General features: G+C 32.3%; 3 protein-coding genes and 1 long non-coding RNA gene across 6 annotated transcripts in view; 3 read left to right on the top strand and 1 right to left on the bottom strand.

Annotated features, from left to right (window-relative positions):
- The first annotated feature begins 27,387 nt into the window (after positions 1–27,387).
- On the top strand, positions 27,388–28,953 carry LOC132737013 (uncharacterized). The gene is made up of 2 exons (XM_060724241.1): positions 27,388–27,499; positions 28,602–28,953. Exons 1-2 carry the CDS (start codon positions 27,415–27,417, stop codon positions 28,928–28,930), a joined length of 414 nt encoding a protein of 137 aa, XP_060580224.1. The 5' UTR covers positions 27,388–27,414; the 3' UTR covers positions 28,931–28,953.
- Positions 28,954–31,637: 2,684 nt separating this feature from the next.
- Positions 31,638–47,320, bottom strand: LOC132737012 (low-density lipoprotein receptor-related protein 12-like). Its single transcript, XM_060724240.1, has 6 exons — positions 47,072–47,320; positions 44,571–44,728; positions 37,976–38,063; positions 33,391–33,531; positions 32,651–32,868; positions 31,638–31,971 (listed from the first exon to the last, which is right to left on the bottom strand). The coding sequence occupies exons 1-6, from the start codon at positions 47,139–47,141 to the stop codon at positions 31,900–31,902; spliced, it is 747 nt and encodes a 248-aa protein (XP_060580223.1). The 5' UTR covers positions 47,142–47,320; the 3' UTR covers positions 31,638–31,899.
- Positions 47,321–110,447: 63,127 nt separating this feature from the next.
- LOC132737009 (uncharacterized) lies at positions 110,448–113,661 on the top strand. Its single transcript, XR_009626663.1, has 3 exons — positions 110,448–110,562; positions 112,062–112,201; positions 113,620–113,661. It is a non-coding gene; the product is annotated as an uncharacterized LOC132737009 (long non-coding RNA).
- A 15,256-nt stretch (positions 113,662–128,917) lies between these two features.
- Positions 128,918–130,964, top strand: part of LOC132737008 (uncharacterized) — a 3,997-nt gene continuing 1,950 nt past the window's right edge. Inside the window, exons 1-3 of one of the 3 annotated variants that reach the window (XM_060724236.1) lie at positions 128,918–129,127; positions 129,652–129,758; positions 130,465–130,548. In XM_060724236.1, coding sequence (XP_060580219.1) covers positions 129,707–129,758; positions 130,465–130,548 — 136 coding nt within the window. In that variant the 5' untranslated portion in view covers positions 128,918–129,127; positions 129,652–129,706. Of the gene's footprint in view, positions 129,128–129,457; positions 129,759–130,464; positions 130,549–130,964 lie in introns of those variants that run through there. The other 2 variants (XM_060724237.1, XM_060724235.1) reach the window with 2 other exon arrangements.

The following is a 130,964-nucleotide window of genomic DNA, read 5'->3' as shown; positions in this document are numbered from 1 at the left end:
CGATAATTTACATGTATATGTGCGTATTAATACTAATTTTGTAGTTATTTATCAACATATTTCTACTGTGTAGCATAACCGCAGTAAATGACTTATTTTCTTAATATCTCTTTTTGTAATTTACTGTGTTGATAGATAAGATGGCCGAGTACAATGGAAATTCCTTTTTTTCTGTTCCAACTTCCTTAAAATTTTACGTTTAATAACATTTCGAAGATTTCATAAAATGTTAGAAGATGAATTTGAAAGCTCTGCTGCTGCATGCCGTTTAAACTGAGATGGATATTATTCTTATAGCATTAACATGAAGTGTTGGACAACGACAAAAAAGCTTGGATACACATTCTGATACATTTTTTTATACAAATATGGAACCAAAAAATAACGAACAGCACCGGGAAATCCATCAATAAATCATTACAAGTATAGAGCTCAGTCATATATTTGTAAGTAAATATTTTGAATTTAAACAAAACTCACTGCGGCAGTCACATTGACTTTAAAGACAATACTGCTGTAGCATTCCAATGGATACACAGATACGAGACAAAGTATATCTTATTCAGTTCTTGATTAGTCATTCCGTATGTAAAATTTAAAGGGTTTTCCAAAATATAAAAGACTACGCTACATACTGCATGCAAAATCTTATCTATATCAGCCATAAAAAGTTAAAAAGAAAGATGCCACCAACTTCGCAAAACATTATTTCATTGACTACACCGAATGATCGAACGATTAGTTTTCTGTCTCACAATGCAACGTTGCTGAATCCACGGCAATCTTCAATGATATTTATAAACATATGAACCTAAATCTCTAACTAGTCTTTAGTGTCAAAGTTATTCTTTCAATGGTCCTTCAGGTTACTATAAATCATATTATATAGAAATTTGAAAAATTTTGCCAGGTAAATACTTTTAAACAGATTCATCTAACTATATCTTAATACTTTTATTTTCTACAACTGGTCATTGACCTGGGACAGCAAAAATAAAACTCCGTATGCTTCGTCCGTGTCCCTGGAAAATGTACTTCACTGAAACGAACATCGATTTCCGCAAACCTGTTTACAAACAAAAAAGATTACAAAATATTAAAACTTGAAGACTAATCTCTTCAGCTCTATTTTTTCAATTTTAGTTTAAGATTAAAGTTTTAATCTTTACCTACTTAATCAAACATTAAGTCAAACGAAACATAGTGAACAATATTGACTATAGTGCCAAATTTTTTACTCACATTTTGAAAATCACAGTATATTGAATTTTATTACAATGCTTATACTCATAAACAAACGATCTGCCCCTCGGTACTGGTTCACGTTCAACTTCAAGTTCCCGCCTTTACATACCATCATTAAAAATATGTAAAACTAACGATAACATACACAGCCCCCTTACCCAAGTTATAGAAAACTTTTGATTTGATCACAAGTTATATACATCGACCAATCAACATTTTTCATTCTTATAACAAGAGGGCTGAACACTTACAACACTTTTTTCGATTGACGCTCCCATGTCTTAATGTAAAGGAAGGAGCTTTAGTGACAAATTACTTTTTCTAATTAAAGACAAGAAAGAAGAAAAAATGACAATAACCTAACCTCCATCCCTACTCAAAATTAATGAAATATAAAAAGCAAACTCAAAAATATCCTTGTCGTGGCATATTACTATTCCTATTTCTGATGTGTTAACTCTTTCAGTTTAAATTAAAAGGTGTTTAAAGCTACACATCGGAACTGATGAAAAAGTACGTGTGCACACTATTCAGGTGTACTGGTTAATTTACTGTCCGCTATTTTCAGCTTTTGTCAATTGGTTACAATCGAGCAACAGTAATAGTAAGTAGATATAAATTTTAAATCGATTCTAGAATTTTTTTTTAGTTTCTACTCATCTAGTATGTAGGGATCATACTTAGTTTTTTCGAGGCCTACGGAGCTCTGATTATATCATTTCTTAGATTTAAAATCCTTAAATATAACAGAAAAAACAGTATTTACAAAAAATCTATACATGTATTAATTTCTTACACATAAGGTGTTCAAAACAAGTTCTGATATGTTTGAAATACACAACATTAATGTATATTTTCATTTATTGTAAATGACACGAGAATTTTTCGAAATTCTATGTCCATTTTATTGACAATGTATACGACTTGGAATAGACACTACTATTAAGAAAAATTAGTTCTAGTTCTTAAGAGCCAGTGATCAAATCTGTATACTTCTATAAATTGTTATGATTTCAGGTCTTGGAATTTTTCTCAATTTAGCGTTCATCACGCCTTCTGTCAGAGGCAACACATCAATCTAGACCCGCATCAATGTTTATATCCGAACCACTTCCCAGTCTTCCAGCATACATTAACCCCGGGTCAGCCTCATAGCAGTAGCCTGCTATTCAAACATCGGCTCCTGGCCTTACAATAGCAAATGTGATATCCAGCGCTCTATGCCACACATGGGAATATCTTTATTTGGAAAACACCTTCACATACCCATACTGGGCAATTCTATTCACAGAAAAAAATGTCTATCATCACAAAAGACGTCTACATCCAGCTGACAAAGTCGAGTTTCCCTTTTATTAATACCTCCGTTTTTATTCGTCACAAATTCCTTAAGAAAGAATATGATCAGCTAAAAAAAGAATTCTGCCCATGAGCCTCGGTCATTATCTATTCTTCATTTTTAACTTATTCCAATTTGTTATTCTTAAGTCATTTTTGTGATCAAAGATTATCATATAAACAAACTATTATTAAATATGCTATGGAATATGCTTTAAGAATAAAGGATAAATTATTATTTGGGCTTCTTTTGGCTTTGTGTTTTGACCTCTTAGACCCTAGGAATAGAAAGACCACTACATATTGTACAAACTGAAAAACCATGTTAGCGCAAGACACATCCCGCGTGATAGACAGACCCCAAAGCCACTCCCACCCCTAACATGGTATGAACTTTTCTTTTATCTCCATCTTACTTAACCAATCTATTTACTTCACATGAGCATTCTTAACAAAACTTGTTATGAATATATAACAGTGCAGTTTTTTTCATTTGATTCACATCCAAGGAAAAAAAAACTCAAATGCCCTACATATACAGTTGAGATTTGTTCTTTGCACCTATGTATATGATTCAGCGTAGTTTGCACAGGGCCTCTAATGGGGAAATCGGGTTCGCATGTGCGATCGTCAACGAAACAAATTACCCAAGTTATAGCACAAAACATTAGTTAATAAATGAAAACTAAAAAAGATAAATAAATGAGCAGAAAAATAAATAAATAAACTACTACAAGAATATAAACACCACGATAATTAAATGAAAACTGAAATTTATCACTCAGTATACTGCAAGCTGCTAACAATCAATAAATTGAAACACACCTCCGTCTAAATGAATGATTAATCTCCACGAAAAAACACCCTTTAAATTCCTTCAATCAACATTACACATTCCTCAACCAAACGCGTAAAGTACAACTACTTAAACCAGGTTTGTATGTCTTGCTTTATTCTTTTTTCTTGTACAACCAAAGTTATGACCAGTGGGCGACCTCAAAAAACAGTCATACCTATATTAACTCGTTAGTATACCGGGGATATAACAAAACACATGACTGGGACAAGATCTCGGAGATGTGTCTCTGCCATAAAACACATCGATCACTCGGTGCGTTACAGTATCGACATTTTTTAGCAGAAAACATACCTTCCGATGGTCCGCCCCACCAGTGTTATATCCACGGTAACAAACCTTGTGTTATTGTCGCTATCCTATTGTTATCGACTTATAGCTAAGACCCGGCCTCTTAAGGATAACTGTTTCACACTACGTAAAATATAACCCACTGGTTATTACATGTTGAGCATATTTTTTTCATCAGTATTCACCAATAATTTCAAGCATCTATTTTAATATTTTAATAATCCATTTTAATGAATTTTTGTTTTTTCTTTTTCTTTTTTTCTTTTCTTATTTTTACAACCACTGCTGTACTATTACTTCTTTAATACATGAAGATATTTCTACCGTATAATCTTCTTACTTCTAATTAATGAATCATTAAAAATTGCAATAAATATACTAAATACGTTTCAAGAATTCAATGTCACATTGACCAACGATATATAAGCAAAAACCAACACTTATACGAAAAAGTCCAGTAAATTTTAAGGTTGAATCTAATTCAAATAACTTATTATATCTGTAGATTACTAGCTACAGAACCATTACACGTTAATTGTATACATATCACATTTGTAATTTTTTTTTCCTTTACAAGTTTTTAACTAATCAATCAATTTAGAATAATTCACCAAAATCTAATTTGTAACTTAGAATAATTCCTAAGCATCTTTACAAACAAGGACATAACCAGCCAATATATAAATAAAATCGTTTTCAAAGTATGACACTAATCTCGGATCTTAGGTGTCCAATTAAATAAATCAATTTACAAAAATGATCACCACCACTACTCTCTTACTCCACCAATATTCGATCAACGGATAAATGTTACACATTTATCTTAAGATTGTTTTTATTCTCATATAAATTAAAGAATAGAATTGCTCATGTGTTGGGGTTTTTTTTTTCAATTGTAAATCTTCATGTAAAGACTAATAAACAATAAATTTGAGAGCCTGATCCTGCACAAAACACTCAATCCCTGCACGAATCAACCTCACAGTACGGTTGTTTATTAATTATTGTAACCAAAATAACGTGAACACACACCACTTCAATGTTCTGGAAAAAAAAAAAAAAAAACACAACAAGAAAACTTATTATATCTCTAACGATCGTCAAATCTAACACCTAACTACCAAACCGGGCAGAGACCGCGGACAAAAAACGTGTGATGCTATTCGCCCAGTCTTTAGAATGCCGGTCAATTTATAGACCGTATGAGACCCGGCACATTACCACCGATACAGACCGACGAATCAACGTTCCAACATCCCTCTATAAATAGACTCATTTGCGCGGTAACCCTTCGGTCATCACCTCTTATTTACAGCTTTCGGATACATGTACAACAATAACATACCATGCTACCTACAAAACGATTAAATCAAAATAAAACCATACGAGCGCCGAATAGATTAATAAATTATTTCATTTCAAATGTTTGCATTGCAGAAATTCTCCACGGTTCCGCCGGATCTATTCATTCCACAACACGATACATTACTATCGTTGGGGATATTTCACTTTAATTAATACAGCACCCTCAATCGGAATGTATCGGCGCTATTGGACGATGACGACACTAAAAGCCCGCAGTACTACAGAAGTCCTGCGCAATGTTGCCCCAACTCCCTCCTTTCCACTAAAATCTGACCATTTTACATTTCCATAAGAGGCCCCGCGCGCTTTATTCGGCACCACTGGACCATCAGCAGAATAAGCTCTATTAAATTTACATACATAAGTTCACTAGCGGGCATCTCCAGAATGATTAAAAAGCAACTTGCGCCATCACATTATACACTACCACAAACTGCCTCCATGTCTCTAATGTTAAATTCTACTCAATAATTTGATTAAACGGTTTACCAATAGACTTAAATGAGGTTTTTCTTAAAAACAAACTTCTATAAAATTAAATTATATTATACATTGGCAAAAGGACGTGGGAGCATCGCATAATGATACTATACTTAAACCATTCAATCGAAATTTTCTCGGCTAGTTTAATATGTTATAATATTTCGAATAAAATTCCCATTGCAGCTCTACAAGGGAATAAACAGTGTATTTTAACGCACACCGGATTTAATTAAACCAATGACTCTCTATAGAAAAAAATACTAATCAACGATCATATTATCAATGTTTTTTATGTCTTTCTCTTCACCACACTGGTAACTTATACCATTGTCATTGACATTTATCTACCAGCAAAAAGAACAAAGTCCTTATCTGATTAGTTAGTAATTCTTAGCATACCTTTTTGAGGCACTCCAAATTAGCGTGAAAACAAAATGCCCTATTCTTTACCGACCCCAGACACCATTTTCGTTAAGGGAAATAGGCGTTGTAAACAAAGGTGAACAACTTTTTTTTTTTCAGGCGCTCAATTTTCCCTACAATCAGAATAGATACTATCAAGGACAGACAGGTACCAGAGAGGGGATAGTGCCCACCTACCCCCTTCTCATTTGGAGAGCGCGGTTTGAATGGAAAGTTCGTGCACTCTCAATCTTCAAGAAAACACTCATTCAGAGCACCTCTGGTGCAGACTAAGGCAAGCGTTTAAAACAGAGGCTCTCCAGCGCGTCTCTGAACATCCACTAAATAACGATAACTAACAGTAACGTGTAAAACCAACCGCTGAATAAGACTCTTTTGGGACTCCTCATACGACGACACCGTCTCAAGTCCTCCATATTGAGAAAGTTGCAGCACTTTGAACAACAGGTGCTGATGGAAACATTGACACACAACAAATATGATTTTGAAGGGCAATTTTGAGGACTGTCCCCCTCCTTTGCCTATCGCCTCCACACGAAAAGAAATCGTCTAAAGCAGACCATTGAGCCACAGAACGACTCCACGCCGTATGCCAGTCTTACAAAGGTCTAAAGGACCATTCCCAAGGATCACATAAATTGCTAAGTATTTGAACAGTATGAAGCATTTCTTCTTTATCTAGTTTCCATAGCAAACTACAACCATGTAACAGGAGCTTATTTTCTAACGGTCATAATATGCCTTCAGAAGAAAATTAATGATATTTTAAGTACATACTTAAAGATGAGTAAAACATTATGTTCTTTAATACATGACTGTAATAATGAGCCTATCTAAAGATCATCATTTTTATCATGACAGAACAGCAAGAAAGTCCGAGTAGAAGCTCCCTTGTTCAGGAATGTTGTCCGTAAAGCCGGTAGCAAAATGTAAACAAATTATGATATCCATGCATACTCCCTACATAAATACCAATCTCACATATAATCTTATGACTAAAATTGCCAACGAAGACAAAAGAATAGCAAAAGATATTTGCTCTTCATGTGACGAACCTACATCATAGTGTGTGCGAAATGAGATGTAGTATTTTTTCGAGAAACTGTAACAAAATACCTAAAATTAAACGTTTTTTTAAAAACAAAAAATGATATTCATTAATAAGACATAACTAACACCTTTAAACTTTTGACACTTGGACACAAATAATGTAAGTGTTACGTAGTATTGCTATCCTGCAAACATATCACTAAGACGCTCGAAACAAAGCTTCAGTCACTACGAAAAAAATGAATCCCTGCCACTTCCCGCCTAATCTGCACTATTAATAATCACGCATTCTCAGTCGTTAACCTCTCTTTTTACACCAACTGGGTAAATCCAGGCTTAGTTAAACTTATTTGGGTTATAAACTTATATTGGTGTCAACCGATTGTATAAAATTTGCCTCGTTAAAAATTAACCAAGTCACCAGCATGTCAGAAAGCTTTCTGGTTTAAATAACAACTGTAACCCACGCTATAGGAGGAGAGCCGTTAAATCTCATAACCAAACTAAATCATTAACCCAGAAATAAAATGGCTGCCGTTAGTACGCTTCGTGGGACATCTCAACTTTTTATGTCGCGTCACTTTTGCCCTTCGAGACTGATAATGATCGACACTTATTTAATCGAGAATACATTGACACAACATCTCACCACCATATCTGTGACAGCCTCCACCAGCAAACGAAAACATTCTTTAATAAAAAGCACTACCTTGACCACGATCACACGTAGACGGTGGAAACATGAGATGACAAACCAACAACCACTTTTTTCTATCCAGAGCATCAGAGCAAATAACAACAGCCAGTTCTAACGCGTCAGCCGGCTACTTCGTATGTAACACCGCCAGCCGATCATTGAGATGAAAAAAAAATATGCAGGTCGAAAACCTTGTAGCCCATGATTCAGTCTATACATGAGAAAGTGGCGCAACATTTGTAATGCGAACGCATGAGTACGATGTTGCGTATACACTAATTACTATCTAAGTAATTGAAAACACGTCAATATTTAGAACAAACAAGTGCCTAACACTCAACCACTTAGTATTCCATCGACCCCAATACTTTTACTTGAAAGAATATGAAATATCTTATCAGTCTCACTGCTATAATTTTGGACTTGTGATATTTCGCATTAATAACAAAATGCGCGCTGTATGTCAGTCTCTCCACGACCTTTAGATCAGCAGGAAAAATTTCAACTGTTGAATATGGGCCACGTCTATCGACTCTCAGCACCTATCACCACCAGAGACGAAAACAAGGTAAATTCCCTTTTGAAGATGTACAATACTTTTGCAATACCAAACTCACTAGTTGGTCTTCCGGCCCAACCCCACTAATATAAACAGAACAGATTCTATGTCAATAACCCAAACAGTAACAAACCTGCTGTCCAGGCATCTCATGTACTGCCGTATAGAAATCAATACTAACCATATCTCACTCATAAAGTCCTTCCCGTTCTAGCACCGCCTCATGCGTATGCGGCACACCAACTACCGTTACAGACAAATCTCATCTCAACTCGATCGTAGCATAGAACGTAATATGAAGGGACCATATAGTTCTCAAGCTCAACGACGCATCCGCTACGTCACCCATCATTGTAACAGGTACATAGAGAGACAAATAATTCAAATCGACACAGATGAGTGACTCTGAACTCTATAATCAACATCACCGTGTCCCGATTGCTCGGATTACCATTCAGATAAATCATTGACTAACAAACATATCTCAATTTTTAAAACCCCCGACATAACACACCAATTGAAGATCGCATACTAAGGATTAGACAGCACTTGCCGAAAGAGACAATTTAATGAGATATTCCCTTCGCATTAATCACAAAATTACTCACAGTCGTCCTATTGCACATGTATCGTACAAACAGACCACAGTACTCCGCAGCCCGGCCGACGCATCCCCACTACGCGCCAAAGACTACAACAACTACGGCATCAGCCAAAAACACCTAGATGAGCCGTGCAATTTACACGATCACGCCAGCATACTTATACTTGTGATTTGTATCAGTATTAAATTTTGTTTCTCCGAATCAAACACAATGGAAAACATATAGTCCTGCAGACATGCGTGCTCGCGTTTTCGGCCACTGTACATTGACGTCCAACCATCACACATAACTACACATGTAACAACGTCATCACACCATACATGCACCAACAGGCCTTTACAGGTCCACACTGAACACTAGTGAGGACAGACCTAATATTATCACCTTTAGAGACACCGAAATCCTCTAGCTGGAACTATCCATCCATATCATGTATTATGACATGCTCATCAAGGCTTACACCCTGAGTCATACAATGCATCATATTATAACCCTCCTTCCATACAAGCACGTGGACACAACCTATTCAGTTGCAACAACACAACTAGAAACTTATTTGCTAGTTTTCGTTTGCATTTCTGTGATTGAGAAAGTTGGCCTAAAATCAAACACAGAGCAAGCTCCATCATCACTACTAAGAGTACTATTATTGTTCATTACTCCATATTCCTTGGCATTGCCTATACCCGCTTATCTACTGTACTAAAAGACATTAGTACGATTCCTAAAGCCAAAACAATCGCCGACAGAGTTGCTCTCCATTCGTCAGTTAATTTAAATGATCTAGCTTTCAACCAAAAACAAGCAAATATATTGATTGATACAACTTTTGATTACATCTATCTCACTCAGCGTCTATTCAACAACCTAAAATACATGTAATTATCATATCTTAATCAATGCATTATTTTTTCCGAACCTCTACAAAAAAATTCCTAATCAAACTGAAATTGGGAATGACTCGCCTACATGCAATTAAGTTAGTTATTAATTAAGGTTCATCCTCAGTTACTTACAGACATTATATGCGACTTGTTATGTGTCGTGCGTATGTGTGCTGGCTTTGTTTTTCATCACTGTGTGTTCTTTATGCTAACAACAGACCATCCATCAGCCTGCTCTTCGCTCTCCACACTCTTCGCCCAATACCACAACTCTACTAATACTGACATCAACGCTCCCTCTAAGCTATCTCACGCAAACTCCAGAAACTCAAGAGAAGATTCCCGCTGTCTCTCTCTTGACCAAACCGCCGCATCATCAATACACGCAGCAACGCCTCCCACTATAACAACGATCCATCGACACCAACTCACTGTCACGTAACACACAGCTAAAATGAACGCTTCATTCAATATTACCGACACTCACCCACCATACTCTACCGAACCTAACATTTCTAGCGCGTCTAGAGAATCACTGTGCCAGAACCTCACCACGCACGCCTGCACAAGCTCCACCGACTACACCACGCACCCCTGATACTACCATAGCAATGCTGACCAACATGGCAGCAACCTACTATCGATATATACTCCTCTTCCTCTCCGCTCCCACACCATCACACGACCTATCCATGTTGCGATACAAGCCCTGAATACACAGCTAGCCACATCGACCGATGAACTACGTGACAGCAGCGAAATCACGCGAGACCAGAACGCGAAAGAACACGAGATCCAACCGCACGCAACATAGTCCACTGACCACACAACCCATATGTGCCACATCCAAATACTACTCTACCACGAACCTCACTAATCAGCAGCAGTAGTAATACTACATCAAAGAATAAAACTGCAATAAATCGTCAAGCCTCTATCTTCTCACTTCCTAACAGCTCACACAGTGGATCTACATCAAGAGATGATCGCTACATTACTGCAAGCTACGATAAACTGAACACAGCGACCTCTGTCCTCATGCGCCATTCTCTATCATACAGACAATTATCCTAGATTCTAACCTCCGCCTACCCATCGACTGTCACTAATCAGTCCACATATCGACCACAACCTCTGACTGACCACCGAACATACTCACGTCACACTATTCTCCCCACTGATGCTACAAGCACGGAAATATATCACATCTCGCACCACTCATCATATCGCTAAAACATCTTCACTATCACAATCACCACCTCGAGAACACAAGATGTCAAGCTAGCAGCTGACTCACCCATACAGTACTATCGAACATCTACGTACGCAAACTCCGAAAATATACCTTAACACGTAAACAGTCTATATTTTCATACAAACAGCACTTGCTAACAACAAATCAACCTCACGCCAGTCAAAATCTAACATATCCATACCCATAAGTCCGACACAGCATAGAACGATAATATCAACGACCACAGCTACAGCCTAAGTCCCAAAACCAACATAACATAGCGACAAGCACATCATGGTAGTGAATCCTCCGAAACCATGGCACATCATACTATACCATACACCATTCTATTCGATATCACACGACCACAGATCAACCACATACGCAAGATATACTTCTTCTTCTGAACAGTCAAGACCGCTCGTATATGCATATATCTACCACACAACAGACAAATTCAGCACCTGATGCAATCCAACTACATCCCGCATAAAAACGTTCTATAAACCTAATCAATGTCCTCATGCCGTAGACGCTCATACATGACAGATCCCTATACCAAAACCCGCCACACTCAATGCACTGAACAACCACGACACTAACACTGTCACTCTACATACACTTACGGACAACATCACTCATACTCAGAATCTTTAACTGGACAACCATACACAGACTACACTCGTGTTCTCACTATGACTGACACATTAAATAGATCTATCCGAAAAGCATATGTTGTTTTACCTTTTCTGCAAGGATAGGAAACGAGACACTGCCTCTCACAAACCAACAGCCACTAAAGCGGGATCTCTCACTGACTACACTACTATTAAATCATCCTGAATCGTCGCACAAAGCCCAAAATCTCACTGTAATTTCGGACCATAACTCAAGACCACGCTACCGACACATGGAAAAATCAGGCCAATTTCCTCATAACTACTACCACACACCATCTAGTTCAATATCTTTCACTATTCTTATGTACCACACCCCGCGGTATATCTCATAACAGCAAATATCACACGTCAATATTCATTCTATGCTTCTCAGACCAAAACTATTACTCATCCACGCAATTAAGCCCGCTTGAGCCGAATAAACAACCCTACATCTATATACAGTACCTATCGATACGTTTCCTCCAGTCAGCATATTCAACACACAATCTCATATCGACGTATGAAACCATCTGTACCTCACGAATCTGTGGATACACACTCGCTATAAAGAATACTCTGCTTCTTTATTATAATGTAAACAATTGAAAAGTAAATATTTATGATTGGACACTCAAGAATGATATTGAAAGCATATATTGAGGATATCATTGGAGGCATGATATACCTTGTAACATTGGCATGTGGATGAGATATATTCCAAACTATATCTATCCCCATTGCCTACTCTTGATAATTTCTTATGAAGGGACGAGAGGGGTTAATAAATACAGCCAATAAATAGAGGGAGGGAGAAGAGAAATTTAGAAATGCCAAATATGTTACCAATTGTTAATATGAGGGATGTATTTATTTATTAAATAATTTATTGTTTTCAGACTTTAAAATTGTAGATTGAAAATAGAATTATTTTAACAAAATAATAATAACTTTCTATACACGCAATATATAGAAATTTCTAGAAAACAATTTTGCAGAACACCCTTTAATTTTCCAACCAGATATAGACTTTTACATGTATGCACTTACTTTAAAGTATATATAGGCTAACTTATTGTTTATTGCGTCAGATGGTAACCCAGTCAGTCTATAACTTCTTACATTATGACATATATTGAAACCCTGGATTTTAACCTACTTCAATGAGCATATCAATAAAAGCTAACAAATAACCATCGTAGTATATAAGCTTTTGAGTTACGCTAACCTTGACCACACGCTTGTCTCTTACTTTACCTTTATTAGGAAAAAAAAAATGAGGAATAAAGAGGGTCAAAAGGTGTCTTCACCTGGATTTTGCTGGGGGCCTGAACAGCTGTCTTATAGGGAGTGAAAGTCGCTCTAACTGTGACCACAAAATTTGACAGGGGTCCTCTGGAAGCTCCTACTGTCTGGGTATCAAGGCTGGGGGGGAGGTTAAGGTGTCGTTTGACGCTAACCTGACACAGCTAACCTTATTCCAAAAGGTCTTAATGGACAAAACACTCGCAAGATATAAAACATCAACGCAACCTCTGCTTGAGCCAAGCAATAACTACACTGACAAAAAGGTTCCAATCATTCATTTAATGTTAAGTCGATTTATTTTACTAAACAACAGACTACATATGTATAAGTAACATATCACAAACTATTATATATGACATATGTAAGAATTCACCTAACATAATATTGTAGGGCAACAGGGTACTTAAAAACAAAAATTAATACAAAATTAGAGTAGAGGTAAATTTAAAATCATTCTTGATATGTTCATGAAAAGAGGACTTAATTATCAGGTCGTAAATTTTAAGACTATCGCACGTCATCATTGTTCTTCTTTTTCATAAATTAGCTGTCGATCCATTTAGCTATTTTTCTTCTTGTTCTTAGCTAAATTTAACTGCTGGGAACCAAGTTGATTTTTGCATTTCAGAAGTGCCTGGTTGAACTAAATACAGCTGAGAATTATTAAAACATGTAGAATGTTTAATAAAAATAAAGCGATGTCAGTCATAACAGTCCAACAAGAAAGCAAAGTCGATTATTGTTCATTAATGTATTTTTCATGTTGTTTTTTTTTTTTGTTGCTTGTTTAGCCGTTTAATAAGCCAGAACTAGACCTTAATTCTATGATCATATTTCCTATATTTATTTGCAAAATAACTACTAACCATAATAATATGTTAAACTTTCAGTAAAGGTCTATCCGATATACATAGACAACATAGCTTTGGAAAAATTGCTAACAAGATGTTCCCAAAAGTGAACCAATGATTGAATTAAGTCTACTGAAACAAGACTAGTTCTACATACTGATTATAGAGAATACTTTACAGACGAGTAGAGTTTGAGCGAGCAAAAAATCATTCAAAATTACATTTCTTTGATCGTTACAGCAAAATATTTTGGTGTCTTCGATACGTTTTAGGTACGAATCTGATAGCGAAAATATATAGCGTCGTAATACTTCTGCATCCGAGTGTTCTTGGTTATGACTAATTATAACATTCGTAACCATTTTTCATATCGTCCAGTTGACGGCATAGATTTGAATGCTCATTTGCAGCTTACATTTAATTTGTAACAAGCAAGCCAATAGCAACGCAATGCATGACCAGACACTGACACGGTTCTCACTAATCTACGACAACGAACCCGGTCAGTAGACACAATGTCGCGGACACTATCACAATGACGAACTACTTATCTTATGAACTAAACGTTCACTCAATCTTATCAAAGACCACAATTCACCTAATATTCATCTTGACAATAAAACCCATACTAATAAATTTCTTCTGAACCACTGTCTTATAGGCAAAATAATCTAGTAAGCACAAGGATATTCGTGGTTATAAAATTAACATTAATCCACGTGACATCAGTTTCCCGAGTCGAATAATACAAGTCATCCTACGTAAAGTTATAGTTGATACATTTGAATCTTAATGGATGATATTGTAACCTTAAAATACAGGTGTAGAGTGACAAATTAACATCTTAATTGAAAATTTTGAACCATTCTTATACTCTTACTATCGAGAAAAATTTCTTCGATTGTAATAAAAATGGAAGCGCGATGAAACCCATCGTCGTTAATTGAGCTCGTCTAAATCTTGGACACATAATTCCAGCAGAAAATACACATAACGCGGATATGAATTAATTGCAGTCGGGATTAGTTTTGGTAGTTTAACCAGCGGTTTAATTTTAAACCATATTCTGTGTTAGTAACCTTTAGGTTTATCTCGTTTAACAAGTGGACTAACCAAAATTGGTTACGTAACCAAAGTGGCTTAAATTATAACCCAGCGTTTAGCGTTTAACCCAGAGGTTAATTAACCCACCGTTCTTATACAATTGGGTTGCAGCTGCTATTTTATTTGATAAAACGAAAGTCTAGCTTACTGTAAAACAATATCATTAAAAATAATGCACATACATTATCATTTGTCAGTATACCTTGACGCATCAATAATTCGCATATAGATATTGAACACCACCCACCAATAATTAGTGCATTTGACACACATTCTACAATTGGGTACAAACAATATCTATTTATATCTATACTTTGAACTAAGAATAACCAATAATAATGATATCGTCATCGCCCTGTCTTTCAAATAACATTAAGTGTATTGACATTGTTTTAAACCAAATATATATCTTTTTTAACTATACAAAATGAACGTGAGCTAAGGGTTATTATTTAATAGGATTAGAATGAATCATGAAATGATATTCGCCATGAATGCATATGATAAACCATAGCCGACAACACGAGTGGCATTTGGCATGAAGTGACCTCAAAATTAATCCTTTCAAAATAGAATTATCACATTAACCCTGACGTTTACATTGAGCTGCACTGTGATCACACAAATATAGTTCAAACATGTTTCGCCTCCTAGACCATCTTTTGAATGTCTTCAATTTAAGAAATGACCAATCATATTACCATGTAACATTATCACTCAGAGGGTAAAATCATTAACAATTTTTTAAATAGCAAAGCAAATTAGTACTTTTTACAGGAATGGCACGACAGTACTACACGCATTACAAATCGAATCAGTATGTACTTTCAACCTTCTATAATAATAAAATAAACATAGGAAGTCCAACTTTTACTTCCTTCAATACATTCATGCAAAACTTAGACAACAAAATACAAATAATAAACCGGTATCGAAGGACGAACTTCAATCATCAAAACATAGATACCAATTTCTATACTCTAAAATCTAAATTAGATGTTGTTAAATTCGACAACAAACACAATACTCGACCCAACCCGCTACCTTGCAATTTGATCCAACAACGTTTCCACTGAGCACGTCTCCCACTCACATGTCATAATAACATGACATAAGATAGTTTTTTCTTAAACGACCTTGTACATACGACTCCTACCTTCACCGCGAAAAACTAGCAATATACCTATATGTAGATAGATAATAGATAATTATAAAAACCTTCGAGCCGTTAAACACAGTCTTACATTGACCGTCACTGCATATCTATTTTTCTTTTCTATAAAAAACACAAAAAAATATATAAACAATTAAAGACACTATTAACAATGAAATCAGGCAACGATCGCATATCCCATATACTATCCAGATAAAAACAAAATAATGTAAAAAAATACTGCAACTGGAGTTAAGGATGCTACTGAAATATCTAAATGCACCATATCCAACAAGTCTACTCATTGACGTAACGTTGAGAACCATCAATCGGTGTGATTCTCGCGACCAACATAACACAGCCACCCCAATGCGATCATTCACGTGCTTTCCCTCTTGATAGCGTTGCCCTAATGAAACCAGAACGCTTTATTGTGCTCCAAGCATTTAACCTACTTCGCTCAAGAAAATTATCTCTTCATGGACGTTAATACATATCTCTCGGACTAAGGACAAAAATGACCAACACTTCTTTAAAATCTAAACTAGTCGGTCATGTCCGGGGAACCGAAATCCTCGAGTAGCAAAGCTACTTTTTGTGCCTTTTTAAAAGTCCACATACATACCGAGCGACATTAAATAAGTAATATTTTGCAATTGAATTGATTGAACATTGAATTTTTTTCAAGTATAAAAATTAGGACAATATTAAAATTTTAAACTTATGAAAACATTCGGCGCATATGAACGCATTCCGCACATATGAACATCTTCCGGGAATCTTTTTACCATACCTCTTATAAATGACTATTATATAAGATTTGAATCTCTAAACGGAATAAAAAAAACGTACATAATGATACGCATTGTAAAGATTTGAAAGTGTATCCATAGTTAAAATTCTGTCTTTTTAAACATTTACTCTATTTGTCACAACATAATCTAGTAACATAAAAGCGTAATATTCTTTAGTTATCAAGTTATGTATATACAACCGTATATGTTACCTTAAGAAATGCTATGCTATCTTTAATGATGATAATTAACTGTTGCGTGTGTTTTTTGTTTCTTTGTTTCCTCAGAAAACTTCTCAAGGAATTTCGAGAAGAAAAAAAAAATAAGATAAAAGCAAACCGAAACATGCAAGGAATTTTCTGAGAGACCGTTCTTTAATAAAAAGGCACATAAACTTTAGGAATGTTTCTCGTTCAGCGAAATACAAACATATTAATATCCTTTTGTCAATAGCTTTATCTTTTTTAATTTTACCAAACATCAGATAGATTTTGCAAATTCAATATTAATTGTTTTTGTTGACCATTGTGTTGCAACTGCATTAATCATACCCTTGTTGTCCTTTGAAGACAGCCCCTAGATTGGTCACATTTATAATACCAGATGCAAAATATAGATGTGTGTGATATAAGAAATAATCATACCGAGAAATAAGCAAAATTGTAAACCATTTTTACCCGACCATGCCGTGCACAACTGTTCACCAAATATATGTACTTACAGCAAAACAGGTGTGCAGAGTTAACCAAGAGACCCCAACGATCATAAAAGACAATATTTCTACCTACAGGACCAACGGATAGGCACCCAGTGGGGGCACCGGACAAAATGGCAAAAGCGGGAGAGAAGAAGGGCATGTATTGGTTTGTTGGTTTTGTTTACGAAAAACTAACACAGTATAGGTCATATAGCACCGAGACAGAACATATGGTTTGGGCTAACCTCTGTGTTACATGGGGATGAAGGCCCTGGATTTTATCTGGTGCATTATAGATAACGTCTAAACTATTAGAAAAAGAACAACCTGTCCTGTCGTGTGTTTTTTTGGTAAAAGTTTTCATATCATTTACATGTGTACTAAATATAAGACACCGTTTTGTAAATTAGTGAATCTTGCATGCTTTTCAAAGAAGCAAAAATAGATTCTTTTTTTATACTTTCAAATATTAATTTATAATCCATAATATTTAAACGACAATAATATATATTTGAAAAAAAAGAAATTATTAGTATTGAAATTTTGAGGTACCAATCTGTGTGTAGAAATTGTTGAAGTTTGTAAAAAGCAGACGAAAATATGGTCACATGGTGAAAGACAGCTCGATTGGCACCAGTTGCATTATATGAGTTGTGATACTATCATAATTAAATTTAATTACGAATAAGACAATGCACTCAATTTTTTCCCTGTTATTTTTAAGAACGGTTTATTGAAATTTCAATTACGAAACTGCTTGCCTAAACACACGCTCTTGTAAAATTAAGTTAATTTAATTAAGTTCAATTTTTCATTCAATTACAGCTGAATTAAGATATGAACTTGGTACCAACAAGTGATATTTAGTGTACTTATGAATCGTATTAATTTTATTATTATCAGATAGGAACATATGCATCAAAGAACAAATTCTGAAATGAATGATGAATGTAAGGAGATATTATCTTTGCCAAAGGTTTCTGTAAAGTGAGTATGTAAAACAAAGAAATATTGTTATGTAAAAATAAATGAAATCATAATTGCACCTTAGATTTGAGCCTGCTTTGCTTGAAGACAATGTTACTATGTAAGGCAACTATTATATACGGCCCGCTAAGATGGTTTTCGAGCGTGAAACATAAAAAAGATGGGTGCAATAAACATAACTCGGTTGGTTGGAATAATAAGCATAAATTCAAGGAGAAATCAGTCTCATGGACGATACCAAAATGTTGAAACTGCAACAAAAAAAAATCAATCACAATGGCTTCATACTAAGTAGGTTCAATTTGCATCGCTGCTTTTATACATTTTTTATACACTTTATACAATGTAGTAACATGGTATATTTAATAAATTGTATGTATAATAATTATTTTAATAAGCCAGTGAATAAATGTTTCGTCTTTGATTTTACTGTTTGACCATATAACCATACTTTAAGCAAAAACGAAGCAGTTTTAACTTCTTTTTTTTCTGTGAGACAATCACTTTATATTATGATTTTATAGCACTTTAGTTTAGCGTTGGCTCAAGACTTGATTCTATTCATGGCACCAGTGCAGACCAAGATCAACCCCTTTTGCAATGGTCTACACTGGTCTCTTGTAAGTCACCATGTAAAATTTTCCCCACAAAAATGCTGAATGGTTTTCCATTTATTGTCTATAAAAGATATAAAGTATTTCACGCACGACAATAAGTTCAGATAACAATAAGTTGAAATGAGTACATAAGCACTCAGCTTTATGTTATACTACTAACGAGAAAGATTATAGTGAATACAAATTGTATCGTAAACTTAAGGTAATTGGCATTGCGGACATATGTCCTAATAATATAATATCATAAAATGTACGCAAATACCAGAGAAATAATGAACGTTTTTTGGAATATAATAATATAATTAATTGATTTATAAGCCGTTTGAATACTTAAGTAGATTAAGTAGCTATATTTCTTGTGGTATTATTTCTCATTCATTGAGAACTGAAATTGACTGACTTTCACCAATTTCTGTAATAAATGGCATTGGATTTCAACAATACCTGTAGTAAATGGCATTGATTAAAATAAACTATAATTAATGGCATTGAATTTCACGAATATCTGTAGTAAATTAAATGACATTAAAATTCACCAAAATATGTAATAATGTGCATTGAATTTCACCAATATTTGTAATGAATGGCTTTAAGTTTCACCTATGTCCGTCGTAAATGAAATTGAATTTCACGAATTTTTTATAACAAACGGCATTGAATTTCACGAATTTATTAACATTAAATTTAACCAATTTCTGTAATAAATTGAACTGAATTTCACCATTTAATTATTTATATTTGTTAAAAATTGTGCTGAATTTCACAAATATCTGTAATAAATGGCATGGAATGTCACCAATATCCGTAATAAATGGCATCTTTTCGAAAGGTTGTTTTGAGGTGAAAAAGAAAGCGTCATAGCCGTATTTAATATCGGTTTATAAAATTCATTTTTTTTCTATTTCAAATCTTCTGAAAATGTATTAATTAAAGGTACTTCTATACATTGCAGTTTTAAAGTCAACAAAGATATCATAACATAAACTTGTCTTAACGGCAACTGTGTTGGCCGGCCAATGACATTTCCGGTCAGTAACACATTTGCCGATGGCCATTACACAAAATGTTCACATTTTCTGTAACAGTCACGTAAAATCAAATGTCAAACGACAGATTTGGATGACTCAATTAAAAATAATGACAAGGTAAATGGCTAAAGATGACCACTTTCTGGGACGGTTTTGATTGGCTAATAAAAATGAAGCACACGGAAAGGGTACGGCTGACTAAGATTTTGGACAGGAAGTATATTCTTTTCCAATATTCGAGCACTCCCTATCATCTTTAATATAAATACCCAACTCAGAAATTTATGCTATCAAAACAAAAAGGTTTCTAGTATCTTGTGTATTCGTCTTCAAATATATTCACATAAAACAAATCATGGATTTTACAAGATTTGCTTACTTTGCGGTTCTCTTTACCATGTACATTTGCACAGCTCAGGCATATAATAGCAAAAATAATGGTATGTATATTTAATTATAATTAATAATTTAATGCTATTTTAATTCATATAAAATTGAATGTCTATTTTAATCTTCAAATAATACGGCTTTAATTTGTTTTTGTTCGGGCAAATGTAATTTAATTGATACCTATTTTAATCATAAGAATAAATCACATTTATTTTTTACAGAAAGAGATATTTCAATAACTCATAGGAACGAACAGCTTCGTTATATGTATATATAGTAAAATGATATAGATCAATTATTCAAAAATACAGCATAATTGAAACGTTTTCCTACCAAATTTCCTTAGTTTTAACTGATTTTTTTGTGATATTTCATCGAAGTAAAATGTACTAGTGTTGACCTTCCTCAATGCAATCGGTGTAACAAAATAGTCAGAAAACGCAATTTCTAATACTTGCAAACTATGAATGAATAAAAACGCTGCTTGGTACATTTTATTTGATAAGCATTAATGTTACGAAAATACTTAGTGTGTACTTCATGGATAACACTTATCTATTACAAGCATTTCTCAATATTATTGTTTATATTTTGTCATACTAATTTTAGAATTGTTATGATTTTTATACTCCGGACAGCAGAGACGACAAATGCTTTGCGTTCGCTTCTTTATCAATCGTTCTTGAAAAGTAAGCCAGTGCTGAAAGGGCGTTAGATATGTTAACCTTTTCATCAAAGCTCATCAATTTAATCATGCTTGCAATATTATAAATTATGTTGTGCATCACTCAAAGAGAACTGAACTTTAAAAATGGTAATGATGCCGACACAGTTACAATTATTTTTTATCATTTCAGGTCTTGGTTTATTTCCCAAGCTTGCTCTCTCCTCAACTGATAAACAGACAGACGTACAACTCTTATGTTTATCCGAACACCGTCCCGGCACCAAACTACATTAAACCGGCGCAACCGTTTTTTCCCGCAGCAATGACAGCCACTTCGTATTATGCACCGGCTCCTAAAATAATGTATCCAGCACTTATGCCGCTTGGAGTTTCCAGGTTTGGAGCATACCCAGTTCATGCCGGGCATACAGCTTATAAGCCATTCAATAACCACCAAGATGTTGTTACAAAATCTGTGCTAACCTCTGTAATTTTGTCAGAAATTTTACGCAGAATATAAAACTTACGAATGGCTGAAAGATGAAAACCATAGGAAACTGTGATATTTAGATGTTTAAAAATTATTGTTATTTATTAATTGTAAGATGTTAAATCATTCAAAAATCATAATTGTATTGAATCGCCATTGCATTAGTTTGAAAGAATGGATGTATATTTATTTTTTTGTGCATTGCTATTTATTTAAACAATGACATTAGTCAAAAAATGTTTTGTTTTAACTACTATTAATAAATTGTTGCTTCGATACGGACAGAGTTTTTTTATTTATCTGCTTGTAAATTTAATTGTCACACTTGCTTAAACAAAGTCCTTTTCATATTTGTTTATTTAAAAAAAAAAGTTTAAAATGGAAAACTTATTGAAAACGCCAAGCACGACAAGGCCGAAAATATTGCAGACTCGGTCGATGAACATTAAGACAACGGGGAACGAAATCTACCATCCATGCCCCTTATTCTGCCTTTTGTAGAATTCACCTTTTAATTACAAAATGTTTTACTTATTTTAAATACTTTCCTGTTTTGTACACACGATTTTGATGATCAGTTTGTGACATTTTTATGTCTCTCCGTGAAAAGTGTTGTTTGATTCCAAAATTGATGTCTTATTTATATTAAAGAATAACTCAGGTTACATGATTAATGAATGTTCATCTTTTCCAAAGAATGGCTTTAAATTCAAATCAAGTTAAAAAGGCAAACATGTTCATGGTTAAGAAATTTATTTGTGGAAGAGAAAGCATTTTAGTTTGAAAGAATTTCAAACCGGTAAACTGCTCAGAGTTGAATTTTCAAAGTTTATCTAAAAAAAATACTAATTTAAGTGTTCTTTTTAGTTGAGATTTTATTCTTTTTTTTTGCAATACATTGTATCTACGATACTTTTATATGATTAAACAATTATAACTAAATGAAACTGATCAATGTAATGAACATTAACTCGACCTATCATTTCTTTTTTTTCAGAAGTTTTTAATATGCTCGAATTTCTTATACAAATAACATGTAAAAATAATTTCAAATTTAAACAAATACTATTTCATATTCCAAATATATGACACCATTTGACTTCTGTTGACCTCACAAACTATCACAACTATAAACATTCTTTACAGGAAAACGTTTTTACCGAACAAAATAACATAATTGCCTTATTTTGTATTAAGAATTTTGCCGACGAAGTAAATGAGATGAAATAATAAATGAATGTGTTCTGTGCTGAACTAATGATTCAATCAAGTTTCGCTGAATTATAAGTTGCTAAATATAGCTCGGTAACAAGGTCATTCACAAATGATTGTAAGGTGATTGACTAGCTTTATTGAATCCAATTCAGAGCACAGCAAAAGATAGGTTATTTGATTTATGTTCTAATAAATTTTGCTAAATGACCCAATCAATTTTCATTGAAGTTTTGATTAAAACGTTTGCACGAAAAAAAAACAACTATCTAACAATATTATTAAATTTGTAATTCAAAGCCCTTTATTCCATAAATGCCATTAAACAGTTCATCACTATAAAGAAGATGAAATATATTCAAATCTATTCTATACACGTCACGATTATCCAATGAAAAGCGACGTAACAAACGTGCAGTATTATACAAAGATTTATAAATATGAACCTTACTATTAAACAAAGCCTGGGACGCCGCGATATGACCTATACTGTGTCGCCAAAAAAAAAAAAAAAAAAAAAAAAAAATAAACATAGCCGACAGTGCCATCGGCAAATGAACTCTGAAATTTCAAAATTAAATATCACCTTTTACTGACGTTTAACATTTGCGTGTGTCAAAATTCCGCTCCTTGTCCTAGTCCGTCTTTTGATGTCTTAATTTAAGAAATGACCAATCGCGTACTTGTCATATCACTAGAGGGTAAAACATTCAATATTTAAATAAATTTATTTAAGGGAATGGTTAACTTTTCATATCAGTGTCTTCTTATGAATAAACATTGTAAATTTTCGAGAGTGTATATATAGTTAAAACGATACCTTTTAATATCTATACTTCATTTGCAGCAATCATGCACATAGACTTACAAATGTAATCTTCTTTAGTTATCAAGTTATGCATATGTTATCTCATAAGTAATGCTACGTTATCATTTAACTATAAGATATAATTCACTGTTGTATGTTGTTGTTTTTTGTTGTGTTTTTTCCAGTAACATTTTCCGGGAATTTTAAAAAAAAGAAGAAACAAAAAATAAAAGCAAAAACAAAGCTTGCAAGGAATTTTCTGAGATTCCGTTCTTTAATAAGATGCATTTACTTTTGGAATGTTTCTTGTTCAGCGAAAAACAAACATATTAATATCCATTTGTCAATAGCTTTATCTTTTTAATTAAACCCGTCATCAGATAGATTTTGAAAATTTAATATTCATTGTTTTGTTGACCATTATGTTGCCACTGCATTAATCATACCCTTCTCGTGATTTGAAGACAGCCTAATTGGCATTTAATACAGAATTCAAGATGATTGTATAAATGTCAAACGAAAATAGCAAATTAAAAAACATTTTTTACCGCGCATGTATAAAATATATGTGTTCAGAGTTAACCAAGAGACCCTAACGATCATAAATGACAATATTTCTAGCTACAGGGCCAACGGATAGGCACCAAGTGTGGCACCGAGCAAGAAAATGGCAAAAGCGGTTGAAAAGAAGGGCATGTATTGGTTTTTTGGTTTGGTTTACGGAAAACTAACACAGTATAGGTCATATGGCACCGAAACAGAACAGAGAGTTTGGACAAACCTCTGTGTTACATGGGCTTGAAGGCCCTGGATTTTATCTGGTGCATTATTGATAACTTCTTAACAATTAGAAAAAAAACCTGTCCTGCCGGTTTTTTGTTGTTGTTTTTTTTTTGTAAAAGTTTTCATATCATTTACATGTGTATTAAATATTAGATACCATTTTGTAAATTAGTGTATCTTTCATGCTTTTCAAAGAAGCAAAAATAGATTCTATTATACACTTTCAAATATAAATTTATGATCCATAATATTAAAATAACATTAATATTTTATCTGAAAAAGAAATTTTATCAGGATTGAAATTTTGAGGTACCAATCTCCGTGTACAAAATGTTGAAGCTTTTAATTAGCAGACGAAAATATGGCCACATGGTCAAAGAAAGATAGATAGGTACCAGGTGCATAATATGAGTTATGATATTATCATAATTAAATTTAATTAAAAACTTAGACAATACACTCATTTATTTTTCGTTATCTTTAAGAACGGTTAATCGACAATTCTATTACGAAACTGCTTGCCTCAAACAGAACATTGTAAAATTAACTGAATTCAATTAAGTTCATTTTTTTTTCAATCAATTTCAGCTGAATCAAGATATGACCTCGGTGCCAATAAGTGATATTTTAATGTACTAATGAATCATTTTTATTTCATAATTATCAGATATTAACATATGCATCAAAGTGCAATTTCTGAAATGAATGATGGATGTAAGAAGATATCATCTTTGCCAAAGGTTTCTGTTATGTGAGTATGTAAAACAAAAAATATTGTATTGTAACAATAAATGAAATCATGATTGCACCTTACATTTGAGCCTGCTTTGCTCGAAGACAATGTTACTGTGTAAAGCAACTACTAAAGACGGCCCGCTAAGATGGTTTACGAGCATGAAATATTAAAAAAAACATAGGTGCAATAAACAGAACACGGTTGGTTGCAATAATAAGCAGAAATTCAAGAAACAATCAGTTTCATAGACAATACCAAAATAATGAAACTGCAATAAAAATAAGGACAATGACTTCATAGCAAAGTAGGTACAAGTTGCATTAGTGCTTTTATACATTTTTATCAATGTAGTAACATGGTATATTTAATAAACGGTATGTATAAAAATTATTTTAATAAGCCATTGAATAAATGTTTCGTCTTTGATTTTATTGTTTGACCATAAAACCCTACTTTAAACAAAAAAGGAGCAGTTAGAACTTCTCTTTTTCTGGTTAAATATCATTAATATTATTATTATTTTATTTCTGATCCAGTTTAACGTTGGTTCAAGACTTTTCTTAACCCTAATCTAGCCTGTATCATATGATTATATCCATGGGACCATACAGACAAAGATTGCAAGTTTTGTCCATGGTCTGCACTGGTCAGTACATAAAATTGAAATTTTCCCCACAAAAATAATGAATAGTTTTGTCTTTATTGTCTACAAAAGATATAAAGTATTTCAAGCGTTAAATATGGTAACTCTTAATACGCATGACAATAGGTTCATATAACAATAAGGTGTGAAATGAGTACATTAGCACTCAGCTTTATGTTTAACTACTAACGAGAACGATTATAGTTTATACAAATTGTAACGTTAAAGAAGGTAATTGGCATCGCGGACATATGTACTAATACTATAGTATGATAAATACCAGAGAAATAATGAACGTTTTTTGGAATATAATACATGTAATATAATTAATTGATTTATAAGCCGTTTTAATACTTAAGTAGATTAAGTAGGTATATTTCTTGTGGTTTTATTTCTCATTCATTGAGAACTGAAATTGACTGACTTTCACCAATTTCTGTAATAAATGGCATTGGATTTCAACAATACCTGTAGTAAATGGCATTGATTTAAAAAACAAAAACAAAAAAAAAAACAAAAAAACCTTGTTATTGATGGTATTAATGGCAACAAATTTCATGAATACTGTTGTAATAATTAAATGACATTAAAATTCACCAAAATGTAATAATGTGCATTGAATTTCAACAATTTCTGCAGTAAAAGGCATTGAATTTCACCAATTTCTGTAATTAATGGCTTGAATTTCACCAATACCTGTAATGAATGGCTTTAAATTTCACCAATGTCTGTCGTAAATGAAAATGAATTTCACGAATTTATTAACATAAAATGTAACCAATGTCTGTAATAAATTGAATTATACCATTATATTTGTTAAAATTGTTTTAAATGTCACAGATATTTGTACTAAATGGCAGTGATTTTCACCCATATGCGTAATAAATGGCATCTTTTCGAAAGGTTGTTTTGAGTTGAAGAAGAAAAGGTTACCCGATTAAAATTCAATTTTTTTTCTATTTCAAAAATTCTAGAAATTGCGTATCTGTAATTGATTTATTCGCTGGATACAGGTACTTCTATACTTTGCAGGTTTAAAGTCAACAAAGATATCTTAACATGACCTTGTCTTAACAGCAGCTGTGTTGGCCGGCCAATGACATTTCCGGTCAGTAACACATTTGCCGATGACCATTACACAAAATGTTTACATTTTCTGTAACAGTCACGTTAAATAAAATGTCAAACGACAGATTTGAATGACTCAATTAAAAATAATAATGACAAGGTAAATGGCTACTGATGACCAATTTCTGGGACCGTTTTGATTGGCTATGAAGCACACGGAAAGGGTACGGCTTACTCAGGTTTAGGACAGGAAGTATATTCTTTTCCAATTTTCGAGCACTCCCTATCATCTTTAATATAAATACCTAACTCAGAAATTTATGCTACCAAAACAAAAAGGTTTCAAGTCTCTTTAGTAATCGTCTTCAAATATTCACATTAAACAAATTATGGATTTCACAAGATTTGCTTACTTTGCGGTACTCTTAACCGTGTACATTGGCACAGCTCAGGCATATAATAGCAAAAATAATGGTATGTATATTTAATTATAATTAATAATTAAATACTATTTTAATTCATATAAAATTTTTTTAATTTTAAAACAATACGGCTTTCATTTGTTTTTGTTCGTGCAAATGTAATACAATTGATACCTAATTTAATAAATTATTAAAAGATATAATGAGCCGTATCATGATGACAAAACCAACAAAATGGGATTGCGACCAGCATGGATCCAAACTAGCCTGCTGTACGCTATCAGTTTCTCTATTTGTAATAGAGTTGTAAACGAACAGCATGGATCCTGATCAGGCTGCGTGGATGTGCATGCTGGTCTGGATCAATGCTGGTCGCAAACACATTATGTTTGTTTTGTCGTGACGTGATTCATTTTAATCTGGATAGTGATAGATGAATCGTAAATGAAATAAATCATATTTCATACGCTGGAATAAAGTACAAGATTAATTAACATGAACTTAATATAAGTGTTTTTCGCAATTTCCATAAAATAAATAATAATAATAATAAAAATAATAATAATTATAAATAATATAATACTAATTATGATAAAAAATTCAGCATAATTGAAACATTTTCCTACCAAATTTTCTTAATTTTAACTGTTTTTGTGTGTGTGTTATTTCATCGAAGTAAAATGTACTAGTATTGACTTTCTTCAATGCAGTCGATGTAACACAATATTAAGACTAAACGCATTTTTAATACTTGCAAAGTATGAATGAATAAAAACGCTGCTTGATACATTTTATTTGATGAGCATTAATGTTACGAAAATACTTAGTGTGCACTTCATAGATAACTCATATTTATTACAAGCATTTCTCAATATAAAGGTTTATATTTTGTCATACTGATTCTAGAATTGCTATAATTTTTATACTCCGAAAAGCAGAGACGACAAAAATGCTTTTAGTTTGCCTCTTTATCAATCGTTCTTGAAAAGAAGGCCAGTGCTGAAAGGGCGTTAGATATGTTAACCTTTTCATCAAAGCTCATCAATTTATTCATGCCTGCAAAATTATAAATTATGTTGGGTATCACTCAAGAGAACTGAACTTTAAAAATGTTAATGATGCCGACACAATTACAATTATTCTTATCATTTCAGGTCTCGGGTTTTTCCCAAACTTGCTCTCTCCTCAACTGATAAACAGACAGACGTACAACTCTTATGTTTATCCGAACACCGTTCCAGTACCAAACTATATTAAACCGGTGCAACCGTTTTTTCCCGCAGCCATGACAGCCACTTCGTACTATGCACCGGCTCCTAAAATAATGTATCCAGCACTTATGCCGCTCGGAGTTTCCAGGTTTGGGGCATACCCAGTTCATGCCGGACATACAGCTTATAAGCCATTCAATAACCACCAAGATGTTGTAACAAAATCTGTGCTTACCTCTGTAATTTTGTCAGAAATTTTACGCAGGATATAAAACTTACGAATGACTGAAAGATGGAAACCGTGTGGAACTGTGATATATAGATGTTTAAAAATTATTGTAATTTATTAATTGTATGATGTTTAATCATTCAAAAATCATGTTTGTATTGAATTGTCATTACATTAGTTTGAAAGAATGGATGTATATTTATTTTTTGTGCATTGCTATTTATTTAAACAATGAGATAAGTCAGAAAGAATGATTTGTTTTAACTACTATTAATAAATTGTTGCTATTTATTTATCTGCTTTTAAATTTAATTGTCACACACGCTTGAACAAAGTCCGTTTCATATATATTTATTAAGAAATAGTTTAAAACGCAAAACTAATTGAAAACGCCAAACACGACAAGGCCGAAAATATTGCAGACTCGGTCGATGGTCATCAAGACAATGGGAAACGCAATCTACCATCGATGCACCTTGTCCTGCCTTGTGTAGAATTCACCTTGTAATTACAAAATATTTTACTTAATTTAATACATTCCTCTTTTGTACACACGATTTTGATGATAGAAAATTTCAGTTTGTGACATTTTTATGTCTCTCCGCGAAAAGTGTTGTTTGATTCCAAAATTGATGGCTAATTTATATTAACACATGATTAATGAATGTTAATCTTTTCCAAAGAATGGCTTTAAATTCATTTCAAGTGAAAAAGGCAAACATGTTCATGGTTAAGAAATTTATTTGTGGAAGAGAAAGCATTTTAGTTTGAAAGAATTTCAACGGTAAACTGCTCAGAGATGAATTTTCAAAGTAAATCCAAAAAAAAAAAAAAAAAAAAAAAAAAACATGCGATATTTTGGATAAATCAAATCGTTCGAGAAATGGATCTTAAAAATGAGCAAACACTTTATACATTTTTCGTAGTTTGATTTTTAAATACTTATAAAAATATAACACCGTGCGAAAAAGGTCGAATGTATCTTTTATGTGTTCTTTTTAGTTGAGATTTTATTCCTTTTTTTGGCAATACATTGTGTCTACGATACTTTTATATGATTAAACAATTATGACTAAATGAAACTGATCAAAAAATTAACTCGACCGATTATTTTTTTTTTCAAGAAGTTTTCAATATGCTCGAATCTCTTATACAAATAACATTTAAAAATAATTTCAAATTTGAAACGAATATAATTTCATATTCCAAATATATGACACCATTTGACTTCTGTTGACCTCACAAACTATCACAACATTAATAATTTTTTACATGAAAAAGTTTTTTATCGAACAAAGTAACATAATTGCCTAATATTGTATTAAGCATTTTGCCGACGAAGTAAATGAGATGAAATAATAAATGAATTTGTTCTGTGCTGAACTAATGATTCAATCAAGTTTCACTGAATTATAAGATGCTAAATATAGCTCGTTAACAAGGTCATTTATAGATGATAGTTAGGTGATTGACTGGCTTAAGCCGAATGTTTCATTGAATACAATACATAGCTGAGCAAAAGATATGTTTTTTGATTAATGTTCTGGTAAATTTTGCTAAATGACCCAATCAAACTTCATTGAACTTTTGATTAGTACATTTGCAATGGAAAAAAAAATAAATATTACTCAACTTTTAATGCAAATCCCTTCATTGTAATAAACCATTGTTCTTTTATCGGCATTCTATTTTTTTCTTATTAAAGTCGCTGAACCCAGAACATTTTTTTAAATCATAGATAATGTATATAGCATCATTCGGTATAAAATAAAGCTTTTTATACCTCCATCCGAATTCTTTACAAAAAAATTCGTCACTATAAGACAGATAATAACATGTGCACCAAATCCTCAAATCGGTTGGATTTAATTGGTCTTGAATCGCGCATTATTCCTCATCACAACCCCTCCCTATCACCGACTCAAGCAGTTTAACTGTTTTGACTTGCACGTACTTTGACAAGTTACATACCACGTGAGTGACCAAAGACAGAAACATGTTGTGAAATAAATCAAATTAAACGAAGTATAGCAGACGCGGATAGGAATCAAGCGAAGGATGACTTCAATGCAAGTGGTAGTAGGTTTAGCAATACTAGAGGATCATGGCAATATTTTTGCCTCTGACTAAGTTCTACTTAGATAAAAAAAAATGGACTCGAGATTTGTTTTAATAAGATCCAAACCTAACTAATAATTTTTCTTTCACAATGAAACAGAAAAGATTAAAAAAAAACTGACCAGGGCATTTCATATTGAAAGTTAACTATTTTTTTTTCATATATATTTTATTAAATTTCTTTATAAAACACAGGATGACAAGCAAAATAAAATATTTCAAGTTAAACTTGCTAGAGAGATTGATAGTTAAGCAAATGTAAAAACAACGACAATTAGTAACAGATCGTCAGAGAAGAAAAATACAAAATAATAAAAAGTAAACGGATTATAAAAGATAAAAGGAAGTCAAATCAGTATGACAAATCAATGAAAGTATGAAAGTTTTTGAAAATTTATAAAAAAATATGTTATTCTTTTGAAATGTTAATTTAAAGACAAATGAGCTAGGACGTTAACCATGAAACAATTTCCAATTATCATGAATTATATACAAATGTATTATGTGATTAGTGAAGAGTGCACAGCCAGCAAGCAAAAAGTTAACTTTCAACATATATGCACTATTGTCTATAACTAAGACATATAGTGAGTTAAAATCGAAAATAAATTCATCCGTAAATCGTTAAGTCATTCAGTACAAACACATATATTATTAGTAAAATGTTATATGACTCTATATAAAAATGGGAATGATCCGCTACGTTAGTGTTTTATTTCAAAGAAGCGTTTATAAACTACCGATAAACCTGTAACAAATTTATAATACAGAAAACTTTCATTTTAGAGAAAACCTTGACATTGTTTTATAATTTCACAGTTGCCGTGTATATGGTTTATATAAATGTTACGGTCGACATTACAAATATGTACACAGTTTTATATGTATTTTTCTTCATGTAGTGTAGTTATATCCGGTCCCATATCCTGTCGTCTGCGTCACAATAACGGGCTGATATATACCTCTCTGAAAATTAGAATTGGCAAACTTTATAAACAGCATATCTTTTTGAAGGTTTTAGCACCAGAATGTCCAATCTTCTACGCAGTGATCTCCCCTTATCAGTACAGAGGGAGGTAATCACTGTGTGGCGTTTGAAGATTGTTGACTGTTGCAATGAGATACAGGCGAGCAGGAACATACGAATTTTTAGAGGACTATTTATCAGTATTTTTGTACCTACACTAAAATGTTCATGAATTTTTTACCATTTCTAAAATGTTCCTAAATTTTGTGCCAGTACTAAAATGTTCATGCATTTTGTACCACTACTAAAAGATTCCTGAATTTGGTGCCAGTACTAAAATGTTCCTGAATTTTGCACCACTACTAAAAGATTGCTGAATTTTGTGCCAGTACTAAAATGTTCCTGAATTTTGTACCAGTGCTAAAATGTTTCTACATTTTGAACCAGTACTTAAGGGTTCCTGAATTTTGTACCAGTACTAAAATGTTCCTGAATTTTATACCAGTACTAAAAGGTTCATGAATGAATTTTGTATCAATACTAAAATGTTCCTGAAAGTTGTGCCAGTTCTAAAAGGTTCCTGAATTTTGTACAATTACTAAAAGGTTATCAAAAGGTTTTCAATAAATTGATATGAAATGATATATGAATATATAGAATAAAAAGGGGACTTCTTACCTTAGAGCGTCGTCGGCGTCGTGCACAGCAAACGATTGTCAAGCAAGTCAGTCCAATACAACAAATGAGTGAGCCAAATACAATGCCAACGATTACTGCAGCAGCGAGGACACCAATACAGTCAGACTCGTCTCCGCATGGGTTGTATCCATTACAGACCAACCCATCACAGATGCAACGTCCATTTCCACAAGAATACTCACTTGTGTTACACTTTCCTAAAACAAAAATAATCATTTGCGTAACACTTTCCTGAATATAATCATTTGCGTTCATTTGCGTTACACTTTCCTTGAAAAAGTAATCACTTGTGTTACACTTTCCTTAAAAATATTTACTTGCCTTAAAATATTTAAAAATATCACTTGCGTTTAACTTTCCTAAAATGAACAAAATCTAACGTTGTTATAGGTCAGTAACTGTGTGCAAATGCAACGCTTTTCGCTCAAATGATGGTAAAAATCGCACAAAAACTTTATCTTCAATTAAATTATAGTATATTTCTTAACAACACTTTGCATTTTTTCCATTTTTTAGACTTTTTGACCTCAGTGGAGATCCTTACCCAACTCAAACTCTTTTCGAAAAAAAAATCAGTTTCAGGTTGATTTTTATTGTCAATACTACGTAGTTAAAAATGCTGCATGCTCGGTTTAATTGATTATGTTCATGGCTGACGTCATATATACAAATATGTGACGTCATATATTATCAGAACAAAGAAAAATGATAAACTGGACCTGTATGAAACTGGGTAATCACCATGTCAAAGCCCATGCTCTGGTATTGAGTTCCGCTCTGAAAATACAGGAAAAGATTGGATCCGGTTGTTACCCACACTGCATTGCCTATTGATCTCCCACATAGATTCCCGATTAAACCTGAAGTTGAAATTATATTCTTAAATCAAAAAAAAAAAAAATCAAAAAAATAAGAGTCATTTTTACTGATCGCAAATCTTCTTATCGCTTTGTAATCTTTGCCTTGCTTATTTGTCCAATCAGAAGGCCTATCTGACTATTTTCCCAGAAAATCTTCCTAACAGCGTCAATCAAACGTCGCGCCTATCTTAATAAACGCTTACAAAAAATTAAATCAACAACTAGTTATGTAAGACGCTAAAAATAAATGATTTAACGTCTTAAACAATAATAGTCGGACCTACTTTCTTCCTAATCTTTTTAAATCGTTTTTTTTTATCTGGCAAGCGTCTAACACTTCAACTTAGCTAAAAGAGAACAGCAACAGATAAATATAGAAACTAAAACATGATGCTATATTTCAAAGTAAAACATATGACACATCAGCAAGTAAAACATTTGTTACCTTAGCGAGTAAAACGTTGGATACATGTATATCAGCAAGAAAAATGTTTGATACATTAACAAGTAAAACGTTTGACACCACCAGCAAGTAAAACTTGATTCTTCAGCGAGTAAAATGTTATATACATAAGTGAGTAAAATGTTGTTTTACACCAATGAGAAGAACAGTTGATACATCAGCGAATACAAAGTTTCAATACATCAGCTTATAAAATATTAGATACACCAACGAATAAAACATTTGATTCATCAACGAGAAAAACTGTTTTATTCATCAAGGAGTAAAAAAACGCTTGGTACATCAGAAAGTAAAACGTTGATACGTCATCAAGTGTAAAACTTTTTATACATCAGCGGGTAAAACGTTTGATAAATTGATACAGCTGCAAGTAAGGCGTATGATACAGCGGCGAGTAGCCTGTTGATACATCATCTAGTGAAATGTTTATTCATCAGCAAGTAAAACGTTTGATACATCAACGAGAAAATGTTTGATACATCAGCGAGTGGAACGTTTAGTTCATCAGCAAGAAACACGTTTGATACATCAGCGAGTAAATCAGTTTATACATCAACGAGTAAAACATTTTATACATCGGACGGTAAAACGTTTGATACATCAGCGAGTAAAAGGTTTAATAAGTCAGCGAGTAAAACGTGATACATCAGCGAGTAAAACGTTTAATACATCAGCGAGTAAAAGGTTTGATACATCAGCGAGTAAAACATTTGATACATCAGCGAGTAAAACGTTTGATACATCAGCGAGTAAAAAGTTTAATAAGTCAGCGAGTAAAACGTTGATTCATCAGCTAATAAAACGTTTGTTACATCAGAGAGTCAAACGTTTTTACATCAGCGAGTAACACGTTTGATACATCAGCCAGTAACACGTTTGATACATCAGCGAGATAAACGATTAATACGTCAGCGAGTAAAACGTTTAATACATCAACAAGTAAAACGTTTTATACGTCAGCGAGTAAAACGTTTAATACGTTAGCGAGTTAAACGTTTGGTTCATCATCGAGTAAAATGTTTGATATATCAGCCAGTAACAAGTTTAATACAACAGCGAGTAAAGCATTTAATGCATCAGCGAGTAAAACGTTGATACGTCAGCGAATAAAACGTTTGTTACATCAACGAGTAAACGTTTGGTTCATCAGCGAGTAAAACGTTTAAAGCGTCATCAAGTAGAATGTTTGGTTTATCAGCGAGTAAAACGTTTGATACATCAGCCAGTAACAAGTTTAATACAACAGCGAGTAAAGCATTTAATGCATCAGCGAGTAAAACGTTGATACATCAGCGAATAAAACGTTTGTTACATCAACAAGTAAACGTTTGGTTCATCAGCGAGTAAAACGTTTAATACGTCAGTGAGTAAAACGTTTGATACATCAACGAGTAAAACATTTGATACATCAGCAAGTAAAACGGTTAATACATCAGCGAGTAAAACGTTTAATAAGTCAGCGAGTAAAACGTTGATACATCAGCGAATACAACGTTTGTTACATAAGCGAGTCAAACGTTTGTTACATCAGCGAGTAAAACGTTTAATAAGTCAGCGAGTAAAACGTTGATACATCAGCGAATAAAACGTTTGTTACATAAGCGAGTAAAACGTTTGATACATCAGCGAGTAAAACGTTTAATAAGTCAGCGAGTAAAACGTTGATACATCAGCGAATAAAACGTTTGTTACATAAGCGAGTAGAACGTTTGATACATCAGCGAGTAAAACGTTTAATAAGTCAGCGAGTAAAACGTTGATACATCAGCGAATAAAACGTTTGTTACATGAGCGAGTCAAACGTTTGTTACATCAGCGAGTAACACGTTTGATACATCAGCCAGTAACACGTTTGATACATCAGCGAGATAAACGATTAATACGTCAGCGAGTAAAACGTTTGATACATCAACGAGTAAAACGTTTTATACATCAGCCAGTAAAACGTTTAATACGTTAGCGAGTTTAACGTTTGGTTCATCATCGAGTAAAATGTTTGATATAACAGCCAGTAACAAGTTTAATACAACAGCGAGTAAAGCAATTAATGCATCAGCGAGTAAAACGTTAATACATCAGCGAATAAAACGTTTGTTACATCAACGAGTAAACGTTTGGTTCATCAGCGAGTAAAACGTTTAAAGCGTCATCAAGTAGAATGTTTGGTTTATCAGCGAGTAAAACGTTTGATATATCAGCCAGTAACAAGTTTAATACATCAGCGAGTAAAGCATTTAATGCATCAGCGAGTAAAACGTTGAAACATCAGAGAATAAAACGTTTGTTACATCAACGAGTAAACGTTTGGTTCATCAGCGAGTAAAACGGTTAATACGTCAGCGAGTCAAACGTTTGATACATCAATGAGTAAAACATTTGATACATCAGCGAGTAAAACGTTTGGTTCATCAGCGAATAAATGTTTAAAGCGTCATCAAGTAGAATGTTTGGTTTATCAGCGAGAAAAATGTTTGATATATCAGCCAGTAACAAGTTTAATACAACAGCGAGTAAAGCATTTAATGCATCAGCGAGTAAAACGTTGATACATCAGAGAATAAAACGTTTGTTACATCAACGAGTAAACGTTTGGTTCATCAGCGAGTAAAACGGTTAATACGTCAGCGAGTCAAACGTTTGATACATCAACGAGTAAAACATTTGATACATCAGCGAGTAACACGTTTGATTCATCAGCGAGTAAAACGTTTGATACATCAGCGAGTAAAACGTTTAATACGTCAGCGAGTAAAACGTTGATACATCAGCGAATAAAACGTTTGTTACATCAGCGAGTAAAACGTTTGATACATCAGCCAGTAACACGTTTGATACATCAGCGAGTTAAACGATTAATACGTCAGCGAGTAAAACGTTTGATACATCAGAGAGTAAAACATTTGGTTCACCAGCGAGTTAAACGTTAAATACATCAGCCAGTAAAACGTTTAATACGTTAGCGAGTTAAACGTTTGTTACTTCAGCGAGTAAAACGTTTGGTTCATCAGCCAGTAAAAACGTTTGATACTTCAGCGAGTAAATCGTTTAATACATCAGCCAGTATCACGTTTGACACATCCGCGAGTAGAACGTTTGATAAATCAGCGAGTAAAACGTTTACATCAGCGAGTAAAACGTTTAATACATCAGCCATTAAACCCTTTCGATACATCAGCGAGTGAAACGTTTGATACATCAGCGAGTAAAACATTTAATACACCAATGAATAAAACGTTTTAATACGTTTTTGAATAAAACGTTGATACATCAGCGAGTAAAATGTTTGTTACATGTTTGGGTTAAACGTTTGATACATCAGTGAGTAAAACGTTAAATACATTGACGAGTTAAATGTTTGATACATCAGCGAGTCCAACGTTTGATACATCGGGAGGTTAAGCATTTGATACACAAGCAAATTTAATACATCAACGAATAAGACGTTGATACATCAGCGAGTAAAAAGTTTGATACATCAACGAGTAAACCGTTTGATTTCCAGTAAGTAAATTTTATTTATTACTAAATATTTTTTTAAAGTTTTGATACATCAGCGAGAAAAATGTTTGATACATAAGCTAGTAAAACGTTTGATACTATGACGAGTAAAATGCAAGTGAGTAAAATGTTTGATATATCAACGAGTAAAATGTTCGATACATAAATGCTAAAACAGTTTCAAATATCAGTAGATAAAAAGGACTATAGTTTGATACAGTGTAAGACCCATTAATGCTTTGAAATAAAACACGACGTTTAAAAGTCAGGTACTCATTCTTGACCATGAGTGTTAAATGTGAGCTGTTAAATAACGCGCGATAAAAAACTCTCCTCGAATTATTTACTTTTCTCATTGTATATTAATGTCATTTGACTCAGCCTTTCAACAATATTTGACAATAGTAAATGGCAAATTTGTTCAAATATTTATGTTAACATATTATATTATGTATAAGTGTGTCGATAAATATTTATGGATACCTGCTACATATGGAGAATTAACACTGGATCCATCGTGCACCTCTAACCAATTTGATTGGCAATCAGCACCATCTTCTACGTCAAATTTCTGAAACAAACATGATATGGTATTCCCTGTCCAACACCATTACAAAAGCAGTTTCAACAAATTGAGATTTATGAAAATTCTGATAAAATATTCTTTGCTAAAAATTGGGATAAAAAGACAGCACAATAGGGTTACTGTAACAGTATTATGCTCCCGAACTTTTTTTTTACTGTAACATGATCTCACAAGAATGGAGGTGAATATTCGCCAAAGTATATACTTTGCACTCTGATTAAAATGAGCTCTAAATAACGCTCTCCGCTTTTAGATCTGACCGTGACCAAATATGCAGTCATTTCTGGTGACCTTTCACACAGCCAATTATTGGCGAGCTTTTATAATTTTAAAGTTATGTGGTTTCTAATTTTAACCCTGGTAAAACCAATACTAAGTAGGTAATTTTCACGATTCCGAGAACAAACATGGTGAAGTCCATATAGCCGACAGATAAACTGGCAAAACAATCTTGCCAATTAAAAGTTGACTCTATTATTTCAAGTTAATTTGTTGAAAATTACTTCAAATTGTTTTTTTCCTAAAAAAATCTTTTTTTTTAACTTTAATGGAAAACAGTATTTTGACACTTCTCCTAATGCTTACACCAGTTTGATTGCATAGCCAAAAATAGCTTTATCGGGAAATCCGAATTATAAAGAAGTCATCATCAGAACTACCTGATCTGAACTTTAGTCAGATTGATGCATCTTGATGACATGTTTATATCATAGAATTCATATATCAAAATTCTGCTTTTGAAGTAGTTAATTCTTTTTCGTATTTAGGTATTGTATTTAGTACTGGAGGTTCTTTCAATCAACATGTGAAATATTAAGTGGTCAAGCTTTATAGGGTATATTCAAATTAAAATCGTATCAAGTGAAATTCCCTTGTCTTACAATAAGTCATTGTTTAAATCTATTTGATAAACTTATTGTACCCATTTTAAGTTATGGTACTGAGGTATGGGGTTTCTATAATTCAGAAAAAATAGAACGAGTTCACTTACAATTTTGCAAACATTTACTAGGAGATACATGGTGAACTGGGCCGCACAACTTTATTTTATAAACAGTTAGTAACTGTTGTACGTTATTGGTTTAAAATTATTGAAAGTGATGGAAATAAGTATATTAAAAAGGTTTATTGCTTAATGTTGAATGATTTAGATATGCATCCTCCAAAAAATTATTGGGCTAAATCTATTAAAGAGTTGTTAGAAAATTTAGGTTTTAGTTATGCATGGTTGTTTCAGGGAGTAGGAAAAAAAACTTTACTTTTGGAATATTTTAAAAACAGACTTACTGATGGTTTGATACAAAATTGGAATAGTCAACTACAAGGGTCATCTAGAGCAAGAACATATAATTTATATGCAAAATTTAAATTTAGCCGTATTTGGATATTATCAAAACAACAGGTTAAGAATTGCATTTTCAACGCTTAGGGTTTCGGCGCATAGATTAGAAATAGAAACAGGCAGGTGGCACAAACCTTTAAAGATCCCATATTCAGACCGTTAATGTTTAATCTGTTAAACATTAGAGGATGAATTTCGTATGTTTTCTAGAGTGTCCTCTGTATATTGACTTACGCAAACGATAAATAAAAGAATATTTTTGGAGAAATGCTAATGTACTAAAATTTACTGAGCTTTTTAACAATGATAACAAAGTAGTTATTCAGAAGTTATCATCGTATGTCTTAAAAAGTTTTGAACTAAGAATGTGTGTATGTTAATTGCACTCTTATTCATACATATTAGATTTGTCCTTCTTCTATGTAACAACAATGCAAAGTTTCAAATGTATGCATGCCAATGTAAGTAATAGTAATGAAGATTGTTAATGCAGAATTTGTATCATTGCTTTTAATTTAAGTGTTGTGCAAAATGACAAACTATCTAGTGTGAAGAAGTAAATGTTCAATACATGCTTTTTAATTGTGTCAAATTATTAGTCGTTTATGTTTTTGTGGCATATGCAAAATGAAAACTAATTGTTTATTTTGTTAATAGAATATGTTCTGTGTGACGATTAAAATCCAATGCTAACGAATATTGTTAACTAAAAGTTTAGGAAATGTTTCTTGTCCTTCTAGGCAATAGAGACAGATAAATACATTACATGCATAGTTGGAAAATGCAAATGTCTTCAATTAATTAGCGTTAAATGTTAAATCAAATAAAACATTGTTGTGTCCATTTGTTTAATTAAAGAACGATAACTCTAGCTTTATTCACGATTAAGAACAGATCCCCCAAAAATACTCGAAGACTTCTAGATCTATAAAACGATAAAGTTCGGGGAAATCCAGGGATTCGAGATAGCTTTATATTGTTAAAGTTAACATGCGGGACTCACAATAACTATCAAGGATATATGAAAATATATGTTTATGTTCATGAATTTATATTATTTTATATTTATTTTAGATAAAAAAATGTAATATTTATTCAAAATAATAATAATAATTATAGTAATAAAGAAAAAAATAACAAATAACAACAAACTTTTGACATCTATGACAGGTTGCCATTTCCTGGGGACTGTATGTTTTACCCATTACGCGATATACACGCTTTTTAACGCCTTTTTCACCCCTTCCTTTTTTGTTGTCTCAAAATGGTGTAAAAAAGCCTTATTTAGGCCCCGAACACATGTTATTGTTTGAGAAATGTTGTTTAAAAATGAGACCACTTATTCGGCGCGGCCCCAACCAAAAGATACATCAGGGGGTTGCAAGAAGGGAGATGTGCTCCCATCTGTTTGGGGGTAGTTGAAGGGGGCGGTAGTCCCCCTCATCGCCAAGAAAATTTTGGACTTGTGAAAGGCTAAAATTGACCCCAGATTGATCATAAGGTAACGTGTAACCAACGCTGAAAAACATTTGACTCTATCTCAATCGATTTAAAAGTTGCAGCACTTTGAAATCAATTTTGATGGAAAAAATCAACGCAAAATAGTGTTTTTCTGCAATTTTGAGATGTCCCCTCGTTGCCATGGTAACAGGAAATTTAAGCCTGAGCATGTTGCTGCAAAGGCAATGGTCCAGTCAACACTTGTGCCAAGTTTGATTAGTATTGAAGCAGTTTTTATAGTTTTATAGCAATTTGAACTTGTTACGGGAGACTTTTCAATGAAAACAGCCATTTTTCACAAAATGCTCATGAAGTAATAGGTTAATAAAAAAATAAAAAAATCTACAAAACAATAATTTTTCTTCACATTTATATTTAAGGCCATGTTTTAACATGGAAAAACGCAATTTTGGGTAATTTCAAGTATTAATCCCATTACGCGATATACACGCCTTTTAACGCCCTTTTCACCCCCTCCCTTTTTTGTTGTCTCAAATGGTTAAAAAATGCCTTATTTAGGCCCAAACACTTGTTTTTGTTTGAGAAATGTTGTTTAAAAGAGTGACCACTTTTTCGGCGCGGCCCCATCCCCCCCCCCCCCAACCAAAAGATACATCAGGGGGTTGCCAGAAGAGGGATGTGCCCCAATCTGCTTGGGGGGTTTGAAGGGGGCGGCAGTCCCCCTCATCGCCAAGAAAATCTTGGAGAGGCTAAAAATGACCCCAGATTGATCATAAGGTAACGTGTAACCAACGCTGAAAAACATTTTACTCTCTCTCAATCCATTGAGAAGTTGCAGCACTTTGAAATCAATTTTGATGGAAAAAAATCAACGCAAAAAAGCTTTTTTTTTTGGCAATTTTGAGATGTCCCCTCATTGCCATGGTAACAGGAAATTTAAGCCTGAGCATTTTGTTGCAAAGGCAATGGTCCAGTCAACACTTGTGCCAAGTTTGATTAGTATTAAGCAGTTTTTATGGTTTTATAACAACTTGTAACGGGAGACTTTTCAATGAGAACAGCCATTTTTCACAAAATGCTCATGAAGTAATGGGTTAATATTATCACTGCTTATTTTATATGACGGCTGGCGTATCGGTAACATTTCTTTTGTCAAATCACATATATTGATATATAATGAATAACGAAAAATATATATAAAAAACACTTTTGGAAAAGACCAAATATACCTAAATTTGTTACATTGGTGAATTCAGATAATGAAAAAGAAATTAGAAACTTATCAATGTATATATTTAAAACTTTCGATGTTCGAAACACAATTCTTTACAGTTAATCAAAAGTTTGTTCAAAACGCTGTATCACTGTTTCTTACATACACTTATTTTCGTTTTGTTTTGTGATTTACTTCCTTATTGATATGATGGTATCTCTCCTTAGTATTTATTTACTAGTAATATAAATTGAGACATGTTGATACTTGTGTCACTAAGGAGTATTATATCCTATTATCAGTTAACGTTTTCTGATTGTTAAAAAATACTTTGTAAACTTAATGATATATGTGTTATAAAAAAGTGACATTGACCATTTGATTGTATTGTTTGCTTTGTTATATGTACTGTGTATGCATGGGCATATTGCCCAAATGTACTTTGAAATAAACTCTATATTCAAATTTTAATTGATGTAAAGTTTCTAGATATTTGAACATTTGAACATATTTTTTTTTTCTGTTATATGTGTCTTGTTGTCTTAAAGTTTTTAATGGATGTTCTGTCAAGAACAGACTCTTGTAATTTGATTAGATTAGAACTCAATTGACTGTATCTATATATTTTTAACCATTTGTTTTGTTTTTGTTGTTAGCCAGTGACGACCGTTTTATATTTTTTTAACCGTTTAGTCTCTGTATTGTTGATTTCCGTTTTGTTCTATGTTTGTTTTTCTAACAGATTTTCCATTTCATTCAGTGTCTTGAGGAATACTTTGTTATATTTGTGTTATCTTTCTTTGTACCGTTAACTGTCTCGCTGTCCGTTATGTTATACATTTTAGTCATTCGCCCAAATATCTTGATTCTCTGTTTGTTTTTCTGTTATGTCTTTTGTTGTCTGTCCTATTAAGTCTGTCTGTTCAAGTTTATTCCTGTCTTGTCTACTAACAGTAATGTGTTGTTGTCTGTTTCGTATAGTGACTTGTCATGTACTGCTTTGTGTTTTCTGGGTCGCATCAGCGATAACCCTGTATGTTGTTTGTCTGTATCGTTCTCTTGTCTGCAACGTCGATATCCCTGTGTCTTGTTCCATTTAGTCGTTCTCTTCTCTGTATAGTCGATGTTTTCTGCGTCTTGTTCCATCCATGTCGTCCTCTTGTCTGTATCGTTGATGTATTCTGCGTCTTGTTCCATCAAGTCGTCTTCTTTTCTGTATCGTTGCGTTTTGTTCCATCAAGTCGTCCTCTTGTCTGTATCGTTGTTGTATCTGCGTCTTTTTCTATTAAGTCGTCCTGTTGTCTGTATCGTTGATGTTTTCCTCGTCTTGTTCCATCAAGTTGTCTTCTTTCCTGTATCGTTGCGTCTTGTTCCATAAAGTCGTCCTCTTCTGTATCGTTGCGTCTTGTTCCATCAAGTCGTCCTCTTGTCTGCATGGTCTGTATCGTTGTTGTATCTGCGTCTTTTTCTATTAAGTCGTCCTCTTTTCTGTATCGTTGCGTCTTGTTCCATCAAGTCGTCCTCTTGTCTGTATCGTTGATGTATTCTGCGTCTTGTTCCATCAAGTCGTCCGCTTGGCTGTATTGTTGCGTCTTGTTCCATCAAGTCGTCCTCTTGTCTGTATCGTTGATATCTCTGTGTTTTGTTCTATCCATATAATTTTGTTGTACTCTGCCGAGTGACTCACTTTTTGTATTCGTTTTACTATTTGTTCCGTTATCTTCCGTTATGTCTCTTTCCTCTTTTCTGTTAGGTCTTTTGAATTGAATACTAGTCCGTTTAATCTGTTTCTGTATGTTTTAACTGTTTAGTCTCTCTTAGTATGTTCTATTCAGTCTTGTCAGTCTCGTAGTCAATTAATTCTTTTAGTGGCGTAGCAGGGGATCGAACTCACGACCCCTTGTTTGGTAGGCAGACAGCGTTACCACTGCACCATAGCGCCCGCTCTGAATAATAACTGTTTTTGAAACTCCTTTATACCCCATTACTCCAATGGCTTATAAAAAGGTAGTGCAATTAAATTTTAACACCTTTACTTAGGTAGCCAACCCACGTGACTTTTAGTATACCGTAAAAAAGAATATAACTCTAATTAAGTAATATTTTTACAGACAACAGTTACTTTGCTGTTACTTTACGATAATCTTGTTGTAGAATTTTTCCTGAAACCGAGACTGAATTTCGAAATTTTCAACAGCTGCTATGGTATCGCAAGCACACGTACCAATCCCCCGATTTCAGACATTTAAAGCAAATAATCGGGATACTTTGCATAATGAAACGTTCCATGAAAAATGCAATATAGATCAAAACGCTAGAAGCACTGAATGTCACTTAAATAAAATTCTATATTTTGACGGCTTTTTGGACCTCAGTGGAGTTCCTTTGAGCAGAGTATCAGCTTTTTATGCAACAAACACGTTAAATATAGTCAATAGTTTTCAAATTATTATTCATTAATTTTTAGCACTCTTACCCTGAAGAAAAGCATAAACTGCTCATTGTATTTCGATGTGGTTATTAGTAAAGTACATTCCATGCTTGGTTGAAAAACATGACTTGATGTCAATTTGAGCCGGATAGATCCCATGTCAGTAAGGTCTAAACTGCCGCCACATTGTTCATCCATATAATCTGAAAACAAACGAAAATAAACAAAACGATATATATATAATTTAGCAATGTACAGAAAGATCAAATCGCCCATAAAAACCCACAAAAACGACAATACAGTGCGGACCTCTCCAGGACATAAACATTGGGCCTCTGAAATGTTTACAGATTATCGTCGGTCCAAACTACGATAATTTCATGCGGGCATCTCAACCATTTTCCTTGGGTTAGAGCTTTGTGCCTTACATTTTAATACTGTAACAAAGAGCCTTCAAACTCTTGCAAGGGCTAATCCGCAGCGGAATCAGACAAATGGTTTGGCACATGAAAATGGTGTTGTTGTTTTTTTGCGAAAATTTATATAAAAAAAACACCAAAAAAATAAAACCAACAAAAAAAAAAACAAACAAAAAAAAAACAACAAACAACAACTTGGAACTATTTTTCTTCAAACGATACCTAAGCAGTAAAATAAACAACTTAAGATTCAATTTATACGATTAATATATGTTTCATCAATTTTCGTGAATATATGTATAGCAGACGAACATTCCATACACACGTAATAAAATCAGCATAAATCTTCATTACATGAAGATGATATTACCAACAAATCAGTACACTACGTATATTATCCTTATGTGAACAAAATACACTACAAAAAATTAATTTCCTTGACATATACAGCAGGACTTGATTTTGCTATCTTCAGACAGCTTCAATACTATCTATCTTCTTTTTTGGTGACTAATTTTACATCCTTATACTTATATGAAAACATTATATCATTGAGTCATTTAAATCATGACCATCCATATACCAAATTTCAACACTTAAACATGAAAATGGTAAAACAAACTCGTAAAAATACTTCAGTATATCAATTCTTATCAAGGCATTGTCTGTGAATCATATATTAAATAAAAGGGTATTATGTTTGTAAAACATGTTCAATTTATTTCAAACTGATATGTGTAGAATAATATTAACGCCTATATTAAAGACAGATATTTTGAAACACCCTATATAAACGCTTATATTAAGGACAGATATTATGAAACACCCTATACTAACGCTTAAATTAAGGACAGATATTATAAAACACCCTATATAAACGCTTATATTACGGACAGATCATATGAAACACCCTATATAAGGACAGATATTATGAAACACCCTATATTAACACTTATATTAAGTACATATATTATGAAACACACTATATTAACGCTTATATTAAGGAAAGATAATATGAAACACCCTATATAAGGACAGACATTATGAAACACCCTATATTAACGCTTATATTTAGGACAAACATTATGAGACACCCTATATAAACGCTTATATTTAGGACAGATATTATGTAACATCCTATATTAACGTTTATTTAAGGACAGATAATATGAAACACCCTATATTAACGCTTATATTAAGGACAAATATTATGAAACACCCTATATTAACACTTATATTAAGGACGGCTATTATGAAACACCCTGTATGTATTAACTTTAATAGTTAAAGTGTGCTCATTTTTTTCGTTGTCAGGTCGTGCTTAATTGATTTAATATTCCGAAAGATTGACTATTTTAATAGTCATTGGCCAAAAAGCAATAATTAAACATGGAAAGTAAAATTTAGAAACTGCCTAAAATATAAACAGACTGTCGCGCACATTTTATCATTTGAACGTTTAAGATAAATTTTGAAAAATATTTATAAAATTTTCCATGAATCACGTACGAGGTAATAGATCATTTTTATGAAGTGGAATTACAAAATTAGAAACAATCATGTCAAAATATTAAACTTTTTTTAACCTATGCACTTAATAACTCTTAATAGATATTGGTAAAAACTAAACTAATTTTGCTTTATTATAAATCATTTAAAATCTCAACTTATTTTATTCAAGTAAACAAGTCTAATAACAAACAACCTATATGTACATGTAAGGTCTTAAATAGTTACGATATCGAATAGCACTGTCATACTTTAAAGTTATTAATATCTGTCCTTTAACTAGGTGCATTTAAAGCTGCCCAAGCTTATAAAAAAATTGTCATAGCTTAAACTCATATCTCAAGTTTTGATTGGTGAGAAACTGCTGCAGAATGTTCACCCATGAAAATCCTGAGACACGAGACAGAAGTCAGAAAAAAAAGATTAATAACCCCCAGGCCATTTATCCGGAAGACATTTTCACTCGCGAGCTTTTAGGAATATCTGAGAGATATCTTTTTATCTGCATGCTCTCTATTCATTAAACAATAATATTTTACATGGTAACACCTATAACATCATTGTTTTACACTACTCGTAAGATCACTTATCAAACTAAAAAACAAACAAAAAACTTACATTTTGGTAAAGCTGAAACGTTGGTACACCAGTGAGATGACACAAGAAACATCACAACCAAAATCTTCATTTTTGGGACGTTTAAATATTCCTGATCCTTACATATAAACTTAAGATATCACACTCCGTATAATGTAAAAAGCTGGTCGTAAATATTACGCGTTATGTTTTATTCAAGCATTGATAAATGTATGTTTACTATGATATGACAAAATTGTACCGGACTTTACTACAACACAGTATTATATCTAACTGTGTGTCATAAGCAGAAGGTTTGCACGTGATTTAAACCAGGAAGATAATTAACTGATGTCAAACATCTTCCTTATTCGTTGTTTTTATTTTTGGCTGCTTATGCTATGTTTTGTTTTGTTTGATCTTAAAAATATCTAAAAATTGTTGTTTTTTTTACTTCTTCATGTACTTTTGTCATGGCTGTTGTTTCTTTATATTGTTGTTGTTCGTGTGCAAAGTTGTTTTCTTATCAATTGTTTTTTATCTTTTCTTATTTTTTCCGGGAGGGGGCGTGTTGGAACTTATTTGTAGGTTTGTCTAGTTGTCAAACTGTAACTAGAAGAATTGTGGCTGATTAGTTAAGGTTTCTGCTTCTCAGCCTAGGAATCTTTGGTTCGAGTCCTATCTGGTTAACGACTATGCTGCTATTTATGACATCAGTATTAGGAAGTTAGAGTAAGCGAGTGGTTCATAAAAGCTTATAAGATTTTGTCACGATCAAAGTAAAATGAAATATTTGTTTAAACTTCACTAAATTTAACTAAACAAAAAATATACTTAGTTTTATAAGAAAGTGTACACTTGGCTATATGCAAATTTTGTACATACTCTTGCAAATTAATTGGTAAATTGAAGTGTTTAAAAGTCACAACTCTGCAACTTTTACTTTTCGCCCATTTCACTATTTACAAAAAGACACAATGCTGCCAAGTCAATTATTAATTCTTATTAATTCCAATTAATTAGTTAATTAATTAATTAATTAATTTATTTATTTATTTATTTATTTATTTATTCCAATACAAAGTAAACCATTGTGTGGTCAATACATTTCTGCAAATCTCAATACCAAATGCCATTATTTTGCACAAGTAAGTACATGTATACAGAATTACCAATTAACCAGGCGCACAATTTCTGTTGCAAATGAGTATATTGATGTTGTTGTTGTTATTGTTGATGAAATCATTTAAATCTATGTCGCTACCGTTAATGTGCACCTACTTGTACAATATTGTGTGCAATTGTCTTTTTTGTAATTAACCCATTCTCCCATTAGTATTTTTGTGAAAAATGGCTGTTTTCATTTAAAAGCCTCCTATTACAAATTCAGAAATTGCTATTAAACTGTGAAAAATGTTTAAATACTGACTAAATTTGGCACAAATGTTAACTGGACCATGCACAATCTTAAAATTCATGTTACTACGGCAACGACGGGACATCTCAAAATTGCCAAAAATCACTATTTTGAGCTGATTCTTTCCATCAAATCTGACTTCAGAGTGCTGCAACTTCTCAATGGATAGAGATACAGTCAAAGACTTTTCAGTGTTGGTTTTACGTTACCTCACGATCGGTCTGATGCAATTTTAAGCCTCTCACAAGTCCAAAATTTCCATGGCGAGGAAAGGACCGGCAGCCCCCCCCCCCCCCCAGCAGAAGAGGGCACATAACCCCTTTGGCACTACCTGGTGTATCTATTTGATAAGGGCGGCGCCGAAAAAGTGACCACTTCTTTTTATAACATAATTTTTTTCTCATCATCCATGGGTGGGGGGTGCGTTGAATCGCGTTTATATGAAGTGAAGGGTGAACCTAATTTTCGGTACAAAGTGCAAAATTCAACATGATCGCAAAGTTAAGTAAACATTTAGTCATCATATGTAACCAAAACTCATAGAAAAAAACATATTGATGTAAGTAAAGTAAAACATATATTGCAAAGATTTGTCCATTATATATTGCTTTTTAGTAACGATACATGTGGAAACAATTATTTAACATATTTGTCCATTTTTAAAGCTTACTAATAAGTTGCAATATTTAAAAATAAAAGCTTAGATCTTACATATTATACTTTCTCAAACTAAAGCTACATGCATAAAGCACTGCGTTTACCCTCATCGTTGTCGTCAACATCGTCATCAATAACGATGAAGTGAAACTCAAAACAAACCCACTAGATAGAAAGTCATTTAAACCAAACATAAAATAAACGATTTGTTTTATCCGATTACTATGCATATTTCATAAAAATGTTAGACAAGGGAGCTATAAAACATGTACGTACAAACGTCCAACGTTTAGGTGACCGTTCAGTCATTTTTCTTAATATTATCAAAACAAGATTTGCAATTGCATTGACGTTGAAATGTGGCTAACCTATATATAGAATATGGAAACACAATATAAGGCTCAAAGCCCTAACCCAAGAAATATGTACTAGAGATTTCCGTGTGGCATGGTCGTTTTTGGACCGTCGACATCCTTCTTAAATTAAGAGTCACATAATTTCGGTACTTTATCAAAATAAAAATAAGTTAGGTGCGACAAAAATGCATTTTAGAGAACTTTCTTATAGGAATTAAGATCCTGTACAGTAAGCTTTTGTAAAATGAACGCTACGTACTTATAAATAATGCTGTACATATCAGTTGATTTGATCTTCTTCAAGGTAATATAAGGCTCAAAGCTCTCCTGCATAGTTCGCTTTTTGGACCGGCGATTTGTTAAGTTTGTATATAAATTGTTGAAATTTCCGTAAAAACACAATATTCTCGAGAAAACCGTGAAAAAATAGTTTGACTGATTCCAATGCAGATTCGATTTTGTACAAGTTTGCTGGGTCTGCTTTCCTGTAATATAAGGCTTAATCCCTAACGTAAGTTTGTATACAGTTCACCGTACAACGTATGATGTATATTATTTCATTGGTAAACATGTTTGGTAATTCATAAAATCGTACATCGGTAACAATCTTTCAATATTAAATTATTTGACGTAAATGATGTAATTCCGTACAATCTGTAGCTACAAAGAAACAGTGAGTTGGGTATGATTTGACCACTTAATTTTATTTAAATAACAAAAAGCAAATAACCATCTTTCTCGTACGTCGGTGGTTCTACTCAGCTGTATTGTATTGGACTCGAGTCAAATGAATATCTGCAGAAACCGCAGACCCAGGCGTACAATTTAGTATATAAATCTTGCTGTTGGCTGACATAGACCACTTCGGTGTCATTTTAGTCAATAGTATCGTAGTCGTACTGTAATTGTAAAAATATCGGAATTACAAATTAATAGCATTCACAAACACGTGTTTGTATAACTCATAGGCGGGTAAATCTGATAAATCTCTGCCGTTAACATTTACCTGCTAACTTTGTGTAATGGATTTATCTTGGATTCAATTTTAAACCAACCATTTGAAAGCAAAGTTGCAAAATTAAAAACAAGTTGCAGGCTCGGTTTAATCACGGAAGCGATAATTACAATCTACCGTTCACGCCCCCTAGCACCGACTTAAGCAGAATTCAACATTTAACATGAACTGGTAATTTTTTTGAATTTTGAAACATCTGCATATATGTTCATATGGCGGTTATCATGGAACGTTCGATCTGACAAGTTAGTGCCATTCTATGGAAAGCAGCATAAGGTCCCCAAATGAAAAAATGTGTGTATCCTAAACGAAAAAAAAAAACAACAACAAATAATGGGCAAAACTAAATAAAATCGAATTTTGAAAAAGGGATCATAAGAATTCTAAATTTCCTAACCTTTTGACACACTGAAATATCCACTTATACAGTAAGCACCCTAAACCATTCCCCTCCCTAAATAAAAAAAATGCAATGCTGATTATTTTGATTGGTTTGTTTCTTCTGATTTTTATTATTGTAGCGTATACCGAGACCGAAATCAAGCTATGGAACAAACTTCCATCGACAACAAAACCGGTGTACCGTACAAAAAGTCAAGTTATAATTTTTATAAACGGTGCTAACATACAAATATAGTTCATCTTCTCAACATGCTGTTTGATTTCAATGACCCGATGGAATGGCCATCCTTAGCGAAAGTAAGAGTCCGTGCTAGTTAATTTAAAAAACATTAATCAGCATTTAATGGGGCCACGTTCACTCGCCTGTTTGCAGTCATTAGCTGAGAAGCTGACGTAACTTCACACCGCTTTTTTCTATTTTATAGAGCTCTGTAGCTGAAGACAGGCTACATCCCACAAGAAAATTTCTGTAAAACCTTGTCAACTTTTTTCCGTAAGAATTGTCACCTTTACTTGTTATTTTCTAAGAGGGCTTGTTCATTATCCAATGCCACATTCCCTGGCTGTAAGGGATTCTTTATCAGTGTCTTTCTGTAATGATGATAACCACAGATTGAGGGTGTACTACAAAGAATATACAGAGTGCATATTGGATGTTCTTTGTAAAGTAATACAGCTTGATGGATATAAAAAAGTTGGTATTCTACGTTTAGTGAGGGTCAATCTGCCAGTGAGGGCAGGGTTTCCACTTGGCACAAATCAAAATTTATTTTCTGTCGCTATAATATATATATAATTTCACAAAACATAAGTTATGTATAGCTTTTGACTGACATACACATTGCACAGAATGTTGAGGGTCATTTTGACAAGTTACGACTAAATTACATATTGGATGTTCTTTGTAAAGTGATACAGATTTGATGAAGATTGGTAGGTTGGTAGTCTACATTTATTGTGGGTCCATCTGCCAATAAGGACTCAGGTCAGATAAGTAGTTTTCACTATCCAGTATGGACCCCCTAAATTTTTTCAGCCATGCCCTTAAAAGGTTAATACAGGCATATATTAAGGGCTAGCTCTGACCCATAATTCGATTTCGAGTCATCTCGTCCCGTGGTCAGCTTGTCACCTTTTTGGTCAACTCGTCCTATGGTCAACTCATCCCCTAACTCCCCCACGGTATTTTTTCTAATATTTTATAAATTATTATAGAGGAATAAATTTGTCATTTAAAAGAAACCATGTATAGGTTACAGTTTATATATAGAAGTTTCTTAAACTCATGTATATAACCGATTTACAGTTAGCCCCGCCCTTTCAAACGCAAAGGCATTATGTGAATAGGAAAATTCCTTTGAATTTGTTCATTCTTTGGATAAATTTGATATACACAATTGTGTTACAGCATTGCAACTTTGTCATTTTTATATTACAAACAACAAAAGAACAACACAAAGACAATCTTGACATTGCAATAACATGTAATGTATAAAAATCATTTTTTTCGTATGCAGTTATAAACTATCATAAGTTATCACATTTTTATCAGTATATTTCATTTTTGTCAAGATTATTCAAATGCTTACTTCAAAATGTTTATTTCAATGTCTGTTTCGTGCATTTCATATTATTATTTCCCCATATAGAAATCCCACCAAATAAAACAATATCAACATTTTTATTACATGTATAGATCATGTGCGCTTAGAAAAGATCATGTATAAAGACGTTATTATATTTAATCAAATTCATTTAGATATTCTAAGAGTTACTTTTTACATAAATGAACTGTTTTACAAACATTGATTAATTTTATAAGTAACATAATAGTGACAACTTGACCAAAAGTAGGGGACAGGTTGACCATATTAGGGATGTGTTGACTCTTCATATTAGGGATGTGTTGACTCTTTGAGGGCGAGTTGACCAAAAGTAGGGGACGAATTGACCAAAAAGGTGAGGAGCTGACCACGGGAAGAGTTGACTCGACATCCATAATTCATTTTGCACTAAATTTATTAAATGAATTTGATACAAATTAAGTTTTAATTATATTTTTAATTATACACTTAACATACATTTTGTCTGTATTTGCAGGGAATTACCAGACCCACATTACAGAGACGAGAGAGAAACATCAAGCAGAGCTGAAATAGGTAATCTTGTTAAAATGCAAAATATTTGATGTTAATTTTTATCCTGAAAGGTTCAAACATGTTATTTCCAGGGCTCTGCAAACAGGAAAGGCTTTAACAGTCTTATATTTACATAGAGCTATAAAATTAGATATGAAAAAAGATGGTACAATAATTTCAATATTTTAATAGACATAAGATAAATTTATTTTTTGAAGAAACTCCAATTCTTATCCTAAATTTTGTAGACTTGTATCAGTCAGGCATACTACAATTAACTGTTTGTATGTAATAAGTGGTTAATGTGACAGACTAGTAGTTTCAGGATTGCTGACACTGTAGGTTTAAACTTTGTCGGGGACAAGCCATAATGTTCCCCTGATCAAGGAATTGTACTGGTGACTTGTTTGTTTCTCTTGCACTGAGGCTAAAAACCAAACCTAGGTTACCAAGGGGAAAATTGGGCATATCAAATGCTACATTTTTATGTTTAAAAAAACTTTAATATTTGTCATAACTTTGTTATTTTTGAACAAAATAATTTTATACTTGTCCGCAATCAATTTTCCATTGGTAAATACTTCTGTGACTTTTACCACTAAAAGACCTCAACCTTTAAGGTTTTCTTTTCCCAACACTGAAAAATTGGTGACCTTTTCATTGACATTTGTCTAGGATTGACGGCTGAATGATCTTTACCTGTAAAAAAACTTTAGGGCATCCATGTTATCACTTACAGTTACAGTTCTTGTTTCATTTTTTATTTGTATGAAATTACCAGTAATGTCTCAATTAATATCACATTGTATATACAAATCAATATTAATGGACTCTTTCAGCAGAAGTGACACCAAGTGTTGGATCCGAAAAAAGAATGGATGACAATGAGGTATAAATGCACCTTTATCAGCATTCTGTTCAACTTATATAATAGTATATGTCAGCGACTTTGGATTTTTCATGTTAGAAAGCTATCCAGATAACTAACGGAACGTTGCTGGTTCTACTCAGGCCAGGTTTTGCCTGAAATAATGTACAGAGGGGCACCTGAGTCTTCCTCCTGCAGTAAAGCTGGAAAGTCACCATATGACCTATACTGTGTTGGTGCAACATTAAACCCAACCAAAAAGTAAGCAAAACCAACAGAGAAAAACACACAGAAAACATAATATATAACCAAACATTTAGCAATTATATTTTACTTGTAAACATACAATTACTGCAATTAATTTTGTTCACACAACTTCAGCCTTAAATAGGACACTTAATTATATATATCAACTTTAAATATGGCTCCTTTTCAAAAATGTGATCACAATTTGTTTGGCTTCCATTGTCCGTCAGTGTGTCTGTGTGTCAGTTGTCAACATTTTATACAAAAACTTCTTATCAGAAACCACTGGGTCAAATTTTATGAAAAAAATTCCTGGAATGTTCCGAGCATGAAGCTGTAAATTGTTCAAATGGTTTTGCTCAATTAAACATCTGTGTCAGGAGGGCTATAAAACGGGTGCGACAATTGGCACTGTGTGCCAACCGTAGGTCCGATTCGCTTGCAATTTGGACTGTTGGAATTGTAAGAGGAAGTAGTACACAGCCACCAAGTCTCATGGCCGTAGCCCAGATACAAGGCCGGCACCAAGTCGGAATGCATTAGGCCTTTTTCGCTTCGTTTTTGTTTTTTTTTTATATACGTTTGCGCTCAAAGTTTCTAAAAAAAACGGGTGCGACAATTGTCACTGTGTGCCAACCGTAGGTCCGATTCGCTTGCAATTTGGACTGTTGGACACGCTAGAGGAAGTACTACACAGCCACCAAGTCTCATGGCCGTAGCCCAAATACAAGGCCGGCACCAAGTCGGAATGCATTAGGCCTTTTTCGCTTCGTTTTTGTTTTTTTATATACGTTGAAATCAAGTCTTTTAAGTTATTATTCTTTGAAAGTGCATGTCCTAGGTAATTAATTTTCCTTATATGTATACAGTAAAAACTTAAAAAATCTTTTTCTCTGTGACAAAGGCTACAGATTAGATATTTGACATGAAACATTGTGTAGTAGACCTTTACTGAAATATTTCAAATAATAGTCCTTAAGTCAAAACTGGGTCATTGATTTCATTCTGTATATATAGTAAAAAATTGATGAAAATGATCTTTTCTGAAACTGCAAGGCCTAGAGCTTGGATATTTTGTAGGTAGCTAATGAAGCTTTACAAAAATTTTTCAAATTATAGCCCTTGGGTCAACATTTGCCTTGCCCTAGGGATTGATTTTTCTTATAAGTATGTAGTAAATCTTAAAAAATAATCTTTCTTTTAAGGGCTGGGTTTATATTTTTGGCATGAAACATTGTATATTGGACTTAAATTTAGATTGTTCAAATTATAGCCCTTTTATCACAATTGCCTCTGCCCCATTCATTGAATTTTTATATGTTTTAGTAAGAACAAATATTCATCTTTTATTCTGTTATTACACTATTAAAGCTTTCGCTTAAACATTTGGTATGAAACATTGTGTAGTGGACCTCTTCAGAAATTGTTCAAATTATAGCCATTATTTGATGTACAGTCTTGAAATTTGGTGAAGGGGTTTTTATGTTGAATTGAATTTTGATATCAGCTGAACTATTTTAGATATTATAGACACCATTTGGCCTGCTTTCTTGTTATTTGACATACATACTTAGAATTGGGACCAAGGGTGTAACTTATAGCTTTTGTGATCGGCGTCCGTCCGTCATCCGTAAATTTTTACTTTAAATGACATCTCCTCATAAACCACTAAGCCAATTTCATCCAAACTTCACAGGAATGTTCCTTTGGTGGTCACCTTTGAAAATTGTTCAAAGAATTTAATTCCATGCAGAACTCTGGTTGCCATGGCAACCAAAAGAAAAAAACTTTAAATATCTTCTTCTAAAAAACCCAAAGAGCTAGAGCTTAGATATTTAGCATGAAACATCTTCTAGTGAGTGTCTTCCAAGTTTGTTGACATAAAAGCCCTGGGGTCAAAATTGGCTCTGCCCCAGGGGGTCATTGATTTTCCCTATATGCATATAGTAAAAACTTAAAAAATCTTCTTTTAAAGAACCCAAAGAGCTAGAGCTAAGATATTTAGCATGAAACATCCTCTAATGGGTGTCTACCAAGTTTGTTCAAATAAAAGCCCTGGTGTCAAAATTGGCTCCGCCCCAGGGGGTCATTGATTTTCCCTATATGCATATAGTAAAAACTTAAGAAATCTTCTTTTAAAGAACCCAAAGAGCTAGAGCTAAGATATTTAGCATGAAACATGTTCTAATGGGTGTCTACCAAGTTTGTTCAAATAAGAGCCCTGGGGTCAAAATTGGCCCCGCCCCGGGGGTCATTGATTTTCTTTATATGTTTATAGCAAAAACTTAAAAATCTTCTTTGAAAAAAAAAACAAATAGCTAGAGTTTAGATATTAAGCATGAAACATTTTCTAGTAAGTGTCTACAAAGATTGTTCAAATAAAAGCCCTTGGGTCAAAACTGGCCCTGCCCCAGGTGTGTCATTGTTTTTAACTATATGTGTAAAGAAAAAACTTGACCAGCTAGACCTTAGATGTTTAGCATGAAACTTCTTCTAATGGGTGTCTACCAAGTTTGTTCAAATAAAAGCCCTGGGGTTTAAACTGTGTACAGGTGAGCGACCTCAGGGCCATCATGGCCCTCTTGTTTTAAGTACCTGATTTTGTTATAAAGGTAACAGTTGTATGGTATCCACCTTATTTAAGTAACAATAACTTTTTCAGAAAAATAAATTGGGTAAACTCATGTCAAGTTTCCAATCACATAAATAATGACATAACAAAATGATAATGTCTGAGTCTTTTTGTAAAAGTATACTCTGATTCTTTTATCATTAAATGCCAGGTATTCTGTTTGTTTACAGGAATGGCATCAAGTCAGTAAAAAGAAAAGTATAGTGCAGGTAATTTATAAACTTTTCACTTACATTGAGCATAAATAAAATATGGATAATATTACCTATTGTTGTCTTTCCCATATAAACCAGAAGAATTATAAAACCGTACAGAGTGTCAGCGATTGTACATACTAAGTTTTTGTCTGCTCAGTCTGATGATTGAAAAAAAATTGATGTATTTCCTTCCAGGACCATACTAATTTTACTATAAAAAGTGACATAATATCTTGGCATCAGCACTTTGCCCATATGAAACTGCCCCTTACTTGGACTGTAAAATAAGTTACAAACAAGAATCATTACTGTGTTATTTATGTTTACCAAACACAGGCTGTTGTCTGACAATCATGCTAGATTTATTTTGATTGGATGACCTGTGCAAAAGTAAAAAGTATTTATGCATATTATAAGTTTTTAATAAACTTAAAAGAAAGCAATTGTTTCTTAACAGTTTGTTGAATTTTTGCTTGATTGGTAGACAGCTTAAATGCATTGACTTTTATAGAAATATCTCTTGAGAAGAAACCAAAAAACTCTGGGCTTGTTTCTATAAAATCAGTTGATTTGTTAAATAATGCCCCCTTGGGTCAATTTTGTCTTGCTCTATATTCAGTTGACCTTAGGGTTATATGACACTTCAGAGCCATTCACTTAAAAAGTGGTAGATTAAGTTATTGTAACAAATGGCAGATAATCTTTAAATTATTTTTTGCTAAGTTATGCCCCTTCTTCAACTTGGACTTTAATATTACCATTCAGCACCGAGAAAAGTGTAGCATGTTGTCTGTGGATAGGTCTTGTTTCATTATTTAACAAAATCTCTTTTTTCTTGACTGTGCCTTTTTTCGTAGAATATTTCCTTCTAAAGTTGATCACAAAAAACTTTTGAACTGTGTATGTTAATTTACTACTTCAAGAATACACTGTTTCAAGTTGATAAATCCTGATATTTGTGAATAATTTGGTGTAAAATATATTGAATATTATGTTTTAGAAATATGACATGAAACAATATGCTGGGTAATGAAATGTTATTAATGTTTTTCAGTTGAAAATTTATTGAGTTTTTGATTTATGAAGATATGTAATGCACATTTTAATACTGTAAATGATTGTTTTGCAAATATCAAAGCATCTGTCTTGGGAAATAGTATTTGCCTCTGCTGGATATACTTTATATGATCTCAGTTATTATGTTTATGTTTGGTATGTCTTTTATACTAAGACATAGATTAATAACTTATTTTAGAGCATCTAAAATACTGGTATGGAAAATAGCCACATATTCCCTTATTAGACAGTCAAACCCAAAAATAGGCACATATAACATACTTGAAATATATAAATGAAAAAAGCACATTTTATTAAATAACGTTTAGATGTGGTGCTGAAATAATTGCAAAATATTTTTTTAAAATTCATCCTAAATCAACTGCCCTGAACCGAAGTATGTAAACAGTTGCTGAACCAAATATATTGTGACAATCAACTTTGCATCTTATAAGAACTGTTGTTTATTTTCCTTTTATTAGTTTTGATACTTTCAATTTGGTAAAAACTGTACAAAAAAGTAAGTATGTTATAATTTTTTTTAATTTACAAAAAAAAATGAAATCAATTTTAAGCTTACAAGTTATTTTTTGTTTGTAAAAGTATTAAATTGTTATTCTGCTATTAAATTACTTGTCAGTGTGGCTAATATTCTAGACTAAGCTATGTCATTGGTTTAAATGAAGTCCCTTATGCACAAAATTTGCAAACATGCATTTTTTACCTTTTGCATTATAAACAAATAAATATAATACAAATTATGTGCCAGAGACATATGCACTATGTAAAAATATGGTGGCATTTGAAAAATGTTCAAGCATTTTAACAAGCAGACAAAATTCCATCAAAATAGTATATACTGTTATGCTATATATAATTATATTTTAGCAAATGAAATATAAGCTTTTAAATCTAAATGTGCATAATATATCTCTAATATTCTGTTTAAAGTTATATTCTGTTGTTGTTAGCTCACCTGAGTATGATGTGCTCATGGTGAGCTATTGTGATCCCCCACCATCCGTAGTTGTGTCTTTAAACAACATTTCCTTTTAAACCAGTGACTGCACATTAATCTAACTTCTTTTGCTGGTCCTCTTTCAAAGTTGTCAACATGCATTCCGTTTGTTGCATAAGTAGGTCACAGGGCCAGAAAAAGGATCTGAAAGTAGTTGACCCAGAGCTTTGATATTTGGTATATGATATCATCTGTAGGTCCTGTACCAATGTCAAAATTGTCCCCACACTAGTTTGACATAGGCTTTCCTTATTTATATATAGTAAAAACTTTACAAATCATGTACTTGGAATGACAAAGGCTAAAGGTAAGATATTTGCCATGAAACATTGTGTAATAGTGCTCTAACAAAATTGTTCAAACTATAGCCCTTAGGTCAAAATTGGCCCTGTCCCAGAATAATAGATTTTATTATGTACATATAATTAAAACTTGAAAAATCTTCTGTCTGAAAGTTCAAAATCAAGAGCTATGATGTATTTTTATATTCTATCATCTGTAGGTCCTCTACCAAAGTTGTTCAATGAAAAAATAGACCTATTATGATAGCGGAGTCATTGTCAAACTCTTTCATGTAGCTTATCATTGGAAAATCAACAAGAAAGATGGAATACTTCCGTATTATAAGGCACTGACTTCGTAGAAATGTAAACTATGAGACAATGTGCAAATTGTTAGTTTGTACTTTCATCTTCCTGACCTTTCTAATGTGAAATTACCATGCACAGAATTTGAATATTTGGAAAGAAGAATTTCTTCAAATACTTTTTCATAGGCCAATCAGCTCTGTCCTAGGTTTCAAATAATTACTAAATTTGTGATTTTTGTAGTAGACATGTGTACATACAGATGCCCAGATATTATACATGTAGCATCCTTTTTTGTCCTTAATAAAAAATATAAGTTAAAAATTTGAGAACTTGTCTCAAGAAAAGGAGGTAATAAAATACTAAGATACAGTGACTTTTTTCCGCTGTTCCGAAAAAAGGAGTCTTCCCAATTGACAAAAATGGCTTAAATTCCTAAAAAGATTGCTTACAAATTCCCAAATGAATGGAAGATTTTTCCAAGCAGAAAACAGACCTTTGTTTTTGATTAGAGACACATTGTTTATTTACTTTCATTGTAGTCTTTAAACGCTTATTTGGCTCCAAAATTGGCCAATATTTTTGATAATTTTTCCCAATTTTGAAGTTTATTGCGGTGAAAATTCCCAATTTGAAAGGCATGGGTTGTTGTATAAATATCACTTAAATACTTAAAACATCATTTTAAATCCTAAAAATTTTCAGGAGATATTTAATGAATACAAAGTACGTTGATTTTGACTGAAATATGTCCCATTTTAGAACAATGGTAGGGTCAATTAATCTCATGATTGTCATTTTTTTAATGGAATCTTCCTCTTTGTCAATTCCAACATAATCCAAAATGTTGTTGTACTATCTAGTGCTAAGAATAGGTAAGTGCGCTGTTCAATCAACAACTCTGGTTTATTTGCATTCTAGTTTTTTTGTTTAATTTAAATTTAAAGGGATTCACAGGGAAATAAGTGGCAAAATATGACATTGCTATTATTTTATCATATCAAGCTCACAATGAAAGTTTTATGATTTTAAGCATATTTGTTTATACTAATAATGTGTGATGCATTTTTAATTTTAAATATATGTCTATAATGTTAAAAGACATTAATGGAGCATTGGTGTCCAAGTGGTTAAGGTCTTTGACATCACATTCCTTGCCCCTCACCACTTTAGGTTCGAGCAGCATCAGCAACTCCATATTTTCATGGGAGAAAGCTATCTATCTAGGTTACGGACTGTCTTTGATTCTACTCAGGTGCCCCTTTGTACCTGAATTAATGTATAGAGGGGCACTATTAAAGCTTGAAAGTCCCCATATGACCTACACATTGTTGATGCGACGTTGAACCCAACCAAAAAAAATTAAAGACACTTAAACACAGATAGAATCTCCAAATTAAGTTTTATCGAGTTGTGTGACAAGAACAAGCCTTGGAAGATACAAAAAGAAACTTTGCAGATAGCTTAAGTTTGATAAAAGTGAAAGTTTTTTTTAATTGGGGACCATACGCCGCTTTTCATGGAATGGCACTACTGTGTCACATTGAAGGTTCCATGATAACCGCCGTATGAACACATCTGCGGATGTTTCTAAATTCAAAATTTTACTATTTCATGTTTAAATGTTGAATTCTGCTTAAGCCGGTGCTAGGGGGCGTGGACGGTAACTTGCACTTTCCAGTACCGTCCATGAACAGGCTCAATCAAACCGAGCCTGCAACATTTTCAATTTTGTCGTGTTGGGCTTTCTTTAGGGATTCTGACAGCTATCATGATCCTCCTTTTAAAGTGTGTAAAGCTATATCTGACGAAAAAAAATGTAAAGCTCTAAAATTAGCAAAATTACTTTGTTTTCAATACCGTTTGGTGATTTTTCGAAAAAGTTGCAACAAAGAATGAATCTCTGAATTAACATACATGATTATTGTATGTAAATTAGAATAAAATGTTCCAGAACAAAATATTCTCCTACTATTTTCACTTGTTTTATTGATTATTTGGGGCATGTTTCACTCAATGTCAATAAATAAGAAAGCACTATTCTTTCTTTTACAGGTATTATGCATCTCTTCTGATCATAATATAGATATAAATTTTGCAATAATAACATATCAAAGATATGGCTTTATACACTTTAAGAACATATCTTCTGACACCAGTAACTGCACATTAACCAACTAAACAGGAATGATCCTTGGGTGGTGCCCCTACAAAGTTGTTCAAAAGGTTCCAGTCTGTTGCAAATATATGTCAAGTAGGCAAGTAAAGGAGTTTGTAAAATGCAACTTAAAAAAATCTCCTTGTCTGAAAGTACATAACTAAAGTACCAGTGCATCTTCTACCAAAGTTCCAAATTTGTTCAAATTTTTTCTCTAATGTGAAAATTGCCTCAAACAAATTGGGGATGAGGGTCATAGGTATTTCCTTATTTAGTAAAAATCTCCTCTAATTTGACATGGGCTAGAGATTACATATTTGGCACGAAACATTGTGTAGTTGACCTCTTCCAAGAATATTCAAATATACCTTTTGTATTTTGTATATATTTCTGCCAAAATTGTTCAAATTTTGCTTTTAGTGTTAAATTTGGCCCTCCCATAGTGAATGTATAGGAAAAACTCCTTCTCTGAAGTGATAATGGCTTGAGGTTTGATATTTGGCTTGAAAAATTGTGTAGCAGACAGCTAACAAGGTTGTCAAAATTATGGCCTTGGGGTCAAAATTGGCTCCCGCCCTAGAATAACAATTTATATAGCTGTGTATATGAAAAACACACATTTAATCTTTATTTTCTCAAATTAAAATGCCTAAAGCATAAATATTTTCGTGTGGTATTGCTTTGTGGTCCGCTACTAAATGCATCTAAATCTTGTTCCTCAGGTAAAAATATTGACAGGCAGTGGAAGAATATGGTTAAGCCTTAATGTAGGTTCAATGCCTGGAGCTCAGATATTAGATATGCAGTATTGCCTTGTGAACTCAAACAGAACATATATTAATTATGCCCCATGAGTCAACATTGGCCCCTGCCTATGGGGTAATTTATTTATATAGACTTATATAGGACTTGTGTTCACGAATATGGTCACTGATATCTGTGCTTATTAACAATTCAACTTCATTTAACACATAAACTTTATAAAAATATACCTTTATGAGTTCTATCAACCACACCCAATTTCAGGTCAAAAGGTTAAGGTCACTGGGACCTGATATATCAAAAATTTAAAGTGATCCCTTTTTATATGCTCGAAAGAATTTCGGACATATTATTTTATACCCCATGGTGTCCGTCTGTCTATGAATGATACATTGTGTGACTTGGACAACAATGGGTAACAGTAAATTGTCTTTCATCCTATTCATCACGTTTTTACTTGTGTGTCTTTTTATGCCACCGCAGCATCTGTGAAGGCATATAGAGATTCACCTGTGTGTGTGTGGTGTCTGTAAAGGCATATAGCGATTCACCTGTGTGTAAGTGTGTGGTGTGGAGTGGTGTGGTGAGGTGTGGTGTGGTGCGTGTGTGTGTGTGTGTGTGTGTTATATAGATTTTATAGTGAACTTAAAAAATCTTCTTGTGAAAAAAACAACAGTCCAATTTCAACCAAACTTAGCAGGATTATTCCTTGGGTAAAGGCCTTCCAAAGTTGTTCAAAGAATTTGATGAAGAAATCTATTTGCAGTGGCAATCAAAAGGAATTATAAGAATAAATTTTAAAAATCTTCTTGTAAAGACCCACAAGGTGTAGGGCATAGATAATTTGCATAAGGCATTGTGTGGTAGACTTCTACCAAGATTGTTCAAATTATAGCCCTGGGGTCAAATTGGCCCTGTCCCGGGGGGGGCATAGGTTAAATGCGGTGGCATAGCATTTCTTCACAAATGCAATCTTGTGTGCGTTGTGTGGCTAAAAAGATCAAAGGATAAGTCACACAATGTATCATTCGTAAGGACTTCTGTCCGTTCGTTAGCATTTTGATTTCCGGAGCATTACTAAAGTTCCATTTGGCCCACAATATTTAAACTTCATAGGATGATTGTCAATATTGAGTAATAGACCTCTATTCATTTTTTGGTCTCAAGATCAAAGGTCAAAGTCAGTATTACCTTAAAACTGAAAACGGTTTTCGCTCAATAACTGAAGTATTAATCAACATACAGCTGTTAAATTTAATAAGATGAACAGCCATGTCCAATACATAACCCCTATTGATTTTAGGGTCCAAAGGTCAGGGTCACAATGACCTTAACACTGAAAATTGTGGTTTCTGGAGCAGACCACAAGTTCCATTCGTCTTACAGTGTTCAAACTTAATAGAATGATTGCCTTTATTGAATAAAAAGTCCATATTTATATTGGGGTCACAAGGTCAAAGGCCAATATCAAATGACTTTAATATTGTTTGACAGTTTAACACCTATTAAACTTCAAAGGGTGATTTTTTTACAATGAGTATATTAATTATATACCCTAAAAATGTCTTCATTTTCCACAATTATTCATAATATGATATTCATATGAAATATTACCATGTCTTACAAATGCTTGATCTTTACTAAAAAAATACTTTTGTGGCATATAATGCATCTAGTGGTGCCCTTGTTTTATTTTTTGCTACTTTACAATAAGGTTTGTGAGAGGTATTGTTTATTGTATCATGTTAAAATGTATGTATGTTTGATTTACAGATCAGTGATTATTGATGCAGATTGTGATATATATATAATTTCAGGCCAGGAGGGTGTGTGTTCACAGTAAGTTTATGTAACTTTATTATTTCAATAACCCTTGTCTATCTTAAATTGGATTGGTCTACTTTGACATATTTTCCAATTTGTGTTTCAAATATTGATAAAAACAGTAAAATTTTATCATTTTAATATTGTTATGGAATACTTCTTAAAAAAGTTATTCCTCTTTAAACGACCTTTCGAAAAAACAGGTTGTATTATAGTTTCCCCCCTGGAGGGCGGGTAGCTGGACTGGGCGGATGGCGTCCAATTTCTGTCCGGAGCATATCTCCTACACCCATGGAGGAATTTCATGAAACTTAATAGAAATTTTCACCACTTACGAGAAGCCATGCCGCTTGCATGAACCAGGCCTCTAGGTCAAAGGTAAAGGTCACACTTAGAGGTCATTGAAAAAACGCCTGTTCGAAGCAAAACTTCTACATGCACTTCTACATGCACTAAGGGATTTCAATATAAGTTGGCAGAAATGTTCACTATTGTGAGGCAGAGTGTCGCATGCAAAATTCAGGTCCCTGGGACCAAGGTCAGGGTCACACATAGGGGTCAAATTTCAGATTAAAATATGAAAATGTGTATTGGGACCATTTTGTCATCTTTTATTGAGGGATTAAAACACAAATAGTCATTAACATGATTAATATAAGATGATAAAATATAGATTTTGTCCAGAGCATATATCCTACGCATATTAAGGAATTCTAATGAAATTTCATACAAATATTCACCACTATGAGAAGCCTTGTTACGTGCATGAACAAGGCCTTAAGGTCAAAGGTCAAGGTCACACTTAGAGTTCTTTGAAAAATGCTTGTCAGGAACAAAACTTCTACATGCATAGAGGGATTTCAATATAACTTGGTACAAATATTCACTATAATGTGAGACAGAGTGTCACATGCAAAATTTAGGTCACTGCCGCCAAGGTCAAGGTCACTCATAGGGGTCAAAGTTCAGATAAAAAATCACTAAAGAGGATAATATATCCAGATATTTCCTGGATATTGCCAGGAGCATATCTCCTATGTGCATATCTATAATGCCCATATCTCTGTCAAAAGCATCTGTGACAGGCGTATATTGCAACAATGTTTATCAATGTTTATATGATGAATAGTAATATTGTAATCTAGAACACTTTATTATCTGCTGTATACTGAAATGTAAGATCGGATCACTTATCTAATACTAATTGACACCATCCATATTTTATTTCTTCATTTATTGCTGACATGTGTGATACTAAACACTTTCAACATGATTATTGAGGGTATTGAATATATAGAGGATATTGAATGAGTGAATTTATTGCACGAGTTGAATAAAATTATATTATGCGAGCCTCTGGCGAGCATAATATTATTTTATTCAACGAGTGCAATAAATTCAGTAATGAACTTACACGAATTAAATATTCTATTTACCACATATCCAAAATAAAGACCGTTTAAAGTGAAATAAGGGTCATTTTGCATTTACGCGCCTATAGTATAACGCTAACATTTAGCGCGTATTTACACTATGTTTGTATAACGCTAATGAAGTCACGTCAAAATATATGCACGGTTGTGCAATACCATATTTACGGAGTCGCAAAATCGGCACGGGTGTGTGATAAATTCCATTATGGACTTATTCATTTTAATGAAAGGAATGATCCTTGCACTTGATAAAATCCAGTGGTGCTTAAAGTAAAAGATAAAACAGAAAGATTTTTAAAAATGTATCATTCAATTTTTATATCATTCCTGTCCAATTAAATTTGTACAGATAGTATTGCAGTAGCATTGTGCATTCATCCAATTTTCTTTTTGTTATACAGAAATGTTTATGATGATAGAAATATGAGGGCCAGAACAGTTTCATAAACTTTTTGTTACTTTTTGGCACTTTTAATTCAAAATTACATTTTTGATCCATAAAGGTGGATTTTGTAGAAAAATAACAAGAATATTTATTTTCATTTCGAAATGATAAACATATACAATTGGAGTTTTAAGAAAAACTTTGATTTTTAGATCTAGGTCAAAGGTCACAGTGAAATTAGATGTAGAAAATGTTGAAGATCTCCAAAAATGTATGCAAATTACTACAGGAAATATCCATTTATTATCGTTTAATACTTATTATTCGTTTCTACGTTATTATGCCCCCCGAAAGGCATAATGTAATTGCACCGTCTGCCCCCGAAGGGAGGCATTATATAATCGCACGAACTGTCCGTCTGTGCGTCCCCACTTAATTCATGTCCGGACTGTAACTTTGTCATTAATTGAGGGATTTTGAAATAACCTGTCACAAATGTCTACCACATCAAGACAATGTGTTGCTTCTAAGAGTCACGTCCCTATGTCCAAGAACAAGGTCACACTATCATTTTGAAGTTTTACATTATACACATTCATGTCTGGACTGTAACTGTGTCATACATTGAGGGATTTTTAAATAACTTTGCACAAATGTCTACCACATAAAGATGATGTGTGACTTCTAAAGTTACATCTTTACCTCAAAGGTCAAGGTCACACTATCATTTCAAAGTTTTACATTATCGCAATTATAGGAAATAGGTACACACATTCGTGTCCGGACTGTAACATTGTCATGAATTTACGTTAAAGTTTGCAAACCACCTTAAATATTTTCCAAGTCCATTGACATATGGCTTTGAAACTTTGCACACTTGTTGTCCATCATTCCCCCAACCTGTAGACAGGTGGAGCTAACTCTTAGATTATTTTGACAGAATAAGGCTCCTTTTTGTGTCGCCTTTTAGGCGACATATAGGGGTTACTTTTGTCGGCGGTGTCGGCGGCGTCTGTGTTGGCGTCGACGTCACCTGAAGCTTGTCCAGAGCATAACTCAGTCTCTATTAGTTCGGATTGACTTCAAACTTTGTATGCATGCTTCTTTCAATAACCCGAAGTGCAGTGCACAAGAACCAGTACTCTGCACTTCTTAATTTTTGAGTTATTGCCCTTTGTTAATTTTCTTGTCCTGGCCATTTCTCCTAAATTATATTGTTCACAAGGCGACACATCCGACTCACGGAGTTCTAGTTCAACCTAAAATTTACAGTAAAGTTTGCGTACCACCTCAATTTTTTTTGACATATGGCTTTGAAACTTTGCACACTTGTTCACCATCATGCAACCAACCTGTAGACAGGAGAGGTAACTCTGTCTAGCATTTTGTCAGAATTAGCCTCTTTTTCGACTTAGAATTTACGTTCTAGATTTGTTAATACCACAAATATTTTCATATTCTTTAAATCTAGTTGTGATTTAATACAATTCTTTGAGAGGATAATAGGCCATTTTTGAACTTAGTATATTTTACATTATCAAGGCTTCATTACTATCAAGCACTTAGAATAGTCGAGTGTGCTGTCATACTGACAGCTCTTGTTTATATCCTTACTTACTTTAAATAATGTTTAAATGACATAAAGTACTTTTTCATGACATTTAAATGCCATTTGATCTCAAAAGAATGTCTACTTGAGACTGCTTTCCTTGTTGTGATTTTGTATCATATTAATGCTATTCGGTACATAATATAAAGAAACTTTAATCAATATTAGGTATCATTCAATAGTGGATATCAGTTGTAACAATTAAAAATATGCATAATCTTCAGGCAAATTCAGATTTCGGTGCAGCTTGCCTTTTAGCAAATGTAAAAAATACCAAAGGAAATAGGAAACGTTTGCAGACTTTTTATATGAGGCATGAAAAAAATTTAAAGGAAAAAGTTAATATTAGCAGTGATGACACAGACCTGAGGAGTTCTCACTTTTATAGCTCGCCCAGTGTTGACAGCTCATTTCCCCAATCAAAACTCAAAAGTGTCAATCCTGGTTCTGACTGGTCAATAAACCATGAAAGTTTAAGTTCTTCTACCTTGGATTTTTCCATGCCCCACCTAAAAAGTCCTGAAAGTATAAGTACCCCAAATTCAGATATGTCCATTCCCAACTTGTCAAGTCCTCACAGCTTAAGTCCTTCTATTTTAGATAAACCAATACATGACTTGTCAAATTCTCAAATTTTTAATCCAAACCCCAAATTAAGTCCCCAAATGTCAAGTCCTAGTTCCTCAGATGTGTCCATGCCCCACCTGACAAGTCCTGGAAGTATAAATACCCCAAATTCAGATATGTCCATTCCCAACTTGTCAAGTCCTCACAGCTTAAGTCCTTCTGGGTCTCATGTGCCCACTTTTCATTCAGATATGCCCTACATTACAAGTCCTTCAAGTATAAGTCCCCCCAGTTCTGACAGGCCCATTCCTCACTTGACAAGCCCCCAAAGGTATAGCTGTACAAGTGAAAATTCATCTAATGATTCTTAATCATCTTGTAAAGTTACAAGTGAAAATTCATCTAATGATTCTTTATCATCTTGTAAAGTAAGGGCCAAAAGAAGGTCCAAAAATAGAAAATTTTTTAGTATAAAACAATCTCATAAAACTGTTTATTGTATTTGTAAAAAAATGTGGTCAGAAGACCAATCTCCTATGGTTGAATGTGAATCGTGCAACCAGTGGTACCACTATAAATGTATAATTGCTGATAAGTTTAAAATGAATGATTCTTTTTTTGACAACAAACATATTCACTTTATTTGTGGTCTAGATGGGTGTACATTTTCATCTAGTTTTCTGTCTGTAAAAGGTAAAGCTTATAAATTAAAAAAAAGAACAGACATTTCAGATTGTGCATTTAGGTCAAATATTACAAATTCATTATCCAAGAAATCATTGGATAATAATTTTCAAAAGGTATCTCTACCAAAAGATAACATAAATAAAGAAGATGAAATATCTCCTCTAGTTTTAAATGCAGAGGATGATAATAAATTAAGTCAAGGTCAGTCTCCTAATGAAACCCCATCAGCCTTTTGCAATAACTTTTCCGCCCAAAAAGATTATAGTAATGATAAAGATGATATGTCTCCTGTAATGTTCAATGTGGAGGATGATAATGAATTAAGTCAAGGTCAGTCTCCTAATGAAACCCCATCAGCCTTTTGCAATAACTTTTTGCCCAAAAAGATTATAGTAATGATGTAGATGAAATATCTCCTGTAATGTCCAAGGTGGAGGATGATAATAAATTAAGTCAAAGTCAGTCTCCTAATGAAACACCATCAGCCTTTTGCAATAACTTTTCTGCCCAAAAAGATTATAGTAATGATAAAGATGAAATGTCTCCTGTAATGTTCAATGTGGAGGATGATAATGAATTAAGTCAAGGTCAGTCTGCTAATGAAACCCCATCAGCCTTTTGCAATAACTTTTCCGCCCAAAAAGATAATAGTATGGATGAAGATGAAATGTCTCCTCTGGTGTTCAATGCCGAGGATAATAATAAATTAAGTCAAGGTCAGTCTCCTAATGAAACCCCATCAGCCTTTTGCAATAACTTTTCCGCCCAAAAAGATAATAGTATGGATGAAGATGAAATGTCTCCTCTGGTGTTCAATGCCGAGGATAATAATAAATTAAGTCAAGGTCAGTCTCCAAATACAATGGCATCACCTACTAAGTCATGTACTGATGTTTTAGATGACCATCATTACTCCAGTGAGCAATCTACTTTTAATAATTCTGGTTCTACTATTTCTTCTCAAAATATTGAAAAAGCTTTTGAAAATAAAATTGGTTTTGATAAACTCAAAAAAATCTTTGAGAATTTTAAGTCTCTTTTTTCTGACGTGCTTAATTTTTCATTTGAAAATAACCCTTCATCTGTCAAAGAATTTCATTGTTTGTATACTTCAATATTGAAATGTAAAAAAAAGTTAAACCTGTTAAAGATTCCCAAGACAGATGAAAGGTTTCCATTGTATAATACATTGTCTGACCTTATGAATACAACTTTTCAAACACTGCAGCAAAAAAGAAATGGCAATTCTAACGACATTGAAGAACAAAATAAAATTTCAAAGGAAGCTCTATCAGAAATTCTTGGAATGAACATTCCTGACAAGTTTTTTACATTTTCTTTGCCAAAAACATGTTTTACAGAAAATTTTGAAACTAAAGATTGGGATAATTTAAAATTAAATCAAAAGGGTAGATATTTTAAAAAGCATTCTTGGGAGCCATTTTTTGTTGATATAGTTAAAAGGTCAAATCCATATTGTGTATTTGTATTTCATAATCATAGAGTATCGGTAGCTACTAAATTACTTAGAAAAGCAGATAAACCTTTATTTAGTGCTAAAGGAAAATGCAAATTTCAAGATTGTACTTGTAATGTTGTTATTAAAATGTTTGATGTCAATTTAGTGAATTTAATATATTCAGGAAAAATTAAACATGACATCACTGAAAGTCATTGTAGAAATATTACAGGTTCTACTAGAAAATCTTTACAAAATAAGTTTAAATATGGTGCAAAGCCTCTCTCAGTGTTTTTAGAAAAATTTGATGAAATTCCATCACAAGAACTTATAGCTGGAAATTTGAATGATACAAGTATTGATTCTAAGAAATTTTCTCAAATAGCCACAGAGTCACGTCAGACTGGTAGATATGATTTAGAGATGTACAATAGTTTGATATTTCAACAACAGGATATGTATAAGAATTACTCTGGTGGATTTATACAAAAAATATCAATTTCTCCAATGTATATTCTTTATTGGAGTAATCATGGTTTACAATTTTATAATAGCCTTTTATCTAGTAAAACATTATTTTGGGATGCTACAGGTGGGATAATAAGGAAAACAGACAATGGTAAACAATTCCTATATTATGAGTTAGCTTTATGTCACCCAGTCCAAGGTAAAATGGGTATCCCAATAACTTCTATGGTAACAGAAGATCAAAGTCTCCCAGTTGTTTTGGATTGGATAAGAAATTTTCGACATGCTGAGAAAAAAAAATTTGGTTATTCAAAGATTGTTAAACATCCAAAATTGATTATAAGTGATCAGTCAATGGTATTTATTTTGGCTGCGCTTAAAGAATTTAATGATGAAGATTTAGTAACCTTTCTAAATCGTGCATGGAATATTATAAATGGCACTGCTTCTCTTCAAGATACAGAAAAAACATTAGTACATTTATGTAGAAGCCACTTTTTGAATTCTGTTAAAAGGTATCTGAAAAAAAAAGATGTTTCTTTGACAAAAATCAGTTTTTGCCTTTATATTATTGGCCTTTTCATGAAATGTGAAATTTTAAAAGAATTTAAAGAGCTCTTGTTTGATAGTTTCATAACACTTTCTTCTAAATATATTTGTGATATAAATAGGACAAACATTGAGAGATTAGTTAAGAAAGTTAATTCTTTTCTAACCAGTGATTCTGAAATGTTTGATAATACTGATTTAAATGATGTAGATTTTGATCTGATAGATAGTAAGTATATAAATCCTAATATGTTTACAGAAGAGAATTATCAAATAATTGGATCACCTTCTCCTTTCAAAAGAATTTCAGAAAAAATAGATGCACTTTCCCGAAAATTTTATGTTGATTGTAAACCTAAACATTGTGATATTAACAAATATTTTTGTGATGTGTTTAAAGATTATTTTTTGAAATACTCAGTTCCTATTTTTCCTCTTTGGTCAACAATTTTAATGGGTGATTTAAGTAGATTTAATATACTTTACTCTACAAAGTCAGCAGACACTTCTTTACCAGAAACTAATAGTACTATTGAAAATAGATTTAGAATTTTAAAACATATTTATTTAAATCAAAGATCACAACATCGAATTGATGAGTTTTCAGAACAATTAAGGAAGCATACCTTGTCCAAAAAACTTGCAGCAGTCAACTGTTTAAAAACAAAAGTAGTTCCTAAAAGGAAAAGAAGTAACAAGTTAAGGGAAAAGATTGAAATGCCGTACATCTCACAAAAATTTAGAAAACGAAATACTAGACTTATTAAAGAAGAATGGAAAAAATCGCAAACACAACCAGAAAACCTTTACTCCAAAAACAAATCTGGTAAATATTCTAAAGCTCCGAATAAAGCCTGGGAAATTGATGCTTCGAATTATTCTGGAAAAAAATATGAAAAAATAGTAGATGATGCTTTTAAAGATGTTTCATATTGTTTAAAAGATAGAAACTTAAGTATTAAAGACTTTTGCCCAATGATTAACTTTGGTACTACTTGTTGGTTAAATTCTATTTTACAAGCCTTTTGTTACAGTCAGTTTTCAAATAATGCTACTGAATATTTTGAAAATTTAAATTTTATTGAAATTGATTCAGATGATATTTCAATTTGCATGAAATCTTTTGTTGAGATATGGAAATTTATAAAATCAAGTAGTGGTAGAGGTAAAATAGTTCCTAATAATCTTCTTCTGTCTTCATTAAGAACAATTAGTTGTGTTATTCCATCTTTTTCATATAATAATCAGCAAGATGCTCATGAAATTATAAGTACATAATTTTTTAGCCAAATAGCCAATGTTTTTTTTTGAAAATACCCGAATACAATATTCAAAAATATGCACCGTCTGTAAAGATTCAAATGATCAAAATTTAAAGGAAGGTAATTGTATTGTTTTGCCCTTACAATCTGATGTAACAAATGTTTCTTTGACAATTACTTCATGCAGCCAGACAGTGTTAAGTGTCATTGTTCATCCTGCAATGTAGAAACTGTCAATACAGTTACTAAAGAAATACATTCCTTTCCGAAATCTTTAATAATAATTTTAGGGAGATATCAGTTATATTCAATAGGAAAAAGAAGTGCAGTTCAAAAGATACATAGTGCAATTGTTATAAATTCAACTTTAAGTTTTGATAAAATCTCACCTTTTAATGTATCATACAAATTTAGAAGTGCCGTTTGCCATATTGGTAAAAATGTTAGATCTGGTCACTATGTTGCTATTGTGAAATCAGAAAATAAATTTATACAGTGTGACGATACTGACATTTCTTATTGTTCTGCAGATGACATGCTTGAAACAGCATATATGGTTATTTATGACAAAATAGATGTTCCTTTACCATTATTTACAGAACCCTTTTTAGAATGTTTGAACAATACTGGTGTAATAAAAAGATTGATAAAAGATGAAAGTTTCAAATATTTACATCAAAGGGGTCAAGAAGTATTACAACTTATAAATGAAAAAAAAATATTGTAATAATGTTAATATATTTTGGCAACGGGTTATAAGTTCAAAGTTACAAGAGTGTGTTGGTGAGCAAGTCCAATGTTTTTTTACTTTCTTGATAGAATATATATTTAAAAGGAATGGTGGTGATGTTATTTTGCTTCAAAAAGAGTTATTTGAATTGAATTTAGTTAAGTTGTGGTTATGTAAAAAATGTAATTTAAATGTTAATAAGGGATATACAAAATTAATGTGTCTTCTTAAAAATTTTCCTAAAAACAAATTTTCTGAATCACTTCAAGAAACTGAAGACCAACATGTTGACAGTTGTAAATGCTCTGCTTTTAATTGTAGAAATCTGATTGTTTCTTTGCCAAATCTTCTGATATATAATGTATCTGTTAGTAAAGAACTGTCTGTACCAGCGTACCTTAACTTTTCTCAAACAATTGATTATTGTTTTCCTTTAAGTATTACATTTTGAATTACATTTTGAAAGCAATTCTATGCTTTGATGGCTATATGTATTCTGCTATTCTGAAGCAGAAGGATGAGTTTGTTTTCTCAAGTAATAAAGAAAAGGTCAACTTTAAGTGCTTAACAAGTTATAAAAGAATATATCTATTTTATTACAAAACTGTTGGAACAATTGACAATTTGAATGTTCTCAAGAAAGAAAATATTGATATTAAATCATTACCAGTCTTGAACATAACACGGTCCTTTTCACATGAGCAGTCAGTTCTTGTTAAGACATACAGAGGTGTAAAATTGACAAAGGCATTTTACTCATCCTTGATTGACAAATCTGGTTGGCTAACATCAGATCATCTTAATGTTTATCTTGGTTTGCTAACAGAGAAATTACCGCACAGAATTTATGTGACTGAAAGTACATGGAGCACAAGAGCACTTTTTAGAAAAGGAAATCCACAACAGCTATATTGGTGTTTCAAAGAAACAGAGAGTAGGGTGGCCTGGCTTTTATATGACTTCATTGTTATACCAATTAATGAATTAAATAGCCATTGGACTGTTGTTGTAATAGATACAAAACAGAAATTGATTTTTTACTGTAACTCATACGGAAATGAAGAAAATGTGAATGGAAAGTATGTCCTCTTCCAAATTTGGAGATATCTTTGCTATGATGCATTAATTCATACAAGCCAGGTTTTAGATCAGAACCAGTGGTTTAATGTAGTTTATAGTGATTTAATTGGTTTTCCTAAACAAACAGATGGAAGTAGCTGTGGGGTGTATGTGTGTGGTGTTGTATGTGCAATTTTAACTAATTCTCAATTACCTTTCGAGCCAAATTTGTTGACTCTTCGCAACAGTATAGCAACAGAAATTTCTTGTATAAAATCTTAAGAATGGCATGGCAAAATTTTCTGTTCAAAAAATTTTGTATTGTAAACATCTTAAAACAGCAACATAAAAAGTCATAACATCTGTGGCACATAAAAAAGTAAGATGGTAAACGTCAGAATTTGTTTAAATTATGGTTCTCTTTTATCATGCTAAATTAAATTAAATTTTGCACTGTATTATCTTTTCCATGTCTGCTTTAGAAGAAAAAATAAATACTGTAGGGAAAAGTTATTTGATAACTAAAATTTATAATTACAAACCACATCTTAAATGAAATATGTCAGACTGGGTTAAAGCTTTTTAGAATGTGTAGAAAACAGAGTATTACTGTATAAAAGAATTAGTTGAATTGTATGTCAATGAAATATTTCATATGCTTAAAAAATGTATATTAATTCTCTAATTACTGTCAGTAGATTTCCCTCCTTTAGGTATGTAATTATGTCATCCTTAAATTAAGATTTCCTTGCTTATTCCACCAAAAAATCGTATTGTGAATTGATCTATTAGCAAGGTTTGACTTCTATTGTAAAATTAATAAATTTTGACCTTCATGAAATATTTATAAATTTGTTTATATGGCACTGTGGCAGGACAGAAAAGAAAGTGGAAGCATTATCCAATTGACTTATAGGATCCATTTCAATTTTATTTCTTTTTCTGGTCATATTAGTGACAAAAAGAAGACAAGCAATTTATATTTTCTTGGTCATGTAGCCATGCATTTAGTCTACTAGAAAGTTCAAAATACCCTTAATGGATTAAGAATGAGTTAATACTTAATTCATTTTTTAAGTATGAACAATTTTGTTTATTGATATTTGCATTATAAAATTTAATATGTAAAGTTTAAAAAGGTTTGAAGGTTTCAACTTAGTATCATAGTTGATTGACATAAGTGAAAGCAATATGTAGTTCACTCTTATAAGACATAATGAAGCATACAAATTAAACGTCTGCCATAAATATGAACACATATTGTCGGTGTCTATCACTACATCAGATGATTGATTTTGTTCAGAGTTTAGAATTCATCAGATGAAATTTTGTTTTAAATCACAAATTAGTTTAACCAATCTAAGTATTGATGGAGGGTTTGACATTTAATCCATTGACTGTTTTGTGTCATTGTTTGTAAAACTAGTCAGTAAATCAGATGATTGTTTTATGTTATTATTTGTTTAACGAGTCTAAGTCTTAGTGGAGAGTTTGACAGTTAAACAAATGATTGTTTTGTAACCAGTCTATGTCTTGGTAAAGAGTTTAGTTGTTAACAGTGTTCTTGCATTTTTAAAAAGTACATAATTTTCAGCCGTTTTCTTATCAAGTGCTAAATAATAAAAAAATAGTGCTTAAAAGTGCTTTGATTAAGTACCAAAATCAATAGGAATATTTGCTCAAAGTAATGTGGAGCTTACAGTTGTAAATGATCCAAACGTTTGTGTATCAACCCCTGTGATAAGCATAATAAGTATGTGCTTATTATCTTCTGAATTGCTGGAAATGAAATTGTTACTAGCCACAAATGTAGAAAATGTAAATAAAGTGGTATTTTGACTGCCATTTAAAAATACCCAATCTGTAACTCTAAAATGATTGCAAATATGCTATAGAAGTGAAATGTGACTAATTAATATGTCCATTGGAAATTGAAAGAGGATAAAAGAAAAAAAAGCTTTTTGAAAAAAAAAATTTCGTTTTTGTGTGTTGCTCTATGAGTCTTCAAAAAATGCTTGAATTTAGGCTTTGAATGTCTGTAGGAACCCTGGAACTTATTCAAATGACTGTTTTGTGTCATCATTTGTATAACCAGTCTAAGTCTTGGAGGAGAGTTTGACAGTTAATCAAATGACTGTGTTGTGTTATCATTTGTATAACCAGTCTTAGTCTTGGAGGAGAGTTTGACAGTTAATCAAATGACTGTGTTGTGTCATCATTTGTATAACCAGTCTAAGTCTTGGAGGAGAGTTTGACAGTTAATCAAATGACTGTGTTGTGTTATCATTTGTATAACCAGTCTAAGTCTTGGAGGAGAGTTTGACAGTTAATCAAATGACTGTTTTATGTCATCATTTGTACAACCAGTCTAAGTCTTGGAGGAGAGTTTGACAGTTAATCAAATGACTGTTTTTTGTGTCATCATTTGTGTATTCAGAAATTTGGTACCAGTTTTTATTAGGAATTCATAATCATTATATGTTTTAGTTAAACAAATTTCAAAACTGAGACTTCTGCTGTAAGCATTGATTTTTTTTCTTTGTTCTTTATAACTTTCAATTTCAATGTCTAGTTACCAATGAGTCCAGTTTTGATTTAAAAAATATCAAATGTTAAGAAGAAAAATTGAATGAATATATATTGCTTTCATGTCTTGAAATCAATTGTAATCCCTATTTTATAAAAATAAAAATAAAAACTAAACCTTTTTAAACTTTATTCATGTATCTAGAAACAAGAAGGGGAGGCAAAGAAGGAAACATTTAGCAAAATCTAAATTTACATGTGACACTGCATTCAAAAGCGCTCTTTACTTTCCATAGTTTTATAGTAGGTTTCTGGAACAAGGAACATACATGTATATAAATCAATAATATGACTTGTGTAAAAAGCAATACCTGATGTAAAATTTTGTTAGAAAAAAAATTAAAAAGGAAAGTAAAAAAAACATCATTTTATAACGGTTACCATATCTTAATTTCTTGAATAATGTTTGAAAAAGAATAGGTATTTTTTTGTTAGTAAACACACATGAGTGTTACATTTAATCTAGAATAAAATGTTGTGAAACAAAATATTCCCCTGCTAGTTTTAATTTGTTGATAGTTAATTTTTTGTCTCAGATTTTAAGAGACCACCAAATATTAAAGGCAGCATTTATTAACAAATCTTTTTGGCATCATTTTATATTCAAATAGGGAATTAAAAATCAGACATTAGCAATATGTTTCTTTCTCACTGCACTTCTACCCACTCAATTCTATTACTATGAAATATAAATCAAAATTCTTAAATAAGTAATCACTTGTAATATACAATAGACTGAAAAATTTGATTACAATTAATGCTTTACAGCTGGTTATATATTATTCAGTATATCATACGCTATAATTTATTTCTAATTTTTAGGGCTTATCATTCACAGATCCTTTTCCTTCCTTATAAAGTTTAATTTTTATATTATCCAATATTGTCTAAACCATGAATTTATAGTGATGTTTCTTTGTGGAATTTCAACCATATAAAGGTCAATGACTAAAACACTGAGAGACGGTTTGTCAATGGAATAAATTCTTTTTCTCTAGAACTGCTTTAGCAAAAACTGCCTTTATTATATTTTATGTGTTCACTGTTTGTCACAACTAAGTCCACCAAACAATACATAGTAGCTAGATGTATAATATGGTTAATAAAGTCTTTAAATAAGTATTTCAAGTATTTCAGTATCCCTCATGTACAGGCTCAATCAAACCGAGTCTGCAATTCTTATGTAATTTTGTTGTGATTAATGCTTCCGAGGGATCACTTTGTTTCCAGATTTTTATACTTCACAACAGCAGGTGTCAAGTGCTGTGTGGCAGCTGTAAAAAGTTGCCCCGTACTTCACTTCAGTGTTGTTATATTTTTCTGGTCCTTCGGGATCATTGATGCCAGCACTATTGAGTGTTGAGAATTGAGTTCCACTCAAGCCTGTGCTAGGGGGCGTGAGGGATGTTGCACTTCTTCAGTATCCCTCAGGTACAGACTCAATCAAACCGAGTCTGCAATTCTTATGTAATTTTCTTGTGATTAATGCTTCCGAGGGATCACTTTGTTTCCAGATTTTTATACTTCACAACAGCAGGTGTCAAGTGCTGTGTGGCAGCTGTAAAAAGTTGCCCCGTACTTTACTTCAGTGTTGTTATATTTTTCTGGTCCTTCGGGATCATTGATGCCAGCACTATTAAGTGTTGAGAATTGAGTACTAGGGTGCTAGGGGGCGTGGGGGATGTTGCACTTCTTCAGTATCCCTCATGTACAGACTCGATCAAACCGAGTCTGCAATTCTTATGTAATTTTGTTGTGATTAATGCTTCCGAGGGATCACTTTGTTTCCAGATTTTTACACACCATATGGATTTTTTACTATCAAGCACTTAGAATAGTCGAGCGTGCTGTCCTACCAACAGATCTTGTCCCAATTGTATCATAGTATGGGGACTTTTCTGTTATTCTGTATTTGTTACATACACTTCAGAACATGCCCATTGATTGGCTCATTTTTGGGAAACATTTCCATACAGTTCTTTGCATTTGGAATATCACATAACACTATGATATTCAATGTTATGTTATTTTCTTTGAATACACCAGAAAATAGAATATGCATGTATTATGTTATGCCCTAGCAGTTCATCAATCTGTTAGTACTTCCATGTCAGTCTACATCTTTTGAACCAATGGAAATAAAGTCTTACTAAAGTCTTAATATAAAGAATTTCTAAATTTCATGTTTCCAAAACCCTTGAAATTATTATGCAGAAGTGCTTTAAGTACCCATCAATTTCATTCACATTGTATTAGTATTAGTAGCTTGACAAAAGTTGTAAGGACAAACTTGAATAATAAAAAGGGCCATAACTCTGACAAACAAGGGCCATAACTCAGCTGAAAATCATTCAATCCAAAAAACTGTAATATATGGACAGGTACTTTAGGTACCAATCAATACTGTAATATTTCATTCAGGTTTCTTTAGTAGTATAAAGAAGTAGTCCAGACAAATTTGTTAATAAAAATCATTAAAGGGCCATAATTCTGACAAAAATCATTGAACTAGAATATGCCTAACATTTGAATAACTGCTTTGATACTGATAATTCCTTAAAGTTTGAATGACATGGCACCAGAAGTTTTTGAGGAGTAGTTTCTACAAGGATTTTTGATAGATTTACAGACAAAGTCTATGATCACAGTAAGCTACATGACACTGTGGCATCCAATTTTCCGAGTAATTTACTTTTTTTAGCACTTAGTAATAATATGAATTGCCTCATAGTTTTTGGGTAAATTAAGTGTCATGCAGTGTTTGAAAAAGTTTTCATGGTATTATATTTTCAGGAAAATGATGTAAGTATAATGAGATCATTATGTTTTGAAGATGTACAGATGTTCTTCTTATTAAGATTTGAACATTTTTAATAATTGGCAACAGCTGAAATACCTTTTTACCTAGTATTCTCATGTTTTTTGAATTTAGACTTAAAACTTCAACTGGGTTGACCCAGGTTCACCCACTGGGGAAATATGGGAATTTCAAACCCTTGATTTACGTACCTGTGGCTGACATACCATAGACACCAGACAATACCAAAGCCTAATTGATGTATCAGATATCTATTTATCCTCAGTTATTAAAAAAAAGAATCAAGAATGGTAAATACTTAGACTAAATAACACTGGCATTTATTTAAAATTTTGCTTTCGTATTCTTATTATCATATTTCTCTATTTCAGCATTTATGTCTTCAAATGTTAGACAGCAAAGGACATTCATTTGGAGAAACCAGAGGAAATTTAGACCAGTACATTTGTTTTGTCATAATACACTACTTGTTGGTCACTGGAATCAAGGAAGTCCAAACTATGTGTTGTATGATGCATTTGTTTTATTTTGAATGTCAAGTTATTGAAATTCTCTTGCAATTGGCTGTTTCTGATGACTTAATATTAAGGCAAACATCCTTTAGGGCAAGACCTTAATTAATGTTAAATTGAGTCAAATTATTGATTTCTTTAATGAGTTCTATTATTGGCAGTAACTTTGCAATAAATGAATGAATGGATATTTTTTATATTTGAACAAAACAACCTTTTAAAGTGGTGAGGTGATCTTGATCTTGAAGTTTAAATGACCTTGACCATCAAGGTCAAATTTGTGGATTTTTGTTTAAATTGCTATATTTTTGTTATTTATATACACATTTGATTATTTTTTCATCAAAACAACACTGCTCAGCAAACATGTTGAATGATTTAGGTATGAACCATATTATTGAATTTTTACTGATTTTTGCTATAATTGGCCGTAAAATTGTAATCACTCAATGGATTATCTTTATACTTTGACAAAATATAAATCATGTCCCTGGAGTCATAATTGGTCCAATACGAGATCACTTAGTGTAGAGTTATATAGGAAAACACATTTTAACCTTGTTCTGAAAAAGTACAAAGCACAGAGCTAAATAATTTTCTTGTATCATTGCCTAGTCAACCTCTACAAAAGTTGTATATTTGGTTTCAGTCTGACGCATAAATAGGTAACAACAGCTAATCATAGATTTAAAAAAATGCCTTATTTAAGTTGTAAATAGTTATCTTAAAAAATCTTGACAAAATCCGCAAGTTGTGGAGCCTTGATATTTGGTATGTAACATGATCTAGTGGTCCTCTGCAATTCTTGGGATGAAAAGAGGCCCTACCAGGGGTAACATGATCTAGTGGTCCTTTACAATGATTATTCAAATTATACCCCTAGGGTCGAAAGGGGCCCAGCCAAGAGGCTTATCGGTTTAAATAAAGATATATAGGAAAATCTTCAAAATTTTCTTGTCAAAATGTACAAGGCCTATAGTCTTGATATGTGGTATGTAGCATCATCTAATGGTCCTTTACAAATAGTCACAATAATAGGACTACACATCATGCACAACACCTGTGGTCAAGGTCACACATAGAGGTGAAAGCTTAACATGGTAGAATTTTTAAATTGCTTGTTTCATTTAATGTCTGTCTTCTAATGCCCTGATGCATATTGTCAGGGTTTTATCTAATTATGGCCCTTTGTTTTTTCCATAAAATGTAATTATTAGTGTAATAATTATCCTTTTAATCACAACTACAGCATTTAACCAAACTTTATTTAGTTATAAAACAGAAACTATGTAGGTTTTTGCATGCTTGCCAGCTCATCTGCCTGCTTTTGGGTCCTGTAGAGTCAAGGTCAAGGTCATTGTTGCTGAAAATAGAAAATCTGTTTCCAGTCAGGTCACTGTTATTAAACAAGATTGCATTTGAGAAAAATGCTATGCCACCGCTTGGTTCAAATTTCATAGCTGTACATCAAAGGACAAGAAAGTAGGTCACATCATCAAAATCTAAGTCACCTGATCAATATCAAAATAAAAACTGTGCACATGGTCAAAATTTCATTGCTGTACATCAAAGGACAAGAAAGTAGGTCACTGTCCCCTTGCGTAAGGAAAATTTTGACCCAAGGGTTTAATTCAAAACAATCTTGATACAGGTCCACCAAACAACATTTCAAGTCAAATATCTAAGCTGTAGCTCTCTCCCATTCAGAAAACATTTGTTTTATTTTCTGATTTTACTATGTGTACATAATGAGAATTACTGCCCCCGGGCAGGGCCAATTTTAACACAAGGGGAAAAATTTAAACAACTTTGGTAGAGGACCTATAAATGATATTATATATCAAACATCAAAGCTCTATGCCTTGTACCTTCAGACAAACATATTTTTTATTTTTTCACTAGTATATGTACATAATGAAAATCAATGAACCCTGGGGCGGAACCAATTTTGACCCAAGGGCTTTAATTTGAACAATCTTGGTAGAGGTTCACTTGGCAAAAACTCATGCCATATATTAAACCTCTAGCCTTTGTCAATTCAGAGATGAAGATTTTTCAACTGAGAAATACAAAATCCCTAAAGAAAGCCCAACACGGCAAATTTGAAAATGTTGCAGGCTCGGTTTGATTGAGCCTGTTCATGGACGGTACTGGAAAGTGCAAGTTACCGTCCACGCCCCCTAGCACCGGCTTAAGCAGAATTCAACATTTAAACATGAAATAGTAAAATTTTGAATTTAGAAACATCCGCAGATGTGTTCATACGGCGGTTATCATGGAACCTTCAATGTGACACTTCCGTGCCATTCCATGAAAAGCGGCGTACCATATGGTCCCCAAGTAATAAAAAGCGTGTGCCCTAAACTTTTACTTTATACATATAAGGAAAACTATTGCCTCTGGGGCAGGGCAATGTTTACACTAGGGACATAATTAAAACAACTTTAGTAGAGGACCCATAGATGATATTATATACCAAATATCAAAGCTCTAAGCCTTGTACCTTCAGACAAGAGAATTTTTTTAAGTTTTTTACTATATGTACATAGTGATAATAAATAACCCCTAGGGGTGGGGCCTATTTTGACCCCAGGGCTATAATTTGTACAATCTTGCTAGAGTTTCACTACACAATGTTTCATGCAATATATCTTAACTCTAGGCTTTGTAAATTTAGAGAAGATGATTTTTTAAGTTTTTACTATGGCTAATTTTGACACCAGAGGCAAAATTTGAACAACTTTGGTAGATAACCTATAGATGATATTATTTTACAAATATTAAAGCTCTAAGCCTTGTACCTTCAGACAATAAGATTTTTTGATTTTTTACTATATGTATATATTGAAATCAATGACCCCCAGGGCGGAGGCAATTTTGGCTATAATTTGAACAATCTTGCTAGAGGTTTACTACACAATGTTTTATGCAAAATATCTAACCTCTAGCATTTGTCAATTGCTAGAAGAATTTTTTTTAAAGTTTTAAGTGTTTACTATAAAGATATAAGGAAAACCAATGACCCCCGGGGCGGGGCCGATTTTGACCCCAGGGCTATAATTTGAACAATCTGGGTAGAGGTCTACCAGACAATGCCTTATGCAAACTATCTAAGCTCTAGGCCTTTTGGGTCTTTACAAGAAGGTATTTTAAGTTTTTACTATATGTACATATAGTGAAAATCAATGACCTCCGGGGCGGAGCAAATTTTAACCCCAGGGCTATAATTTGAACAATCTTGTTAGAGGTCTACCAGACGATGCCTTATGCAAAATATCTAAGCTCTAGGCCTTTTGGGTCTTTACAAGAAGATTTTTTTAAATGTATCCTTATAATTCCTTTTGGTTGCCATGGCAACCAGATTTCTGCATGGAATGAAATTCTTTGAACAACTTTGGAAGCCCATCACCCAAGGACCAGTCCTGCCAAGTTTGGTTGAAATTGGACTCGTGGTTTTTCACAAGAAGATTTTTTTAAGTTCACTATATAATCTATATAACACACACACAAACACACACAGGTGAATCCATATATGCCACCGCATCGCAGATGCTGCGGTGGCATAAAAAAGAAAATAGGTTTCCGGTCAATCACTAGAGTTTGGAATAAGATATTTTTTATGAAATTTGGTGTAAAACCAGTTTTAATGAATACCTCACTTGGGATGGCTTTTTGCATTCTGGGTTCAAGGTTACAGTTACTAAAAATAGAAAATTCATTAAGTTGCATTGCACATAGTTACATTGTTGTTGCTTGTATTTCAACTACAACAGATATATCTACAATGGTGGTAATTGAAAACCTGGTTTCATAGCATTGCCATGTTTCTTGTTACTAAAATGATTTGTATATCTTTATCGTTTTAGTTTGCTTAGGGTTAAATATTGATAAAAAGTATCGTTATTTTATATATATATATATCTAGGAAAATAAGTATAAATGTACAGAAAAGCTGATAACATATTGTATATTTGTACATCGGTTTGAAATATTGATGAAATGAAATTGTTTATAATAAACATCAAAAACGAAACGTTTTTGTTTAAATTTAGGTCCATTTCTCAATCCAGAAATATGACAATACTTTTAGCTTTTCCGAAAGGAAAGCTAATCTTTCATACGTCGTAAAATTTTGAACAGGGGAGATCCCTCCACACCAATAAAATCAATTTTTTCAACACAAGAATATAAAAACAATAACATCAGAAAATGGTCACTCAGAAGCAAGTGTATTTACCAAAGGTGTTAAGGAGTTTGGTTATGAAAATCAGAAGATGATTACGAATTCATTATAAAACATTTGATAAAATATCAACTGACGAAAGAAATACATAAGAAACAGCAAAATGACCGTAAAACAGTTGTAAACATCTTTATCTTATTAAGATACCGTGTTCGATATGCCGAGTTTTCTGATAAAAACATTTTGTTTAAAACACCTAACTGCTATTTAAACAAGGTGTCAAGGGGACTAATTAATGTGACTAGCAGTGATATGTGTTTGTCAGCCGGCAGCCTCAAGATAGGGACACTGTAACGCATGTAACTACGTGTCCCCTCCATGACCGAGCCCCGATACTGGTGTCACACTGCCTATGTGACGAGCTAAGGGCTGACCAACAGGTACCGGGCGATGATTCTGACGTCGAAACCTACCCTCGCAAACATGAAAATAAAATATACCCTTCCCCAAGCTGGCGACCTAATCTCTCTGGTTTTGGCAAGGCCATGGCCATACCTGAACAGCCATGGGTAGCAAGTGGTGTCACACTTCCATCTTCTGTCCGAGATGGGGGTCGGTAAATGAGCCTGAAACGAGAAAAACGGCCGAAAAAGTGTGGTCGATGGGGGGTTGGCGCTCATTCTCGACCCTTTAGCCCCAAGATAGGGACACTGTAACGCATGCAGGCACTCTGTGTACGTGTCCCCTCCATCGACCGAGCCCCGATACTGGTGTCACACTGCCTATGTGACGAGCTGAGGGCTGACCAACAGGTACCGGGCGGTGATTCTGACGTCGAAACCTACCCTCGCAAACATGAAAATAAAACATACCCTTCCCCAAGCTGGCGACCTAATCTCTCCGGTTTTGGCCAAGGCCATTGACATACCTGAACAGCCATGGGTTAGCAAGTGGTGTCAAACTTCCAACTTCTGTCCGAGATGGGGGTCGGTAAATGAGCCTGAAACGAGAAAAACGGCCGGAAAAGTGTGGTCGATGGGGGGTCGGCGCTCATTCTCGACCCTTCAGCCCCAAGATAGGGACACTGTAACGCATGCAGGCACTCTGTGTAGGTGTCCCCTCCATGACCGAGCCCCGATACTGGTGTCACACTCCTATGTGACCAGCTAAGGGCTGACCAACAGGTACCGGGCGGTGATTCTTCCCCAATGCCCTAAAAGCGGCGCCAAATTCAAAGGCCTTAAAAACTGCTGATGATGCTTAATGCTAAATTTCATTAACTTTCAGTTTTAGTTGATACACAAATATTGCTTGTGCTGATTACATACTGTTTCAAGCTCTGAAATATTTCAACTTCACCTTCATGTGTAGGGTGGAAAGTATCCAGTGTTCCGTATACCGTATGTGGAAACTTTCCTGCGTTCCGGATTCCGTATACCAGGATTTTTTAACTTACGCGACTTTGCTCGATGGAAGTTTGGTCGATCATTTGTGGTTATCTCTTCCCCTTTGTCGGCCTATTATTCAATCATTTATTTTTTTTTCTTTGAATTCCTAATCAGTTACAAATTATTTATCATTTAGTGATTAACCTGTCCGTGCTCTGTCTTTGTCCTGTCCTGTTTTGTTTGGGGTCCGCCTGGGCTCCTTGCCACTGGTTCTTGTTGCTGGGTAATATGGGGGTTGCGTTCATTGAACGCCGCCTTTCCTTGTTGATCTTGTTTATCATAATTTGTCTTAATGGCACGTTATGCTTCAGAAACATAAAAAAATATTCTCTTCTTTAGAAAGAGCAAAGATGAATTTGTTTTTTATGTCACGGTTCAGAACTGTTCACTATTTTGGAAAGAAGATGTGTAAGCGGCCGGATAGATCAGTCGGTAGAGCCGCGGAACGGTATTCCGAGGGTCCCGGGTTCGAGTCCCGGTCAGGCTGCACATTTTTCTCACCCTGTGACATTTGGCGCCCAACGTGGGGCTGTGACTGCATATAGCTCCGAGTTTAATTCACATTGCTCTGTAACTGTGAAATTCGAGGGAAATTTCAATATAGAAGGGGAGTATGTCACGGTTCAGAACTGTTCACTATTTGGGGAAGATGTGTAAGCGGCCGGATAGATCAGTCGGTAGAGCCGCGGAAAGGTATTCCGAGGGTCCCGGGTTCGAGTCCCGGTCAGACTGCACATTTTTCTCACCCTGTGACATTTGGCACCCAACGTGGGTCTGTGACTGCATATAGGTCAGAGTTTAATTCACATTGCTCTGTAACTCTGTGAAATTCGAAGACGAATTTCAATATAGCAGGGGAGTATGTCACGGCTCAGAACTGTTCACTTAATAGAAGAGAACATGTGTAAGCGGCCGGATAGCTCAGTCGGTCGAGCCGCGGAACGGTATTCCGAAGGTCCCGGGTTCGAGTTGAAATCTGGTGTAGCAGCATTGCATACTCCTGTGGGGTAATCTTGGTCTGGGGAGTCACAGTATGAGCCCGGGGGACAGAAAATACAGTCAGCCTCTTCTGAAGCAAAGGTGTGGTTGTAGTATGTACCTGCTGGGCATGGATTGATGGTGGCATAGTATGTGCCTGCTGGACAGTAATAGCCGGCTGGACATGGGTACGAGTTGAAATCTGGTGTAGCTAAATCACAATAATATCCGGCTGGACAAGGTGTACAATAGAGATAAACAGAATCCCTAAAGAAAGCCCAATACGGCAAAATTGACAATGTTGCAGGCTCGGTTTGATTGAAATAGATAAATACAGAATCCCTAAAGAAAGCCCAACACGGCAAAATTGAAAATGTTGCAGGCTCGGTTTGATCGAGCCTGTTCATGGACGGTACTGGATAGTGCAAGTTACCGTCCACGCCCCCTAGCACCGGCTTAAGCAGAATTCAACATTATACATGAACTGGTACAATTTGGAATTTTGAAACATCCGCAGATGTATTCATATGGCGGTTGTCATGGAACCTTCAATGTGACACGTAAGTGCCATTCCATGAAAAGCGGCATATGGTCCCCAAGTAAAAAAATGCGTGTACCCTAAACAAAATTCTGGAAACAAAGTGATCCCTCGGAAGCATTAATCACAACAAAATAACATAAGAATTGCAGACTCGGTTTGATTGAGTCTGTACATGAGGGATAATGAATAAGTGCAACATCCCTCACGCCCCCTAGCACCGGCTTGAGCGGTACTCCAGTCAAGTCTCCATTCCAGTTACGTTGCTATAGTGACCCAGGGGTCAAGGTTCTGGGGCTGGAGAGCCCGTCGGGCAGTAGTAACCCAGGGGACATATGCTTCCTTTGCCAGTTTTAGCACCTGGAGTAAGGTATAGACCATTAGCGTCAGTGTTGATGTCACAATCGGGTTGGCACGATACAATCCGAACTCGCAATAATATCACAGTCTTCAGTTGGTTCTGTCGCCGCATAGGAATCACAGTATTTTCCTCCGGGACAAGACTTACAGTCACTCTCTGCTTGTAGGGCAGTATCGTTGTTGTCTGTTCCAGGTGGCCATTGTTGCCAGTTGAAATTGGTTTGCTCCGGACAGTAGTATCCCATTGGGCATTCTCAAACAACATCGCCATTAACACAATACCATCCAGCTGGGCACGTGTAACATACATATCCTTGTGTATGATTCATGTATGTTCCATTTGCACAGGGGATCGGTGCTGGAGTCCCTTCCGGGCAGTAATGGTACAATGTACCCTTGTAAGTCCCTGGCGTTGCTAAACTTTGACCTTCAGGACAGTAATAACCGGCCGAGCAAGGCCCAGTTGAGTCATTCATTAAGACCTTCTGACCTGCAGTATATGCAGTATAGTGATATGCCAACACTATAAAGTGTTGAGAATTGAGTACCGCTCAAGCCGGTGCTAGGGGGCGTGAGGGATGTTGCACTTATTCATTATCCCTCATGTACAGACTCAATCAAACCGAGTCTGCAATTCTTATGTTATTTTGTTGTGATTAATGCTTCCGAGGGATCACTTTGTTTCCAGAATTTTGTCCAGGAGTACAGGCCGTGCATTGACTTGAGTTGACAAAATTCTGGAAACAAAGTGATCCCTCGGAAGCATTAATCACAACAAAATAACATAAGAATTGCAGACTCGGTATTATTGAGTCTGTACATGAGGGATAATGAATAAATGCAAAATATGAAAAACAAGATCAACAAGGAAAGGTGGCGTTCAATGAACGCAACATCCCTCACGCCCCCTAGCACCGGCTTGAGCGGTACTCAATTCTCAACACTTTATAGTGCTGGCATCAATGATCCCGAAGGACCAGAAAATATAACAACACTAAAGCGAAGTACGGGGCATCTTTTTACGGCTGCCACACGGCACTTGACACCCGCTGTTGTGAAGTACAAAATTCTGGAAACAAAGGTTCCCACTGGACATCTATCAGGTACGTCAGTTCCTATTTCACAATAGTGACCGGCTGTGCATATGTACTCTTGTGACGAGTTTAAACCAGTCTCGCAGTATAGCCCTTCTCGCACTGACTTTCAACTGTCAGGAGACCGGGGGTTGTACATTAATATACTGAAGTACACTGCGTACATTCAGACTCGCTGCACCGTATGTACCTGCAGGGCATGGCACCGGATCCTCAGTTCCGCTCACACAGTAAGATCCTTGAGGGCACTTTATGTTTATTTGGATATTACATGTCAGTATCATCCAAATAAAGTATTTTTAAAACAAAAGCAGCGGTTACATTGTAAATTTTATAACGCTAACAATCTAGGTAATAATTAAAGTAATTCAATAATGGAAATGAAACGTTTTCTTATCAAGTTTCAATTAAGCACATACATGCACATATTCTATTTAGAAGTATTAAGAGGTAAAATACTTTGAATTTATATGATGACTGTCATCATCTTTTGAGCCGCGTCACGACAAAACCAACATAATGGGTTTGCGACCAGCATAGATCCAGACCAGCCTGCGCTTCCGCGCAGTCTGATCAGGATCCATGCTGTTCGCTTTTGGTTTCTCTACTTGTTATAGAGTTTGTAAGCGAACAGCATGGATCCTGATCAGACTGCGCGGATGCGCATGCTGGTCTTTTCGTGACGCGGCTCAATGAACAGGCTCAATCAAACCGAGCCTGCAACATTTTCAATTTTGCCGTGTTGGGCTTTCTTTGGGGATTCTGTATTTATCTATTTCATGATCACATCCGTGTTATTTGTGCCGTGTGGCGGCTGTAAAAAGTCTCCCCGTACATTTAATCAATGACGTTATATTTTCGATCCTTAAAGGTCGTTCAGCACGACATTATTGTTGTGCTTGTGGTATTTTTAGTTTCAACTTTTCGGCATTTTCTAGTTGGGTGGTTCCAGTATTCCTCACTTGAATACTGTTGAATCACCCTTAGGGTATGTGGCCTGCTTTTTAAATTTGTCCTTTTGACGTCGTATCTGTGATACGCAGGCTTCATAACCTCAGATCCCCTTTCAAAATTCCATTTTATTTAGTTCCGCCCATTGTTTTCTCGTTTAGAGCACACGCATTTTTTTACTTGGGGACCATATGCCGCTTTTTATGGAATGGCACTAACGTGTCACATTGAAGGTTCCATGATAACCGGCGCATGAATCTGTGGATGTTTCAAAATTCAAAATTTTCCAGTTTATGTTAAATGTTGTATACTGCTTAATGTTTAATACTGCTTATGCCGGTGCTAAGGGGCGTGGACGGTAACTTGCATTTCTTAGTACCGTCCATGAACACGCGCAATCAAACCGAGCCGCAACATTTTCAATTTTGCCGTGTTGGGCTTTCTTTGGGGATTCTGTATTTATCTATTTCATTTCTTTTTTTGTTGGGCATTACGCCGCACCAACACAGGATAGCTTAATCTGTAGTGGACGACATCCATCATGTGCCTCTCTCCATCATTTTAGGCACAAACTGCACCTGAGTAGAACCAGATACTAGTTAGATAGCTTTCTCACATGTAGAATCCGACGACGCTTGTGCGGGAATAGAATAATAAAGCAATAATCCTTGAAACATCTTTAAAATATATGATTAAAAATTAACTGTCAATATTCTACTAACTGTTTCCTAGATAACAAAAACTAGTTCTTCAATACGAAAGAAAACTAACCGTTTGTTTTGTCAAGTTAATAAATTGGTTTAGGATATGTTGCCTGCTTTTTAAATTTGTCTTTTGACGTCTTATCTGTGATACGCAGGCTTCATTACCTCAGATCCCCTTTCAAAATTTTATTTAGTTCCGCCCATTGTTTTCTCGTTTAGGGCAGACGCATTTTTTTACTTGGCGACCATATGCCGCTTTTCATGGAATGGCACTAACGTGTCACATTGAAGGTTCCATGATAACCGCCATATGAACACATCTGCGGATGTTTCAAAATTCTAAATTTTACCAGTTTATGTTAAATTTTGAATTCTGCTTAAGCCGGTGCTAGGGGGCGTGGACGGTAACTTGCACTTTCCAGTACCGTCCATGAACAGGCTCAATCAAACCGAGCCTGCAACATTTTCAATTTTGCCGTGTTGGGCTTCATTGAACGCCGCCTTTCCTTGTTGATCTTGTTTTTCATATTTCTTTAGGGATTCTGTATTTATCTACAGTGTATTTTAAAGACTTTTCAACTGCATTATAAGAACCTCATAGGTAAAAATAACTATGAAATAGAGAAAATAAGAATCCCTAAAGAAAGTCCAACACAACATAATTGAAAATGTTGCAGGCTCGGTTTGATTGAGCCTGTTCATGGACGGTACTGTAAAGTGCAAACTACCGTCCACGCCCCCTAGCACCGGCTGAAGCAGAATTTAAACATGAAATTTTGAATTTAGAAACATCCGCAGATGTGTTCCTACAGCGGTTATCATGGAACCTTCAACGTGACACTTCCGTGGCATTCCATTAAAAGCGGCGTATGGTCCCCAAGTAATAGAAAGCGTGTGCCCTAAACGAGAAAACAGTGGGCGGAACTAAATAAAATGGAATTTTATGCCCTGTTTTAATTTTATGCCCTGTCCTGTTTTTCTTTGGGGTCCTCCTGGGCTCCTTGCCGCTGGCGCTTGTTGCTGGGTCGGGTGGGGGCTGCGTTCATTGAATGCCGCCTTTCCTTGTCGATCTTGTTTATCATATTTGAAAGGGGATCAGAGGTTATGAAGCCATATGCAGTAATACAGAATGATTTAACTCTCCATATAAAGTCTGCATTGGATCCTCAGATGCAATCATATGACAAATCACTCTTATAGCAATGTCGTCGGTCATAAACTTGAAACAACCCGAAAGTGGCGGCGTGGCCGAGTGGTTAACGCGTCGGACTAGTAATCTAAGGATTGCTGACCGCGTGGGTTCAGACCCTGTCAGGGGCAAGCCGTTGTTTCCTTGAGCAAGAAACTTTACATTCATTGCTTAGTACTGGTTGGTTCCAGGAACCGCTTTCGAGAGTGTTTAATTAGCTTATAGCTTCCAACACAATCAACTAAGATAGATTTGTATAAACCAAACAACCCGTAGAATTAATAAATTAAAAGAGTCTTAATAAATTTTTGACACAAAACATATTGACACTGTGTAAATCCAACAGAAAAATAAACATCTTCCTTCGCCTGAATCACACTTTATATTTGAAATCGGACATGATTATATTTACGCATACTTTATGCACCTATGGTCTGGTGTGTTCCAAAACCGTATTATTACACGGCAAACTCCTCCGTCTTTCTCACCCCCATGCATATTTTCTAATATGCAAAAAGAACATAATTTTTGCATGATGATGCAAGGGAAGCGTCACAAGAATAGAATAACAATAAATAAATGTAAATCACCCAGTCTGTTTCTTTTCCTTTTTCATTTATTCAACATTGGTATTGTATAATTACATATTACACCAGCAAACAATACACCCCAAGTAGAGTTATTATAACAATTCAAAACACGTTTCAGTACAGGAGACACAAACGACTAGATACAGAGGTTCTTTCAGGGAAAGAAAAAGTTAATAGAAAAAGGTAACGTAAACAAGTTGATAGCTATCTTTTATTGAGCGTTAAAATTGGTTGCGTTGTGTCTAAAGATATCTGCACAAATAACACTTTGCATGATCTAAGACGTTATTTTGAAAGAGCACGCCTGACAAAACTGTATAAGCATTTGATACATAATGGCAAATTCAGGTTTGGTCGCAGGAGAACAAATACACAGAAGCTCCTTTAGAAAATAATCATATTAAAAAGTATGTAAGAAACAAATTGTTATTCTTGCTTTTTTATTTAATCAGCATTAAGAACGGATGAACTGTTTCTGAAATATTAAGACACGTTTAATTTGTTTTTTAAATAGTTGTGAAGAAGAAATTGCTTATTCTGGCACACGCCTGACAAGAATCAATATTTTGTAAATTACTTAAATTAACTTCTATACTGTATTAATTTGATTTTCAGATATTTCTATTATGTTCTTAAATGTGTCTCTGATGATTTCAAAAGAATAAGCTTCTGATGAATGAACAATTTATAACTAGAACCATAGGGAAACAGTGTCTAAAAGTACATGGCAATAAAAGATTTATTAGAAAAAGGATTCTTGTACAAAACATAATAGAGTAACTGTTATAAAAGGTAATAATCTTATTAATAAGACTACACTCAGAGGCACTTATAACCCGACTCTGAAATTTTTCTATATAAATAGGTTATTTGAGAATAGATTTTGTTCAAATTTGGACTTTACAAAATTCAACATACCATACTTACTACTTGGAATTACAACTCAATGATAAGAAAATAGAAAAAATAGCAAACAAATAGGCTAAAATGTAAAATGAAAAAATCACAGAATAACTGTGAAAATCGTAACACAATGAACAGTCTCTGAATCCCATTAAATCTGTATGTTTACCAGTTCTAACACTTTGTATGTCTTCCAATGGGCTATAACAAAGTAAACATCTCTGCCTCACAGTTCTCTATTCCTAGATAAGGGCTTGCTCGTAGCTTTTGGCCGCTTTCTCACACGCCTGTTCAATTCAGCCGAAAAGTGTGATGTTTATATCTTGTGACATGGAATGCAGGAGTTGCTGGAATTCGAGGAATGGAGAAAGATTCCCCAAGCGTTCACTACGTCATAACCATGTTTACACTTTGTTAGATTCATGGGATGACACAGAAAGTATTAGAACTGATTATTATACAGAATCAGTTGGATTTAGAGACTTTTCCTTGTGTTACGATATGTACAGTCATTTTGTGATTTTTCATTTTGCAGTAACATATTTTTTTGTTATTTTCTCAATCTTCTTGTTAATGAATTGGAAATAAAATTTTAGGTAATAAGTATGATATGTTGAATTTTGTATGTTCAAAAATCTGAACAAAATCCGTTCACAAATAACCAAGCGATCCCGAAAAATGTAAGTGTCGGGTTATAAGTGCCTCTGAGTTAAGTAAACTCTTCAACATTAATTAATATTAATTTAGGAGAAATTTTGTATTTCCTACATTCCGTATAAAACAAAACAGGAAAATACCAAGTGCCTATTATTATGCAACAATGTTACGAAAATGATTTACAATTATGTTAAAGGATTACCTCCTCAATTGTATTTCTTTTTGCAAAATCGATGAATCTTCTCACTTTTATTTAAAATTTGGTTCGATCTGTTCTATTTAACGTGCCATATCTTTTCCTTTGTATTCGGTGTGTGTTTTTATATAATATATTGTAATTGGTTCAAGTAATCTCATTTAAATTCAGCTTTATTCCAATAACAAATTCAAGAAGATTCACGATATCCTGTCACATTTCATACAGGAAATATAAAGCATATTTAATTACGAACTTTTCTCGAAATAAATTCGAAATCATTTACATCATTTTACTAACACAATTGAATAAGAAAACATTTGGGTAATCTTATTTCCCCGAACTTTGTGATTATTTGCATAATGAGTATTTAAATTATTCATAATCTGTCAAAACATTTTCAAATTGCATGAATAATATCTCTATGCTTGAATAATTCGCTAATTATAGTTTAGTAATCTGCCCTCTTAAAACTATCCAGTTCTTAATACAATATACGAGTAAAAAACATACGCAATTTTAATAATATCATCAGTTATTATAATGTTGTTTTGATAAAAGAAGTTAAGAAAAAATGTTTGATAAAAATGTGGAACTAAATCAGTACAGTAACTAAAGAAAATTTAATATCTTTGTCAACAAAATACGGTAAAACTACAATTTACTTTAGAGCCCAATAACAAGGTCATACTTTATTGATTCTCAAATATGTTTCAGATCCTAGTTATGTAACAGTTAATGCATTCATTATTGAATTTGAATGATGACTTTTAAGCAAGAAAGACATGGGAAAATTAATATAGGTTTTGTTTTGAATATGTAAAGAGTCTTAGTATTTTTATATATATTTGGAATATAAATAATTAATTATCCCAATAATACGTTTTTTTATTTTGTTAAACTTTGAATTTAATTTAATACTTTGAGAAAACAACCTTTAAAACCTACCCACAAACGAACGGTATTAATTATGATATAACAGATGATATATTGAAGACGAGTTTCACTTTCTTTGTATAGTGCGTATATTTTACTGTGATACTCAAATTTTTTTTAAAGTCAATTCAATCAATCTGTGATTAAATTCACTGATTTGAATTGTTTTCTCAAAATAATATAATAATATCAAATTATGTAAAGTATATAAAATGACAGAAGATATTCAAATGTTTTAAGTTATTAATGATATGGTCTGAAATGCTGCAATACTTACATATATTAACTTCTTGCCTGGGACATGTGATGTGTAAATAAATGTATCAATAAAAGCGTATCAATAAAATTTTGTAATATTTTCTCGATGTGTAAAATGTACATTATTTATGTTAATGTATGAATATGATATGTATAAAGACATGCCTAAGGCTAATGAATATTTGTTCTTTCCTGTTTAAAATAAACTAAGTTACTTTTAACTTTTGTAATGTTTATTAAGTATTCATCCAGTCGTCTTGATAGACAAAAAATGAAAAACATTCTTTTCCTGTGGTTATAGAAAATGTCATCGATGTTGTCTTACTCGATGAATGCTTTGCATATAGTGATTTCTATCAAGGTAATTAGGATTCATATTATAAACAGTGAAATAAAATCCTCAAAACTGAGAAGTTGCCAACGTTTCTTTCCAATGCCGATATTGAAATCGATTAATTAAAATGCAAGCATGTAACTTTTCAGATTAATCATATCAATTCACAGTTTTTAAGGAGCCAAGATCAATGTTTTCCTTTCACTGATATGTTTCTTGATCATTTCATGATGGCTTCGTATATTTGAATGAACGCAAAGAAAAGTATTAAACAGTTGACAGAATATTTCTAACTGTAAAAATATATGGCACGAAAAGTGTACTCGTATGTATTTCAAAAAAAAAAATTGCTTTTATAAATAGGCCTGGATATAAATGATCATTCAGACAGCATAGTATTCTGTCTGAATTTCCAGCTGAATTGCAGCTATGAAATCAGTTTTGATGTAAAATTCCACGCAAAATAGTGATTTTTTGGCAATTTTGATATGTCTCCTCGTTGCCATGGTAACAGGAAATTTACGATTGAGTATGTCATTGCAAAGGCTATGGTTCAGATAACATGTTTGAGTATTGGAGCCGTTTTATAGTTTAATAGGAATTTGAACAGGAGGGTTTTCACTGAAAACAGCCATTTTTTACAAATGCTGTTAAGGTAGTTCTAGCATTTTTATGTAATATATCGTTATATTGATAAAACAATGTACAACACTTTAGTTACTACAAAGAAATATATTTTCAGAAAATATGATGTCCAAATTATCAAAAGTTAATTTTAATACTCATTTTCGGAAATAAAGTCTTCATTAAAAAAAACTTAATATAAGAAAGCGCAAAAGGCTGAAGACAGCTAAAAGTACAAACACAAGATTTTTACAATTGTATGGTAGAGTGTCTAAAATATACACGATAAGCATACAAATTATTTGGATTGCGTGGATACCATACTAATTTGCATAATGATGTATCGTAAGCGTTAGAAGACTGACCATACAAATTGTTAACAGACCGTCAATTCTTATGTATTTGGTCATGGATTAAGATTGAACAGAAATGATAACAGAAAACGTGTTCTTATTCTGGGATCAGCCGAACTTTTTGTGGTCAATTATACATGCTATACTAGCTACTACTTTGCACACGCTGGATTTAACAGGTTAACCAGAGTGGAGTTGATAAGAGATCGTGATGAAGTTGATATCGATCTGCTATTAAAACAACATAAGGTAAGGCTGCATTACGTCCAAAGAAATCCGACCTAATAAAATCATATGTCATCAAGTTTGATATTTCCCTCTTGCACTTCATCAGCTTTATGAGCGATTAAGATCTAAGTTCTTAAGTTTCTATGAGAATATTGCCACTTCTAGTGAACATATATTAGCAAAAGATAAATCAGTGTTAATTAACGTCTAGTCTTTATTCGAATAAGAGGGCATAAAATATTGTTTTCCATCAAACGGAGCAAAATCAGGAACGGCGGGATAGGTAGCGAGAATTTGAAAATAATCGATTGCAATTAAACACAATTTTAATCAGAAAAATACATAAATAGAATACATGTAAACCATACAACATTCATTGAACAATTTCATGGATTTTTTTGAAAGATATGGAAGTATGGATATTTACGAGTATCTAATAATAAAAGAGAGGCGCGGATTATTTTCATAGAAACTTTCGTTCGTTGTCATACAAAGTTACGTGTTTATATATATTGTGTTTTTTAGTCGATATTATTATTCAAACTTACAGATATATTGTACTTTGGATTGTTTCATGTTAGAAAGCTATCTAGTTATCTTGGGTTTGTCGATATCAAGCGTCTAATTATTGCTGAAATTATGCACTAAGGGGTGCATGAGATCTTTCACCATCAGTAGAGATTACAAATTTGCCTGTCGAACTGAGATTGTACAACAATAAACTATTCAACCCGAACTAACAAAAACAAACAGAATGCAAATAATATTTTCCATCTTGTTGCACCATTTGTTGTTTAATGATCTTATATCATAATTTATGAATATTATTATTCATATTATCGTTGTTGTTGTCGTTGTTGTTGTTCAACAGTCTTATGACAGAATAAGTCTTAATTTTTCTTCTAGCTGTTATGATGATATTGCAGATTTTTCATAACATTTGACATAACTTGAAGAGATTCTGATTAATGTGAGTGATTCATTTATTTGTTGTTGAAAGGAATATTATTACTTGACGGATTTCTTTTTCTAACAACAGTTTATTCTCCCAGGGAAAATGATTTACTGTATCTTTGTAACTTTGCCTCATTACAAACAATCTGCATGAGATTTAGGGTTTCACGTTTTAATTAAAAGTGTGTATCGCAACCAGACATGGAAACCTAACTGTTTTTGTGCGCGCGTGCGTGTGTGCGTGCGTGTGTGTAGGTTTTGTAACACTAGAAAAAGTTCAACTTGGTATTTACTTTATTATAATTTAAGGTGTTTGAAAATATCGATCAGAAACACAGCAATAATAAATACAAATTATTTTATTGAAATACGTATTTTGCATTCGATAACAACAAAATATAGTTTGAATATCAAATTACTGTACAATTTAATATATATAACTACAATATGTAGACTCTAACATAAAACACGTATTGTGTATGTACTAATAAGAGTTACATTAACGATACACTATGCTCAAATTTGATATCAAAAACTATTGATAATTGCTACAGAGTCTCTTTGTAATATGAAATAAACATGTTTTGACTTCACACAAATTTGATATGTCATGTTTAAAACTCTACACACTATAGGTCGTCACAATATGAATATATAGTGTCATTAAAAAAACTGGCAGTTTTTTAAGAAAAGACCAACCTTACTTGTCCTATGTTAGAGAACGTGACTTCCAATGCATAGTTTTATTCATTTTTTATTCAAATTAGACATATTCAGTAAGAATTTCATAGGTTTTAATAAATTTCTTTGATAAAAATATTTTACTCAAAGAGCATAGTATATCTTTAAATAACAGTCAAATGTAACCTATCATCATGTTTTAACCTTTTGCACCGGACAAAGGAAATATATAAAATATCTAATATGTGTTTTAATGATGGGTATATAATACAATTTGAGTGAAAATGTAAATTAATCTTAATATGTGTCGACTAAATAACTTTAAAAAATTCCACTTAATACCAGTTACTTTTTATACATAGTCAATTCCTCTACACACATTGACTTCATTTATAAGGTACCTATAAACCCAATGAAAATAACCTTATCTATTTCTCTATAAAATATTTATCAACATGTAAACACTAGTCGCACAATTCTTCAGTTTCTTAAAGATATATTCTTATCCAGAGTATGAATCCTGTAAAGTTACTGTCAAGAATGCTTATTATTCCGAAAAGATTGCCTTTTAAAGTCGTTGGTTGAATATAACACTGTCAGTGACTGAGCAGTTTGTTCTACTTTTAGATTGTTCATCGCATGCTTACACTTGCCTGTCTTTGATTTAAGCTTAAAGCATTTTAATGTTATGTTCAGACCTTCTGCTGGACTTTTATTCTTGCCTGACACTTATACCTTATCCCTTCAGACGAAGACCTGCTAAATGCACATCACAAAGATTAGGACTGTTTGACCAATAAATCAATGTTTTATTGTTAATAAAACATCATATTTATCCCGTTAACGCTACAAATTCAAATTATTCTATAACGTAAAGAAAAAAAGTAATAACTTTGTGACTGCTTCCTTGCGATATAAGGTATTTTAGACAATACCTAATCATGTTACTGCCTTATACTCTTGATCCTCGGTATTATCCTTTGCACATATGTAACTATTTTAAGAAATTGACATGGGTAAAACTAATCATACTTTTTTGTCTGTACGAAAACTCCTGTTTACATTTTTGATAAATATATCAGATTTAATATTAATTTGATAATTAAACATGACAATCTTTTTCTCATATTTAATTTATATCGTTTGTAGCCAGTCACTAATTGCACTGCAGTTGAAAATACAAACAAAAATTTGAAAGAAAAAAGAAGAGTTTTGCATTGTTAGGTAATTTATTCAATCATTCTTGGAATAAAACTTTCATTGACAATCCAGCTTTGAAAATCATGTTGTTACTTTCTTTTATCTTCCTATTTAATGTAGGAATATATCTTTGATAACTCATTTCAATAAATAACAATGTCTGTTACCTGTTTTCTCGGTGTTAATTCTACTAGAATTATTACTGTAACAGTTTTTTAAACAAGGTTAATACCTCCGCACTTCGTCTTATTGCATCTTTGTCCAAATATCTTTGTCATAATAATGCATCAAGGCGAAATCTCTATGTAATCGTTTGCATTTTTGACAAAGAGATTGGCATTAAACGCCAATTATATGATTAAAGGTACATTGTAAACACATTTGTTTCGGAAATCATATGAAAAAATATGTTTATCACTGATCGCAATTTGGCACTTTAAGTTTGGAAGTTAAGTATAATTTAGGCATTTGCTTACAAGTTAGTTCAAATTTAAAATACAAGAAAAAACTTTTATAACTTTTTATATTGAATCAGTTATTTGTGTCAGAAGATATTATGTAAACTAGGAGAAATAACTGCGTGTTCCGATCACACATGTTGATGCAAGTGGTGTTCTTCCCTGTTTTGACAGTGATAAAAATTGCTTATTTTCGAGAAGCAAGTAATTAACTGCATACATTGTAATACAATGTATCACAATTAAGAAATTTTACAGAACTGAATTTCAACATTTGTATGTAGGTGACGTCATAATGTGATGACGTCATGAAAATGAACGCAGGAGGTCACATGACAAAACAAGTAAGATTGGCTTAAAATCACTGAAAGTCATGAAATAAATAGAGAATGTGTTTGTTTTGCATGTAAGATTGATATATATTTCACTCGTGAACACCACCTATTATATATTCATTAGTAGCTACGCCACTCGTCTGGTGTCCACTAAGTGAAATATACTTCGTTCTCACTAACCGGATAGAAAAATCCGTAAATGTTACTAAACATAGCGATGTTGGAAAATCTTATCTCACAAAACTTCGTGCAGCACTTCTTTACGCATTCCTACACATACGCGATATTCACTCGTATTTTGACCTAAAAGAAACGTCACGAGGGCAAAATATATCAAATAAGTGAGCTTTTATTGCTCCGCGCCTACAGGCGGAAGCAAGAATTCCTTCCGATTTCTATTATTTTAAGTCAAACATTGGTTTCCACTTCGGTAATTCGCAGCATATCATATTAATGAATGAGAACTGGAACAATTTTCACGTATACAAGCAGTATAAAAGACAAAACAAAAAATAAACTTAAATTCCATAGTTTATTTCTTACATTTGTATCTTTTACAGGAAATCACTAATTATTTTGAAGTACACAGTGGGTTATGTTGTATATGAATCTGAAAGCTATAAGTAGATAGGACATAAACATTGTTAAAGTCCGAACATCTATTGATAGAAGTAGTTTAACGGTCATTTGTGTCGAGCTATGGCAATAAATAACGAACTTGAGAGTTTTGAAGGAAATAAAATGCAAACATATTCAACCATAAATTGCACACTTTATATATTTATCGAAAATTTTTAAGGATACCATTTTTATGAATTGTTATATCACAGTATTGTTATTTTTTGAAATTGTCTTTTCCATAAGTTCTTTCCGGTAAATTAATAGCTCCTTTCTTTTTTACGGCCCTGATTGCACTTCTGACATTTTTTACTGTGAATATTTAAATCGACACTGATTTCCTGAATTTTTTTCTGTGAGAAGTTGATTCTATTTTTTGAAGGCAATCGGTTTTATGTGGTTTAAGTGGAATGTTGATTTGCCGAATACTGTGACATTTTAACAACAGAAACGTTCGTCTGCAGTTTATACATGAGGTGTTATGGGTTTATTAATAGGAATATAAACACACTGGTGGATCAGACGAGGATTTGAAGCAATTCAACAAAATAGTAGATTGATCTCCCAATAAACCAATTAACAATAGTTCTTTATTTATGACCAATGTCGAGTATCTTTTATATGTTTGACTCGTATGGACATGGTGTTAGTGAAATTTCCTCATACCTGTCTAAAATTCAGGTAAACGTTTTCGCGTATAACAAAAAAATAATGAATTTGGTCTTTTTGAAATCAATCCCTAATTTTTCATTTCAGTATGTGTTCTTCTTTCAGTTTTTATCTGGAACTTTAAATAGAGCTACTGTATCTGAAGTCCCATATGGATTTTTATATGTCTTACCATGATTATTTGCTGATATTAGTAGAAAATTAGTAGAAATTGAAAATGTACACGCTTTGATATTTTTTATCTCCTCTAATATTTTACTATAGTGAAACAAACAGAACTATGTAGCACTACTGTCATATCACAATACATTTACAAGTCTTGTTTGTTTTAGAATTACTTTAATTACCAGTTAGGCATCAATCGAACCATCTTATAAGTTTTAAAATCTGACCCCTCTCTCATGGACGATTAGTATACTTATGCAAATTAAAATGATTTACAAAACATCACTAGTACTTTGTCTAAATAGAAAATGACCTATGTTCTGAAATGATTTCGTAAGGTGTCGTGTCTTTATTGAGAGCATTTTTTTTGCGCGCGCAGTGCTTCTTAATTACTGCATTGCAGCAACATTTGTACTTATGTTAAATTGGGGCCACGGAATTGAAATAAATTGATAATAACTTTCACGCTTTAATGAGTCCTACTCTACCTAGGTCCGACTTTTTCTTTATTGATTTATTACTAAAGTTAGTTCGCTAAATTCTTCGTAAAATCGGATATTATGACACTTTGCCTGGAAAACATTCATTTCTTTCTGTAATGATAACGACGCTACTTAATGACGAATCTCATTTCAATGTATTTTAATTGAATGTTTGGCCAAATTACTGAATAAGTAGAAAATCTTTGCAAACGGTAAAACCCTTTTTTGTCAACCATTGAAGTATGGACTGAATTCTTTGTAAACACTAATATAATTATGACATTTTCCTACTGTTAAATTGATGTTTTTTTATCATGATAACCTTGCTTTTTGATAAGGAATCTCATTTGAATTCATTTTCATTGCATATTCTACACACAAACTGGATCAGTAGAATCCTTTGCGGACGTAAAGAATGCTTTTTGTCCAAAATAGAAAGTCAGGCGTCTAATCCTGCCTTTCAAACGAGGTTGTAATGCGCATAAAATGTATATTTTATGTAACTTGTTTGTCCAGGTGAATGAAAAAAAAGAGAAAAATAATCAATCATGCCTTGGGTTAGATAGAGGATAGGGAAATCCCAACCCTCGGGCAATCAATTTCCATCGCGAACTCGCCAAGGCTCGTTCCCGATTGAACCGATCACCATCGGATTGGAATTTCCCTCTCTTCTATCTAACCCAATGATAGATTTCATCAATCTAACATGCAACACAAGCAAATATGTAATGTTTTTCAATGTGATTTCAAAATTACATTGTGCGATAAAGACATTTGAATTTCATAATTTAATTACATTTTAAGGGATATGTTTATGATTCTAATGATTTCTATACTAAAGACTATATGCAAAATGATATCTTGATATTTTTTACACAACAAATGAAAACGATGCCAGACGGAGAACGCTTTGAGACAACAATGAATAAAAGTTTTACAGGTGTTCTTTTAATGAAAGGAAATGCACGTTTGATCTCTTAAAAGCGGTAATACGTAAAAGTAATTATGCCATTGAACCTACAATCTATTGGATATATAATTATATAGAAATGATCTTGCAAATACACATTGTATTATCTACAAATATTAACAAATTTATTCATAACATTACAAACTGAAATAAAAATCATGTACTTAATAAAACTTTTAAAGATCCTCTATGTTGCAATTAAGGTTGTAACCACACTTAAGAGAATTTTTCTATATGTATATAATATACTTCTAAAACAATATACAGACATCGAGGAATATGTAAAATATGTACTGCAAATATTTGTCCACATTATATGTAATCATAAAAATATATGCATTCATTTCTTATTGAAAAAATTGACTTAGACTTTAAAGAAAATACATTTGTAATTACCTCTTTTTATTAACATGATATGTAAATTCGGAAATATCTTTACAAATAATGTTTTTTTGGAACTTACAATATTGATAAATCTTCGTCTGTTGTTTTGTTTGAATCTATTTTTCAGTGACTAAAATGCCATGATGACTTGTCTCTTGGAATACAGATTTATTGTCACAAATGAAAGCCATTTAAAGGGTCATGTCACGCAAATAATATGTTGCCATTGATTGACTTGTTTTATCGTTCAACATAATATTTAGTTTACTATATACAATTAATTGACTGCTGCTTATGTAGGGTACAACACTCTTTAATTATTATTAAATTCAGTTCCCCAAGTGATATGAAATGTACTGTCTTGAAACTACCAGCTGTGCTTTATTTTATAGAGAATAACTACACTGTTTCTTAAATTGTGAATCCCATCCAATCACTTTGTTTTTGTAAATAGTCATGTTGGTTTCCTTTCCTTTCTAATATTCAAAATTATTGTAATTCAAGTCTCAGCCTCTTTTCTATGTTAGAATTAATCATATTCATATTAATCATAAACAAAAATCAGCTTTAATATTATACTTAAGTGATTGAAATTATTTGTTTAAGGCATCCAATTCAGGTTTTTTTATGTGTTTAAGTCTATGTGCGGGATCTATTCAACTGTATAATATACAATCTTTTTTATATATTTAAATCATTATATTTTTAATAACAATTATTATTCGCGTCAAATTGTTTGCTTTTAGATCTTTTTATTATAATTTAAATAAACATTATTCTTTTTTTTATTTCATTTAGAAATGATAATGTTCATGACAATGCCCTAAAATATTTAAAAAGTGAGGAGAATATTTTGTGTTAAAGATCATTACATTACTTTTATGTCAAGATCATAATCTGAAGGTGACTGTTACAGTGGGATTTTCGTTTACAAGTTTAACAATAATCTCAATTGATTTATCTGTCATAGCACGCTGACTTTTGCAGAGTCAGTGTTTACTCTAATCCAAACATTTCTTTTGAAAAAATGTTTTCAAAGATATCAATGTTGGAAGGGTTTACTACTGTACGTTTATAAACATACTTTTAATTAAGTATTAATAGCTTTAATGCATATAAATGTCTTATTTCAGTTGAATACTACGACAAAATTAATGTTAATCATTTTGTTTGGTTGCCATGTTTAAATTTTTGTCCTTTTTTAAATTGTCTTCAACTAAATTATTTAAATATGTTCTTTTCAAATAGAGTTTATCGTACCAGCACCTTATTCTATAATATTAAACCATGGTCTGGGGCATCTTAGTGTGAATATTTTCATAAACAATGTTCAATAGCCTTTTGGATTTATGAAAATAGACGGTCGGTTTAGTTATATGTATATTTATTTTATTCTTAAAATATTTTCTTGGTTTTTAATTGCGTTTTTTTTTGTTTGTTTCTTTGTTTCTTTCTTTGTTTCTTTCTTTTGTTTTATGTATGGGGGTGGGGTACGAACATTTTTATAATATTACTTATTATTCGTCTTGGTACTAAAAATGGCTTAAGACAACTTGTTCAAAATATTTTTATCTGCCAAGAGTATATCTGGCTCACCAAGGTCGTAAATACTTGATAATATATTGGGGGTAATAAAGGTACAAAATACTGAACTTACTAACAATACAAATTATAATTAAAGGGATTAAATGATAGGGAACGATGATTGGACCCTCCGGCGATTAAAGTCAGCTTCAGTAAAAAGGTCATCAAACACAAATATTTGTTTGACTTTTGGATCATCGTCATCTTATGCTGGCATGTCAAAATTAATTTAGATTTGCCATCTCTCTAACAAAAATATACGATTCTTTGTACCTAGTATAGTAATAAGGTGGTTTTTTTTTTGTGAAATGTCCTTCACAGATAAAAATTGATGTTTTTCAGAATATATTTTTAAGATTGTATAATTCTGTATATGCTAGTAAGAGTTTACAATAAGGAACTTCTTTACAAATTTCAATTTATTTAACGTATATTTTCGTTATCTTCCGAATATTATCAAAAAGATGGTTCATGGTTGTGTAGGGATGTTATGATATTTCTATGTTGGCAATGTTGTTTTTAAACTCTTGTTTGCTGTTGTACATCATGTTAATGTCGATAATACTAGTATCTTGGCAATGTATCCGACCTTGAAATTTGTTTGCAGCACTCTGAACGCTGTGTAGAATACTTGATACAGATACGTAATGATAATGAATTACTTCTGTTAACAAATTATTTGCAATAGGCTTTATGTCATTGTAGGAAGAAAGAAAATTTGGCAGAATCTGAAGGTTATTTTCTAGTCTTTACTACCCTTTGATTTTCTAATCGCGTCTAGATTTTTGAGGTATTATGGTATTCTTTTTGTAAATAGTTGCTACATGTAGTATTTTATTTGTTTGTCCATTTACTTTTATTATTATTTTTCAAAAACAGACTTTATTAAAGCGTACCAATTTTAAATCTGCTAAATGACAATGGGACTTATTTCACGCATTACTTAAAACAATTAATTTAAAAACAAGTGTTGAACACGACGTTCCTGTGTGAAGTAACTACTTGGAGGTAGCTCACTTAACTTAATATGATCGGCAGTTGTAGCATATAAAAGCGAATAACTTCTGATATATAGTTTGCCCTAACTGCAATAATTATATAAATAAGACATTCCCAGGAAAAGATTAATTTAGACATCCATGTGAAGGACATAGAGATTAGAATAAACATCGCTGAATGTTTAAGAGTTATGGTTTTTAAGTGGAGAAGAGGGTACGATTGCGAGTAAGGAAACACTTTGTTAAGTAAATATAACTAAGGCAGTTACATGGAAAAGTGCATGTTCGTCAACAGAGAAATGTTCCTGTTATGAACAAAGCATCATTCTTAGAAAGAAAAGTGTTGACCCTTTTTGTCCAAAAGCCATCATTGCTGCAAACGCAAGAATATGTCGACATCAATTTGACAATTTCGAAAAAAGTGACCAAGAAAATTTTGTTTGATCTTTATCTGTGTCATTTTAAAAATTCAAAGAAAAAATGTGTAATGTATAAATGTATTTGTAATTGATTAGATAAATTGAGTTACAAAATATAGCTACGACAGCTTCATTCTAATGTCAGAGGACTTATTCAATTTAATTTGTAAACGCTTCTTTGACAACATAAATGCAAAAAATTGGCTGATTTTTTTTCTGCAAATCCTAAGTTTAACGCAAATTTAGAAAATTGTGATAATATTAACATTTTGAATTTCCAATTACGATACATTATTTTTTTTGCTATTAGAATATGTCTAGGGTAGTAAATTTCACCAGTATTATTGTTACTATTTGTTGAAGATTAATAAAGTTACGTAATTCTCCCCGTTGGAGAAAGGGGATTTTACAAAAAAATGAAAACGGAAATAAGGTTTATACAATTATGAGGGACCACTGAGAAGTTTTGTTCTTACAATTATGAAATAATGGATTTCCTTTCTTTTTGTTTTCAATTATAAAAGAAAATATATATTTCCTGAGACCAAGCTCAAATCTCAGGATTTTCATTGGTCAATTCACATTCTGTATCTGATTCTGACAAATCAAATACCTGAGAGATTGAGTAAGAGATTAGAATATTTCTTTATAAACTCGGCCCCATTCCCTTAAAATTATTAGTGAACGGAGGTTAGTATTTTCCCAAAAATCAGAGAACGGAGATTAGTTTTATTTCAATAATGACAAAAAGAAGTATTATGTTTTATAAATATGGGATAACGGATATTAGTTTCAGATTATAGAAAACAAAGGTTAGGGTTCTTTTATTTAAATCATGAGACAGCGGAGATTTTGAAATTATAAGAATACGTAGATGTTTTGTAAAATCATAAAACATTGTGTTAGAAACTGGTGATGCGGTTTGTCAGTTAATAATACGAGAAAACAAAGATTAAGTTTCTTTTTAATTCAATTACGAGAGAACAGAGATTTGTTAAATATTATTATTAATATAAGATGATTGAGTAAAGCGAAGTAAAAATAATATTTAAAGATTAAATAGCATCTACTGAAATAATTAATTGAAAGATAATGAGATTATTCTCCTTTAAGTTAACGTTGGTTACATATCAAATAGAGAACATAATACATATAATTGTTATATGTTTTGGGGAATTATCTTTTTATATGTTTTAAAAGATGTTTACACACTTATGTCAATATACTGACTTTAAATTGTAAATCTCAGTTAAGTGATAGTGGGTACGGAGGACTGACTAATCTCAATCTGTAAATAGACTTCAATCACATACATACATACATTATAACTTACAACCTCTTTTTTTGTGTTATTTACATATTGACAGGATGATTAACGTCACAATAAATCAAATGTAGTTAAATATTTTAATTGACTAATCAACTTTTCTTTTTTTAGTTTAACTTAGTCAGTTCTATTATTTCAGCTGGTTTTATGTTACAAAAATACTGCTGTATCAATATGATGGCTTTCAAGCTTACTACGAGAAAGGTTCCAAATAATTTCAATAGGGTGTACTACTCAATCATTCAAAGCTTTACAAAAAGTAATATAAATTCACCAGACGGTGTTTAAACTGAAATATACACCAATGAAATATTAATTTAAACGTTTGCTCAAATTTAAAGCAATTTGGTTAATATATAAAAATTGCAAAACTTTTATAATGATTCTATGATAGATTTAGTAATTATAGTTTGGTTTGATTGCCAACTTAAGATATTCGAATCGAGATATATGTTGTTTTTGTTTCACTTACATAAAACATTATGTAAGGAAAATGCACAGTATATACCTTAAAACCATTATTATATCAAATCGAGCTCCGGGGCATTTAATAAGGTATGTAATAAAGGAAATGTATCTTTTTTCTATTTCAATATTTGATTACGTATATTCCATGTCAAAGTTTAAGATAAGTAGTCCCTTATTAGTTATCTTACCTACGCTTAGTTTGTTAGAGCCACCCCATAAAAATATATTGATTAAGGAACTGTTTATTAATATGTGTTATTGTTACATCGAACAAAAAAATGTGTGTTAATGTTTTACTTTACTGATCCATAGGAAAAGCGCATGTAATTAGTAATTTAGAAACAGGTAACTATGTGTATTAAACCGTTTTTTTTTTCTTTTCTTATTCTTCGTCGTCGTCTTCTTCTTTTTCTTCGTCTTCTTCTTCTTCACGTGACTATATGTTCTAAAAGCTTTTTAAAGGAAACGTTATATTGATAAGAACGAAAATAGTAAATTTAAATTTATATGTAAGTGGCAAATAGTTTGGTTTTTTATCATATTTAGTTTCATTTCGATGTAAGTCAAACATAGTTTCGGTATAAATTAAGGCTTAGTATTATATGGCAATTTGTGTAAAGTTTATGTTATAAAACCTTAAAGAACTTTAAAGAGTTGGGTTCTAATTATACTGGGATAATATACGCATAAACACAATAATTTAAAAGTACGGTTATGAATTTTAATTTTTTTTAAAAAAAGGTGATAATCTTGAAACTTTTTTAAAGAAATGCATCTATTGCATTATTGTAAGTTTGAATATAGAAAATAACTCCAGTTTCAATTTAAAAATGTAATTATTTTATTTGAAAAATATTTATTTTATTATGTAATTCTAATATACTTTTATAGGATTACACAGTTTAAACGCAATAAATTGTTTTACTTGAAGTCATTAAGTACAGAAATGGGTTTATTTCTCTTAGTTTTGTTCCTTGGTGTCATTTCTAAGAACAAAGGTAAGTGTTTTTGTTTTTTGTTGTTGTTTTTTTTTCATTTATTTATTTTTTTATTTATTTTTTGTAATCAATACATAATAACTTATACTTTGAATTTACTACTTTCAATCAATATATAGTACCTCTAAAGGTTCAGTAAGTGTTGAAGCTGGCCGTCAAGACAAATTGACACTTATAATTTAGCTTCATTTATTGAGATATTACTGAAGAATACAAAATCATGTAGAAGAATTTCTAAAAAATCTAAGTATATCTTTTGAAACTGTTCAGCCATTTACTAGTGTATTTCTGTCTTGACTGTTACACGACAGTCACTGACATTTTTTAGTTGTTTAGTTTTAAACATTGTTTAAGTACAAATTATAATGGAATCACAGAAGTACTGATAGTTGTATCTATCACAATCCTTCAAGAACGTTTCATAAATACGTTCAACCATTGTATCACACAAATTGATTACATAGAAACAACTTTTTCTCAGGCAAAGCAGATATATTTTCAAATATAAATGTTCGTTTTGCAAAGAAGACAAGTATTTTCCAAGTGACGTCACTGGCTTTTTTTAGTTGATCTCCTCCACGGAACGCCTCGATTATCTAAAGACTGTTTTTTATTGAAAAAAGTGAGCGTATTTTGAACAACTTATTTCTATGGATATATTTTATAAAACTTTTAAATAAATGTTGTACCTCTTGATAATATCTTTCTATTTATTACATTTTTTATATTTCTCTTTATATTCTATGTTATTGTTGCAGTCTTTGCAGTTGTAACCTTGACTTGTGATGATTACTTCACTGTTTCTGATCTTGACTCGAAAATTAATGATACGTTTTCTGCAGGTACGTATTTCTTGAAACATTAGAAAAAATAAAATAGATACATCAAGAACCATAATAATGCCATTGTTTAATACCAGTTTATGATCATACCATTTTTAAGCAAAACGTAAATGTAAGAGTTGAAATTGTAAAGCATATGTTGATTCGCAATCTCTCGATCAGCTTATTGTAAGTATTTGTCATTTTATTTTCTTTTTAATTTTTTTCATATACATGTATATTCGTGAATTAAGAGACTTATTAAGAAACGGATGCACAATGATCGATGTTGATGTGTTGTCGGATATATCTAAAATCGGATTGAATATTAAAATTTTCTATTCATAATTGATTTTATAATATGTTTGTTTTACAGTGTTAAATGATACCGCATTCCGCAATATTTGTTGACACCTGCCTGAAAAGCTCTTAAAATTATTTGTCTATTACTTCATTTTAAGGTATTTTTTGAGTACTTTATTTCTCAAAGCAAAAACTTTTTAGACACATACTTGGCATGGGGAGTCAATAATTTATATGTTTATTTAGCTTGTCAAACACTAAATCAAAGATGAAAGCTGACTTTAAGATATCAATAAATATGCAATAAAACCGTAAAATTTATTGTCGAGTAGTTTGGTAAACAGTATCTGTATAAAAAGAACATATATTTGAATTCAACAAAAATAGATAAGAATTAATAGATTTGCATTAGACAGAAACTTAAAGAATTAACTATGTTTTTTTTAAACTATTCATTTAATTTTATGAAGCTCTAATAATGTGGGTTGATTTGTCTGTTTTCTAGGTGAATATTTATGCACGCAGCTGTTCTTTGTAGATGTTGGTGCCAAATTAAGTCTATAATTCACACGAGTCATTTTCAGAATAAAATATAATCCCCTTACGTACCGAATTTCTTTAATTTGGCCCCTCCAGTTTTCATTTCACGAACTTTTATCTGTATCAATTTTCATTATCATGATGAAAATTGAAAGTTCGTCAGCCGGTATCATAGAATCTAGTCAGTCTGTATGTACATGTAGGCTGGTCTGACCTGTGCTGGTAACAAAGGTTTCAAATTTTTGATTCCAGTAAAGGGAAAAGTTAAGTCTAAGCATACTGGCAACAGCAAAATCCTCCTATACAACCAGTGAAAACAAAGTTCAGCCGGTACATCCGTACCGTCTGATCACATTGTTTGCACTGTTTGATTTACGGTCAGTACTTATTTTAAAATTTTTCCATAAAACGACTATAAGATTATTAAGTTCATTTCAGATATTAAGCTTGGTAAGTGGAAAGAAAAATATCCACGGTAAACTGCAAAAAAGTTTTTTTTTTATTCAAATTGTTTTATCACTTATTCTATATTTATTTATTATATAAATATATCTTATCAGTTTCTTACTTATCAGATACTAAAATCAATAATAATTATCATTAAAAAAGGGTAAAAAAGTCAACATTGATAATAAATTCATAAAATATAACATATACTTAAACAATTTATGTTTTAGGTGACGTATTATTCCATATTAAGGACGAGATTAATTTTTCAACTGACTGTAAAGACCAGGAACTTCTTAACATAACAGCAAGTCCTGATGTCCCTGGAGAAACTGTTGTTTTATTAGCTGTAACGTTATCTGACTATTGTGTAAGTAGACAATGACATTTCACAATTCAATGATATATTAAACGACTTTATTTTATGCTTTTCAGTGGATTACTGATTTATCCGTAAAAATTATATTTGATAATTTCACAGTGAAAATTATCAAAATATATTTTCACACGTAATGACCATACTACTTTTTTAAGATTTTCCCCATGTGGTACCTCAATTTTATTTCTGCTGACAATTCTGACAATGTCAGGCTGTTTAAAGAAAAAGCAAAGATGAAATTGATAAATAACTTACTAAGTAATAAAAAGAAGAAAACTTACTTCTATTCATTCAAATTCCAATCACCATATTCGGTTCACCAAATTTCGTCTCTAAATTTTTTTGTTTTATTTTTACAGTCTGAAAGAATACACTCCTTCCACATGAAAAACTGCTCTTGATGACATTTGGGTTTATTAAAGTATCCTACGAGCAATAACTGCCGTATGCTTTATGAAAAACTGAAAAGCAATGACAGCTAACAGCTCGAAGAATAAGTTAACAAGCCAGCGTTCTTGAGCCAGCGTCCAAGTTTTCCATTTTCCTAGCTGCTTTTTTTTTTAATGTTTTCACATCTGTCAACAATAAGTTTTCTTTTCAAAAGGTGTATGACTAACAAATCCAAATGATATCCGTCTGAATCAAACACAATTAGTTTCCTCCCGTGAAATACACAACTCTAAAACATGGCTGCCGCTTACATTTAACATCTCATATAAATTCGCAGTAAGTAACAGAAATATGGATGGATGGTTCGACTTTTTCTCCAACAAGAATTGTTTGTTTTTATTATTAAAACAAGCGATCAATCATATATTTTTAATAAAATGAATAATATCACCGTCAGTTAACGTTGATTGTTTGACTTATTTTACAGCTCAAGACTTCTTGTTTTAATGAATAATTCCGACTAAATGGGGCTCTCAATGGGGAAAACAGATTTTAATATTTACGTTAATATTGTGGAAAATTCGTTTTAATATCTTTTAAGCATAAAATAATTTAATCTCGCGAACTTAAAAAAAATTCTCACCAGTGGCTAAGGCACTCGTGTGAATACTTTTTTTAAGCCCACTCGATGAAATAAAATTTTATCTTACACACAAAAAAACAAATATCCTCTTTATCATCTAAAGTGTTGTAGTTAATAAAACTACGAAATATTTGGGGGCGGGGGACATTTATATTCGTGTATTTTGGTATTTTTCTCTCTTTCTACAAACATCAATTCAGCGCTTTGTTATAATGAACATACAAATTTTGTTAATTACAAATTCAATAGCCCTTCGGTAGCAGATTTAGGTTTCTGTTTATAAATCTGATTCGACAATTTTGAATAAAAAGAGTAATGTTTAAAATCAGAAGAACGAAGAAGATAAGTGTAAACCATGCCTATGTTGTTTTTACAGACAAGTTGGATTTCTTGTGCCTTCGAATGCACCAAGTCACAGGTAAGGTCCAGAATATCATTAAATGACACGTTCTGTATATTTTACTGTCACGTCTTCGGTATACTCTATAGGAATATGAGTACACGTTTACAAAATGGCAAAATTGTTTCCCTCAATTTTCATAAAAGAAGCAAAATTATGTTTGTATATCTTTATAATTAAGTAGTCAAAGTTTTAATTTAGTTAGCTGTCGAGAAATGAATTGTTATTTGACGCACATTCAGCATATGAGTCACGTACTTTTTTAAAAAGTCTTTAATAAAAACGAGTATCTGGACTATTTGTAAAAGTAAAATACGTTTGTTCGTCCTTTCTTTTTTATATTTCAATTTATTTCTTTACTTTGTTGAGTTATGCAGTACGTGGTTATCACGTCAATATTAACTGCAACATGCTTCGGGAGTACCACAATTGGTTCAAGTGTTGTTTACGTGTTTTGTGTTTGTATAAGATATGGAATTGTCAAATACGTTTCTTTTGATTGACAGAAACGTTTGTTCATTCAAGCGCCAGTAAATTTGACACAGGAATACGATTTACAATTTGAAGATCAACATTACACAGCAAATGCCACGTGGGTAAGTAAATAACTACCGAAATTAAAACCAATAAAATCATTCAGACCTTATCTTGAATCAATGATTATTGTTTATTTCTTTTTATTTATGGTGTATATGTTTTTATCACAAAATATCATTATGATAAATTACGTTCAATGGTATCAATGGACGTACTTCTCAGACATAAAAATTATCTCCATACAAATATTTCATATTAAAATGTTACATACATTTTGAACTATAGAAAACCCAAGAATCTTTTTGGAGTAAGCATAATTTTGATCAGTATAATCGATTCAAACATGCATCTTAATTAAAAATTCCAGATGTCAGAAACAAATACAAACGTTATTTTAAATAAAGACCTAATTGTACAAGTTGCGAATTGCTGCAATGCGTTGATGTTTCCATCTTACAGTGCGAGATACAGTCTAGATCAAGTATGTTTAGTATATTTAATGATCTTTCATTTTCGGTTTCTTCTTTTTTCTTCTTCTTTTGTTCATCATCAACATCATTATTATCAGAAAACCTATTTATTCTTCTCTGTTCAATACTTTTTGTTATATCTACTTCTTCTTTCATTCTTATTATATCGTTGATGTGCAAAAAGGAAAGAATTAAATGGTTTCCTCCATTTAATTGTTTAAGAAAGTTTCTAAAAACAACACCTTTTTCAAAAATAAAAGAAGTGTTAAGTAGAATCAATGAATTAAGCCCTAAATCTGCTTACAGGCACAGATTATACCCATGCAACAAGTGCGACAAAGATCAAATGCTATTCAATCAATATATTTTGAAACTTCTCTAAATGGGATGAATAATTTATTTCCAGACTGGAAAATATACAAGTACATTTAAAGTCTTCGGCATAAAGGTAAACATTATTTTTTTTATTTACAGAATGCAAGCATTATGCCATTTACGTGGAAGGCAGAAACGAGTGGTAACAGTTTATTTGTGAGTGAGGTGTTAAAGGACAAGATCTCAGTGTTAAATTTGAAAGTTGTGGCAATTTTACAAGATTACATAGGTCGTCATGTAGGTTATGTTAGAAATATTATATCATTATGAACATATCATACTTCCAATACCAATCTTATGTAGCATTTTTAGTATGGAATGTTTAGGGAAAAAAACGCTTATTTTATAATACCCATTGTAAAATTATTGTTAAACTTTCACAGAACGCGTCAGGTGTTCATGTGTGCATTATCTCAGGCAAGATATCTTACCAAATAATCAACCAAAAAGCTTCCCCAGAGGTGTGCTTGTATGAAATAGATGTGAAGGTTTCGTGTAAACTATTGTCGAAGGACTATTTCATACAATTTGAAGGACTGTATAAATGTATACATGTATGACAAAAATAAGTATGTATCGGAGGCATACGATAATGTGCAAATAAACAAATGTTTAAACAAACGTCCCAGTATCAACTTACTGCATTCAGTTCTGATTGATATAGAATCATTCAACCCTTTTTTGTTTCAGAGAATAAAAGGATCAGCTACAGCTACCATTATTGTTTCTGTAATAGACATGTTTGGTACGTAATAGGATACAATTGAAAATCATAGCTTCCTTTTAACACCATCCAAGCAAATTTCAGTGACGATTAATATGGAAAAGAATGCAATTAACGAAATAATGAAAAGTAATAATTTCACTTGAATACATCTAGATGTAAAAATATTTTTATTGTTGTTTCAAAAAAGGAAACAATCGGCCCTTTTGTTCACCTATTTTATTATTAAACAGTCTGTTTTTGGTTTTAGATATGTTGTTACTTATTATTGTTTTGATCACATCACTAATTAAAAATATTATAGTAAAAACGTAATTTCCTTCTGGATTAGAATAAAACGGCTATGTTCCTTGTTTCAGATGAATGTTTGATAAATCCTTGCAAGAATAATGGTACGTGTGTTTACTTGCCATTTGGAGAGTACAGGTGTGATTGTATGGTTGGCTGGTCCGGAGAACATTGTGTACAAAGTAAGAATTGCATTATAAGGGTGTCCGTGTCAAAATGTTAAAGATCGTTCATATCGAACCACTTGCCCATTATCGCTGCCCGGGACTTTTAAGAATTTCATATTTGGAAGCTGTCCAGCTAGCTTGCTTCATGTCGATGGTTCTAGTCAGGTGCTCAATTGTACCTTAGATAATATTGTTTAAATCGGCAAAGGATATAAAGCATACAATTATCTCTTAAGATGTCCGTGACAAGAAGTTATAAAATGGTACAAACCTTATCGAGAAACACAGACGTACATGTATATGAGCTATTTTTTAATTTAAATTCCGGACTTAAGTATTCCGGTATTTAGTATTGAAATTCTGTTATTTTGTCTATTATAGTAAAACATTTTTAAGACAACAGTGCTTTTGGTTCTATTTTTATTTTTTCCTTTTCTTTGATGCTTTTTGTACGTGTACTATGACCTAAGTTATTTTGCATTAAATTTGTAATTCACAGCCAATAGTGTGCTATAACCAAATGATTGCAGGAACATATGTTCAATAATAGGTGGAACAGTTGGTGCTGTGTTTGGACTTCTACTTGCTGTGCTTGCAATTGTCATCATATTACGAAAATACAAAAATGTCAAAGTGCAAAGGTTAAAAAAATAATTTATTTTTAGTCATTAAAAATTAATTTACGCTGAGTGTAATTTATAATTTAATTGCATTCATGGACTATTGGATACTATCTGACTACAGCGCTAGCGCAATAAGGTGAATTGTACGATTTATTCTGAGTTAATTGTCTATTATTATATAAATTATCTTCTTTGCGCAATATTTTCTTCTAGTATAACTATGCTTTATTTACTTTCTAGCAAAATGAAAACCTGTACACTCAATTGGATTGTTTTCACTTAATATGATCTTAGAATATAAGAAAACCTAGAGAGATAAATCTAGAGTCACCGATTTCGTTTTAGATATATCTGTCGTTGATAGAAACTGTTCTAACTTAAGAAAAGATAACCGCAATCCAGGTTAGCATGGCATTATTGTTTCAGCTTTAAATGTCCGGATTGTGCATCATTACTCATTATACAGGTTGTGATAAAAACTATTTGTATGAAAAGAACTCTAACTTGTAATGAATGATTAATTATAAACTTTTTTATTCAGCCCAGCAGATTCCGACGCAGAGCTATGAATTGACTGCTTATGGCGCAGCACCAGGAATTGGCTTGACCCAATAATTACTTAATCATGAGAGAACTAGGAACTGACTGAACTATGATCCACAAATTGATTACTCATGTCATAAACCTAGGAAATAACATAATGATAGATTTTTGTATCTTTCTTAATTACCGTTATCATGGAGTGCTCAAACATAAGGATGGCGATCGCTAATCGCCTATTAAGAGTCAACCAGCAACTTTGTCATTAGTTCAAATGCAAAGCTGCGTTTTTCATCTTTGATCACAAATTAGTTTCACTTTTCAGGGCTCAGAGCCAGTATTGACTTCTCATGACACAGTACAAATATAATCCAGGCTATAAAAACTGACACAAGTAAGATTTAAACAATAAAGGACATAATATATAATATAACAGTGTTCTTTTAATTACAAAAAATATTTTTGGAATTATTGTACATTAACGTTTTTTGTTTGTCTAGCAAGGTACTTATCCAAAGAAATTTTTCCGTTTTTATGAACATAACATGGATAAAATAATAACTTTACTTTCAAATGTTATATTGTTTATATTCACCTCTGCACTGTAATATAATTTAAGTTGTAAAAGTGCAAATATTCAATATAAACTTTCATTTCAATTTGAAGGTATCCTTGTAAAAACAGTTAATGGAACGTTGTCCATAAAGGTTGCTCACTTCGATTTTTCCAATTGAATGAAAAAAACAAAATACACATTTATCATATTGAAAATGCAAGAAACTTAAATAAGGTTAAATAGGAGAAATCTTGAGAGTCTTTTTTCGAATTCCACCAATTTTCCCTGTACAGCTGTAGATGATGTGTACAATAATTGCTTTCCATAATGTACATAGTGACAACACATCTCATCCTGTCGACCTGTTATCCTTAAAAAACGAGAACAAATATCAAAAAGGCAAAGGCAACGTCCACAGGACGCAGCCCCCGACACACCTAAGCAATGCACTTAACCAAAGGACGGCGAAAGGATAGGGACACGTAATGTGTGAAAAATCTTAAAGGTCACCCTATCCATATCATGGTATCTTATAATATATGATGAAAAGAGTACATAATTCAACAGATATTTATATGTTATTTATATATAGTTAATGATCAGTCAGCATCCCCATAATTTAGAATATGAAGTAATTCAAAACATTCAAACATTTAGTTATTCCTTGTTCACATGCATAGTTTGTGAAACGTACGTTAGTTGTATAGATTTGAAAACAATGCACATGGCATCAATGCTTGTATCCAGAGAGACTGGAAACAATCTTGAAATCTTTTAATTTTCTGCCACAATAATGTTCAAAATGATTTAGTAGACGTTCACAAAGTAATTCCTTATAAGTTTGAGACTGTGATGAGGTATGCACTGTTATTGTTTGCCAGATGCAAATTAGAACAAAATGTTTGTTGAAGTACAGTTCCATGCAGATCTTTCCCTGCACTCCAATACAAGGAGTAATGAAGATACAACTGCCCCGAAATTTTAAACTTAATGTGAATTCGATTCTGCAGTTCAGATAAGCGTGAAACATATTTATTAAACTAAATAATCTATTTTAGAGTTTCACATCATTTTACTTACACAATTGAATAAGAAAAGATTTAGGTAATCTTACTTCCCCGAACGTTGTGATTATTTGCATAATGAGTATTTGAATTATTCATTTTCTGTCAAAACATTCTGCATGAATAATATCTTCATGTTTGAATAATTTGCTGGTTAAAATTAAGTAATCTGCACTTCCAAAACTATCTAGTTCTTAATACGATATACGAGTAAAAACCCATACGCAATTTTGATAATATAATAGTTATTATTCTATGACTGAAGTGTTTTGATAAAAGAAGTTAAGCAAAATGTATCTACTTAATGTTGATAAAAATGTGGAACTACATCAGTACAGTAACTGTAGAATATTTAACATCATTGTCATCAAAACTCTTTAAAACTACAACTTACTACAAAGCCCAATAACAAGAGGGTGTTACATGCATTATTGATTCCCATATATGTTTTAAAATCCTAGTTATGTAAAAATTAATGCATTTATTATTGAATGTAAATGATGACTTTTAAGCAAGAAATACATGGGAAAATGAATAAAGGCTTTGTTTTGAATATGTAAGGAATCTTATTACTTTTTAGTATTTGACTATGAATAATTAATACTGCCAAACATAAGTTTTTATTTTCTTACACTTTAAATTTCATTTAATACTTTGAGAAAACAACCTTAAATATTTACCCACAAATGAACTGTATTACATATGTTGTAACAGATGAGAAATTGAAAACGAATTTCACCTTCTTTGAATATACGTTTGAATTACTGTGATACTCAGAAGATGTTTTTTTAAGTCAAGTCAATCAATCTGTGATGAAATTTACTGATTGAATTGTTTGCTCAAATTAATATGATAATGTAATATATATAAAATGGCATACGTTATTCAAATGTCGAAACAAATTTGATTGTTAATAAAACATATCATATTTATCCTGTTAACACTACAGTAACAAATTATTCTATTAGGAAAAGAAATAAAACATTTACTTTGTGGCTGCTTCCTCGCGATATATGGTATTTTGACAATTCGTTATCATGTTTCTACCTTATACACTTGATCCTCGGTAATATTCTATGCAAATATGTAACTATTTTAAGAAAATGACAAAAACTAAGCAAAACTGGGGCAAAACTAATCTTTAGATACTCTTTTTTTTGTATGTAAGAAAAATCTTGTATACATTTTTCTATAAACATATCTGATTTTCATATATGATTTTGATAAAAATGACAGTCCTTTTCTCATATTTAATTTAACATTTTTGAAAATACTGCATTTGTTTATGAATTAGAGAACTGATATTCTTATACTTTTCTTATAATTTTATATCTTTTATATTAAATGAGTAATTTGAGTCAGTAAATATTATGTAAACTAGGAGAAATAACTACGTGTTCCGATGGCACATGTTTCTACAAGTGGTATTCTCCCCTGTTTTGGTAGTGATAAAATATAACAACTTTAGTACGTCTAAAGACCAAATGCACGATCTTTTTAGACATATCATTAATTTTGAACAATCCATAAGATTCTAAGTATGAAGGACATGTTAGGAGTAAAGAATTGTATCCAGTGTTTTTTTGCATTTTTCGTGCATCGGTAGATTGTTTCTTTTCTTTACACTTGGTGTAAAGATGTTTTCTTTTATAAATTTTTCAAAGTACAGTTATTACGTTTCAAAATCCACCCGCCTTTTTTGCTTATTCAATTTTATTACATGTTTGCCAGTGGAAAGTGAAATTATATTTGATAATTATCATAGTGAAATTATATTCGATAATTTACACTGTAGCCGGACTATATTCGAATGAGGGTGAAAATAATGTAATTTCATAATTAAATTGAATTATCAACGGGAATAAATTCCGTCGTATGTAAATTTTGCTTATGTAGAGAAGCAAGTAAATAACTGCATACATTTTGTTACAAATGTATCTAAATTTGAGAATTTTTACCAAACTAAATTTCAACATTGGTACGGTGACGTCATAATGTGATGACGTCATGAAGATGAACGCATGACGTTACGCGACAAAACAAGTAAAACTGACTTAAAATCGCAAAAAATAAGAAATAAATGGAAACAATTTATTTGTTTTGCATGTTTGATTAAAATATATTTCACTCGTGAACCCCAACTATTTTATTTTCACTCGTGGCTAAGCCACTCGTGAACATTTTGGATCTGGTGCCCACTCAGTGAATTATATTTCGATCTAACAGGCAAAACTAACAAAAACTTACTATGTAATGTTTTTATTCTATGTGATTTTAAAATTATGTTGTGAGATAAAGACATTTGAGTTTTATAATTTAATTACATTTTAAGGGTTTTTTTTAATAATTCTTAGGGTTTTCGATATTAAAGACTATATGCAAAATGATATTTTGATGTTTTTACACAGCAAATGAAAATGACGCCAAACAGGGAGAACGTTTAGAGGCAACAATTTAAAAAAGAGTTATACAGGTGTCACTTAATTGATAGGAAATGCATTTTGATTTTGTAAAAGCGGTAAAATCGTGAAAATAATTTTGTCAACCTACAATATTTTGGATGTCTAATTATAATTGATATATAGAAATGATCTTGAAGATACACATTGTATTATCTTCATATATTAACAAATTTATTTATGACACTAATTGATTTCTTAACTTAAAAAAAAACATTTAAGGCATGATTTTCACATTAAAGTTGGATAGAAATCTAGAAGTTTAAATCTTGGTCATTATAAAAAAACAAACAGCCCTTATCTGACTAAAGGTCTCAGCTCTACTACTTGTTTATGTACCGTGTATGTTTCACTTTATTTATAATATTGATTTCCCGAGAAAGCTATTTTTAGCCATGCAATCAAACCGGTTTTTACGTACGCATTAGAAGAAGTATCAAATACCGATATCCGTGGAAGTTAAAATTGTTGATTTTTGTAAGAACAAAAAATGCTTGAAGTAAATTTTAACAAATTACTATGAAATGATAGAGACACTATTTAATGGGCAAGCTTGTTTTGCCAGTTTACAAAGCCATGTTTGCTCTCAAAATCGTTAAACTAACTACTCAGTATTGGTTTTCCCAGCGTTAAAATTAGAAACCACATCACTTTCAAAATTACGAAAGCCCGCCGATGATTGGCTATGTGTGAAAGGTAACTAGAAATGATTTCGTATTGGGTCAAGGCCAGATCTAAAAAAGTAGCGTAATTTAGAGCTGATTTTTATCAGACTGCATAAAGACTTACTTTGTTGAATTTTATCAACAGATCTATGTATTATACAATATCATCAAAAGACTGTTGTTTTAAATGCTAGAGGAGTACATTATGTATAATATTTTCCTTCGACAACTGCATCTGTTGTTGAATGTTTTGGGTTTTTTACTTTCGCAATAACACAACGGCCATGATGACTTGCCTATTGGTAGACAGATTTATTGTCAGAAATGAAATGCATTTTAAGGGTCATGCCACGCAACGAATATGTTGCCTTTGATTGGCTTGTTTTATCGTTCAGCAAAATATTTAGTTTACTATCTATCTATACAAAAAAAATTGAATGCTGCTGTACAGTAAAATAAAACAATCTTAAATCATTATTAAATTTATTTCCAACCTGATATGTGATGTAGTGCCTTGATATTAAAACCAAGGCTTTAGTTTGATAAAGAATAAATACACTGTTTCTTATATTGAGAATACCATCCAATCACTTTGTTTTGTAAATTGTCATGTTGGTTTCTTTTCCTTTTAGATTAATGTAATTCATGTCTCTGTCTCTGTTCTATGTTTAATATAATCAGTGACCAATATTCCAAAATATGTTGGTAAGCAATTTGATGCTTCTCTTTTAGAATATGTTCCTTTAAAAGGTTTGTAATAACATGTCCTTTAAATCACTGCAAGTAACCAACATCTACCACGAAGTTCATGGAAATGTTTCTTCCAAAATGTTCTACTTTGTTTCTCACAGTTGGTAGCAAAGTTTTAATATCAGAAGTCAGTGCTTAAACATTTGCTTGTTATTCTAGTATAACTAGTTGCTTGCTTTTTCAATTCACTTTTTGTGGACAGGTAATACAGATATTTGTCACGGTTGTCTGTTTTGTGCGACACTTCTGACGGAAATGGAGCGGAAACATGAATGGCTTCATCTTTTATTCTCATTTTTACAGAATTAAAGTTTTTTGACTACCTATTAGTCAGTTTGCCACAGTCCCAATACTATTAAGTGTTCTGTTCTGTGTGTGTTTCAGTTTTATAACTTTTCTTGCACCTTTCTTTTCACTTTCTCTCTTTATTTTTTTCTTTCATTATGTATTTTCCTTTAAACTTAAAACTTGATTCACAGTGATTTCAATACCTTTTTTTTTACTAATTCAAAATTTAATTTCTTTTTTTCTTCTCATCTTTTTCAAGTAATCAGTCGCTTTTTCTTTTTGAAAGAACATGATATATGCATCTTGGTAAATAAATGCAAGGTTTGATATCTCGTAGCAATTTTTCAACATGTCCAAACATGGCTTCTGAATGCTTGTTATGCTTAGGATCAGCTCTTGTTCTGGTCTTCGATTTCTAGTATGTAAACATGTTGTCCATTTTCCAGCTCTGATATAATCATTAGAATATTTAGAATAAATGTCAAAATTTCAGTCAACATTGTTTGCAGTTTTTTAACATTAATCTACTGCTTTCATAATACATGAACATTTGTCAGTTAAATAAATGATCACATTTGTCAAGTTATGAAATAATGGATTTACACTTATTGCCTAAATCCCGGCGAAAAAAAAAACAGATTTAAAATTATATTTAATTGATTGAAATAGTTGGTTTAAGGTATCCAATTTAGGTTTGTTATGTGTTTAAGCCTGCATGCGGGATCTATTCAACTGTGTAATATACTATCTTTTTTATTTCTTATTTTATATATCTATACATATTTTTTAATTTTTATTTGCTTTAAACTGTTTGCTTTTAAAAATTTAAAACTTCTCATTATAATTAAAGTATTATTAAATATATTTTTATCTCATTTAAAAATGATACTGTTCATAAAAATCCCAAAAGATATTTAGAAAGTAAAGAGAATAGGTTTTGTTAAAGATCATGACATTATATTTTATGTGAAGATCATAATCTGAAGGTGACTGTTACAGTGGGATTTTCGTTTACAAGCTAAACAATAATCTCAATTGATTTATCTGTCATAGCACGCTGACTTTTGCAGAGTCAGTGTGAATTCTAATCCAAACAATTTTCTGAAATATATTTTCAAAGATAACAATGTTGAAAGGGTTTACTAAATGTACATTTATTACATTAAACATGCTTTTAATTCAGTATTAACAGCTTTAATGCATATAAAGGTCTTATTTCAGTTCAATACTACGTCAAAATTAATGATTATCATTTGTTTGGTTGTCATGTTTAAATGATTGTCCTTTTTTAAATTGTCTTCAACATTAATACAAAATTTGTCCTTTACAAATAGAGATTATCCTATTAGCACCTTAGTCAATTATATCAAACCATTGTCGGAGACATCTAAACAGAGCGTGGTTTTTTCTTATATTATATTCCTTCTGGATTTATGAAACTAGACTGCTTAGTTGTATAAGTATTTATATTTTCTAAAATAGTGTCTTGGTTTTTAATTGCGTCTTTTTTCTTTTTGTTGTGGGGTTGGGGTATGAAGTGTTTGTTTAAATATGATTTTGACAGAATGTTACAGTTAACATATTTTTTCAGCAATTTTAACATTAAATTAGATGGATTTGTTTATTGTTGTCACCTCCAAAAGCAGAGGTAAGTTTGGTTTTTGTCGACACTACTGACTTAGCGACAGTTCTTATGACAGTGTTGCAGAATATGAAGTTGTTTAAGAATTTATACAATTTCACTCATATTATTAATGACCAATGACTGTAGAAACAAACCCGTCTTTTGAAAAGAAATAAACATTAAGTATGCAAATGCATAAAATTTTTAAGTAATTTAACACCGATAAAGGAGTTGGTAAAAGGGTTCACATGTTTAACTACGTGTAAATATGGCCGGGAATGCCCAGTCACAGTAGTGAAGAAATTTTTGAAATTCAGATATTCTCGTGTTAGGTATTGAAATATTGTATGAAATGTATGTAATATTTACACACCTTCGGACTAACTCTTACTACGTTGATTTCTTGTTAAAAGCATGAAAGGCATTATGTGAAGGTCCTTACAAAGTATTTTCGTAAACTTAAGCCAAAATTATCGAAAGAAGATGCAGAATTAAGATTATCTCTCCGATTTATCATTGGTACTGGTTAATGTATAATTTAATTTAGAAAAAGCTTTAGAAACTAAAATCAATATACCAATTTTTCAGTTTATGGACTAACGAATAAGTGAAATGAAACCAAGTCTTATAAAAAACACCTTTAAATCCAAATTGAAGTTTTTAAATATATATACTTTTGACTACTACGTCATTGTCACACGTTTCTGTTGAAACGTATTCGTAGGCAAAACAAATTCATCTTTTGTTATCAAATGTTACGTTCGTTTTTCACATATTTAGTTAATTTTTAAATCGTATATGCCATGTCACTGGCGTTCATGTGCTCAGTTTCCTCTATATTAATACTTTACAACTATACGTCTTTCCATATCCATACCTTTCGGTATATTTTACACACCCGGCATTTTGATTTATTATTTTAGTACAAAATAAAAACTCCCTAGATAAATGTCATTTGTGGAATTCATTTAACCTGATGTATGAATATTTTGATATGTGCTTATTAGATTTATCTTTTATTTATTCATCACAAAATGTAAGGCTTTTTCAGCTATATTGAAGCAGAAATCAACTTACGCATGCACCCAATCAAGACATGTTTTGATTATGATGAACCAGTCAATTTTCCTTTTTGACAGATGATGGATATATTTTTAATGCAACTCGTCTTTATTCAATGCGACGGGGACAAGTTATGTTTGCCGATAAACATTGTTAACATTTACAGACTATAATCTTGTCGTATAAAATTACACTTAAAGGAATTAGCTGTAAGATGTCAAGCGTCAAACTTTTTTACAAATTAAATATAATGGGTAACACAAAATACATTCATCAGTTTTATTAACAGGATGTCTAAAAGGTACAACATTTTGATAGATTTAAAAGGATATCTACAATATAGCACACTCTTCAGAATTTAAAATATAAATCATGTCACCAGACGCTATAAGTAGTTCATTCTTCATTGTGAAGGATTAAAGAACAATTCTCGCATAAAAAAATACGCAAAGAGATACATCAGCGAAGTAAAACATGCATAAACGGATAGAGTCTCGTGACTTGTGCCGCTTCTCAATATGCGTTATGTAATATCATTTTTATGCAATCACGGCCCAATAGTTATAATTTAATATAAAAACTGTACTGTCAAATGACTTTGCAATACCACGTGAAAAACATGGCAAAATGTTTCTTTTTACAAAATACATATAACGAAAGAGGGATTACCGATTTAGTCGTATAATTTTTTTGCAAGAATAGCGCTCATTTCGTACGTTTATTTCTACAGAAGTCCTCAAACATATTTATTCTTTCGCCCTATTTACATGATTTACACGAGAGATTCTCTTATTTGTTTTGGTACTTATGACATCAGAAATTTTTTCTTTTAGGGTTTTTTTGTCTCCCCCAGAAAGATCATAACACCTAAATTGTGGTTTTTTTAAAAGTAACATAAATACTTTTTCCCCCTCGCGTGGGAAATTTCTATTCGTCTTCTAATTATATTGATATATCTGATTGAATTTCATCTTAGGTGAAATTATTTTCTGAAACTGTTTTACAAAAGCATACGATTCTTTAGATTGTGTTATGCTTTGTAAAATGTCTTTTACGGAAATTGTTTTCCAAAATATATCAATAAGGAACATTTTGTACAAATTTCAAACTACATGTATTTCAACGTCTTTTTCTTTTCGTGTTATCTACCAAAAGGTATCTTAAAGATGTTATAATCATGATAATTGGTTGTCGGTTCGTCATAAAATCGTTATATGGATGCAAACATACCATTGTTTATGATTCTTCCTTCGTAAATTTCCAATTACAAATTAACCCCAATTCTTTTTAATTTACTGTAAATTAGGATTCTCTTCACTATGTCAAAAGACTTATTAAAATTAATTTGATTTGTAAATGCTTCCATAACAACATAAATGTAATACGTTGTCCGATTCATTGCGATAGTTTGTATTATAAGACATAACAGTACAGAGAGGGTTACAGATGTTTTATTTCTCATCTTAAATTAATAAAATATACTCCTTGATCCTGTAGGTATACCCTGTAGGTATAAAGTGTATGAAGAATGGTGTTTGACAGTCTCTGATAAACTCTGTTTTATGTTGTTGTGTTTTTTTTTCTTAATTTTATTCATCAATATTTGAATAAGTGTTAAAAAATGAAATCGCGTATATTTTTAAGATACATTAGACAACATTATGTCTCTCAAATGATAAAAACACACGCGAAACCGGTTACTTATAATTAAGGCGCCATGCAAATGATATTTTTACTGATGTAAATACTTTTTATTTGCTTCTTTTTCGTAACCCTCAACTCAGTTAGTACACTAATTATTTATAATGGGTTTGCCTTATTTTGAATTTAGAACAATCCAAAAAAAGGTTAAGGTAATTCATGTTCGAAATACCCAAAAGGATACACTTAACAGTATAGAGCCTGGTAGTTTTTTAATTATTAGAGAACGTAGAGAACGGATTTTCATAATTAGGAAACGGAAATTATGTTTATACAATTATGAGAAACCAACGATAAGTTTTTCTTTATATATTCAAAAGAATGGAGGATTATTTCAATGATGAAAAAAGAGATTAGTTCTTTTACAATTATGAGTGAGCAGAGGTAAGGGCTTTTTTACTATAATTAGAGAACGGAGATTAGTTGTTTTCTTGACAATTATGAGAAAAAAGAATAGTTTTTTTACAATGATGAGATTGCGGAGATTAGCTTAAATGTTTAGAGAATGGTGATTAGGTTTGTCAGTTAATAATACGAGACAGCAATAAATGCAATTTTTTAAATATGAGAGAATGGAGATAAGTCAGGTAAAATAATATTCAAAGATTAAAGAGATCTAAATATGAACATATTAAGATTATTCTACGTTATGTAAATGTTATGTTAATCAAATAGAAAAAAATGATACATATTTGTTTTAAATTTTGTGGAATTAACGTTTAAAGATATTTACACATTTATAAATCAATATACTGATTTTAAATTGTAAATCTCATTTAAGTGATAGTTGGTTAGGAGAACTGAATAATTTCAGTTTGTAAATATACTTCAGTCACATTCAAACATTATAACTTACTACCTCTTCTATTTGTTATTTTTATTTACATGAAGATTAACGTCATAATAAATCAAATGTAGATATATACAATATATTTGAACTGATTTATCCGTATTTTCTTTCTTTCGTTAGTTCTATTATTCCAGTTGGTTTTAAGTTACAAAAATACTGTTGTATTAATATGATGGTTTTCAGGCTTACTTTGAGAGTTTGTCCATATTGCCTTCCATAGGGTGTTCTATCAAATCATTCAAAGTTTTAAAGAAGTTATATGAATTCGCCAGACTATGTTTTAACTGAAATTCACATAGTCAAATGAAATATTAAATACAAGTTTTGATCAAGTTTAAAACGTTTCAGTTATATATAAAAATATTGTGTTTTTTATAATTATTATTTTGTTGTACAAAAGAAAAGTAAATTGGCACAGTATACAAATTAAGACCATTATTATATAAAATCGAGCGTCGAGGAATGAAATAAGGGAATAATATCTATTTTATATTTCAATATTCGATTACATTTCTTCCTTGTTAAAGTTTAAGATAGGTGGTCCTTAATTAGTTATCTTAACTACCCTTAGTTTGTTTGAGCCATTCCTCTAAAATATATTGATTAAGCAAATGTTTATGAATATGTAAAATGTGTTATGGTTACATCGAAAAAAAATGTGTGTTAATGTTTTATTTTAGTGTTACATAGAAAAAGGCGCATGCAGTGCAATGTTTTATTAATTTAGTAATTAAGATAGAGGTATGTGTATTAAACCGTGTTTCTTTCTTTTTCTTTTTCTTGTTTTTCTTCTTTTGGTACATAAGGATTGTTCGTTTAAAAGTTATTGAAATAAAATAGATAAGGGAACATAGAATTATAATGTTAATAAAATGAATTACCACGTGACTATATGTTATAAGAGCTTTTAAAAGGAAACGTAATATTGATAAGAAAGAAAATAATAAATCATAATTGATATGTAAGTAGCAATCAGTTTGGTTTATTTTTATATTCCATTTCATTAACAAAATGCCTCGATTTACGTCAAACATAGAGATTAGCTATATATGTAGGCTAAGTAATAAAGGACAATTTGTGTTAAGTTTATGTTAAACTGGTCATTAAAGAGTTCGGTTTTGATATTGGAAGTAGTGCGCATAAACATAATTATTTCCATTACGATTATAAATTAAAACAAAATTATTGAGTATATTTAAGCTTCAAAGAATATGTTTAAAATAAATGTTGATATTTTGTTTTGTAAATCTTGTATTCTTTTAAAGTATTACACAGGTGACACGGAATAGATTGTATCACTTGAGGTCATTGTGTACGGAAATGGATTTATTTCTCTTAGTTTTGTTCCTTGATGTCATTTTTAAGAACAGAGGTAAGTCTGTTTTTCTAATCAATACATGATAACAATGTATACTATATTTTGAATTTACTCTTTTCAAATAAATAGTGTCTCTAAAGGTGTGTTAAAACAGGTTGCCCCAAATTTTTAGTACTTTTCCCTTTTTGAATTATGAAAAAAAAAATAGTAAAAAAAAGCCCAAGATAGTTAAAGTCTAACTTTTGAAACATTTTTAGCCCTTTTATATTCATGTTCTGTATTTAGTTTACATTTTTAACATTACAGTTAGGGAAAAATTTTTTGGTTAATTTAATTTCAAACATTGTTTTAAGTTAAATTAAAAATGGAATCCAAAAGTAAGATTTTGTATCTTCACACCCTTAAAGAACTTTTCATAAATCTTGGGCCCATTGTATCACAAAATTAATTTCATAGGAAAAATTTTTTCTCTGGCAAAGCAGATAATTTTTCAAATATAACTGTTCGTTTGTAAAGAAGACAAATATTTCGTAGGCTACCGTGTGACGTCACTAGCGTTTATTTAGTTGATCTCCTCCATGGAACGCCTCGATTATCCAAAAAATTGTTGTTTTTTTATGAAAAATAATATGCAAGCCAATATTATTCATATGGATATATTTTATCATACTTGTAAATAAATGCTGTACCTTTGATCATATCTCTCTATTAATCATTACATTTTTGTTATTTCTATATATATTCTATGTTATTGTTGCAGTCTTTGCAGTTGTAACATTGACTTGTGACGATTTCTTCAACTTTTCTGATCTTGACTCGAAAATCAATGACACGTTTTCTGCAGGTAGGTATTTCATTGAAACATTAAACAAAAGTTTTTAGATAGATACATCCAGAACCATAATTATGTCACTGCTTTATACCAGTTTACTATCATACAACTTTTAAGCAAAACGTCAATTTCAGAGTTGAAAGTGTTAAGCGTATGCTGATTCGCAATCTCTGGACCAGCCTATTGTTAGCAGTTGTCATATTAATTATTTTTATTATTTTTTATCATTTATATTTGTGACATAGGAGACTTATTAAGAAACGGATGCACAATGATCGATGTTGATGTGTTGTCGGATATATCTAAAATCGGATTGAATATTAAAATTTTCTATTCATAATTGATTTTATAATATGTTTGTTTTACAGTGTTAAATGATACCGCATTCCGCAATATTTGTTGACACCTGCCTGAAAAGCTCTTAAAAT

Source organism: Ruditapes philippinarum, unplaced genomic scaffold (assembly GCF_026571515.1).
Source record: "Ruditapes philippinarum isolate M1 unplaced genomic scaffold, ASM2657151v2 ctg8166_1_1_1_1, whole genome shotgun sequence".
Taxonomy (NCBI): domain Eukaryota; kingdom Metazoa; phylum Mollusca; class Bivalvia; order Venerida; family Veneridae; genus Ruditapes; species Ruditapes philippinarum.
Note: the sequence above shows the minus strand (reverse complement) of the source record. Positions and strands in the feature narration are given on the sequence as shown.

Bases quoted from the DNA above. Each gene is read 5' to 3' on its own strand.
- LOC132737013 (XM_060724241.1), top strand. From the start codon at position 27,415: ATGGATTTCACAAGATTTGCTTACTTTGCGGTACTCTTAACCGTGTAC. The intron at 27,500-28,601 runs GTATGTATATTT...TTATCATTTCAG, and splicing joins ATATAATAGCAAAAATAATG to GTCTCGGGTTTTTCCCAAAC.
- LOC132737012 (XM_060724240.1), bottom strand. From the start codon at position 47,141: ATGAAGATTTTGGTTGTGATGTTTCTTGTGTCATCTCACTGGTGTACC. The intron at 44,729-47,071 runs GTAAGTTTTTTG...GTTTGTTTTCAG, and splicing joins CGTTTCAGCTTTACCAAAAT to ATTATATGGATGAACAATGT. The intron at 33,532-37,975 runs GTATCCATAAAT...TTTCAACTTCAG, and splicing joins TAATTCTCCATATGTAGCAG to GTTTAATCGGGAATCTATGT.